At 36.6% G+C, this 143,375-nt stretch overlaps 12 protein-coding genes and 1 long non-coding RNA gene across 30 annotated transcripts; 5 read left to right on the forward strand and 8 right to left on the reverse strand.

Moving 5' to 3' along the window:
• The first annotated feature begins 1,117 nt into the window (after window positions 1-1,117).
• LOC105207512 (eukaryotic translation initiation factor 4E-binding protein Mextli) lies at window positions 1,118-14,791 on the forward strand. 9 transcript variants are annotated; one of them, XM_039456396.1, is made up of 12 exons: window positions 1,141-1,269; window positions 1,637-1,709; window positions 5,802-5,917; window positions 6,088-6,228; window positions 6,789-6,958; window positions 7,251-7,449; window positions 7,750-7,821; window positions 9,366-9,426; window positions 9,582-9,876; window positions 10,056-10,332; window positions 10,948-11,069; window positions 12,941-14,791. In XM_039456396.1, the coding sequence occupies exons 3-12, from the start codon at window positions 5,809-5,811 to the stop codon at window positions 13,043-13,045; spliced, it is 1,551 nt and encodes a 516-aa protein (XP_039312330.1). In that variant the 5' UTR covers window positions 1,141-1,269; window positions 1,637-1,709; window positions 5,802-5,808; the 3' UTR covers window positions 13,046-14,791. The 9 variants fall into 9 exon arrangements, with proteins under 9 accessions (XP_011175334.1, XP_039312331.1, XP_039312330.1 ...); XM_026137014.2 differs by lacking the exon at window positions 1,141-1,269 and adding an exon at window positions 1,491-1,546 and having other exon boundaries at window positions 1,623-1,709; XM_026137015.2 differs by lacking the exon at window positions 1,141-1,269 and adding an exon at window positions 1,491-1,546 and having other exon boundaries at window positions 1,623-1,709; window positions 7,254-7,449.
• Window positions 14,792-19,164: 4,373 nt separating this feature from the next.
• LOC105207513 (DNA topoisomerase 1) lies at window positions 19,165-29,034 on the reverse strand. Of its 2 annotated transcripts, XM_011177034.3 has the most exons (12): window positions 28,331-29,034; window positions 27,935-28,004; window positions 26,371-26,743; window positions 25,838-26,160; window positions 25,613-25,764; window positions 25,241-25,438; window positions 24,979-25,146; window positions 24,801-24,898; window positions 21,884-22,857; window positions 21,258-21,708; window positions 20,836-20,985; window positions 19,165-20,573 (listed from the first exon to the last, which is right to left on the reverse strand). In XM_011177034.3, exons 1-12 carry the CDS (start codon window positions 28,376-28,378, stop codon window positions 20,471-20,473), a joined length of 3,108 nt encoding a protein of 1,035 aa, XP_011175336.2. In that variant the 5' UTR covers window positions 28,379-29,034; the 3' UTR covers window positions 19,165-20,470. The 2 variants fall into 2 exon arrangements, with proteins under 2 accessions (XP_011175336.2, XP_011175337.3); XM_011177035.3 differs by lacking the exons at window positions 24,801-24,898; window positions 24,979-25,146; window positions 25,241-25,438; ... (3 more) ...; window positions 27,935-28,004; window positions 28,331-29,034 and adding an exon at window positions 23,951-24,376.
• A 1,202-nt stretch (window positions 29,035-30,236) lies between these two features.
• LOC105197283 (mRNA cap guanine-N7 methyltransferase) lies at window positions 30,237-35,186 on the reverse strand. The gene is made up of 8 exons (XM_026137008.2): window positions 35,041-35,186; window positions 34,110-34,332; window positions 33,825-34,032; window positions 32,927-33,186; window positions 32,646-32,827; window positions 32,354-32,566; window positions 31,851-32,059; window positions 30,237-31,559 (listed from the first exon to the last, which is right to left on the reverse strand). Exons 1-8 carry the CDS (start codon window positions 35,097-35,099, stop codon window positions 31,486-31,488), a joined length of 1,428 nt encoding a protein of 475 aa, XP_025992793.1. The 5' UTR covers window positions 35,100-35,186; the 3' UTR covers window positions 30,237-31,485.
• A 1,078-nt stretch (window positions 35,187-36,264) lies between these two features.
• Window positions 36,265-38,847, reverse strand: LOC120359314. The gene is made up of 3 exons (XR_005576121.1): window positions 38,593-38,847; window positions 36,933-38,442; window positions 36,265-36,822 (listed from the first exon to the last, which is right to left on the reverse strand). It is a non-coding gene; the product is annotated as an uncharacterized LOC120359314 (long non-coding RNA).
• Window positions 36,688-41,236, forward strand: LOC105207515. Its single transcript, XM_039456398.1, has 3 exons — window positions 36,688-37,121; window positions 38,237-38,395; window positions 38,847-41,236. The coding sequence occupies exons 1-3, from the start codon at window positions 36,723-36,725 to the stop codon at window positions 39,135-39,137; spliced, it is 849 nt and encodes a 282-aa protein (XP_039312332.1). The 5' UTR covers window positions 36,688-36,722; the 3' UTR covers window positions 39,138-41,236.
• On the reverse strand, window positions 39,068-44,600 carry LOC105207517. 2 transcript variants are annotated; one of them, XM_026137004.2, is made up of 5 exons: window positions 44,116-44,600; window positions 43,187-43,648; window positions 42,793-42,995; window positions 42,518-42,657; window positions 39,068-42,372 (listed from the first exon to the last, which is right to left on the reverse strand). In XM_026137004.2, exons 2-5 carry the CDS (start codon window positions 43,570-43,572, stop codon window positions 41,494-41,496), a joined length of 1,608 nt encoding a protein of 535 aa, XP_025992789.1. In that variant the 5' UTR covers window positions 43,573-43,648; window positions 44,116-44,600; the 3' UTR covers window positions 39,068-41,493. The 2 variants fall into 2 exon arrangements, with proteins under 2 accessions (XP_025992789.1, XP_011175340.1); XM_011177038.3 differs by having other exon boundaries at window positions 39,068-42,390; window positions 44,116-44,591.
• A 606-nt stretch (window positions 44,601-45,206) lies between these two features.
• On the reverse strand, window positions 45,207-50,082 carry LOC105207518 (inactive selenide, water dikinase-like protein). The gene is made up of 6 exons (XM_011177039.3): window positions 49,461-50,082; window positions 48,483-48,587; window positions 47,849-48,110; window positions 47,578-47,768; window positions 46,840-47,084; window positions 45,207-46,384 (listed from the first exon to the last, which is right to left on the reverse strand). The coding sequence occupies exons 1-6, from the start codon at window positions 49,744-49,746 to the stop codon at window positions 46,232-46,234; spliced, it is 1,242 nt and encodes a 413-aa protein (XP_011175341.2). The 5' UTR covers window positions 49,747-50,082; the 3' UTR covers window positions 45,207-46,231.
• Window positions 50,083-53,561: 3,479 nt separating this feature from the next.
• On the forward strand, window positions 53,562-78,214 carry LOC105207520 (ceramide kinase). Its single transcript, XM_011177042.3, has 8 exons — window positions 53,562-53,961; window positions 68,192-68,443; window positions 71,875-72,068; window positions 73,168-73,543; window positions 73,790-73,942; window positions 74,031-74,227; window positions 75,714-75,874; window positions 76,459-78,214. Exons 1-8 carry the CDS (start codon window positions 53,820-53,822, stop codon window positions 76,541-76,543), a joined length of 1,560 nt encoding a protein of 519 aa, XP_011175344.1. The 5' UTR covers window positions 53,562-53,819; the 3' UTR covers window positions 76,544-78,214.
• Window positions 56,518-83,224, reverse strand: LOC105207519 (evolutionarily conserved signaling intermediate in Toll pathway, mitochondrial). 5 transcript variants are annotated; one of them, XR_851448.3, is made up of 5 exons: window positions 82,086-83,223; window positions 81,495-81,776; window positions 77,242-77,381; window positions 57,291-57,410; window positions 56,518-57,183 (listed from the first exon to the last, which is right to left on the reverse strand). XR_851448.3 is itself a non-coding variant. In XM_011177041.3 (3 exons), the coding sequence occupies exons 1-2, from the start codon at window positions 82,981-82,983 to the stop codon at window positions 81,502-81,504; spliced, it is 1,173 nt and encodes a 390-aa protein (XP_011175343.1). In that variant the 5' UTR covers window positions 82,984-83,224; the 3' UTR covers window positions 56,518-57,410; window positions 81,495-81,501. The 5 variants fall into 5 exon arrangements, 2 of the variants coding, with proteins under 2 accessions (XP_011175343.1, XP_039312333.1); XR_851447.3 differs by having other exon boundaries at window positions 56,518-57,410; XR_005576122.1 differs by lacking the exons at window positions 56,518-57,183; window positions 57,291-57,410 and adding an exon at window positions 64,414-65,060.
• A 1,289-nt stretch (window positions 83,225-84,513) lies between these two features.
• On the forward strand, window positions 84,514-87,235 carry LOC105207521 (MIP18 family protein galla-2). Of its 3 annotated transcripts, none has more exons than XR_005576123.1 (4): window positions 84,514-84,874; window positions 85,147-85,226; window positions 85,358-85,740; window positions 87,102-87,235. XR_005576123.1 is itself a non-coding variant. In XM_026136992.2 (3 exons), exons 1-3 carry the CDS (start codon window positions 84,754-84,756, stop codon window positions 85,625-85,627), a joined length of 471 nt encoding a protein of 156 aa, XP_025992777.1. In that variant the 5' UTR covers window positions 84,515-84,753; the 3' UTR covers window positions 85,628-86,461. The 3 variants fall into 3 exon arrangements, 1 of the variants encoding a protein (XP_025992777.1); XR_851449.3 differs by lacking the exon at window positions 87,102-87,235 and adding an exon at window positions 86,079-86,458 and having other exon boundaries at window positions 84,515-84,874; XM_026136992.2 differs by lacking the exon at window positions 87,102-87,235 and having other exon boundaries at window positions 84,515-84,874; window positions 85,358-86,461.
• LOC105207524 (ubiquitin carboxyl-terminal hydrolase calypso) lies at window positions 86,726-95,771 on the forward strand. Its single transcript, XM_011177045.3, has 8 exons — window positions 86,726-86,962; window positions 87,102-87,316; window positions 88,537-89,312; window positions 90,619-90,752; window positions 92,595-92,699; window positions 92,791-93,107; window positions 93,285-93,433; window positions 93,570-95,771. The coding sequence occupies exons 1-8, from the start codon at window positions 86,905-86,907 to the stop codon at window positions 93,646-93,648; spliced, it is 1,833 nt and encodes a 610-aa protein (XP_011175347.1). The 5' UTR covers window positions 86,726-86,904; the 3' UTR covers window positions 93,649-95,771.
• On the reverse strand, window positions 90,752-92,595 carry LOC105207522. The gene is made up of 2 exons (XM_011177044.3): window positions 92,127-92,595; window positions 90,752-92,037 (listed from the first exon to the last, which is right to left on the reverse strand). The coding sequence occupies exons 1-2, from the start codon at window positions 92,295-92,297 to the stop codon at window positions 90,787-90,789; spliced, it is 1,422 nt and encodes a 473-aa protein (XP_011175346.2). The 5' UTR covers window positions 92,298-92,595; the 3' UTR covers window positions 90,752-90,786.
• Window positions 95,772-96,705: 934 nt separating the features above from the next.
• LOC105207525 lies at window positions 96,706-125,768 on the reverse strand. Of its 2 annotated transcripts, none has more exons than XM_011177046.3 (2): window positions 124,874-125,768; window positions 96,706-100,509 (listed from the first exon to the last, which is right to left on the reverse strand). In XM_011177046.3, exon 2 carries the CDS (start codon window positions 100,487-100,489, stop codon window positions 99,092-99,094), a length of 1,398 nt encoding a protein of 465 aa, XP_011175348.1. In that variant the 5' UTR covers window positions 100,490-100,509; window positions 124,874-125,768; the 3' UTR covers window positions 96,706-99,091. The 2 variants fall into 2 exon arrangements, with proteins under 2 accessions (XP_011175348.1, XP_011175349.1); XM_011177047.3 differs by lacking the exon at window positions 124,874-125,768 and adding an exon at window positions 113,829-114,040.
• Between the last annotated feature and the right edge of the window lie 17,607 nt (window positions 125,769-143,375).

A 143,375-nucleotide genomic window follows, 5' to 3' on the forward strand; every position in this document is an offset into this window, starting at 1 on the left:
GATCCTTTACATACTCCAGATGGCTATCGCCTATTCGTTGAACAATAAGCGATTTACATTTTTGATCGCTTTTAAAGAGAGCCTTCAGCTGCGCTTCTTTCTGTGCCTTCTGTTCCGGTGTGTCCGTATCCTTCAATTCGATCGTCCGCGTTACCGGCCTTTCAACATAATCAGTTAAATCGTGTTCCGCGAGTAACGTTTCCATGCGAAATTTCCAATTGCTAAAATTGGTTCCATCGAAAAGAGGAACTTTATATCTGTCTTCTTCCGCCTGCATGTTACACTAAACCACACACATGATATAAACTATTTCCGGAACACACGCACAAATTAATACTATTATTATTATTTTCACTCGCGTTAACTATTATTACACTGCGCGTTTTAGTCTGGGCCCATAACCTGAGAAATATTTGGTGTTCAAAATATAAATGGGCAGAAAGATCTTTTATTCAAAGAGCAGAAATTACAATCAGCAGTGCGTCAAACTCTTAAGAACGACAGAGACGAAGTGACAAATTTAATAAAAAGATGACAGCTGTTTCCATACAACTAATTGCTTTTGTTTAATAAAAGAACTCTTTAATACATTCAAGACTTTTAAAGTATCAACTTAACTTTTCTTTACATGTCTAAATTATTCATTTAACATAAATAAAAAATTACGCGAAAGTAGACATAATTAATCATTTGTGCACATTCTCGACCCCTGTTCTGGATGCAACATACGCGATACGTGTCAAATTTTATTTGCAGCAAAATTGATGTTAGCACGGACAACAACCTACATCCATTTCTTGAGAGATGGATGTGGGTTGTTGTCCGTGCTAACATCCACACTGTTTTTAACGGCGGATTGCAAAATGGATGTGACACGTAGTTCCCATTCTGACCAGAATAGATGTGCGTCACTAGTGTACGGGAGTTTCGAAGCGTTATAGGAAAAAGGCCGCCGTGGCCACTCTCAGGTTCCTCTCTGGTAATGGAGAATTCACATCAATTCACACTGCGTCCGACGATCCGATATCCAATAGGAAATAAGATTTCTTCATGCTCTTTTTGGACAAAACAATGAAGTGACATCTAGAAACTTTCTCCCTCGTCCCCATTGTCAGGCGACGTTGGCGGCACTGGCCGCCAGTTCTCGGGCACGCTCGCTATATCTACGCGGCGCACGTCGACGATACGTCTTCGCGATCCCAACCGGACGCTCTACGTCGTCGTTGATCCGTTTGCGTACGGCCGACGGGACGGTGAATCTCGCGAAAGGTACGTCCAAACGTGCGACTCAGTGGCACGCGTCACGGTGCCGCGTGGCTTCCCCGCCGGGCGAGCCGCGAGCAACTCGCCGCCTTCACGATGTTCCCCGTCACCGCAACAGCGGTGACGGCTTTCTCGTCCGGACACCTCCATATCCGGACTTCCGCGGAAGAGTTTCCTCGCTGCGTCAAGTGCGCGCGGTTACACGCGCGCTCGCGCAACCAATTGCGTGCAAGCGTGTGCATATGTGTGCGTGCGTGTGTATACATACGAGTGGCTTTTTCAAGTGCGTTCACGCGCGCATACATATATACACGCACAAAACGCCAGAAATAATTTCTCCGTTTCTGTTATACTAATAGATCTGTTTGCCTAGTTTGCACCATCTACACTTGTTCTATCCTCCTCTGCCATCGAGAGATTGCGTATACACGTCTGTCACTTCGTCGGTAGGTGCAGAAGGTGCTAGAAGGTGTAGCGTAGAAATCGTCGGCTTCTTTCATGTGTCTTCTGTCTCTTGTTGTGCCTCCTCCGTCTCCCCTGCTCCACCCTTCCAGCGATGTCATCCCTTTTTCTTAGCATCTTCATTATCGCTTATTTCTCTTTCCTTTCTTCTTCCCTCTTTTCTTCTTCCTCTCTCCTTGTCTTAATATTTTTTTTTGTTTGTCTTGCGTGGGAAAATATTTACATGGAATGCCCGCCCCCGCGCAAATCAATCTGCATATGTTTTGCATTTCAACTGAGGTGACTGTAGAGTGATTTCTGAGTAAGCATCAAAAATTTAAGGAACATTCTTCTTGATTTATTTTATAAAGAAAGTGTCTTTTAAACAGACCCTAAAGTGCTTTTTATTTTTCAAAATACAAGGTCAAAGTTGAGAAAAGAAATATGAAAATTTTGCACACAATTCTTGAAAACGCTTGGAGATATTTTAATCAAATTTAGTATTACGCTTAGCTCATGTATTAATCCTCTAGGCACACATATTTTTATTATTTACTTTGTAGGCATACTTGTAGGCATTGTAGGTTTTCCAGCTTTTCTTACTGTTATAAGATACTCGGTTTTCCAGCTTTTCTTACTGTTATAAGATACTCGATCATAATTCAGAATCATAAGGATCTAGATAAAATTCTTGATATACAAGAACCAAACACCAAGATGCCAGTGGAGCCTTGGTCTAGCAGTGAGAGCGCTAGTTGTCAGAACAAGGGATTCCAACTATTCCAGGTTTAAATCCACCCAAGCTCCTTTATTTTTCAATTAAGTTTATATTAATATTAAAATGTCAAAAATGTTGTTAACAAACTTATGATGTAATTCTCATTTGGATTTTTAAGATCTTCAAAGATCCTTAAGAATCCAAAGGAGGATTATATCATGAATTTGTTAACAACATTTATGACACATTTTAATATTAATATAAACTTAATTGAGGAAAATCTATAAGATACTGCCTGAAAATCTGTAAATACTGCTGTTACTGCTTCATATTCTTTTGCTGCTGATGTAGATTTTTTGTAAGATAATGGAGCTAAATAAAAGAGCTAGAGGGAGGGGGAAATTTGAACTCAAGATCCCTGGTTCCAACAACTAGTATTCTCACTGCTGGCACCTTAGTGTTTGGTTCTTGTATTTCAACAGTTTTATTTAGGTCCTTATGCTTCTGAGTTATGCTCGAGTATCTTATAGTGTTCTAGGTATTAAAAAATTTGTTTCAAGGTTTCTTTTCAATATCTATTCTTTGTCACCAAATAATTGTTTAACTCAAATATTAAAACCATTATTTTTTAAAATTTGATGTGTAATTTGGCTTCTTTTTTTCACATTTCTGAATGATTATTAATGTGTTAATTTAATAATTGTTTAACTCATTAATTAATATAAATTAAATAATTGCATAATTGCTAAATTATACAATTATTATAAATTTCTTAACTTTGTTTTTTTTAGATTACTAATCACGACTATTATGAATATGTATTTCAATATTAAAAACAGCTGATTCATATGGTGGACCTGAATGTAAATAATAATTGAAAATTAAAAGTTAAAATAATCGTTTGTATAGCTTCTTATATATAATTTCTTTAGACTGTTGTTGATGAATCTGTAATTTCAAAGTTTCAAAATTAAAAATGGTTGATTCAATGTACATATTTTCTGAAGTTTGAGTAGATTTTGAAGAATTTATTTAAAAGTTTCCAATGTCAAGTATTGCCTTTTATTGGTACTGGAAAATTATTTTTAATGTCACTTGTAAGCACACTAAATTTGATTGAAACATCTCTTTCTATGCAACCAGCTTTTAAAAATGTTCTTATTTCTCTTCACTTTGACATCTTGTATTTTGCAAACAAAACACTTTAGAACATGTGTTTATATGATCTTTTCTTTATATCACTTTTTCTTAAAATAAACCAAGAAATGCCTTTAAACTTTTTACACTTAGAAATCACTCTATATAGTCTTTTTTCTATCACGTTTTTTTTCCATTTTGTGTTCACTCTCACGATCATTTCTGACCGCATCTCCTCTCCGGGGATTACGAAACGTACCCTGACATTGATGAATATTGTATTGCACGTACGATAAACCGAAACTGATATAATTGAAGTCGAGTTTAAATTTCCGGTGTATTTAATGGCGATAATAGAAATTTAAGATCGGCACCAAGGGCCGATCTCTGTTGCAATACAGAATTCATTACTCTTACATAAATTATATAAATTATGCAAATAAAAGTGTGAATTACACAGCGATCTTCTTAATCGCATATATTTGCTATTATTTTTATTATTCATATATTATATGTATATCTTATTGAGTTTGTGAATAATTATATATTGATTATTACATGCTATTATTGCCACATTGTATAAGTTTGCCCCGGATTACCTTTCCGGACATCCTGTACATATAAGGATTTTATTATTTCCTAATAAATACGCGAGAGATTTGCCTGGATTTTTGTAGACCTAATGAAAACGCGATAAGCGTGGCCGCTGCACGGTACACGTGTGACGCGCGCGGATGAAGTGTATTTTTGGAGGACGAGGGTGGCAAGGGCGAAGAGGGTCCGCCGGCGTTCACCACCGCTCTTTCTCATGCCGGCTGTCTGTTTTGCTACGCGATTTCGTCCTCTCTTTGCATGACGACGAGGGAACACCGCAAACGCTGCAAATTAAATTATTTCCGTCGCCGCGTGTAAGATAGTAACTCTAATAAGCGCTACAGTATTCCTAGAATATTATACGAATGTTATTAAAAATTAAAATAATATTGAAATAATATTCCAAGAATATTATTCATTATTTTTGTTCAAGAATTAATGTGAATTATGCATATTCATAAACTTTATAATTATTACATTTAAAACTTATAATATTTTTGATAATTTAAAATATTGAAGTAAATAATATTATTTCCTTCTCATAATATTCATATATTATTAGAAGTGAACATATAACCACTTTTTATTAATATGAAATAATATTTCAGGAATATTATTTAATATTAAATAATATTGTAGCGCTTGTAAGGAACAACTTATCGTCTTTTGCGTTTCGAAAGATCTTTATCTTGCGAAAGAGTCCGATTTGGAGCGTTGTTACGCTGCGCATTGCCTAATGATTCACGTCATATGGGAGAAATGAGGCTGTTTGTTCGAAGAAAGTGGCACACAAAAATACAGTAAATGGCCCAATTACTGACAATGTTTCAAATACTCGAAATTCGATCTTAAATGCTTTTTTGAATATAACAATTATATTATTACATATTTGAATTTTTGAGGAGTCTACTTATTATTATTATATTGTAACATTTCGGTAAAAATAAAACTTTAATTTTCTGATTAAAAAAAATCGAATTTTAAGTATTTGGGACACTATCTTTAATTAAGCCATTATCATATTTACTGCAAATTACTTAAAGAATTGTTTCGTACAAATATTTAACAAGTTCATCAGAAGCAACAGGTTTATTCAAAATTTATTCTGAATCCTAGTAATTTAATATTTGATACAAAATATTCAGAATATTCAGTTAAGATAAAAATTTGTTCGATTATTTTCTTTAATAAAATTTTGAAGTATTCTTTAAAGGAGTATACATTTTTTTCACTACATAATGAATTTTTCTCTCTGAAATTTGTTTTCTTCAGGTTTTTTCTATGAATATATTTTATTTATTTATCAAAAAAATAACTGTTTTTAAAAGAAGAAAAGTAAATATAGTAATCTCTGTTAACAAAAAATTGATATTTGTCTATGTTCACAGCGCGAAATCTCGGTCTCCTCGAAACGAACTTTCATTCAGACTCTACAATACTTTCTCTTTGTAGAAGCGAGTTTGTATATCGAATTGATTAACGCTAGCATCAAGTACAATATTTTAGTAGTATATCAAATAATACATTAGTTAATATATACATATTAATTTTTTGTCGGCAATTTAAATTGCGAAAATTATGTGAAATTGTAATGTATTGGACGTTCGAGTTTCTTTTAATATAATATTTGTATATATTTATGTTGCAGGATCACAATGGCTACCGCACAATTGAACAGAGCCAGAACTGTAAAGAAGCTCGAAAAACCACGGCCGCTTAAGCTTAACCAGCGCAACTCGACCGTCGATGGGCGGATCACGACTGGTAAATCTTTATGCATTTATTCCCACTTGAGCTTGCAGTTTCTTGTAACGACAGTTTTCTTTGAAAGTATCATAATTATTTCCTTGTAAAGCATTGCGTAAACTGCGTTAATTTCGAATTAGATCAACGATAAACACTCTGAACTCTCTTTGTTTCTTCTGATTTTTCAGTAGAGGATATAGTGTCCTTAATCGACAATGTTGCAATGCAACTTACCAATGGCTTCCATGACCGAACGCTGCAAATGAATGTTATCTCTATGTGTAGTCATCTGAAACTGTATGCCAACCAATTAGAAGCTATTTACAAAGGTAAATGATCCTTCATTGTACATAAAACATAGTTTGAAAACAGGGCTGATAGCAAATAGTGGAAAAGTTAAATGATAAGATTAACTTTTTTAATTTATAAGTTAATTTTTGACTTTAACTAGTTATTTTAAAACACATAAATTTTAACATGTTGACTTGTATTCCAAGTTAAAATTTATTTATGTAAAAGAAAAAAATTGTAAAAGGAAAAATACATTTTCAATATTGAATTTATTTGATGAATCATGTTGCAATGATTTTGTTATTTAGAGTAATCTAATTTTTACTACATTCTAATTTAATATAAATAATACATTTTTAAAATTAATTTTTAATTTAACTTAATAGAACTTTCAACTAAATTAATTTTTAAGTCATCTTAGTTAAAAAATATATGAAGTTATTAATCTTGCTTGGAAGCTAATGCATTAAAGTTTTTCAAATAGTACTTCGCCTTTGCTTTTTAATGAGGAATCTTTTTTACGATAAATTGTGATTTGATAATAGATTTCATTCCATATGTCTGCAGAATTTTGTCAATAATTATTTTTGTACTTTAGATCAGCTGGACCGGGCTTTTGTGGCGATCAGGAATGGGAGCCAGGACGACAGATTAGATTTGACGACCAGGGTTCATCTGCTGGAACTTATCGAGCTACGAGCGAAACAATGGCGTCACACAGATTCAATGGATGTGTACTATATGCAGAAGTTGTCGCACCTAGACAATGTAGGTAAAACTACATTTTATTCGTAACTTCTTTACATTCGTATAAGTTTTTAAAGTTATGATCAAGACATTCAAGAACAAAAATCAAATATAAAAATAATAATCACCTTTTATGAAGTTGAGAACTTTTAATTAAAATTTTCGAATATTATTCAAATAACCTTTATTTTCAGCGTTTGAATATTTAATTTCAAAATATATTTGTTACAAGAAAAAATTTTATTAAATATTTTTTTTATTTCATTCAGTTAATTTTGATGTAATTTATTAGATCAAATAAATTTTTTTTTAGCAGACCGAAATGGTACCCGATGTACCTACGAACTCCCTGTCGTCCCCGTTATTGACAATGACTTCACCCACCTCGGCACCGATCCTGGGTCCCGGAGAAGTCATCAAAAATAGCGGAAAGTTCGCGAAGCCTACGCGCATACCGGGGAAAAATTATTGCAAAGACGAGGTCGTCATTCGCAACAGCGACTCGGGAAAAGGTAATTTAACTGCTTTTATTCTCGTTGACATAAAATTTTCGTTGAATTAAACAGGTATATTCGATTATTACACGGATCAATATGCAGCCCGTACAATTTTACAATTTTCGTTATATTACTTGTAAATTGTTTACAGTGTCTTTAGTTATGTGTCGCAATGTGATCAATAGGGATTGTGCGATGTAAACGTTGATCCGATTTTTATGTAAAGTGAAACCAGAGTCGATTGTACTAGACTTTTTAATTATTTTCCAATTATGTTAGCCGTTCTGTTGTTAAATAATTTGCACGAAAATACAGTGATGGGAATAAAAGGGCGGCGGGTTCACATGATAGAAGAGCTCAGCCAGACGATCATCTCCTTCCAGCGAGGTAAAAAAGCAATGAATGATCCGCCAGTGGCTTGTCATAGCATTTTGTGCTCATGCATCGCAAAAAACAGTATATTAATTGGCCGAACGAGGTTCTCTTATCCCACACAAAAACACTCTAATAATTCTCTCTTACATCATCGAGCATTGAATTTGACGTGACAAATTTGCATTGACTGTTGTTATTAAGATATCATCGTAAAATATCATCGTGAAAAGAAGACGCTCATATCTGTAATAAAAAGCTGCAGTTAGTAATTTTTTTTATCAGGTCGCTCTCAGTTTGCATGACAAAGCTGTTATCTAACCAGCGTGATCAGGCCACTATTGAGTTAGTGTTTTAATTTTTGCAACGTGATCTACTAATCGAGAAGTGCAAGGCACGTCAGCTTTCTTTCACGTGACGACGCAGAAACTGTTTATACTTTGCAATAAGGATTTAATTTATTTCCTTTGCTTCCTTTTCTCCCGTTTCTATCTCCGTTAAAATTACATAGAGAATGCATATTCTATTTTTTTTCTTTTTTTATTTTTTGAAAAAGAAGAACACTACTTTTCAGTCGGGATGAATCTCGATGCCTAATGACATTTATGCGAATTTTTACAATTTGCAGTTCATGCAAACTATACAGCGATCTTGAAAAACCGGAAATTCTCATAAAACTTGAGTACATCTTGAAACTAAAGCTCTGGAATACGTAATATGCCACAAATTAAATTGGCAAGCAATTTAATAATACTTTGATGTCAACAAGTACCTTAAAAATCTAAAGAATTTGCATGAACTGGAAATTGAAAAAAAAATTCAAAGAAATATTAGACACCAAGATCTTTCTCAGTTGAAGAAAAAATCGCATTTTTTTTTTTTTTGCTTAATTGTGTTGTTTACATTATCGATCCTAATCTCACTTATTATTCTATTACATAATATGTGCAATTTATATCAACCGTTGTGAAATGTATCTTTCTAACAGCCCGAGTGAAGCATATGAATGTTGAGCATTGCGTTCACAGCTTTAAGAGCCGAACAGAGATATTATATATTATATTATCAATTTATTAACTGGTCAGGTCAACGGATCGATCGTATATCGTGAGTCCCACGTGGATAGGAAGGTTGGCATTTGATTAATACCTCGACGTTTTCGTTAATATCGCATAACATGCGAGGTAGTCGTATATAAATGTATTTAAATGTCACTTATACCTTCAGAGAGATTTAATACTGACAGTATTTATTTGATTGGTGATTATTCTTTGAGCATTTTAAAAGCATTAACAGCAACATTTTTAATATTTAAATAAATACTGCTAGTACTAAATTTCTCTAAGGATATATCAAATTATTTTTTTAAATACATTGTATATCGTACTTACCTTACTTTGTCGATATTTTAACATCTCGTTTAACATATTAACTTTGTCATTGGACTTGTGTAAAAGATGCTAACGACAACTAGCACATGATTTTATTTTATTTTATTTTTTTATGGATATCTATATTGACGAGACTGCACCACTGATACCATGTATCTTGGTTTGTAGTAAACCCTGGAGCTAAAGAACGACTTGTCCAAATCACGGGAACGTCCGAGGACAAGATTCAGTATGTCTAAATAATATATTTATAATAGAAGTAGAAGTTTACTAATAGAAGTCTAACACAATAAATGTATTCTATATCTAGATCTACTTAATAACGGCACACATTCAACGTTTATTAGCAACTTTTTACGTCTCTTTCTTTTCTGTTTCCCTCAGTTACGCGAAGGACTTAATCAAAGATACGATACAACGAAATGCATCGCCAGTGAGACTGGAGCAGAACTCCAGTGGCGAGAAGGGAGCCATGGGCGGTTCGAGCTCCTCGCTCAATAGCAGTGCGTCGGACGAGAGCAACCGGCTGTCACAGAATCAGCAGCACGGTTCCCGCCTGCGCTCGTCCCTTTTGCACAGTTTTTCCACCAACGACGCCAGCATAGGCGAATACAAGTACACCGTCACCGTCGGCAATCAGTCCCTCAAAATTACGGGCTGCAATCTCGACCTCGTCAGGGTAATAATAAAATCGCACTGTATTATTTAGCCTACGTTAGATTGTTTATCTTACGTTTGTTAAACTAAACAGAAGATTAAGCTTAGACATTGATATTCTATTTCTTTCTACGTTCGATTTTTGTCCCCTCTGTCTGCTTTTTATTTATGTACAATTTCTGTGAACTGGGTAATTTGCAGACAGCAAAACTAGTGCTGGACGAACACTTCTTGGGCGACTCTGAGAACTTTACCAGCGGGATAGAGTACTTCAATTACGAGGATGAGCCTAGCTTCACCGTAAATACCGTCTCAACTCCCAAACTTTCTCTTACGCCATTGTCGCCTTTGGACAATGTAAACACTCCTGCTTCTCTAGGCCGAGAATTAAGTGTGGAAAGCGCCGCGACCTCCTCGGAGAGCGAAGAAACCTACAAACCTCGTCCGATCTCTGAAGAGCGAGGCTCGACTCAACAAGGTATATTCAAATATAAAAATAAAATATCATATTATTATACAAGTTGGGTAAGTTTAATTTTTTTTCAACTAAATTAAGTTAAAGCTTAATTACTGAATCAATAGCTTATAATGATAATTTAGTTACAACATTAATTTAGTTACAACATTAAAGTGCAACATAAATTGCATGAAAGAAAAATTACGTTAAAATTAAATTAAGTTAAATTAAATGTTAATTTTGAAAAGCATTATAGAGTTACATTAAAGTAGAACGTCTTAATTTTTAAAAATTAGATTAAATTATAATTAGATTACTCTAATTTAATATGGATCATGAAATAAATTTAACAAGTTACAATTTGTGTTTTAATAGTGACCAGTTGAAGTTAAAAATTAACTGATTTGAAATTAAAATAAATTAAAAGTTAATAACTAGTTACTAGCCAATCCTATCTTTAACAGTAAAGCTTAATGACTAGTTCAATGAAAAAAATCTATATTGCTCTTAATTTTATCGAAATAAAATTTTAGTCAAATTAATTTTTAAAAAATGTGAAACTGGCTAGTCAACCGAATATATGATAAAATTAATAAATTTAATTAACACCTAATTGTGTTCGTTCTGTTTATTCAGTTCCAGAAGCGAGAGAACTTACGTACGAGTTTTTGTTGCTGTGCTCGTCGGGCCCGTATGCAAAGCGGCCCCCTGCCGACTGGGCGCGCATACAGAAGGAATGTCCGAATATAGTTCGTAAGGTACCGCTATGCGACAGGAACGCCAATCACATACCGTGCCGAACCTTCCGTGTTGCTCTTCCTGCCACGGTTTAATATTCTTGTATACAATACGCATCATAATATTCACTGCATATACATTAACGCCCCGTCGGGAGAAAAATCTGCATTTCCGAGGATGCTACGGGTGTTGTACGAGTATGACTGTTGAATGCGGTATCCCCCTTAACCGCATGCATTCAGATGAGAGAAAAGCAGAGACATAAGATCTGTTCCTTTTAACAATTGATATAGTCAGGCCTCTGATTCTCTGACATTCTCTCTTCTCAAAGACTTTCTAGGAAGGAAATAGGGAAAGACCGAATTATATTTAATAATTAATTGAAGAGAGGATTTAATGGAGATTAAATGAATCTCAATATTATTTCGCGTACTAAAAGACTGTAGACGCTCTCGCCTCACAGTATATGCGTGATGTTTTAGAGATTGTCTTTTGCAATAATATGGAAGGGAGATGAACAATTTTTAAAAATGATTCCAAAATGAAGACCAAAGAGATGGTAAGAGAGTTTCGTGATATATACAAGGTGTCTAGGAAGTTTATCTCAGTCTCCTATATTTCGAAAACTGTCCAAAAATATAAAAAACCATGAAATATATATTCGATCATTTCAAGGAACTCCTCTACTCTCTCAATCTCGTTTAAAAAGAGTAGTCCTCTCGAAATGATGAACATGTATTTCGCGGGAACTATTCTTTTTTCATAATTTTGAACAGTTTTCAAAATATATAAGGTGGGAGTAGATTTTGTAAACACCGTGTATTTTTTTATATTGTTTAAGCGTTTACGATTGGTTTCAAGGAGACTTGGCGTGTTGAACCTGCGCGATGAACTGACTGAAAGAATTCGTATAAATCAATACGAAGCGTGATTCAAAAGCATTTAGTTCGATAGGATTAATCAAAATTCAATTAGCTTATAGATGTGAAACAGTCATGGTATATTCAGTACAAAGTATTTTTCGTACTCCGAAATTTGAGTATCTATGTTCCTATAAAGTCCTATAAAATTTAGAGATATACGATGTCTGTTTTTTAAACTATTTTTTTTTATATTACTATAGTTGTTCATATTTGTGAAAAACTTTATTTTTTTATAGTTTTGTTTCTTTCTCTCTTTTGTGAGAACTGTTAAGAGATTATTTGAACATTTAACGAGATTGTTTTATTTGATCTTGTATACAAAGAGGCTAATGAGATTGTAGACTAATAAAAATAGTGTTGTGCGTTAAAACCCACATACACGCTGTATTAATAAATGAGTATTGCAAAATCCGCTCTGAGTCTTGCTCTTTATGCGTTCTTCGTAAAAGACAAGCGCAGTTTCACACGATGCTTCTCAACAATTGGCACGTTTTCTTAATCCTAGAATGGTACTCATATTTTTCTTAATACTGCTTTAGGTAAAAATTCATTTACACAATTAAGGACATATTTTTGTACTAATGAAAAAAAAAACATTGTTCTATATTACATTTAAAAGTAATGCAAAAAATTTGGAAGTAATTTGCAAGCCATTTTAAAATACATAATATTTTTACTACATAGGATAAATGACTCAATTACTGGCAATGAGCCAAATACTGAAAATTTGAGACATTGCCAGTAATTTATTCTGTACATCAATCGCTAGAGTAGGAAGGCATCGTGTAAATTACGCTTGTATGTAGATTTACGATTGCTGCCTGCATGTATCCTTACATAAACAATTAATAACACTCGGCTTTTTCAACCGTATCGAAGCATGCTGCTTATAACAAGGTAAGGTAAAGGGATTATTGCTTTCTTACGTTGTGAGGCTCATCCGATCACTAATCTCTTTTTCTCGACAGGCACCGATTCGCTGGTTCGAACCGGAGGCGTACAAAGCCAAGCTAGCAGCCGCGGGTCCCGTTGCGATATTGCCGATTAGCGAAGCAGAAACCGATCCCGAGTGAGGCCGGAGGTCCGATCTATCGCCTTTCTCCCGTTATCCTCTCCCTCATTTTGGTGACGATAAATTTTCAGAGAACGACGTGTGTGTGCTGTAACATCTCTTGTCGATCGTAACAAGATTAAGAACGAGGATCAAGAAAAAGAATTCCTCGAAGGAAAGAGCGCGTAGGGACAAAGCGTATTTCGAAGAATTTAATTGGCGAGGAAAATATCAAAAGATTTTTTCGCCAAACATTCGCGAAATGCATCTAAATGCGAATTATCAGATGCGCGCTTTATGCAATTGACACGCTAGTCATTAGAGTGAAAAATGTTTTATTTATTGAACGAAAAAAAAATTTATACACGCAATTACTTCGCTCGTCTTTTCGATCGATTACGTTGTTATACACTGAGAGAAAAATATTTGATGATTGTGACTATAATTGAGTGTTAGAATAATTATAGCTAAGAATTTTCTGGTTATTTCTGCTATAATGTTAATGATAACATATAATGTATCACACTGATACAAAAATGGTTGCAACTACTATATATAATTTAAATAATTTAAATATAGTTGACATCGAAAACAATTATTGCAATGTCATTTTTTATGCGTATAATGTATATTATTAGTAACATTATAGCAGTAATATTACTATTAACTATAAAAAGGTTTTAATTTTTTTTTAGATTAATTATTTTAACATTCAATTATAACCACAAATACTAAATACTTTTTTCCTAATGCATCCGTACCGCGCCGATACTGTATGGCACGCACGCGACTTGCGCAACATTCTGTCGCGGCCAATTTTGACCAAGAATGTTACGTTTAGCTATTAATAACAAAAGAAAGAGACAAGATCGATTTGTTGAAACCACATTTTGAAAGACAGCTGTTAACTTTTCGTACGCGTAGTTGCGATAGGATTAGTAGCGTTAGACTGAGGAATTAGAATTGAAAGAGAAGAGAGGAGTATCTTTTGTAAGCGAGATTACTATTATTTATAACTTTTTGCTATTTTCGCCTAATTGGATCGAGGAGATTCGTTTTCTCGGCGGAGAAGATTAATCGTGAAAGACTAATACGTACTTTAGGAGAAGACACGGTACAAGAGAACAGATTCTGCGCTTTTGTAAGTAGCAATTCGGAAGGCGGTCCTAAATTCAATGATTCCAATTCCGCCGTGTAACGTGAACTGCGACTTTACGCGGCGGGGGATGAAATCGTGATTTAACATAGTCTAGTCTACCTATCAACGTAGGAATTACCACTTTTTTTTGGTATTTACTCTGCTGTGACACAATAACCAAAAAATTTGAAGAAGAAAAAAGAATTAGATTTTTTTGAGAGTTTATATTTTATATACGCTAAACGGAAGTGTTCGGATATTATGTGCAGTATATATCGTAGAGGATTCAAAGTTAGGAAATAACAAGTTACTAGTAACGGCATTGCCGTTACTTTATCATAATATAATGTTTTGATAATGTTACAATTTTTCATTAAGTGTTTTATCTGCAACAAACTTAACTATTGATTTAACTTATTAAAAGTAAAGAATTCGAAAAATGATTAAATACTAATTTAGAATGTTGTAGAGTGTTTTCTAGTGTAACTTTTTTATAAAATTTCACAAGTCACGGAAGAATGTACATGGATGTGCATGCCATATTTATTATTAATTTGCATTATCAAGAAAAAATAATCAGGAACAATTTTATTAAAGAAAAAAAAAAGAACGTAAATTTTAAAATAAAGTCTCAAAAATTCCTTGAGTATCAATAAAATCCCATGAAAATTCATTGTTTTCAAGATAAAAAAATTAATTCCCTGAAAATTTCAAGACTTCCTAGTTTTTCCCAACAGCAAACATCCATTATAAGAAAAAGTAACGGCAATGCATTATTTACTATCCCTGAGAAAATCATTTTATAGTTTTGGTTTTCTTTGCTATTTTACTATGTAATTAACAGTGAGATCACAACGAAACGTAAGGAAATTGTGTATGCGAGATTGTTATTCGAAAAATACGATTTCTTGCGCTCGGAATTTTATTTTATACTTCTAACAGATTTACGGCTTTCGCTTTAATATAACGAAAATCATCGTAAATTTTTTCTCGGAAAAACAGAAGCTTTGAATATTTTGCGATTTCAGAAATTTAAGAAATTTGCGTAGGTACTGATACACTTGCTTGATATTGATCACACGAAACTTTGGTATTATTAAAAAACTATAAAATATAGACTTGTATTCTCTTTGCAGTATTGTTAATGTTTAATTAACTTGGCTATTAACGCGTGTTCACGAACAAGAGACGTAAGTTCCTTCGCGCATCATGGAAACTTTACTGCACAATGTCTAGGACACTTGCGTTCGTTTTTAAGTTTTTACACAATTTAATATTTATTATGGATTTACACTCTACTTCGAGATTAAATTATATATACATATATATATATATATATATATAAATATAATTTATATGTATCTAAATATAGTTCTGTATAAATAATTATATATGAATAAAATTTACAGTTTATATATAAATTTTATTTACATATAATTATGAATATATTTATTTACATATAATTATACGTGTAATTTATTTTTATTGTCTCTAATTAACTGCGCAGTAATGTAATAGTACATAATGTATTATTGTACCTTGTCGTTTATAATAATAAATCAGCAAAATCAGAGACACACGCATGTAATAGTCTTCCTCCTTCCTTCATCCTCTCGCAAGTGTAACCAGGGTGTTACCGGAAAAAACTGGGGAAACCTGGAAGTTTTACAGATTTCTCTTTTTTTACTATTTTTCTTTTATCTTTGTAAATAGATATTCAGCATATTTGTACAAAATCGCCATATAACTCATGTTTTTTATGTTTTTCTCAAATTTAATATTCTTATAATAATAATCTCATAATAATAAAACTTAAGTTGCTTTTCTTTGTGATTATATGATTAAGAAACATTCAAAGATGATAATGAAACAAATTTATTTTAAAGCTGCGTTAAAATAATTCTTTCATTTCATCTAGAATTTAAAATAAAATTCCTAAAAAAGAACCTGGAAATTTTTAGGAAATTCTTGTACAAAATTTGAGCAAACATCCTAATAATAGAGGGAAAACTCTTGTATACGAATACTGGATAATAAAGTCGACTGCGTCGATCCGTCACTAATCTTTTATTATTCCAATAATAATATATATATATCGAAAAGTGAGATAATCACTGAACATACACATTATGTACCTCCCGCCGGCCACGCGGGTTCAGAAAATTGTACTAGATATCAATTGCACTCTTATCGAGTCTCCTTGTAAAAGTTAAAAATCTCAGCAGTGCTCGACGAAGGCCCACGCGCTCGCCGATTGCATTTTCTTCTCTCCTTTCCAATTAATTTTTTTCTCTTCTCCCCTTTTTCCTCTCGTCATACGATTCATTTACATTGCTATTATTCGTATTGCGAGTGATTGCGAGCGGCCTATCGTGTTTCTTTTTTTTTCTTTACTCGTGGAAACACATAATACACATTATCAATACTTCGTAGTCCAGTCTAAAGTCAATGTCGGCTATGATCTAGCTAGAGCATTATAACTGTTTCTTTTCCCTTCGCAATTATCAATATAATATCATCCTGCTATCGCCGGTGATTTTGGTGTGTTGCATGTGTGTATGTGTATATGAACAATGATACGTCTATTACATAATAAATAACAGTTCATCTAATGTGATAACTGATAACACTACTCCTACAGAAACGGCGCGACATCCGGCGAAAACGTAACAGAAAAGTAAAAACGAAAACTTCCCTTCGTTATCTTCTCCATTTTAGCACAATGTCTCGGTAAAAAGTCTGTAAATAATCAAATATAAATATAAATATGTACATAATTATATATAAAATATATTTATTTTATTTCTCTTGTATAATCTCTATTCGTGTATATAGGAAAAGTGCTAAGAATAGAAAAATAATAAGAGGACTTTTGCATTTTCTTTTACAATAAAGTTTGAGGAAATAAAAAGTATAAAAAATTGTGTATGTAGTTATATGTACAGAGAACATCATGTAATATAATCGCAATTTTACTTTTTATTAAAAAAATCAATGTAAAAATTATCTTTATAATTATTTTCTAATTAATTTTGGCATTATTTTTTCTATATATCTTATATATAATTATATGTATTTAAATATTTGATTACAAACTTTTTTTCACCGAATTATCACGAAATAAAATGATGTCAATATAAGCCTGAAATCTAATAAAAAATAATCATAATTCAATAAGTAATCCTTAGACGTCGCAGAATTTTTTTCTTAAATCACAAAAATTTCTCTTTAAAAAAATATACATGATTAACACATAATCGCGGATGCAAAATACAACACTGATTTCTTTATGTCTTGGAGATCCGCTAAAGATTAATAAAAAAAATATGTGTTTTATTAAAACAAGAGCACGACGTGTCAAACTAACAAGATCAATTCCAATCTGACTAACGTCGATTTAACACATAAATTTCTTTTTCTGCGGACGCGAGAAAAAAAATAAACAGCCGCCGATGTCGGAGACGTTTTCCCTTTCGATGATACGCGCAAATCCCGCATTTCCAAAAAATTTTATGCGGAGTGTCTTGTGCGAATCCTCTTACGTATGTATATTTGTATATATATCTACGTGTGTGTATCTTATAATTAATTAGTAATAATTATGCATATGATGCGCGCACGTAACATAGATTTGCCGGAACGCGTTGCGTTTCGACCGATATATAATCAGCGGAGCATGATTCGCGTTTCTTTCCTTTACAGAAATTTAATACTGGCAGTATTAAATTGGCTAGTAATAATTACTCGATTATTTATTTTTGAGTATTAAAAACACTATTAACAATGCTTCCCCAGACGTAAGTTCTTGAGTGGGGCGAGCGGATAACACCAAAAATTGATAGTTGTAGAATGTTTACAATAATAATAATTATAAATTAAAATATAATAAATAAATATGAAGGCATAAATATAATACAATGTCATTTATTTTTATTCAATATTAATATAGAATCTTTAAAACTATAATTATAATAATGATAAAATTAGTTCTTGTACTATTCATTTTTATGAGACGCTTGGGAATCGAAGAATTATATACTTAAAATAAGCAATTAATCAGCGGCCAATTTAATTCTGTCAGTATTAAATTTCTGTGAGGGTTCTCTTAGTGTCGGATGCTGAAATATATATCTTCGGCCTCAATTGAGAACGGGCGGCGTCTCGTTGTATGTACAACACTCAACGGAACAATAACAATTTTTTTTGTAAAACAATCGCGACGACCGAATTCATCCACCTTGCGAGGCAAGAATCCGAATTAAAAAGGGGCGGAGATTAAAAATTAGTTATAAGGCGCGAATGACAAACGACACTTTTTACTCTCCTTCTGAGACTTCCATACGTCATCGCAGATCGCCGTAAGATACAATTATGTAGATGACGTAGATGACATAGATATGCATCTAATATTTTTTTTTTCCTATTCAAATGGAATTCCAGATCTCGCAAATCTTTTAAGTCCGGCGTCGATTTCATAATTTCTATAAACAGGTCGAGTTTCCACTTCGGATTCGCAATGTAAAAGAAAAAAGAAAAGAACTTCGCGAAGAGAACGAAAGCAAGGGAAGGTCTGTTGTCACGATGAACAAAATTTCTCTCCTAGATAAATAGTGCATATCTTATGTATTTTAAGCACATGCGCCACAACGTCTCGCGATTCGACCGTGAAAATGGAAAGCTTAATGCTACATTTTAATGCTTATACTATTATCGTCAAGTGAGCATAAAATATATATGTGCACGTATATCTATGATATACATACATATATTATTTAATACAATAATAATTATATAAAATAATATATAAATGTTTTATATATTGCGTTTTATATATTAATTATTTAATATAATCATATATATATATATATATTAATTGCACGTAATATATAAAACATGTGTGTATACATATATATACATACACATGCGTGTATATGTGTGCCTAGTAACCCTTCCGCTCGGTACCAAGCAAGGTCCGCGCGAGATGTGCAAATAACGTTAAGAAATTAGGGGATACATTTTCTCGTTTATTTTTATAGCCTAGAGACATCATCTTATAAAACATAAATCGCTAAAAGCGATATAATTCACTTAAATATATATATATATGTATATATATATTTATCGGCATTTCTTTATACTATCGAGTTGAGGATAGGGGCGGGGGAAAGGATAAAGGGTGGGATAGGAGCGAACCGCGATCCGGCGAAAATTTGCTAATCGCTTTGCGTTTTCCTTTTCTTTCATTCATATATCAAAAAGAGGAGTGCACAATATCGTTATACGTTTCTACGAATACATATGTTTTCGACAGGATGCTGCAAAATGTAAACGTGATACTCGATGAATGACATTATCATACATTTATGAGAGAAACAATGTGCACGTTACGTGTGTTATGCTCGCTAAAAGAAAATACAAAATTCATCAGCTGCCTGCTCCAAGAAATGGTACTCTTTCCTTTTTCCCTTTCCTCCACTTTTTTTCCTTTCTTGTCCTTTTTCTTTTAATATCAACATAGTGTAAACTGAATTCGCGTCTCACTCGCAACATGTCCTACATATATACAACAATAGCGCAGTTACAGCTTCTCGTATGCTTCGTAGTCGGCGCGAAAACGCCGTACAACAATCATGCAGGATTTAACTGTTGCATCATGCCCCCGCGCATATCCACTACTAAATTTAAACGGTTCTTTCTCCTTTTTGTCCGCACAAAATTTGTTTTTGCTAGTTTCCTAATCCACACACACGGTCAGAATAAATTCCTACCTAAACGAAATAAAATTTATGCTCCTGTCTCTCGCTTTCACTTGAAGATCAGCTCGTAATTCCCGAGGAGACCTTTCTTCCCTTGATCGACATTCCTTTGTAGATTATCACGTCCGGGTGCTTTGAATGAACCAGCACGTAGAGACGAACAAGCTAGAGCGATGTAGATAGAAAGCATCTTACACCACACGGCGAAACGCGCGCGTGCGATTCCGGAATGAATCCGCGTATCGCAATTCAAGTTAAACGCCACTTTAGGTATACCAATCACATCGTGATTTAATGCGCGCGCGACGCATATGTCATCTATAGAAAATATGTTCCCACACTCTCACATTTATACCGCGTAAGTGTAAAAAAATTTTCCGTACCGTTAGCGTACTTTTTTTTCCTTTTTGTCTCTTTCCTCTTGTTTTACTTTAAGTCTCCTGACTTCTCGTTAGAACGTAAAATTCACTAGATACATCGTCAGCGGGAGTTCTCCACTCATACACGTTGGCGACGACGATGATGACGACAATTATGATGGTGACCCGCGGGGTTAAAATACGTAATCAGGACCCGCCATATCTATTGCCCATCGGAATTTATCTCTCTGAGTCTTGTTGTAGATCTTCTCGATCGGAACATTGTGTTTTTTACACCTTGCAAGACACACAAAAATTTGTATGAACATGTAGAAGATGAAAATAGTGCACAAGATAATATACTTTTAAGATAATATAGTATCGACATTAGAGAAAATATAAGATGTAATAAATAAAATAAAACTAAATTATAAATATATAAATCAAAAAGCAAAGCTAGAGAATGTAAAATAATAAAATTAATTATAAAATTAATAAATTAATAAAATTGAAATTTTAAAAAATAAAGAGATTAAATAAAAATATGAAATGTGCTTACCATGCAACAGAAATTCTGGGATCGAGATAATTCAACTTGGAGGTACTCAGCGCGATCTCTTTGTTTTCCTCTCGATCAGTCGCCTGGACTTCCAGCTTCGTCAATTGATCCTTCAATCTTTCTAGTTGCTTCTTCTTCTTATCATATGCTCTATAAAGGCATTAAGAAAATTTTTATGGTATAACTTCTAAAATCGTAAATAAGTTTGTCACGAAATATATCCTTTATATCTAATCAGTGAATATTATTTAGATTTAAAGACTTTGTGTATGTAGATTCATAATAAATAAATAATTAAATTTAAATTAAGAAATAATATTATAAATAAGTTATTGCTTATTAATTTAAATTTAATTATTTATTATGTATTTATTTAAAGTTACTTATTATATACATGTAAAAAAATATAAAAAATAACATACACTTTTTCCTTCACCGAGCCGTGTTTTGCGTCCCGTTTAGCATCTTTTACTTGCAGCTCGCACTCGGTTATCGCCTCCTTCTTCGCTTCAATCTTTGCCTTTAAGTTCTCCATGGATTTTGCATGCGTTTTTGGTACAGAACGCTGATGGTTACACAGAATGGCAACAGCACGATTGGCACGATTGTAGGAGAGGATTTTTTCAGCCTCCGTATCATTCGGATCCGTCAGTTTGTCGAGCTGTTGCTGCAACGTCCATGATGCGTTGTAAGTTCTGAATACTTTGGCGGTGAGACCCTCCATCAACTCGTTTAGATGTTTGTTCATCACGGTGGTGTTAAGACGATCGAATAAATCATCTCCGGGCGATTTATTTTCCATGAAGAGCTGCAGATTCTTAAAGACGCGTTTTTCCACCGGCACCTCGTTATAATATCGAATAGAATCTTTACCTGCGGAATTAATTAATTAATTAATTAACTGCATAAAATCGTATCTTATAATATTAAGAGAAAATATTTTTATTTTAATTATATATTTTTAAATGATTAAAGTAATTACATTTTAGTATTTTAATTGTACAAATATATTAATTATATATAATAATTATAATAATCTAATTATTACCTAAGAAGTCAAATACGACGACATATTCTTTGCCGTCCTTTTGCTCACACAGCTTGATATGCTCCACTCGCAACGAGCAACAGCCTACAGTATCCGCTTGATCCTCATCCTTCTCGTTACCAGCTCTGAGCGCCAGCTTATCGATAAAATACAGGGCGACAGCACGCTGTCTGATGCGCATCTCCTTGCTCTTCCAATCCTCTCGATACTCCGCGCGGATCTTGTCGATCGACTGCGCCAGCTTCCGCGCAGTTTCATACTTCTGCCAATCCTTCTCACCCTTGAGCTTGCTGGATGGATTCAGCATTATGTACTTCACTTGACCTTGAATGTTCTCCGTCCAGGACGCGAGCCATGTGACAGTGGAATCGTGTCGAACCTCCTTCCACTTGTGACCGGGTGGCGGTTTCGGTATATTCGAATCCCTCGAGCAGTTGATGAGCACGTCCTCTGGCAACACTCGCTTCTTCAGCTTGCCCATCTTGGGATGCTCGCCGCGGCCCCTGAACAAGCCGGGCGGCTCAATTTTGAAATTGCCGATTTTCTCTTTATGACCATCAATGATGCAGAAGCCATACTCCTTCTGTATCTCTTCGTTTTTCTCCTTGATTTTCTTCTTCTCCTCCTTTGTCATGGCCTTGCGCTCCTCGCTCTTTTGCACGAAGTACGCCTGCATTTCCTTGAAGTTGCACTTGAACAGATCGGTGATTTTGGCGCGCTCGGACTCAGTCATCACCTCTCGCCAGTCGTGGAAGAAGTTGTTGTTGAACGCAGTCTTGGTCGTGTAGTCATGGTCGAGCATGCGAGCGTAGAAAGTTGCGACCTCCTCTGTTTCTTCGCTCAGCTTCATCTCCTTGCCGTTATAGTAGAACTTCACGGAAGAAGGTAAAGGTTCGTAGGGTGGCGCAAATACTGGTCCCTTGTGTTCCAAGAAATTCCATTTCAAACCATCGCTCTTCTTCTCTTCTTCCCACCTGAATTTTTAAATTATGTTAAATGCGTGAAGGAATAACATGTCAGAGGCATCATTAAAGTATTAAAAGGAAGGATGATGGGTAAAATAGATCAAAAATTTTGGCCCTCAGAATGATGTTAAAAGTAAAATGGTATTTTTTTAAGCTATTGAATTTAATATTGATCTTCAAAAAATTTTAATTTGTTTTTAATACTGGAGAAATATTAAAATTAACATTTGCTATTAAACACCTAGTATCATAAATTATTATTGGAGCTTTATGAACATATTCACATTTTCCTGTTTGTAGAACGTGATAATCCTCTTATCTCCTAAGTTCACATTTTGCTTGATAAAACAAATAAAAAATTATCAATATCTAAAAACAAAAGCATTTTATCGATGGAAACTATTTTAAATCTTGACTAACGGCACTTGAGAGCATCGATGTTCATTATGTATTTTAAGGACTTTCCGCAGAGTATGTTGTATTATCTTGAAGTATCTTATTACTAAAAATTGTAAGAATCAAACAAAAAATATTTTTAGGTACTAAGATCTGCTTTAATCAAATAAAAAATCTTTACTTATTAATTTGTGTTGTTCACATATCAGTTGTTTTGCATTTAATATTGTTTATCTTACTATATAGTTTTATGCTTTCATTAATGTACGGTTCTCATAAGAATTTGTTATATATTTTATAGATGCATATATTGATTTTAAAATTGTACTGTAAATTTCAAGATTATCTAATTTCAGTATTAACAAAAATAAAAATATATTAAAAATTCATTAAATATGTACATGTAATGTAGATTATTTACATTTATAAGTAAACGCTTAACTTTAATACTTTCTCAACAAACTAAAATGTTTAAAGGTCAGAATCAGAATGCAGCAGCTGTAAAACTACAAAAACAAAACACATCATTTTTACTTGTTACTCCAAAAATCAAAATCAGCCTATTTGATTTTTTAACAATAAATTATGTTCAATAATAAATAAAAAATATACGTCAAGTCTCAAAGCAGAGCATGTATTATATAACAGAAGTAAAAAATAAGAATTCAAACTCCAATAATAGATTTAAACTAACTGCAGATATAACCTCAAAATCGACGGCTCCACCTTTGTTTTATGAACTACATAATTGCAGATGCTTCCAAAATCAACTAAAGATCTCTTTGAGAAACGGATTATTACACTTCTTACAAGGCTCCACATTACATCCACCTGTCATCTTCATTCAAAAATAAACGAGGATTTGAGAGCCAAGATAAGTCGTGGGAAAATGTACTACGTTGCCATGTGATACCAAATTTCTTTTAGAACTAACCTCTAGGAAATGAACATGAACATTCGTATTGGCTATTAAAAGCACGCGCACAAGATGTGGCCTTATGAGAAATACACATTCTGCATGATGTTTGAAATTCAAATGGAAGAACGCGTTTTCTAGGGACTTTTAGATCACAATATTTTCATCCCTGAATTAAATCCATCTTCGGAATTTTGATTGGGTAGTGATCATGTAACTTTCTCTTTAAAACGAAAACGTGTGAAAAGTGAGAAATTTCTTCCTTATTTATTTAATTAATAAAAGCTTTCATTTTTCAAATTTCCATTTTAGAAAAAAAAGTTTCATGATCACTACCCAGAATAAATCCCGCATTAAGATGCGATTTCACGCGTTACTAAAACAAGTGACAGATTAATCGTTCTTATTCCAGCGACAAAAATTTTGTTTGAATAATTGCTTTTGACTTTCATGCACGACAGTTATCACTGGAACAATCCTGCGACAAGTATTCATGTGATTTATTTTTATCGATTAAACGATTGACAACGGTTTGAGCAGTGTAAAGTCATATACTTTTAGGTTTCAAAGATAAACAAAGTAGAAATTAGAAAAGACTGCGTTTATATGACCGTTTTCGCGGGAACTCAAGTGTCCATACCATTTCCACACTTCTTGCTGCTCCTCCTCCTGTTTCTTCTTCCTTGGACTGGGGCTTTCGCCTTCTGCTTTTACCTTCGTGTTCTTCTTCTTTGGTTTCTATGAGAAGAACGCGGTATAAAACATACTATTCTACATTTAAGTTAATTTACAGAAAAAATGTCGAAGAGACTTGTTACCTGCGTTTCTTCAATTTCGGAATCGCCATCATCCGCGCGTTTTCGTTTCTTCTTCTTGGTCTTCTGGGCAATTGCCTTGGATTTCTTGCGCGCTGACAACGGAACATCTTCATCCTCGTCCGAATCGATTTTTCTCTTTACGTTCAACGATATCTTTGATCTCGAATGCTATATTAATATTCAATTAGTTTTTAAATTAAACAATTTAAAAAAAAACTCCCCCTTTTTTTATTACGTTCAGCTTTTGTAATTTAACATTTACCAGTGGTTCATCTTCATCTGAATCTTCTGTCTTTATAGTTGTATTATGGAGATCCGACAACCTGGTATCGTTTCCATCAGTCGAATCCATGCTAGCGTCCTCCTTGGTCGGTTCATCGTCATCATCTTCCTTGATATAGAGCGGTCGCTCACCACCACTATCATCGTCATCATCTAATTCTGGTTGCGTTATAGGTTCCTGGAAAAAAAAAAATTAATTTTTCAGTATTTCGCACTTATTTATTAAATATAATCATTGAAGGATGTATCACAGACTTTTTTTTTAAAAATGTGTTAAAATTTGTTTTAGTAAACTATATATTTATTGAATTAATTTTAGTAAACGTAATAAACGTCGTAAACGAGATTTTACCTCCTTTATCTCAAGCTTCACTTGCGTATTAAAATGATAGTCTTCATTAACTGAGTGATTCAGTTTCACATGTGTTTCCTCTTTCACTTTCGGTTCTTCCTTCACTTTAACCTCGTCCTTATCTTTCTTTTCCTTTTCCTCTCGATGTTTCGCTGCAATTCGGTTGCCGAACAATTAAAAAAAGCATAAACTAAATTATTCACATAACTAAACATTTCTACTTACATTTATCCTTATCATGACGATGGCGATCTTTTTCGTGACGGTGCTTGTCTTTACCACTAGAACTTTCTCTGTGCTTGTCCTTATCTTTCTCTGACGAACGATGCTTATCGCCAGAGGAGTGAGAAGTGGAATGTCTATCCTTATCCTTTTCAGACGAGTGCTTTTTGCCATCCTTATCCTTCGTGACACTTCGATCCTTGTCTTTGTCGCGCGAGCTAGAATTCAAGGAACTGCTGTGTCTATGCCTATCCTTGTCCTTGCTTTTGGACTCCTTGTCTTTGTCTTTGCTTGAGCTGTCCTTATCTTTAGAACTACTGTGATGCCTGGCAAAAATACATCGTTATTAGCATAAAAGCTCATGAAACATTAATATTTCAATTATCATTAAATGGTATAAGCCCGAGTGGTTTTTTGAATCCCGAGCCTTCAAATTCAGTTGCAACGTAACTTATTTTTACAAATGTATTTAATTTGTTAAAAAAAACTTTATGTACACATCTAATATTTTATAGAACACTTCTTTCTTATTTTACCTGTCTTTGTCTTTGGAGCTCGAGCTTGATTTGTGATGATGTTCCTTATCTCTGCTCTTGTCCTTATCCTTTTCCTTGCTAGATGAACTGCTACTCTTGTGTTCCTTATCCTTGCTAGATGAAGAGCTCTTTTTATCCTTGTCTTTATCCTTGTTATTGCTGCCATCGTGCTTTTCCTTGTCCTTAATGGAACTAGAGCTATGTCTGTGCTTATCTTTATCCCTGTGTTCACTTTTATGATTTTTTTCCTTATCTCTGCTTCGATCTTTGTCTTTGTGTTCCGATTTGTGAGATCGCTCTCTGTCTTTGTCTCTGTGCTCCGATTTGTGTTCCCTCTTTTTATCAAAACCATTGGACATGCCATTGATATGATCTACAAAAATTAAGTATGGAGTTAAAGTTCGCAGTATGTATAAAAAAATATTATTTTTTATTCATGTAAAATAATCATTTTGTGTAATAAAAAGGATGAGATATACTTAAATAAAAAAAAAATAAAGACATTGCTTAATATTGCATTAATTTATTGCAAAAATATGATAAAAAATAAACTAAGAAGTAGAAATAGAATACAAAATATTGCTTAATATTGTTTTATATGAACTTATCACAAAGATATGTCAAAAAGAATAACAAAATAAGAAATAAAAATATAAAATAAAATAAAATATTGCTTAATGTTACTTCACATTAATTTATCGCAAAATTAAATTAAAAAAAAAATGAAGAATACATAAATATAAATAGACAAAATAAATAATTCATAAATAAATGAAATATAATTAAATATAAATAGAAAGAATAAAATAAAGAGTAAATTTTGAATGAAATTCAAAATTGAGTGAAAACATCTCAAGTTCCGAGATCCACTTTCTATTGAATCCGATTTAATGAGATTCTTAAGAGAGAGAAACGTGCACTTGGAGATTTCTTCAGAAAAAAAAAAAAAATCAATCGAAAACTCGAACAGTCTTTCAAAAATCTCTATCGCATGTAACTCGGTTGTTTTGACGATCTCCGTGAGCATCCAGAGGTACGTTCCAAAATTCCATTCGTCGGGTGGAGTAACCAATCGAGTGACCAATCAGGATTAAGAAATTTTTAGATTTCTTCATTCTGATTGGTCACTCTCAAAGTTACTCTACCAGACGGGTAGAATTTTGGAACGTACTCCAGACGGCATGGTTACTCCAGCAAACGTGGACAAAGTTTCTCGAAAGATTTCGCGCTTTCGTCGCCGGGAAAATAACGAGTCTTAAGATTTCGGGAGGACGCAGAGAATTCATTGATCGGAGGAATTGAGAGAAGGAAGAGGCGATTTTTCCTGCGTGTAGAAAAACTCGTTTTCCGGCGCGCTTCAACCCCTTTACTACGAGAGACGAGACACGTGTTCGAGTTCCCTGCTCCCCCCCAAACTCCGCCGACAGACTTGCCCGTGGGACCGCCGTGATCGTCGATTCGAGCCCCATACGGATTTTAATTCCAGCACGTTCCCACGGCACGTTCGCCTTCGAACGGTCAATATTCGCGCGCGCGTCCGCTTCTCGCGGTAAAAAGAACTCACCACCGTGATTCCCGGAGACGCCGCCACCACCGCCGCCGCCGCTGCCGCCGCTCTCCTTGGTCTTCCTCTCCTGAAACAGACAGAGCATTCGCGTTGAGTGCGCGAGGATGGGTGGCGCGATGACGAGGGTTGCCACACGCGCGGCGAGCGCGCGTCCCGTCGACGGAGCGAGGAAGCCGCGGCGGAGGCGCTCTCGCGCGCCTCAGGCTCTCACCGTTCGGTAGGACTTAGCCGCAGACGCCATTTTGGGACTTAGAAAAATTTCGCATCGGCACGACCGAGAGGCGGCCGCGACCAAGAGGCGAGAGCGCCCGTGCGGTGAAACGCAGCGGAAACGCGCACCTACGTGGCCGCGGCGTCGCACGCGGACGCGGAATATGACGATGAGGGGCTTACCAAGTCTGAGTTCACCTGCTGCTGCGGCGCCGCCTGCTCGAGCTCCATTTCCCGAACCTGTACAGCGCGGCGAGCGATGGACTGCTATTACTACAGCGCGAGACCGCCGTGATTCAGCTGCGCCGCCGACGGAGTGAGGCGAAGACCGAGCGGATGGCTAGCTGGCTGGCTGGCCGGGGAACGCGAACGTAGACGACGATAGAGGCAGACTATGAACGGGTGCGCGCCTGTGCGCGCCTCCGTTTGTCTCTACACGCCGTCCGAGGGACCGAAGAAGAGAGAGACAGAAAAAGAGAAGGAGCGAGCGAACGAGCGAGCGAGAGAAGGAAAGAAAGACGAGGACGGCACTTTGCTACACGGCCGTCCGCAACATGCCCGTCCCGTCCCACGTCCGACGAACGACTGGTTCGTGTTGCGCGTCGCGACGCCGCGCAACCAGTCTAAGTGCCAGAAACGCGCGACCGCGCATGCGCGCGCACGTCCCGCCCTCTCGTGCTAAGCGCGGCCAGCGCCAGAGACGCGATTGTCCGATTGTGCCCGATCGCGCGCCGATTTGATACGAAGGTGTCATTCACCGCGACGAGGTCGATTGAGAGAAACCGGTAGGGTCTCACAGACGGGTTCAATACTCTATGCGCGAAGACGATTTTTTTCAAGCTACCTTGGTGAACATTTTTCACATAATTTTTACGAATTTTGGAACATTTTTTTCAAAAATACTCAGAAATACTCTCAGAGAAAATCTACATCTTCTTTTAAAATTTTTCATACATGTGAATTCTGAAATATTCTCATCTCATAATTTCTAAAAAAATACTTTTAACTTTTTTAGATTTTATCAAAAATTACAAAAAAAACGGTGAAATCTTGGGATAATTCATAATTAACATATATGATAAATTTTGAGAAAAAATATAAACTTTATGAGTATTTCAGAAAAGTGTTCCTATTCGTACAAAAAAATCTGAGAAAGTTCTAAAATTATACAAAAATTCTGAGAAAGATTTTCACCAGGAAAGACCCAGCGTCCCAGGAAATGTTGACGAAATTCTAACAAATTGTATCAATCTCCATCGATTTACTCCTCATTCGACAGTCTCTTCCCCCTTTTTTCTTTTTTTTCTTGCAGCGGAGAAAATTTTCTCTTGTTAGGGAAAAATAACTCTTCCAGAAACGGAATTTTATACTCGCGAAGGGGATTAATCACCGGGAGATTATCCGGAGTAAATTTCAATATCGTTACAGACCCTGGTGACATTTTTTCTCACAATTTTTATATGAATTGGAACATTTTTCAGAAATACTAAAAAAATCTGTATTCTAAAATTTTTCATACATGTACATTCTGAAATATTCTGAAATTTTTCATCCCATAATTTCTAAAAAAATATTTAACTTTTTTAGATTTTATCAGAAATTATAGTACAAAAATCTTAGAAATCTTAATATATTTCATAATTAACATATATAAAAACTTCTGAAGAGATGTAGACTGAGTATTTCTAAAAAATGTTCCAATCCATATAAAAAATCTGACAAGTTATAAAATTATATTATACAAAAATTCTGAAAAATTCTATGAAAAATTCTGAGAAAAATCTTCACCAGAAAATGAATAGAAATATCGTTTTTGATCGCGTCCTACGCGATTGTGCACTTTCAGTGTGCCAAAGACTCGATAATTTTGAAATTCCGTACCTTCGCGGTTTCACCAATTTTGAGAGTAAAACTTATATATGAGATATTCTCTGTGTCATCGCTGTTAACCAACTATTTCGTTGGGTTCTACTTCACGTTGACCCGATCTTACGAAGTTGCATACGATTGCACGTTCGATTATTATAAATTGTATATTTAGCAATTTTCGAAGCATACGTACGAAAAAAATTATGCGCTAACAACTTCATAGAGGGTGAGTTTTTTAATTCATTGATTAGTCGCATTATGAAAAACGCGGTTATTACAGAGAAATTTGAATTAAAAATACTTGTGCGTATTTAAATATCATCACTCTCTTGTGTAATGTAAATAACTTAAAATTATACATAATTTTACTAAATCTATACGTGAATATAAGCAATAATTTTATACATGATTTTATTTTTACATCTTGTCTATAAATATATACAATTATAATATTATAATTACATTAATTATAATAATTGTATTATATAATAATTATATAATAAATTATATAATAAATATAATAATTATGATATTATAATTATATTAATTATAATATTATAGTATTTAAATTCCTAATTTACACACAATTATATATAATTAAAAATCTCAATTACATTCATATTGGATGAGTGCGAAAATTCGTATCCCAATTTATTATTAAAACTTAAAACTCAAGCAGTAGATATTTTGTAATAATCGAAACAAGTAATAATCTAATGGTGCGATATAGTACGGTGTGATATTCCAATTGTAAGGTCTATTTTGCAATGTGTGATGAAAAATGATTCCTTACAATTGATAGTTCCACTGTTAACATGCTCTTCCGAAACTCATAAAGCATAACATGTCGTAAATGCAACTTTACCTCGCTCATTTTCAAAATTGTTTTTACACCGTACATTCTATCAAAACACAAGGTTATCGCTCAAATGAATTGAATATATATATCTTCCACAGATGTGCATACATACATATAATAATATGGCTCTATCATATAACTGTTCTATTAATAACTATTGATATTAGGCACAAACTTTTGTACTCATCCAATAATTTTTAATTAAGTATATGATACACATTTCCCTATTACGAGCTTATTTAAAAACTACTCGCTTAGAAAATTAACATTACATACATTCAGGATTTTATATATTTCCTGAGATCTACATCATTCGTGCAATACTGTGTAATATATAAAAAATTCGATACGACTCGAAAGAAGTTCGAGATGAAAAAATTATTTTTCAACGATTAAGCTTTTAGTGCTTTCGATAATATTTTTGTCAATTATGATTGTCAGTCTCTCAAAAAAATAACTATGATTCTGCTAGAGTATCACACGGATGATATCATTCCACAATAAACTAGATATAGTAACAAATAAAATTATTTGTACAATATGAAATCAGCAGCATCAATTAAAGTCGCTCTTTTTTTCACCTTTCATAATTTTATCTTACGGAATTTTATTATTTATATTCCGGCTTACCTTCGCTGTTCCAAATCGTCTTCATTTTTCGAAATGCAAATACTGCGTACAATGCTATAAAAAGATCCATTAGGACTAATTAGAAAATCAGATTCATTCAGCATTTTTATTTTTTTCATTTTTTTCAATTTTTTTTTATCTTTAGTTAAGCTTGTATCAAACTATATTTTAGAGAAAGAGAGAGAAAGAGAGAGAGAGATGGAGATTAAAAATTGCAAATTAAAGATTTTAGAATTTGACCAAGATAATCCGTTTCGTTTTGCCTGGTTAAATTCTAAATTTCGAATTTATAATCCTCAATCTCCAATGCATAGTCTAATACAGACTTTAGAATCTTATACTCACAAGTGACTTCCCATTCCGATTGCGAGAGAGTACCGATTTTACGATGATTTGCAGGTAAATTTTGCATATATTCAATAGCATGTTGATAGTCTCGCTCAGGGTCGCCAAGTAGAGGTGATTCATGATATGGCGGATAAGTTTCCAATGCCTGCATATTTCCTAAAAGAGATCTACCCTCGTCTTTGAAACGCTCATAGAAGTCTTCGAATCTGAATAAAAAAAATTTGGAGGTAACAACTTGTATTAGAAAAATAATTCATCGAGTCGTTATATTAAGTAATTTTGTGTTGAAAATAATTTTTAAATCTTAATATCAACTTACATTTAAATAAACACACAATTTAATATTATTAATTAATATATTATATTAATATATAATAACACACATACACACACACTCCCTCTCTCTTTTTCCCTCCCTCCCTCTCCCTCTCTCTCTCTCTCTCTCTCTCTCTAATAATTATACTTGTTAATCATGATAAATTTACATTGATTTCTTTTACCTTTCAAACGACACTAGTTCAAGACCGTACTTCAAAGCCAACTTGCACAGAGTGGGCAGATGCACCAGAAATTCCGGGCAGTTGACCACACCGTCCAGATAGAAGTTGTATTTTGCGCCGAAGAGCAGCGGATTCGTTTTATCCTCGCATAAAAATTCGACATTATACACATCGTTACCGAATTTGTTACCCTCGCAATTTTGCCATCTAGAACTGTATTGCAACGAGAAGGTATGTATGCGCATTGTCTATTAGGAACAAATATGAAGGCAGAAGAGGAAAAGAAACATACACTAAATCGTATGCGTCGGGTATGGTTCCGATAAAGTAGCCACCGGCCTTGAGACTCTCGCTGGCATTCCGAAGCATGCATTCTGCTTGCGGTAAAGACTCAAAGCTGTAATGGAAAGAGAACTGGCAGCTAACAAAATCCAACTGCATACTGGGATCCGCGAACTTCTCCCTCAGACGAACCTGCAACATTTCTGATTAACAAAATTCCATTGACAAGTGCGTTTCTTGCTGGATGGAATTTCCGTGTAATGCTTAGAGATAAAGACAAGTATCCTCTACCTTTGTACAATCAGCCACAATAAACTCTGCTTTAAAAATGGGAGCAAAGCCTCTATCCTTGGAACCTTTCCTATTCACCATGTCATTATACCGTTGCTGACATTGTTCCACCGAAACTTGCGCTATATCTGCGCAGATCAGGTGCGAAATATTGGCCTTTTTCCACTTAAGAAGGTCCCCACCCTTACCGCAGCACATATCCAAAACTCTAAGCGAGGCGCCAAAACTCTTACCTTGTCTTACTTTGGCTATGTATTCATCTGAGAAATAATATGAGGAAATAATATAAATTTATTTATTACAAGAATAACTATTTAAAATATTAAAAAATATTAACATAAGAGCACAATAATAAATGCCAATTTTAGTAACAAAATTTAATTTTTCCAAAGATAGAAGAGAGGCCAAAATGAAATAAAATGTTTATTTATATTTTAAATTTTAGTATATATAATTGTGATTAATTCTGTGAGGTACTGGATAGCTTAGTAGTAAAACAATCACTCATAAAGAGAAAGATTTGGATTAAATTCCCGATTCTATCTCACAAGAAATTTTAAGTAAAAAATTATTTTAATTCCACTGTAATAAACACAAGAAAACTTAATCTTTTAAAGCTTATAATAGTGGATTTATTGGATTTATCGTCAATTATAGATTTTGAATTATATATTATTATTAAAATAAACTTAGAGAACAAAAATGGAATAATGGAATAAAGAATAATAATAATAAGGTCAAAGGTTTAAATCATGGTATTATTAATCAATACCAGTTACAAATTAATGCTCAAGAAGAATTAGACTTTATGTATCTGAAAAAAATGCAATTACATTTGTCTCTTACTAATTCTTGTTTCATTTCTGATATTATTTATTAATTAAAAGACAATAATTACTTATGAGCATGCTTTTCATCCAGTTGTTGAAATTCCTCATATATACAATACGACTTTGGTTTCTCTGCGAGAGACCCTTTTCCTCTAACGTGTTGTAGTGATTAGCTACCAGAGCAGTATTATCAACATTTGTCCTGTTCTGATCAGCTGCATCCTTATTTTTTTCATTACCTCCGGACGTTGTTAGATCTGAAGGAACACTTGTACTCTGCAAAAGAAAATACATCAGTAACACTCCTGGTGCTCTCAAGACAGCTTCAACGAACAATCTCAAAGAAAACTCACAGAGGACGAGGTATCATCCTCAATGTCGTGCTTCACTACTTTGGACGGCCGTTCGCGATCTGGCGACAAACTGCGCTTCCTACTTTGAGAACTCTCCGCAACTGTGTTTTCACTCATCTCTGATTTCTCTGCAACTGTGTTTTCACTCATCTCTGACTTCTCTGCAACTGTACTTTCACTTATCTCTGACTTCTCTGCTGTGATGCAGGATGCATCAGTCTCACTAGAAATAAAAATTTGTTCTTTTAGCTTCATATTGTCTTCAAAAAGGAGAATACGTTGTACGATAGCAATGACTAATTGATATTTTTACAAAATTTTGAAATAAAAGTTATATTGTAGATATACACCAAGATCTTAGGCTTGTTTGCAAAAGTTGCACCAAACGTTTAACTTAAGATTTGCTCCAGAAGCACTTAAATCACTTTCATCATCAATCATAACATTGATTTGAACGAATTAGAGCACTTTGGAATAGGAATATGTTGGAGCTCACAACGCAAACAAACTTTTATCGTCCATTTAGTTCTAAGAATTCTTTGGCTCTAATTTTTAGAACTATTGAAAGATTGGTACCTAAGATCCATTGAACAGTCTATCTACAATCTCAAGCTTTTATTTTGTGCTTTTATGATAAAACCCCAATTCTTGGTACCAATTCTTGGTAGAAAAAATGGAATAAAGCTGTTCTGTGGAGTAAAGTAAGTTAAATCAAACTTAAAATTAAGCTACATTGATGCAAAAGAATCTTATAAAATTAGAATAATCTACATTATTGCTTTATCTTTGCGAAAAACAAAAATGCTAACGAGCCACTTGAATTTAACATTACAAGTGTTCGGAAATTCAGTTGAAGTGAAAAAAAAATTTATTGTCGCTACATTAATGTCAACGTTATGGGCAGGGGGAAAGAGGAGACGACGAGAAATACCTTTCATGCTGCTTCTTCTCCTCAGACTCCGTTTTATCCTCCGCGCGAAGTGCCGACATGTCGATGGCGCGGCGATATAAATCGCGAATAGAAAGACACTTCTTCCCTTTTCCTTTTCTTTTAATTAAAGCGGAGAGAGAAAGAGAGTGTCACAGGTGCGAGAAGTCGTTCAGGTTGTCCGTAACACTAGGGCCACCACTTGCTTGTTACTGTGCACGCTACATTCAGGTACGCAAACCGATCGCATGCCGCCGACGACGACGCGACCGAAGAGTCGTCAATCGCCAGTGGGGCCAACGGAGGAATTTTTCACGCGTGCGCGGCACCGAGTATCGCAAGCAAGGTGCCCCAACAACAGCGTACGTATACGCGAGAACAATAATGCGTATCCATCTGAAGTTAGCTGCGTTCCGAGTTTTCTAATAGCGTTTTTCATTGGGAAAACTAGTGCGCACTGAGTGTGCACTCGCCGCTGGCAATTGGACGTTTCGGTTCGCGCAATGATGATGCCAACGGAAACGCCCAATTACCTGCAGCAAGTGCACATTCAGTGCGCACTAGTTTTCCCAATGAAAAACGCTATAAAATACACGTGGCATACTCTCTATCAGAGCCAGCAACCTATGAGTTGTCTACGCGCGAGGATTTTATTGTTGTTGCGTTTATGGCAGCGCGTGGAAGTTCGAATGAATGGTACGCTATTTTGAGAAGAACATTAGTCGAACAGATATACGTTTGCATTTCTGGTTACTTTCTGAATAGCTGCTACTGCGCATCCACAGGACTGGTACACCTTTTTCTACACTTAGGGCCAGTTTAAACCTTACATAATCCATACCCAACTCGGGTTTAACTTCGAACTGCTTCAAACTTCAATTCCACCTAATCCACCAGAATCCACCTCAGTAGTCAGTGTTGCCAATTAAGCAAATCAAGTACATACGTTGGTTTATTGGTAGTGGCGAATTTAGGTTTAGGTTATAAGCGATACGACGATTTTCTGATTCTCCGCTGTCTCCGTTTGCGATCTATTTAATCGCGTATTTTAGGTAAGTTAAGGGCGAGCTCTCGATACAATTGATACAAGCGCGATTCTCGCGTTTTAGGACATCGAGCGTTAATCACCCATAATCATGCACACTTCATGGGTTATGCGCATCGACCTGGAACGCTGAACAACATCCACAAGTTTATTACTGAAGCGTTGAAAAAAATATGGTATGATTATTCATAATTATATGTATTAAGTTACGAGAAATATTAATGCGTAATAACGAGACCGAGCTCTAAAGATGTCTTGTTTACTTCAGTGCCGCCACCACACTCGGACAATAGAAGAATTGTCGGAGGCAACTATTGTTATTCGTTTACGTGTTTACGGAGGGGAACAGCGCGTATGGAACGTCCAGCGTTTCTCACCCGGCCGCCCTGGCCCTAGCGACGCGCGGACGTAACCCCGGGCGCCGCAACCTTGATCGGATGTAAGTTGGTACGCACGATACATTTAATCTCTAACTCACACATGCTTCTCATCTATTATCTGATCTAGATTTGCCCCGGGCGACAGCTCTTATCTGGCTCAGCTTATCTAAAATTCAATAAGATTCCGACGATAGGTAGTGTCACCGCGACGTTCGATTGCTGTCATATCCACCAGCGAGGCCTGCATACACTCCGCTGTTATGGATACCTTCACACAGGATTACGAGAGCAAGATGGAAACGTTCGAGACGTACGATGAATCTATAGTCGCGGCGAATCATCAGTGCGACATCGTTCAGTCTGTGAACAGTCAAGCACACACGCAGGAGATGCGAGTGCAAGGTCGAGAGAGTCACGAACAGTTAATGCTGCAACAGCAGCAGGAGCAGCAGCAGGTGGAGCAGACTCACCAGGTGACGCATATAGAGTCGAATGCCGAACAGAAGATGATTCCGGTTAGATTGCCTGCTTTATTGGATGGAGAATACTTTGCTGTAACTAGGGTGGAAGACACCAATGTCACAGTGCGTTGTCAGCAGTGTAAGAAACAGTTGAATGGCAATCTGAAATCTACAGGAAATTTTCTTAGTCATGTAAAGGTAAATTGTTAAAAGCTGATGGAATTGATTAGTGTAGATCAGTAGAATGAAAAGAAGGCTTCTTGATATGAAACCACAAAGTTGAAAGAAGGGTCAGTCAGACAGCCTGAGCGCCAGTTATCATCTGTTTTTGCATTTAATATTGTTTTATTACTCTTTTTGATAACTCGTTTTATTATTCTTTTTATATTTACAATTGTATAATTTATTATACAGGGTGATTCCAAATATATGCGAAAAATTTGGGGTATTGTTTTTGTAAAAAAATTAACGAGGATGTTTCACATATATAAATTCATTCCTCCAAAAGAAAATTAGATTTTTATTTTTTTTCTCAAATTTTGGACTTCCTCAAATCAAGTTAAAGATATGAAATTTAGTGGATTTCAGACATTTCTAATAAAGATATTCATTAATATTTTTTTTAATCCTGTACCAGGGAAAAAAGTGGCGATCCTCATTCAGTGTTTTATCAGAATATGAGCCAGAATATGATTGTTTGAAAAGATGTGTTAGAAAGCTTGATTAGAAATAAAAAGTTTCTAAAGAACAAAGGACTCTAACAACTAATAATAATGTAGTATATAAAATTAATTGTAAAAATTGTGACACCTTTTATATAAACCTAATAAAAAAGATAACTTAAAACAAGATTAAAATAGTATATAGATAACAAAATGAATTGAGATATTTAATCATCACAGAATTAATCTAAACTGACTTTGAACTAAATTATAACTAACTTTGAACTAAATATGAACTGTTATATGTCTTAGGCTTTGATTTCCTTTATTAATTTTTTGTTTCTTTTATTTTTGTCATTAAATAAATATTTTAAGTAAAAAAAGTAAAAATCTAATTTTCTCAACTTCCTTTAAGGATATTTTAAAGGAAAAATGTAAGGATTTATTTTGATATGAAAGGCACCTTTTCACCTTGATTTTTAACAATAAATCATCTAAAATTCACTCTAAATTTAGAATTGCTTTATGTAATTATTATATAATTAATTATACGCCAGTGACTGTGTCCAACTTTCAATAGATCTTCTTTTATTATTGTAGATTATGATCTCTAAAGGAATTTCGATTACTCTCTTTTTGTTACTTTTGTAGCGATTACATCCCACCTTGATGAGCAAAATAAGGTGCAAGTCTAGTCAGAGGAAACCTGCGATATACTTCAACTCACTGTCAGGGTCTCCTGATAAATCCCTCGAAATTGTGCGGGAAAAACGCGTAGTATCAAATAATGCTAAGAAGCGCTGTAAAATGGTAAGCACAATTCTTAATTTCCATTTGTAATTCAATTTTTTGCTGCCCTAGAAGAAAAAATTAAAATATGAAAAGAGAAGATTAGTTAACAATTAAAATAGTTTTAGATAGAATTATATTTGTCAAGTTATTTAAATATATTTATTAGATAAAAATTGTTTAAAATTTATTCTAAATATGTATAATAAAATATTTACATTTCTTATATCCATTTGTACCAATGTAGATTAACTTTAATTTCGATTTAACCTATCTTTTTTTAATTCTTAGAACTAGAAAAAGATAAAGAATAAGTTGAGATTAAAGTGAATCTATATTGAGAAAACTGGGCATTAATCGTTTAAATTAATTGCGTTTAGGTTTTTTTTTTCATTAGCCTTTTTGTTATCCACGAATTTATATGAAAAGTTTCCTTTCTAACATAATTAAATTGATATATATTTGCATGTAGGAGGAATGTGCCGTCACAAACGAAGAGTCTTACGAACAGCCCGCGGATTGGAATGACACGCCGCTAATTCGAGGAACCGAGGAGTCGGAATCCTCCGATCCATCCCTGAGAATATCGCACAGCAATTCGTTCATGATGGAAGATGAGTTCGACGCAATCGGCCGCAACGTTGCCGCCAAGCTCAGGAATATGAGACTGGACCAAAGAATAATAGCTGAGAAATTATTGAACGACATTTTATTTGAGGCTCAGCTTGGTAATCTTCACAGAGATTCAAGTATCCACGTGTGAGAGGGATGTACAAACGGCCTGTGAGACAATGCTGTATATCTTTCAGTGAATCGCGAAAGAACGATCTTTCGTCCGATTTGGCGAAAAGCGACGTGATATGATTAATAAAGTTATCTAATTCGTTATATAACATCAGCGTTATTACGCGCTAGTATGCATGAACGGGTAACGATTTTCGTGAATAATACTAGCATTCTAGCCTTATTGAAAGACAAACGTTCATATTTTTGTGATATATCTTGTTATCTTCTACATGATCGTCTCGAGATCATTTTATTTAGATTTTTGGACAAAGATGAGGAGATATCTAGTGATCTCAAAGAGATACATATAAGCGTATATTGAAACTTGTGGTTTCTTATACATAAATGTACGATATTGTAAATATTTACGCATAATATGGAATCGTGGTTGGGAAAGTTGCTTTTTAAAAGTAATTATCGTCATTAGTAATGGTAACTAATTCTAAAAAGTAGCTTATTGGCATTGTTACTTAAAAAATAACGATATGTTACTTTTTCCATTACTCTTTGTAGAATGTTAGAACAAGATCATACAAGATTACACATTTTACTTTTTTAATGTTTTTGCTCATTTTTGCAAATAATTTTTTTTTCTTTTTTTTTTTTAAGGAAAACAAAGAAATCTAATCAAACTAAAAAATATAGTTATTAATCTTTAGACTGTACACTGAGTTCACAGCGTCCGCAACAGAGTAACATCTATCATAAAAACAGGCAAATCAGCTTGTCTGGCTCCTCTTAAAAAAAAGGAGGAATTTGATGTCCTGGAATCATGATTATCTTACTGAATGTCAAGCATGTAAAAGACGGACGTGTCAACAATGTTAATATTTGTATTTTCAGATTTTTTTTAAATATTTTCAGATAGGAAAAAGCTAGTCGTGATAGTATCGCGTATTCGGAGATACCGAATCACGTTCAAAATTTTCGATCGAGAATATTATAAAAATAAAAAATTACAGCAAATAAAGGAAATAAACTATAAAACTATGTAAATATAAATATCGACATTATTGAATAGTTTCATATGTATATAACGATTTTATACGAAAAAAAGTATAAATATTGACACATTTTCAATTCCACTTTTTGCAGAGATTGTATAGATTATACATTCTTAAGATAAAATTTATTTTTTATTGCTTTACTGAACTGCACTAGAATTTTCTCTTTCATCCTTCTCTCTTTCACTAATTTTCATTTTTAAGTACAGAGTAATAAAAGTTCAGCTATAAAAAACAAAGCTATAATCTTAAGTATAACAACAGACTGTGAATATTAGTCAAGACTGAAGATTGAATACACACGCACACAACGAAAATTATGTTACAAAATAAGTTAAAAATATAAAAAAGTAACTGTTAAATTTGTTACCGTTACCGAAAAAATGTAATTATGTTATCGTTACAGTTTCGAAAAGACGAAAGTAACGCCATTCCAAATTTGTTATTCAAAATAGTAACTGTAATGGTAACAGTATATATTTGACAATGTATTTTATACAAGGTTGAGAAGTAACGCATTATGAGTGTAATGCGTTACTTTTCAACCTTGTATAAAATACATTGTCAAATAGTGAAGACGAAAGTAACGCCATTCCAAATTTGTTATTAAAAACAGTAACTGTAACGGTAACGACATATATTTGACAATGTATTTTATACAGGTTGAGAAGCAACGCATTATAAGTGATTGTGTAATGCGTTACTTTTCAATCTTATATAAAATATATTCTCAAATAGTAAAATGCTGCCTAAAGTATTAGATTGGTACAAGAATTTTTTTTTTTTTTTTAGATATCTTTTAAATAAAATCAAAAATTTTTTAGAAAAAGCATCAAAGAATTTTGACATGAAAAAGTGTATTATAATTATTTTAATTGATAAATTAATTGTGCAATGTTATATCCAAGATTTATTTGGCATGGAAAGTTTTTTTGCACCAATCTAACAATTATCATAAAAATCTAAAAAGTCTTTTTCTGTACCAATCATTCTATATATTTTATGATTAGTGTAAGACAGTCAAATGTAACAATACAGCAATAGCTTATAAATATAAGTTTAATAAACGATATACTTTTGTGTAAAACATTCTCGAAACGTTTGAACACCTAGAAGTCTAAAGCTTTATCAAAAATTGCAAAACGTCTATAAAGTGTAAATAAAGTATAGAAAGCCGCCAATGCTCAGACATCTTGTTTTTTTCGTAAAGTTCGATCAATCTCTCGAATATATCTACAATTTATTTACACGCTATACGAAAAAGTTAAAGCGGAAGTACGATTTTCAGAAGAAGACTTATCTGAAAGGCAGTGCCTCCTCCAACGATCGTCAACTGCTGTATACTCTGCGTTTCTTTGGCCGGAACATTGCGTGGTACACCCCGGACGAGAGGATGCAAAGCGCCAAGCTGCCGAGGATCCCGCCAAATATGTAGGTGTACCAGAACCCAGTCCAGTCGGCGTGCACGTACCACGTGAGGGTCAACGCCACGTTCTGCGCAATCACGAATATATAGTACGGCAATGTCCACCAGTCGGCATACTTAAACTTGATCCGATACTCGATCAGGCTGAATATGTAGACCAGACCGAGCCAGAGGTTGACAATGATTGTAATCACGTCGTAATACTTGGAGTAGTAAAACAGATAGGCCAACATAACGGCGTAGTGCACGCCCATCATGGTCAGCACGGTGGTAGGATAGAACTCGTAGGCTACGGCGATGGTGAACACGCGGGCCAGGATGAAGAAGAACCACCAGATGAAGGACAAGAGCCTTCCTATCGGATCGTCCTCTTCGAGGCCCTTCTCGGAATACTTTCGTTTAGGAACTTTCAGACTCTGTGTGCTGCCGCCTATCAGTCTTTGATTCGACTCGGGGGTCGTCGCCGTTCTTGCCGCCTCTTCCTCCGTGTAAACGGAGTCTGGACGCGGTGGTGCCGGCGCATCCGGCACCGGAAGCGATGGAACCGTCGTTATACCGCGAAGTGGCATCGGTGGCGGCGTTACTTGTGCGTTTTTCGGTGGTAACGGTGGAGTCACGGAAACCTGACGGTTCAACAAAGCCGTGTGCGATTGAATCTGCTGCTCCTGCTCGTTTTCGGCAACCGCCGGGTTTTCCTCTAACGGCGTTGACTCAGATGGCGCGTTCATTGCGTCTTCTTGCTCTTTTGCAGGTAAAGATGAATCTTGTAACGGCGCTTTTTCCTTGATATTATTAAATTCCTGGTTGAATTGAGTCAACATTGGTTATATTTGTTAAATATATCTGAATAATATAATGCATGCAATTATAATTTTGAAATTGATGTGAAATATTTTTATTTTTATTGCTAAGCTGGATCATAAATACCTCAACACAGTATTTTTTCAGCCACATTGCCCAGGGTAGTTTCCTGCCGTTTACACGCTGGCTCTCAAATCTTTGAAAAGAAGCTGTCTTGATGGCTATTACTATAATGGACATGATGATGCAGAGCACCTGTACAGTCACTGCAAACAAAATACATTTATGATATTGTATATACGAATTATAAAGATATATCATACGTAAATCTTCTAAAATTAGAAAGAATATACGTGACATTTATATATATTTACATTTATAAAAAAAAAAGATTATATTACTTGATTGATAACTACGGGGGACAGAGGTCTGTCTGAAGAGCAGATGAGTTTGAAAAACCGCCTGTGGAGCGGCTTGAAACCATGCCTGCAGGAAAAAGTACAATTCGATGGCCGCAGGTGCCGCAGCGACATTCAATGTCTTAACTCTCTCATCTCCAGATAAATTTATAGCATCCACAGACAGCACGATGAGTCCCGCGTATCTATAAAGATGTATCCATTTATACACATAGTTGTTTATCATTCTGTTCAAACTTTATATAAAATTGATATAAATCATAACTTTATATAACTTTCTTATCTTAATTTTATATAAAGTTATGATAAGAATACAATCAGTAAAGTAGATAGTCTTTTAATTGAAGCAGGGCAGTAATGGAGAACAAAATAGTACCTATATAATACGAAAAATACGAATCCTATGAACTGACACACTTGTAGGGCAAACCAGCCGAGAACGCCTTTTGTCACCTTATCATCTTCCGTCATCCACCAGTCAGGCCTCGAGACTGTCAGTATAAAGTACATAAGTGCTGGTGCATAAATAATTGCGAGGGTGGACATTCCCCATAATGGATTTTCCTCCTTGAAGTGTTGAATAGCTACCACTAAGTCAGCAGCAAAGTGAATAATATATATGGAACAGCTGATCAGTGTTGGTATGAAGAATATTAGATATATTTGCTCGGTCGACTTCAATGGGATCTTCATACAGCGTGTGGATTTCCTGTGGCAAAGTGTGTTTGCCACAGGGTTTACAGAATATTCCTGTCTTGGCATTTTCCCAGCTAGCAGGTTCACTTCACATTTCTATGATATATGTTGCTTAAATAAATATTGACACAGAACTCGCCGTCTAGAAGAGAAAAAGTGCGATTAGTGAAAGAGAATCGTAAGTAATTATAAGGATATCATCATTATTTACTCTGGCATCAAAGTTAATTTAACATTGCCCTGATTTGTAACACTTTTGTTAATTTTAATAATTGAATAAATATTTCTACAAAAAACAAATATTTCTATGACAAAGAAAATAATTTCTTCAAATTTTTATTAAAACTTTGTATTTATTCATAGAAAATTTTTTCTTCAGGGTACACTGCTTAGAATGTTGTAATTCGTTGTAATTTGGCGTAGTTTCACCGAGAAATTCGTAGAAATCACAGAAACGACGCACTACAAAAATACAAAAATTTAGAAATATTCCAATTCTGGTATTTTCATGCAATTTTTATAGCATTTCTTAAATTTGTGTAAAATTTTTTTTCCACCGGGGTAATGGGAGCGAACATTGAAAAAAATCAATAACAATTCATAGTTTACCTAAAACAAACACGAATGACGATCCCAAATCTTTCTCGAGGCCGAACGAGTCATATCAATGATAAGATTGCGCTACTCTAACAGGTAGCGCGATCCATTTTGCTCCAAAAATCGCTTCACGGTATCGTGGACGATTCCGGTTTTGCTGCAAACTCGAAACGAGAGAACCACTTGGCGCGAGAAGGATTACACAATCCCGACGCGACGGAGGGATTTACGGAAGACAAGCGGCAAATTCCGTACGCCCGGGCCCGTCGTGCGTATCGGCACGATTGGATTAGTCAGCCGTACGAATGGGAAAGATAACTCGATAAGCTCTCATTTTGCAAGGTGGCGATAAAGCGTCCCCAGGTATCGATACCATGTCGCCAATGAACAGGTTATGATTACTTTTTTTTATTCTCCTTAAAGCGTACGACGCACGCGCGTTCGCGCCAAGTGTTCGGAACGTTGTATATACCAGACCCTGATAATTTTTCTCAGAATTCTACATTGAACTTTTATATAAATTTTATAAATCGTTAAAGATATATTAATGCAACTCTTTTTTTTCTTTCATATAATTTATCAAAACATTAAATATACGTAAACTAAATTTAAATGTTTTAAAAATTTATTTATAAATAGAACTCTCCAATAATAACACGCATTGGTAACAAAATATTTAAAAATACATTGACATTCCTTTTCTGCTCGTTCTAAAGATAATTATGAGCCACATGTATTCCTTATCTGGTTCATTAACATAATAAATTAACTCTGGAGTGTTACAGTGTATGAGTGAAATTTCATCCAAGTGCCAAGTCAAGTTTATTACAGTTTCTGTATTAAAATTTTAATAGCTTAAAAACAATATTTAATTTTGTTTACGTTAAAAAGTATTTGGTTGCCAATTATTTTGATACTTTGGAAACTATAAAAATTCTTAATTTTGCAGAATTTTTATCCAGAGTAGCATTGATGTTAAAAAATGAGCAGCACTCAAGAGTTAATTTAGCAATATTTAATCTTCCTATAATTACATCATGTCTGTAGAATTTTTATAAACTCTTTAAAAAGTTATTCACTGGAATGTAATAAAAGACATTGGATTAATTTTATTGACAAAGTAGCACTTTATTCATATGAAAAAGTAATACAACGTTAGGGCCCTGTGCTTGATTTCTTTCTTTGAATTTTATTCAAAGTGTATGAATAGAAGATAATTAAAAGGCCATTATTTTTTTTTGGACTTCATGTCTCTGTATGCGTATGGTGCTCTACTTAAGACTTTTAGATCATGTCCCATCGAAATGCGAGGATTGTAAGTTGCTATTACATTCAGTGTATACACTACTTATTTAACAATATCTTTCTCTGCAAAAGTAATTTTGTTTTATATAGTTACTTGTTTACTACATAAAATAATGTATACTACCCAGTCAATTTGTATTTTGCATCTTGTAAAATATATCTCCTAAATCTCTGCAATCGTCGATCAGTATCTCTAAAAACACCATTAACATCGAGCACCCAAATTCGCCACCCGATATATATATCTATGTATATAATATATTCATTGCTATTTGAATGTTTATCTGGGTTGCAGTTGGGCTTTGAAGCTATTTTAGTCTGAAAACTTAGTGCTACCTTAATCTTAAAAATATGAAATTTATCATTTTTTTACCTTCACTTGGTACAAGAAAAGTATAAATTTCTTTAAATCTGCACAATTAGCTTTATATACTATCAATAAGAAAAGAAAACAAAAAAAATGGAATAGATTCTCTCTATAAGATACAGATAAAAATACGTCGAATAAACATTATGTGGTATTATTAACAAGTTTGATTATTACTAAATCACAAAAACCGTCTTTTATTATAGTAGATAGATCCACACAGCAACTTTGCTTTTAAATTTTGTGATTTAATAATCGATATCTTAATACCATTTAAATTGTGATCTTTTTCCACGAGGGAGGATGCAGATATAGGTACTAAATAACTCTTTTCTCATCAGCGGTGCACGTAAAAGCGCTGTCAAATGTGTAGGTGTGCTATTTTTGAAATATATGAAGAACGTATATTGTATAATTAAGGAGGAAAATGTGGGATATTCCTGGGTCCTTTTCTCTTTACCAAAGCTCACCGTCCTTTTCCTTAGCTGGAACTTCAATTACTCGCGGCTTATCGATTATTCTAGCCGTACGAAGGCCTTTTTCAACAATGCCAATAATCCACGCTTGATAACCTTCTTGTTTTTCGATGTCTTTACAATACGCTGCAGCCTGCAAGACACAATTTACAATGTAAGAATCAACTTTATAGCTTAAAATTACACCTAACCACGGCCTAATCATTAGATCCATAAACAACACTTTTTTAAATTTCAACATAACTCAAGTTAATATAACTACATTTGTAGGAAGGTTATACAAACTAAATATATTAACAATAAATAGTAGAAAAATATCCTTCCTTTATTTATCTACCTGCCATTCTTTAGAACATCTCACAAATACAAGATATTCTACTGTATTGACAGGAAAACCAATCTATCAGTCTGTAAGCATATGAGTGGGAAAAATATAGAGCTGAAATAGAATCTTTTGCTTGCCAGATGAATACTCTCAGTATTAAACTTCACAGATCTTATGTGATAATATTTTTCTCTTAACAGTATTGATGATTGATGATTTTTACAAATTTAGCATTGTAATAAGATTTGATACAACTTATTAACCTGTTCTCGAGGAAGGCAAATGAGTAACCCGCCACTAGTCTCGGCTGAATGGCCTTGCAATAACTGGAACATGTTCCCGCATGCCTTGGCTACCGCAGCCATTTTGGAGATAACAGGGAGATTATGGATAACAAAGGAAACTTCATTCTTTTGATGTTTCGCGAGATTTTGAGCGTGTCCCAAAAGGCCGAAACCGGTGACGTCCGTAGCTCCGTGTGCGTTATATTTATGCATCAATCTAGCAGCTAAAAAATTGAACAATTGCATAATTAATTTTAATGAAACAAAAGATTGCATTAACGTCAATAAAACATTCTCTACACAAATTTTTAATTCTATTATTTTTTTAACAAAAATATATTATAGAAAAAGGCACTTTTAGATAAAATATTTTAGATGCATGTTTAATCAATTTTTTACATACTACGTAAATTCCATTCCTACTCTCGTATTGCATACTAGGCTTTATAAAAAAATTAATTAAAAATAAAGAAATGAGGATGAGATAAATTGTAACCCAGAACCAATAAATTTTTTAAACAAATTACTTTTACAAAAGTATATTTTGACAAAATTTCAACCAAAGGTTTTGTAAAATTGAAAAGTTGAGATAAACAATCCCTATTTTCAGGATTGTTGAACGAGGAACACTTAACTCCAAATTGATCAGAGAATTGTTATTAAAAATGTGAAATTTCCTGTCTGTGGCATGCTTCATATCATTGTATAATATAATACCTGTTCTGTTCAGCCTAGCCATACTGTCCATTGCACGTTGATAACCTTTTCGTACATCTTCTTCACTTACTACAAGTTTGATTCTGTTCCAACGGTCAGGTTGATCAAGCCACTGATGTGCATTGACGGCAACTTGTGTACCAAGGGGTTTTGTCAGAACTAATACATCTCCAACTACAGCATTATCTGGCCTGAAAACAACAACAGTCATAAAGAAGCTTAGTGTTAAATCTAACAATGCTGATACCATAGCTCACAATTAATTACATACACAATATACTCATTTGGTTGACAAACGGTAGTAGCAACTCCACCGATGGTGCACCAGGGATTGACGACTGTCTGGCCACCCGTTACCGTAGTACCCGCGTCTAGAGCAGAATCCTTAAACCCTCTCATAATCAGTGGTACAACAACATCGCGCTCTTTCTCAGTCATCTTAGTGCTGACACTCAGCAGCATCAACATGTTGTCACAGTCCGTAACACCCATTGCATACAAATCACTAAGGACATTGGTGCACGCGATTTTACCTGAAAGACACCTCACATAGCAATGAAGACAAAATAACAATAAACACAACATATAAATCTAAATTTACACTTCTATATTATAGTAATTTGTAAGATGTGTATTCAAGACTTATTTATAAATGTAACACTCTTCTACTTATTGACTATAGTATTTATTATAAATTTTTTATACAGCATTTTTTTTGTAATTATTTTCTAAAATTCTTTCAATTAGTTTAAAATAGATTTGCAACGTCATTGAAAATACTTTATTACATGTAATTTAGTATGTAATATAAATCCAGGAAAAATTTGATTCTTATCTGAATCAAACAGATTTGATTTGACCTTGCAAATGCTTGACTCTCACACCTCCTTCAGCTTTTTTCTTACCCATCATGTAGGGATCATCGACTAATGGATAAAAGAAATCTGTAGTCTGCACCAGGCTAAGCCCACCATGTCTTAGCGGAGTCACGGAGGAATCCATTCCAATGCCTAAAATAATGTTACAAATCTTTATTAGATTATTGCAAAATAAAATAGCACATTTTTTTATAAATCACAAATCAAATATTTTGTAACTTTATCAATTGTTTAATTGCAGTTACATTTTTGTTTAAATTTAAACAAAAATGTAACTGCATGTATTTTTTATTAAGTTCTGTGAATAATATATCTATAAAAAGAAATGAAATATTAAAATATAAAAAGTATACAAAAAATAAAATAAAATAAATTTTTATAATAAAAAATAACTTTATTTTTTTGTTAAATATTTTAAGAACTTTTCTGAATAATATTGCATAAATGTAGTTTTTAAAATATATAAAAACATAACTTAAAAAATAAAAAAAATATGGAGTAAAAGCTGTAATTTTCTTCATGTGTAAAAATTTCAAAAGAATAGATTTTGTTGCAAGTGTATGCATATCTGCTCGCCAAATTAAGCACGTTGCGGTTGAGAACATCTGCGCATTTAATGCCGGCAAAAAATTGGGCGGGAGACAACACGGTCGCCATGTTGCAGCAGGACTGCCTTGTGGCGCTCGCAGGCCCCGTGATAAATCAACGAGCTTCAAGAATTTTAACGTCGACGCTATCTCGCGATCTCGAAATTTTCGGAGACAGAAGCGCTGTCAAGTTAAAATTACAGCCTTTGCTCTTGGAACACAGAGAAAGAGAGAGAGAAGGAAGAATAATTCTTCTCATGACCATTTTTCCACGTAAATATTCGGTCTGAGAAAGATGGCGAAGGAGACAGAGAGCGAACGAGTGAGAGAGAAAATATACACGGTGATCAAAGATTATGAAAGACGTTGGCTCGCGAGCGCGATTCGTCGTTCGTTTGTAAGCACGTTTCACACTTACCGATGCGCGGAATGGCCATATGCATAAAGTGGGCATGCTCGTGGTCCTGTGCGGACGCGTCGTCGGTCTGAAGTCCCTCGAGGAGCTTACAGAGAACCTCCTGAGGGACTTTACACCCTCATCCTTTCAGATCGGCGAATCGCGTCAGACGGAAGGACGCATCGAGATCATGCGCCACCGGGTCGAACGGCCTGCGCAGCGCCAAAGCATTCGGATTCCCCTCAAGCTCGAGCTGTGCCACGGCCAGGGCGTCCTGTGCCACCGGGGTGCCCTGCAGCTCCGCCATCTTGCCGTGCAACTCCCGTTTACGGGCGTTCGGATGAAGCAGAGTCGGTTTTTACGCCTTTGTCGACAACGTGTGCGGCGAAAACCTACGCTGAGACCGTCGCGAGTAAATACGCCGGAAAGGATTGCCGAGGATCCTCTTTGTACTTTCCTTGCACACACGCGCGCGCGCGCAACTAGCCGGCACCGGTGTGCTCTAGCTTTCGTTAAAGTGACGAGCACCGAACGCCGCCGAAGGACAGCCACTGGACCTCCCGCGCGCGAACTCGCAGCAAATGAGAATTATACTGTTCCGCACCGGCGTCGACTAACCGGGACCGTACGCGTCGACAAAATGGAGGCGGTAACGCCGGCACGGCGATACCGAGGGCGCGAGCGAGAGCCCCCACGATGCCACCGCCACGGTGTCGACCGTGCGCGCCGATTGGCCAATTTCGAACTCGCGCATGCGCGGCGCCCGCACCGTTTCGCAGGAGCGTAGCGCGCCGCGCGTCGTGCCTCCGGCCCTCGAGGCACGCCGCTTCTTCGCGCCCTCGTTATCGGACTATACACTTGACTCCGGCCGAGTTCGCTCTTCGAAAGGATTTCGGGTGACGCGAATCTCTCTAAACGTCGCGATATATTCGAAAATTGAAAATCCTACGATTACGCGCGTGACAAATCAGCAGAACAGCGGTTATTGGACCGCTTATATAAAGCATATATTTCAGCTATACTGAAATATAACCTAATTCCTTTTTTTATTTTGTCACATTGAAGAAAAGGAGATTTATTTTTCCCAACAGCACGTGATATCGAACGAATATTGTACAAATATATACAAACATTCGTACGATACCTAAAATATTCTAGCATATTTGTACAATATTTAGAACATTCATACGATATCTTGTGCTGTTTGGGTTTAATTTGTCTGTTTAGTACACGGCGCATTCTTTACAAAATCCTTTTTTTTAGTATAACCTTTTCATTACTGAAACGATCGCGAGAATATACGTTCGTCTGTATGGCTCGCGGATTTCTCATTGTTGCAGTACGTCGATTCCTGCGAATGACGTACTACTGGGAACCAACGCATTCGCGCGAGCGGCGTTATCGTCTGTCTCGTCGCTAATGCATCGCTTGACGTCGGGCGCGAAGGATATTCATATTTAATCCACATTGATCCTCAAGCTCGGACGGAGCTGTTCTTGTGCTTTCGCATATCGGCGGTAGTCCGGGGCGGCCACGCGGCCACCGATGACCGACGTGCCACCTCAGTTCGCGCCGATGTATGCGTGCCGTAAATACTACTTGAAGACATCGACCGAAATGCCGAAGTGCACTGAAGTCCGTCGTCGCGCGACAACTCGACGCCGCTCATTGGCTGTTTCCGCGAGCTCAGCTCTGTCATTCGACTCGGACGTGTCGCGTTATCGCGGCGAGCCAATCAGCGCGCCGATGCACCGCCAGCGGTTCTCAAACGTCTAGATTTCACGTTAATTTATACACTGTGGAAAATATAAAACGGAGACTTTTTTCGAAAAAAATTGTCCAAATAATTTTACGTTTCACATGCAATTTATCAATTATAATATCACAAAGTTAAGCTTTATAAAATTTATTTACGGAGTTATACGATTAGGATTATAATTGCTACATATTGTTATAAATATTTGTAAGGATTTGTTTAAAACACGGCGATTCGTAAAGCAAAATTTGGCAAAAATCTCGCCGTTTATATGCAAACTGAGACGTCTTGCAAAAAATAATGCTATCGCGAAAATTTGTTGGATGCTGCGGTAGACGTTGAAGAAACTGTCGACGAAATGTCTCCGGGCGCGCGAGATACGTGACGTACGATCGTCTTGGAATGTTGCCCGGCTGATCGCGCCGGTACTCGCCTCCCTTCACAACGTTTCCCGCGCAAATCATAATTATAGTTCACTCACTACGAGTTCCACCGTGATTCTATTCCTATATTTTCGTATAAAGAAACATTCGAGAAGTCACTTGCGATTTCTTAATCGTGTAACTATTGATCAGAGTTCGAACGATTTTTAATTTTAAATTTAAGGTCCGATTTGTCATGAATGACTTGTATCAGATAGCCTTGCTTAAACAGACTGTATTGTGTTTGTAGATCAAATATTTGCATCGTATTCAAACACGTCAACAGAACTGTGGGATCATTATCACAGATGGTATTCTGAAACTTGGAAAAGTTTATACGAGATGAATCCTTTCTTTGCTGTACATATCTAAGAGACATTAATTATTTTAAAAAATAAATCCTGCAAATCCTGATTTAAAAAAGACAATTTTATGATCATTTTTACTTCATTACATCATTTTTACTTCACACATTTGATTGTGATACTGTGTGCAAAATGAAGTAACTGAAATGAATACATTTACGTTTAATAATTAATTTTATAATATTATTGTAAAGTTCGATTTTGATTTCTACGTAAACAATAATATAATATTTTAAATCATTTTCGATTCGCGCTTATCGATAATTAATAATGATGGCATCTAAGATGAATGTTCTTTATTGATCAGCAATAAATACAGAAGAAAATGAATGTACCTGCAAGCGCTGCAAAACTGCAAAAATACTCTTTTTTTTACATATTTAAATTCTTAGGGATAACATTTTTATTAAAATTATATTTTATCAAGAAATTATGTAGAGGAAGATCGTCAATACCAACCACTTTTTATTTGGATCATATTTCTTAAATAGATATTAGAAATAAAATTTTGGAAATATAAATACAAACTAGAAAGTATCTTCTATTAGTTTACTGAAAAAAAGTTGTTAAATTTCTGATTAAATTTCTTCAATACAAGTATTTAACTTAAATACATAAATACTTCACTTAATGTAAAAGGTTTTTTAAATCAATTTATATAAATATCTTATGCTATTAAAAACATGTAGCGCGATAACATGTAAAGATTAGATTAAGTTAATAACTTAATCTAAACTTTAGAGAGTTAGATCTAATGTTATGTGAACATTTATTTTATATGAATTTCGTTATATTTTATATGAATTTTATATTTAAAATCGCATTGTGAGGAAAATAAGAATAAAAATATAAATAAAAGTTTTAGGAAACTACAATTTTTGTATCATTAATTCTCTTAATATTAATGAAATGAATATTATATTTATCGTCCAAAAATTCCTGAACAATTATATAAAAAGAATAATGAAATTACAATAATACTAATAAAAAACACAAAAAAATCCTATCTGAAAAATAAATTAGAAATAATTAATAATTATATTCTCGGCAATAAACAAGATCGTCACAACCAAGGTATCACAATATTTATTGTTTTATCCTTATCATTCCTTATCATTGCTTTAATGTCATTTTATTAAACAAAATTATTACTATTAATATTATGGTTGTTATTCTCTAGCTTTCCCTTTCTTCGTTGACTCCATTTTATATCGAATTAATTTATCAGTCGATCAAAAAATTAATTCAACATATTTTCATTAGCAAAACGTAAAGATTAGCAAACGTAAGGATTAGCACAAGTTATGCGTATGCGCAACAGCACCACCTTCGAGAAATCGAACGGAGTACTCGATTGCAGCACGCGCCCGCGAGTTTGATACGGTTTTGACAGATATATGACTATATTCACTGCGGACGGCGAGTGCACGTGTACCGAAGTGCGTGTCGCGTTCTCTCCGCGTTCGCCTGTACCCTCCCGTCGTCGTCCTCCTCCTAGCTTCGCGTTTCGCGTCGGTCGGGTCGCGAGGCTCCGCTCCGCTCCGCTCCTTGCAATCATCATCAGTTCAGTCTCGCTCGCGCGTCCGACCGGGCAGGACCTAGTTGCGGCGCGCGGTGCGTACATGATACGTGTATGATCGATTGCGGAGCAGTCGTCGTCGCGAGCGCGCTCCTTCCCGTACGATTTCCGCGACGATCCTCCCGTCGTCGTCGTCGTCGTCGTCGTCGTCGTCATTGCAGTGCGTCAATCAACAGTACTTGTCCCCGGGATGACGTCGTCGTCACGGTCGCGCTAAAGCCCTATTCCGAGATTCCCCATCGATGAAGCGACTCCAGGATGATGCAGGACATCTCCGTCGACGATCAGCGTGCCTCCAAGTCAGCGGTGCTGCTCAACACCTTCATCGTGAAGAAGAAGCGGTGCCGCGTGTACTTTCATCGCGGCACGCTCATCTGGGAGACCGAGCGACCGCCTTACAGTAAGCGTCGATCGCGGATCTTCTCCTTCGACGTCGTCGAGAGAGGAATTTTCACTTGAGAGCTACGCGGAATCGTCGTCGCATCGCGAGTCGATTATATTTGATACCCGCAATGGTTGCAACCTTGATTGATACAGAAATAATTCAAATTCATCTCTTTGACAAAATCCCCTTCGAATGAATTTTCTTCGGATGTAGGGATATGGATATTATTTCCGTCGAACACGCGAAAAATTTCCTCGAATCGTAGTTACATCGAATGTCCTAGATAGAAGTCTGATACCTACACTAACAATAAGAGAAAAAATTAATAAATTTTATTAAATATTTGTTTGAATATATTGAGTAAATATTTAATAAGTAAATATTTCATTGCAATTATTCAAACAAATATTAGGTATTAAAATTTAGCAATTTTTTTCTCTCATTGTCAGTGTAAAATCAAATACGATTATACATTTATAAAATATGCAGAAAAAGTAATAAGAATAATTAGAAAATAATTTCACAAATAACTTTTACATTGTTTTTGTGTTACAAAAAGTAAAATTGCGACATTATACAATTTTCTATATATAATTATAAATACAATTTTATACATTATTACATACGAGCAATTTTTTCTTATTGTCTTGTATTAAAAAAAAGAACACAATGCGGAAATTACTGTTCTAATTACTTTTCAATTTTTCAAATTATTTTTTCTGTATATACAAACAAATTAAATATCATATATAAGAAAAAGGAAACATACATATATATAATTATACGTTTGATTATATATAGATTTTTTTCTATCGAAATGCTTGACACTTATAATTTAATTAACACATAGATGGTTCTAATAATCAGTGATAAAATTTTTCCGACAGAACTTTTAGATAGGTGCTGCAATAATTATTATCTCATCAATCGCGCGAAAAATTTTCACTCGACACGTTCCTCGGATCGTCATAACATTGTATCAAAATATTATATTTAAAAAATGTCGAATAATCACGGGACTGCGTTGATTAACGTGGAAGTTTTAATCATCAGTGATTAAATCTCCGAATAAATTTCCTTTGGATGTAGATGGATGCTACATTATTATTTCATCGATCGCATGAGACATTTTTAGGAGTGACACGTTCCTCGGATCGTCATTACAAACACTGAAGAAAAGAGTTTAGTAATAATAATCAAATTTTGATGAAATAAGTTTAATCAAATATTTGATCAGTATAACCAAGTATTTAGTAATTATATTAATAGTAAGCCCTATAATAATCGGTTACTAAACGGTTTCCAAACGGGTAAATATTATTAAATATTATTAAATGTTTGGTTATATTAACAGAACGTTTAATTAAAATTATTTCACTAAGGTTATTATTATTATTTAATTTACACTGAGAAAAAGATACTTAAAAATTTATTTATGAGATATAAATTTATTTCACTGAAATAAATCTTTACTTAAATATGACGAAATATTATAAAATGTTATTCCTAACGAATAAAACAATTAATAAGAAAAATAAGTTATATGTTTACTGAAATGAGAAATATTTCTCAGAAATATATATTTCGTTATCATAATCAAATTTTTTTATAAAATATCGGAGAAAGCGTCACAAGTAACATTTGCTTGCTAATATTTCAATTCTTTTCTCAGTGTAAACTCGATTATTAACATCAAACTCTTCAGTGAACAAACGTCGAATAATCACAGCTGAATCTTGACTAACGCGAGGAACAGTTTTATTATCCGGTGATGAAATCCCCTATGAATAAATTTTCTTTGACAATGGACAAGTGCTATATGAGTTGAATTATTATCTCGTCGATGACTCGTGTTTCGCGTTTAACGAAAAGAGTGAACGCCTAAAGATCAAGACTGTATTTTAAATGAAGGGGAACTCTATTTCTCTCGATCTTCGGCAATGTTCTTTAATTCAAGGACAGGAGTGCCATTTATTCAAGGATGAGTCGTCGACAGCATTAACAGGATTACTATTACACAACTCTTGATGGAGCGACGTTTTTCCTCGGTCTTCATCGAAATATACCGATAATTAATTTCGTAGCTAGTTAGCTCGCGTTAATGAAGAATAAAATTAACATCGGTCGAGTCGTTCCATCAACAACGTGTACGTTTGCTCTTAACAGGGATATTGAATACTCAATTTACGAGTCAGTTCAGTTTGCCTTCGGAAGTAAGATTAACAGGGTAAATTGTTCGCTTGACAGACGCTGCGTCAATCCAGCGAAATCCATTCTTAGCAAACGTAAATACGCAAGTGACAAAATAGATTATTAATTTGTCGAGTGGACGACATGTTTTCCCAGGTCGATCTCCTCTTTGAAAACGTTTATTTAAAAAAAAAATATATATATATATATCAATTATGATCGACGCTAACTCGATTATTGGATATCTCTTCTTTCGGCTAGAACGCTAAATATTTTATTTCGAAGTTAATCAGCTCTCTTCTCGAACTATTGCTATTGTAGTGTACACGAGTTGATAAATTTATTATACGTAATCAAACGCAAAATCTGATAAAATCTATTTCTTTCTGATATACGATGAAGCGGACAGTTGCGTTCATCATTCTGCTTTATTATTAAATTGGTAGTGTCAAATTATATCCAAATAATTCATTCTTTAACTACTTTTGTGTTAAAATAATAAGTTTCGACATAAATACATGAAAGTTAAACATAAAAAAATATTATTTAACTCAAGGAATTTGTATTAAATTTGATTATTTAATCAGTTAGAAAACGCGAAACGAATTTTAAATGGTGCAGGATAAGGATCTTAAATAAATTAAATTCCCCACATATTTGATAAAATTTTTGCTTGATTGGATCCAAATAGGCATATGACAATCCTTGCAGAAATTTTATATAGAAAGTATGAATTTAGTAATGTCAAAAGATAGGCTTATGTACGTTCATAGCAGGATCTTGGATGAAATTATATTCTTTGTGATTTTACATACAATTCCTGATTCTTTCGAACTGTGTGCCGTTATTTTCATTGTATGTAAAATCACAAAGAATATAGTCCATCTCGTCTTTAATTGTATTATGTATAAAACACAGTCCAGATTCAATTGTTACTTACTATAGTAAAGTTAGTAATTGATTATTTTGTGTATTAGGAGCACTAACAACGGTTCTGTTAATCCTTAAAATAAATAATTGATCAGAAATGTAATACTTCCATTAAATCTGTAAGGAAAATTGACAATTTATTAAGTCAAGGCTCGTTCGCGCAATTAAGCACATCGTCCTGCTCGCCATTCGTTCTTAATTTGACTTGTTTACTTCTATCTCACCTTTCAGCGACTCACCCTCGCTGCCACTTATTCTGTATATTTCTCAAATAAGAAAGTCATAATCATTGAGCCAACGGCCGCCTCTTTTATCGCTGTTTAATTTCATGCTCAACTTCAAGTCTGGAAAATAAAAAAACACGAGTGCATTCAAATTTATCTCAGAATATATCACTTGTATAGTTTTTGCAGAAGGTACTTCTTACATAAAAATAATAATGAATGATAAATAATGAAATAAAAGTACTAAAACTATATACATATAAAATAACCGTTGTGTAATGTCACATTTTTATTTAACAACACGTTTTTATAGTTTATTTTTTGCATTTGCTATAATTTTTAATTTTATTACGATATTTTAACTTAAAAAGTAATAATAAAAATCTCTATTAAAAAAAATTTTGTTAAATATTTAAAATGATTAATGCAAGTTTTATTACGATGCAATTGAATACAATGCAGACATTACTTGATCTGTAAATAAATAAAGTTTATTTATTTATTTCACTTATATATGATAAATAAAAATATTAACACATTTTCTTTTGCAGGAATTACACAGACACAACAAAAAACGTAAAAAAACTTTGTATAAATTATCTTGAATACTTAAAGTACTTACATAAAAAAATTGAGATTTTTCTTGATGTTGTAAAAAAATAATTTAAAATTTTAATAACAAATAGAGTAAATAATCTATAAAAATATGTTATTAAATAAAAATATAAATTTATTCACACAACTTTTATTTTTATATACACACACACACACACACACACACACACACACACATATATATAGATATTTATTTTATTGACATATATATTGACAACAGTCTCTGCAAAACAAATAAAAAATTTGTAAATTTATATTAACACTTCAAATAAATTATATATATTATATTAAATAAACCAAATTTTATTTACATCTCTTTGCAGAGACTGTCAATATACATTCTTAAGTCTTCGGTACTAATTTGCAGTCTATCGATCCGCCAACAGATCATATGTTAATGCATGATAAAAATCACGGGGGCAAGAAATCGTTACATAAAGAACTTCTTCAGGGTCGCCACGCAATGAACTCTGCTTCGCACGTGTGTTTCCGTACTCAAGAAGTTACATAATAATTGCGTGAAATGTAGCTCGCATTTTTTCTCTTTCTCTCTCTGTTTTTCTCTCTTTGGTCAATTGCTCTTAAGGCCAACGAGGGCTTATTAATACAACTCAAGCAATTCAGTCATACGCTGTGGATCGGTGTGTGTGTGTGTGTGTGTGTGTGTGTGTGTGTGTGTGTATCGCGTGTGTGTATCGCGAGTCAAGTGTGGTTCTGGTTAAGAAGAATCAAGAGGGGCCGATTGTCCCTGTAGCCTTGACCTTCCATTGGTACAGCATCTTCCGCGGCTGTAGGCGTCATGCCAAAGCTATTTAAAAAGAATGGAAGAAGTAGATCACGTGATCGGTAGGACTGTCGTCCTAGTTGCAATGCAAAACAAGGGATAAAGTATAATTCTTTATCGGACGCTTTCTTGATAGAATTCTGCAATTCTAGATCCAATTTTCTGCGATTAAATCGGATTATACGCGTTAACAACATCGCATCATACATAATGGAAATATGTAGAACTTATATAAAACAAAGTTCGATAAATTCGTTCATTTAAATATTAATAAATCAAAAACTTATTTAAAGGTTTTAATTATTCTCTAAATCTCCGAGTCATTCGTAAAAATATTTGCCTAGTGTCTCTAATCGCATGTCAAAACAGATTTGTTCCATCCAAAAGTTGTTCCGACCCATGTTTACACATGCAATTCTTCTTTGCACGCGAAGCGAAAAAAAGAATAAAATTAAACGAAACTTCCTCGTGTGTCCAGAATGATTTTCACTTGCAGATTTGCTTTACAGCTTCGAGAGACAAGGATACCACGAGGAATAATAATAAGTTTTCGGCGATCCGCTCACGTAGACGGGAACACATGTCGATACTCGCCTCGTCCTTGAGCGCGATTTGCATATCGTTCTATTTCCTCATACGACCGTACGCGTTCGCGCCATGAATATTAAATAAAATAGCGATAATCACACCACGGGTGGCAACAGCACGCGTATCTTGATAACCGCGTTCTTCAGCCACCGTGAACGCACCACATTCAACAATGACGTCCTTGTAAAGTGCGCTCGTACTATCGTCCCGTACTGAACATCCCGTCCAATTGTACGTAATAGTTCATCTTTTCAGCTTGTGAAGAAAACAGTAAAAATTTTTTATTTTAAAGTAACCGAATAAAAGGCTCGAGACAAGTGATATAGTTTAAAATTATACTAAAATAATAATCGATAAAAATATAACAGACTTTTCAGTTTTTGAACGAAGCGATATTAATCAAACTTTAATTAAAATAATTGAGTGAAAAAGTAGAATAACCTTTTATGGAAGAAACGATGTAAATCAAATTTTTATTAAAATAATTGAGAAAAAATTAAACCGGGAGAAAAAGTATTGTAAAACAAAAAGAAATTATTTAACACAAACAAATTATTTACTCGATAGATAAATAGTAGCTTATTTACTTGAAGTCAAGTTAAAAATTCCTTAATTAAAACATTTATGTAAATAAAATGAAATAATTTTTAATCAAGTCATTTTTTCTTGTAGTTTAGAAAATATTTAGTATTAGACTGTTTTCATATTCAAAATAATCAAATTCTTTCATCTACAAAAAAAAATTTAATATTAGCTTATTTATAAAATCATTATTTAAATGTAAAAATACAAAATTATATACTGAAGGCAGAAAATATGTCTATTTACTTAAATGCTTGCATCAAAATATATGGTTTTAAGAAAATGTATTTTTTTCATTTGAAAAAAATGTTTTCTCTCAGTGTATAACAATCTTTTTTAATTTTTGGAAAAAACGTATCAATTAAATTTTAATAAAAAAATAAACGAGTAAATATTTTAGTTGTTCAATAAAAATATTTGTTTAATTCACCATAATTACTTAGAAACAGCATGTAGGCTATATGGCTATATAATCTTAATATTTTCCTCGTGACAAAAGTTGATATCAATTAAACTTTAATTTTAAAAATAAACGCGCAAAAGATATCAACTATTTTTTTACTAATTTTGAAGCTGTCCAATTAATATCTTAAAAAAATGTTTTAATAATTAATGCAATACACAACACAATTTGTTGCTTCTTTCTACGCGTACTTCGGGTACTTTATCGAACGTCACTTCCAAGTCAACTCCAGACGATTACGTTAATACTTCCATCATCGTTTTAATCGTAAAATTTGCCCTTGTAGGGCAAATCTTTTTGTAACGTCGGTACCACTCGTGCCGGAAATATTCCGAGAATAACGTCGATCGAAAATAGCGGTTGCTAAATTCGTACCGGCGATGCGATTCGCCAACTTTAACAGCGGCTGTTTTGAAACAGTCTCGCGCGTTGCAGGCAAGTTAGCAAGTGCACAACGGCCTGCAGTCTTTCACTTTCCATCCGCTCAGCGTATCGTTGCTATTTCTTTCGGCGGTACTTATCCGCGGTCAGAGAGGAGAAACCTGTCTGCGAGTGAGAAATTGGCATTGCGGTATGCTAACGACCTATGCACGCATGATCTATCTTTTTTAAGATGTATGTGTTACATTTTAAAATCTTGCCAAAAACATAAAAATTTTATAGATTCTTTTTATTACAATTTATGACGTTTGAGTAAAAGTCTATGTAAAATTTGATAATTGCACAATTCTCTTACCGGTTTAAGAATTACTTAATTTTTTGTTTACTCTTCATTCTTATGTAAAATCACGTTTTGCAATGCAAATTAAATCACATTTTTACATATACGAATAAAACTCTAATAAATATTCTGGCACAAGTTTAATTGGATTCACTAATTTTTTTTTAAACTACAGCAAAGCATGGTCATTTTTACGAAGTAATAAATGCTAAATTATTCACTGTTTTATTCTTTCCAATTGGTTTCAAAGCCAAAATTTAAATATTGATAAATTCTTTGTTGAAGATTAGGAAAAAAATAAATAAATAAATGCAAGAAGCCTGCAGTTTTTAAACTTCGACAATTTTTACCTGGTATTGTAGTTGACATTTCAGGTGATATTGATTTCTAAATCCTTGGATTTGGCCTTAAAATATCAACTAAAAGTAGTCGAATATTGGTCATAAATATTCGAACTTTGGTCTTAAAATCAACTCCAAAGAAAAAAAAATTTACGACAAAAAATTTAGTTTATACAGAGAAAAGGATTCTATTTTACTGCAGTTTTAAATAAATAACTTTTAAATGAATAAGTAGATCAAAATAAACTTATGTAAATATTTATTAAAATTTTATTGGTACATACAAAAAATTTGATTTATTTTGTAATGCTACTTTCTCATCAAATTAAATAACTTTCAAACCAATAAGATAATTGTGCTTCAATTTTACACAAATATTCAAACGTAAAAATATAACAGTATAAAATTATCTATTAATGTATATTATAATATACATCCTTAATCATAACCTTCGGAAAATCCTAGATTCATAAATCGTTAAACAATAACTCTGGGAAAATCGACAAACATTCATTATTACTTACTGCTGTTTTCTAACATTTTATTTATTATTATCTGTTAATCTTATTATACTTTTGCTCATATTATATTTTTTTTAATTTGTTCTATTACTTTTTACTTATTTTATTACCGAACGCATTCCTAAAAAAAAAAAATAGTATAAAATATTTCTACTTATATAAACGACTGACACTAAAAGTATCTAGTGTCGCTTGCACTGCCTTAATTATGCACAGGCAATGATGCAGACAGTCACGTAACGTAATTTGAGACTGTGTCGTGAAATTCGCGTATTCATTTCCATGCATGTATTTCATCTTGGCGCTATTGTCGGCGAGCTGCTTACAAAATTCATGACATACGTTCTGCATAACACGCGAGAGACGGAACACGCCATTAAACGCTATTACACGTAAATATCGGAATGACCCGATTCAAACGCAAAATATATAGTTACGTAAACTTTGTGTGCATTTCCCACGCAAATAGCGCAAAGATTCCATCTGAATTCGATTTCCTTTCTTTTTCAGCTTGATATGATCCTTATTAAATCAGTTTATTAATGAAGTGAATTAAAATCAAATACAAATCATCTAATTGTCTCTAGAATGAGTTTTTCTGAAGAATGATATGTATCTTAATTGGATAGAATCATAATTAAATAGAATCTAGAATCTAGACGTTCGAATATTTTATTGAATAAAAAAATTGTTTTGTTTATGACAGATGTATCTGTTTTTGCGCATTACGAACCGCGCGTGACTCTCATTAACCTTTGTACTCATTTATCATTTTGTTAAATCTCGAGTCTTCTATTTAAACATAATTGTTTGAAAAGAATCTATTTACAACAATAATCACTATTATGGAAATTTTTGTAAATGTCGAGGTGACCATGACAGAATCTATTGCAAATCGAGAATCGATAGTTACCAAAATTGACTGATGATTACTAATTCATAATCGAGACAGATAGCTGTCATGAATCCAAGTTTCCTCTGATTATACCCACTTTGGACGATTTATAATTCATGCCGAAATGTAGGACAGTACTTCATTATAATTTTATGCGCCATGTAAATACGAAAATAATTCGAAGAATCGACAGCGTTGCGCTTAGATAATTTAAAATTATAGATAAAAGTAATATAAATTATATGTAAACCTAGCTAAGATAAAGATGATTTACTTTTAAATTTATGTAGATAAAAAGTAAAATTATATACAAGATAATTTTAATATAACATCGTTGTCGATTAAAAAACAATTTAGAATATATTTTTATTTATAAAAAATAAAAAAAGTTCTTTGAATAATTTAATCCGCTAAAGAATGTTCCTCTTTTGATTTAAATCGGTATACTAATAAACATCAATTGAAAACTATAGAGGAAATACATAATTCACATTATAAAATAATTGACAAAGTTCTTTGTAAAAGTTTTCAAACCATTTATAATTTTGAAACAATTTTTACAATGCGTTACTTTATGATCTATGAAATATGATCATTTCAAAAAATTCTCTCGCTAGGATAAATTGTAGCTTGGTTGAAGCTGAGGACAATACTTTACATTCGTTGTTGTTCACTAATTTAAATAATTAAAAAAAGAATAACACTTCTTTCACCTAAAATAAAGATGGATAGACATAATTCTAATAATCTAGGAAAAAGATAAAATCATTTCTAAATAATTTTATATAGATCATGGCAAGTACTGCCCAGAAAAAATTTTTTTATTTATAATTATATATATATATATATATATATATATATATATATATATATATATATATATAAATCATATACTGTATAAAAATTTTTTTCTCGGGTGTCTCGAAGACACACATGTATATGTATATTTAAAATATATATTAAAATACATGCTTGCCAAAATAAAATTGCTCTATAAAATTGAAAACAAAATTTTCTCCTTAAATCTGAAGCGAATTACAAATCGTCTCTGACACGGGCTTGAAAAATTGATCGGTGTCTTCCGCGACGCACGAGGAAGTCGTAAATACGGAACAATAACTGTCGTTTTATTAAGGTCGATCACGACGCGTGACACATAGCAAATGGATCGGTTCTCGATAACAACCGTTTGTTAGGTGCGATCGCCGGCATGACAATGCGCTCGAACGAATCGCCGAGACGTACGACGGATCGTGTTCGCGATCGCGAGAATCAAATCACCGTTGACTAAAGATATATTTCGCTAAGTGACACACGTGCATCTCCTCGTCATGTATCGTTTCAAAATGCACATCTTTGCATTCGTATTATTGCCTGAAAGTCGATTGATTAATTAGATTATTACATATTTGATTACTTTGATTTTTTGAAAGCCTTTACGGCGTGTAAAAATTAATCGTTCAAGATTCGGACGTTTAAGAAAACTTTGAATAATATTCATTATAATTTAGATTAACATTTTTATTCTTTTTTTTTCTTCAACTGCATTTGCTTTTGTTCTTTTTCTACGTTAATTTCTTTTTTCTTTCTTTCATTTATCTCTCTTCTTCCTGTTTCTACGCTGCAGCTACTGAAATGTAACATGAGAAGCAAAAAATTTTATATTGAAATTATTGAATCCACAACTGCATATTAATGCAAGAAAAAAAATCGTATGATTTCCCACCTCCTCTGTTATAATTCAATATAATTGCGTTGATACAAATCCCTTGCTCAGAAAAAATAAAAATCTTGATTTTAACATCTATATCTTTAAACATGAATAATTCTAATACAATAATTTACAATTAATTGCCATTGATTTTCGTGTCGACGAGTCAGACAGATTTGAGACATTTGATTGATTTGATTTACATCGCTCTCGTGTGAATGTGACTGGAGTATGGATGTCTCTTCAGTTCCACCATTCGGTGAACACGCACGCGGCAATTCATGACGCAAATCACGATCATTTGAGAACTGATTACCGATATTTCCGAGCCGCAAACATACGACGCGACGCGGTTGACGTAACGCCGTTATTAATCCGCTTCCTCGTCCGTGCGGCAAAAAATTATCCTTAAATTGCCGTCCGACTCCAATCACGACGAACGCAACGTTCGTCGGGTGTATAGATATTCAATGAAACACCAGCATTGCCTTGACGGACGATAAGCGCGAGATAATAGCCAATACTCTAGCTGCACAATTGCGCACCGACCTATCGGCAACAAAAAGAAGAGATAAGAAAGCATTCCGTGAATTAGCATTCCGTGAATTAGTCCCACATTCACCAGAAGTGCGTGTATGAAGTGTCAAATAAAATATAAAGGAGAGAATCCTCTCTTCCGCGTGTGTCGGAGGAAAGAGGAGTTCGAACGAACTAAAAATAATAAAATATAATAAGACTAATAGTGAATGATTTTTAGAAATTTTCTACCGCAAGAAAAAATTGTTTGATTAAAAATTATTTCTTCGTTTTGTTTATATTAATATTTCAGTTAAGAAATTTTTAACTCGACTGTAGGTGAATAAGCTTTTTCCTTAAGAAAAAAGTATTTCAATAAACTGATTACTATATCAGTAATCTGATATTTCATTAGATCGTGCAGTATCACCAGTTACTGATACAGCTAATCAGTTTATCAAAATCACTTTTCCTTAAGAGTTAGGACCTCGAGTAAACAACTTTTGTTAAATAAAATGTTTTTTGCTTTAAGATATTTTTCTTTCATTGTAAAAAAAAATAAATAAAACGTATAACGAGAATAAAGAGAAATTTACACTCTGAGAGAATTTTCTCTTAGAATTTACCTTCAAACTCAGAGTGGTTGTGGGACAATATGGATTTTATCAAATAATTTTAGTGCACACTGAGAAAAAAAATTATAACATTTTAATAAATATTTGTTTAAATAGTTGAAATATTTACTAAATGTAAATAAATATTTATTTAGTAGGAAAACCTTAATTTAATTTAACTATCATTTTTTATTCAGCAAATATTTCTGCATCATAAGTAAATATTTCATTGTAACTATTCAAATAAATGTCTATTAAAATTGAATATTAATTAAATTTAATATTTATTAAAATTTTTTCTCTCAGTATGGATTTAAAAAAAAATTCTCTTCGCGCAAACAATGTCTTATAGCCAGGCACTCTTAGAACGTGATAAAGCAAGATGAAGCTGTGCTCTTTCTCTCTTTCCCTCTTTATGCGTGGAATAATAATCTGACCTGCTACTTTTTTGCATCCAATGCAACTGCTCTCCTAACACGGTACCTGGAAATATTGCGCAACATCTTACGCGCGCATTGAATGTCGTTCTTCGTGCAGTTTACATCCGCCGGATAACACAACCGTTTTTTTTCTCCTTGTGCATAATAAAATAACAATGTGCATACATAACGAGCGTAGCTATAACATATTGCGGCGTCTGATGAAGTTACAACTCAATGGAAAAAATGAGTAACGCTTATGCAACGCTGATAAACACGATGGATAAAACGATCGATAGATCAGCATTCGTTGGCAGATAGGTGCTGCTATCTTGGAAGGATGCAGGCCAAATTTATCGAGTTTATTTATGCCGCCTTATCGAGTCCAATAATTATCTGTATAAAAGTCGATTGTATACTTATAATATAAGTGCACGTGCCTACATGCGTTCGATCCATAAACACCCGCCCGACGCACCGTTCGTTGACATTTATCACGTCAAAGCTGCGTCTTTGTTCGCGCTAAAATGTCGTATCCGCTGTTTTGGCGGTCACGGTTGAGGGAAAAAAGGAAGGAGGGGGAGACGCGGATCGCGTTTCTAATTAAATATTGGCTTCGAATGGAAGCTTCGATAGACCGCCTCTTCTCGTGAAATCACTCTCGTAATCCTCGTCCTCGTTGCTCTTCCATTCACGAAAAAACATTAATTTTACTGTTAAGAAAAGCGATTGCTGAATTTACTTTCTTTTAGTCGCTTTAGTCTATTAGTCGCTTTTAATAAAGGATATTTTTTTTATAACAGTCTTAAAATATGTTCACCGCAAATTTTAGAAAAAAACTCATTGTCGTGTCTGAGACAAAAAAGAATTTAGGTTCTTTCAAAGAATGTTACTAAACTTCATCAAGGAAAAGTCAGAATAAGCAAATCGAATTTTTGTTTTAACTTAATATTCTTGAAGTATTTTACTGAGGTATCTAAAAATTCAGCTGGGTACAAATCTGAAAATTATATTTTATTAGACTCTCAAAATTATGCAGAAAACTTGAACTACTTGCTAGAATACTTAATAAAACTTTTTGCAGCAAACTTTTTATTATTACGCTCGAGAGTCCTGCATAATTGAAGGAGTTTCTTACAAAAACCAAACAAGTTTAAAAAATTAACTTTAGAGGAAACAAACAAAAAGACTTTTCATCTTCAAACTGTATAAATATGGTAATTTTTCTATGGACATATAATAGATATAAAAACAAAGTTGTAGGCTTTAATTAATATCTTGAAGATTAATTCGTTTAATAGAAAAAAAAGAAAAAAAAACCTGGAATTGTTTGGTTTTCGTGAGAATTTTAGATTTATCATCTATTTATCCTAACATAATATTTTAATTGTTTTTTTGTAACATTAATAAGATAAAAAAAATCTTATTTAATATATACATTTTTCACCTTCTGCTTACAAAATTTTACAAATTGCTCTTAACATCTTTTGCATTTCTCTTTATAAGATTTTAATGTGGTAATTTTTCTTTATAATACGTAAAAGGTTTAAGCTTTAGGATTAATGTGTCAAAAAAATTTATTTAGAAAAAAGGAAAAATTTCTGGATTAGAATGTTAAAATTCAATAAATCCAATACAAATTTTTTAATAATTCAATATAATCATTTTCAGATTTGTATTTCAGGAAAATTGTCCTTTCTGTGTATGCACAGAAAAAAAAATTAATATCAAATCAACAATTCACTTCATATATAAGCAAGAATGTAAATCTTCTTGAAAAAATTTATAATCTTAACAGACGTAATTTGCATACATTAAACAGACATAATTTGCTTACATCGAGAAAAATTTTCTCGATGTAAGCAAATTATGTCTGTTTAATATTAAAAATTCTTCCAAGATTTTATATTCTTGCTTATATATGAAACAATGAATGTTGATTTGATACTAAATTTTTTTCTCTGTGTGTAAGTTTCGGAATATACCTAACATACTTTGAACCTGAAATTTGACGCTTACGATAAACTTACGATAAATTTGCAGACATGTGAATTAACATGTAAAATATTTGAAGCAAGTAATAATTACTTAATTCAAATAATTTACGGTACGCATTTTTTTCTGATTGCAGCCAGATGGACCCTGCCCCTGACGGACGTTTTGGCGGTGCGCTACGGCGACGACTGGATACCTGGTGTAAGCGTTAAGGAAAAAGAACCGACGCAGCCGACCTCGCCAACCACGGTGTGCCCGACGAATTTCATTCTACACTACGCCGTACGCAGACCCAAGAACAAATGGAGGCATCACAGCGTGACGATGAGCCACACGGACCCCAGGCAGGTTGCCTCGTGGGTGAAAACCATTCGCAACTACCTCCTAGGTGAGTCGCCGATCGGCGATCGGATTCTCACCGTCGGTGAATTCTAAATCCATCGGAGCGTTCATTCGAGACCTCGCGAGAGCCGTCTCGCGACGACGGTCAATCTCTCGGCCGCGCAATAATTTTAGAATTGCGACGTATATATGTGCGCGCGAGGAGGCGTATAGAAGATCATTGTCTATAAATTACGAAACGAGGTGAGCGCAAAGATCAAATGAAAAATTACAAAGGTGAGTTACGCAGTAAAAAAAAAGCTCGTTGTTTTAACATCGAAAACTTACGGCCGTATGTAATACGAAAGAACCAACTCCGTATCGAAGGCTGTCCGAGGGGCAATTAGTATGAAGAAATAATAATTAATGATATGTGCCTGTAATTTTCTACATCCCGCGTGCGGCGATTAAGAAAGTGCACACGTATTATTTTAGCGATAAACGAAGCTGAACGTCGTGCCTGCGAGCGGAAAACATGTTAAGAATTTTTCGGCTATTATACAATATCAGTTAAAAATTGTGAACTTCTTTTTCCTAATCAACAAGAATTTTGATTGTGAATATCCGAATTTTGGCCCTGAAATCAACTTCCAAGAGCGAAGCAACGAATAATTCGGTTTATAATGACTTATGCAGTAAATGATCACATTCACTGCAATTTTAGTCAAATAATTTTTAAACAAATTAATGAATCCAATTAAACTTCAACGTGAATATTTATTAAAGTTTTATTAGTATATTTATATATAAAAAATTTTATTTTGTAATGCTCTTTTTCTCGTTAAATTCGCAAATAAACACTAAAACGCAATTTTACGTAAAAATAAAGAGTACACTGAGAGAAAAATTTTTTTTAGATAAAAAAAATAAATTTTGTCTTGTTTACGTAAAAATATTTATTTTTAAGTAAGTAGATATTCCTTGAAATGTATAATTTCGTATTTCTACTTTTTTTACATTTAAATAATGATTCTACAATTAAACTAATATTATTAAATTAAATTAAATTGTTTTATTAGATTAAATCTTGAATATAAAAATAGACTAACAGTAAATTTTTTCTAGAACCGCAAGAAAAAATTATTAAAAAAATTATTTCTTTATTTTATTTACATAAATATTTCAACTGAGAAATTTTTTACTTGGCTGCAAGTAAATAAGCTATTTAGACCCATCGTATAAATAATTTTTTTGTGTTAAGTAAAATTTTGTTGTGAGATATTTTTCCTCTCAGTGTAAACAAAAAATTAAATAACTTTTAAATCAATGTTGAGAATTGAGCTCAAATTTTATATAGATATTTAAACGTAACAGTAGAACAATCCATGAAATTATTGCATTTTTGATAATGCTTTTAAAATATAATAATTTATACTAATTTGATGTACGTCCTTAAACTGCATAAAGTCCGCAAAAATCTATTTCATTGTGCAGATAAAGAGTAATGAATATCTTCACTTTGACCTGCTTGCTGAGTGAAAAATAAGCCTATAATGAGACACGAGGAAAATAGTCTATCAAACTAGTCATCACGGAATTAATGTGACGCATAAATTAAGGGGAACTTGCTATGTATGTACAATAGCTCCTACAACACCGTTGATATCATTGCGGTGCAATCTAAACATAATATTAATATAACATGTTATTAGTAGATAAAATAACACTGCGAGTAAAAAATTTTCTCTTTGAATTTATCCTTGAAATCGTGGAAGTCGTGGGAAGAAACGACCTTCAAAAAAATTTTACTATAGCTTTAATTTTAAAGTTTATTACAATTTTAATAGTATTTAATAAATAAAATTTTATGACACACACAACGTGGCACAGCAAACACGGGTTTAGGAAAATATTAGAAAAGATTGAAAAATATGAAAATAGGAAACTAGAAACTCTATTCTTAATAATTAGAAAGTTAAGAAAAGAGAAGGATTTCCAGTCAAATGCAAAATTACACTGAATCAGAACAATTATTTCTAAATTAGATTAAGTTCATAATTTAAAAAAGGAAAAAAGAAAATTGTGCTTTATAAAGACAAAAAAAACTGAAAGCTTTACATAATTATATATAAAAAATGGAGATATATAACGGAAATTACACGTATTGATTAGTAGACATATTATAATAGATTTAAAGATAAATTAAAGATAAGCTTTTACGATAAGCCTTCAACTTATTGATTGCTGCATCAGAGAGCAAAACATTTCTACGATAAACAGCTGTTCTACCACTAAGTCTTTTTCCCTTGCGATTAAAGCCAGAAACTTAGTAATGCAAAGTCTAGGCAGCCAGTTAACCCAGTTGGAATCGACGTAAATCGCGATGAAAGGTTTCGCGCCGCGAGAACATACGCGGTGACCCTAAAATTTTGATAGCACTGTGTAGCCGGCAAATTAGTTGCAATTTGCACGAAAAGTTTTTATCGCAGACCTAATTCCGCGAATTTCAATAGTTCCCAAATTAAATTCGCCGCGCGGCGCTCCGCCTATCGGTTTCCGAACCGGAAATTGCTGCTACGTTCGAATTTCGAACACTTTTTTTAAATCGCCCCCTTTACTCTCTATAATTTCGTCGTTCAACAATTTCAGTTGCTGTAATAGTTTCTTCCATTTCGCTGTTTCTAGATTTCTCGAGCTAAATTGAATCGCTGCTCCGCTTAAGGAGCATTGCAAAACGAATTAAGCGAGATGCGATCTCTCGGCTTGCTCGAGACGTAGCGACGCTGCACGTTGGCCCTGACAGACAGAGAAAGAGAGGAAGAGAGAGCAAATTTTAATGAATGACGAGAAAACAGGGTGGGTGTGCTCTAAACTACCCCTATCGATCGTTCTCGAGAGCCAACAACTCGTATTGATCTCTGAGGGTTTGCCATGCCCGTGTAGTCGTTGATTTCGCAAAAAAAAACCTTGTTCGATTATCGACGTTGCATCGCGTGCTGTAAGGGAGAATCGATCGGAACACTTACATGATTAAAATCCTGCCTGCCATCCTCCACCGAGTCTCCGTTTGACCCATTTCCGTTTTTAAACGGCCGAAGTTGATTACATCACGATGACGATAAGAGAATCGATTTAAAAAAAGAGAAAAAATCTTCGTCCGATTCGTACTAATCTAATAATAAGATTTTTCCCTGCGATTAAAAACAGATCTTTTTTTATCAACTAGCACGATAAGATACGTGACTTTGTAGAAACAGATTGCTTCTAATACTTGGAAATTTTCTCTTTCAATCTTATTCTAACTTAATCCCCTTCATGCGATACAAAAAGAAGAAATATTTAATTAAAATCTAAAAAATTATTTGCGTCATATAAAAAGAAAAAAAATTAAAAACTAAAAGAATTTCCAAAGTCGGGGGACTAAAAGGCCGAGGCGCAAGAAATTCTAAGAGAGAGAGATCGAAAATCGAACTCAAATTACAGAGCCGATCGTTTCAGGTCTGACGTGTCGGCCGCGGAAGGTGATGCTGTTCATCAATCCCATAGGCGGTAAAAAAAAAGGTGTCAAGATCTGGGAGAAGGCTGTCCAGCCTCTCATGACCATTGCCGGTATCGAGACAAAGATGATGGTCACGGAGCGCGCCGGTCACATTCGTGACGCTCTGCTCACGGCCGACTTGAATGACCTACATGTGAGTGTCCTGTTCTTGCAAGGCTAGCTTCTATTACTTTCATATGAGGCCCGTATAAACGTACGTCCGTGGAAGTTCCGATACAAACGCTCTAACTCGGCAAATAAGTATATTTGCACCTATTACATAAATCTAGAAAATCTAGACCAGTTTAAAAGTCGTTTAGAAATTTTCACAGATCGCCAGATTTATTTTTGTATTATTATTTTATATACTAGAGTATATTGATAAAATTTTTTCTATATAAAACGCTTCGGGACATTTCAATAATTATCTGAAATATTATAAAGATGTATAATTTGCTATACATACATTCTAAATATATTTAATTTTATTTCATATAATATAAATATTTAATTCTTTCAACTACATGAATTAGTCACATCCAAATTTTTGGATTTACAATTTTATACATCAGATTTTATCCATCACAGAAAATTGTGAAACTAAAAGTCTGAATATGACTAATTTATGTAGTTCAATATATTAAATAGTTATTTCTTAAGAAAGAATATATTTAGAATGTATAAAAAAATTATACATCCCTAGAATACCTGTGGAAAAATTCTAAAAAATTCTACCAAAATGCTACAATTGGAACACATTTGTTAATTATATATATAATTTAGAAAAATATATTTTTACGGAAAAATAAATATTTCTACAATTAAAAACAAATATTTCTAAGAAAAAGTAAAATTTTTATTTTTAGTAGAACTTTATAATTATTCATAGAAATTTTTTTTCGCCAGAGTAAGCTACTAGAAATGTGTAAAATGTTGTATTTCATTTGTAGTTTGACGTAGTTTTATCGAGAAATTTGTAAAAATTGTACAACAAAAATACAAAAATTTACAAAAGCGTTCCAATTCTAACATTTTCATGTAAAGTTTCGTAACACTTCTTTTTGTGTGGAATTTTGTAAAATTTTTTTTTCGCCAAATTATTGACACTTTATATAGTAAAAACATAAACGCTTATTTTTAACATAAGCAAAAATGTAAATTTCTAATATTGTGCAAGAGGGCTTCGTCTTTAGCTATATATAACAACAGTTAAAAATTCAATTTGTCTTTAAATTGGATTTTCGCGTTTGCAGGCGGTGGTGTGCATCGGTGGTGACGGTAGCTTCGCCGAGGTGTTCAACGGGCTGATTCTGAGAACCGCGAAGGATCAGCAGATCGATCCCAACGACCCTGATGCCAGGCTACCCAGTCCCGCCTTGTCGGTCGGCGTCATACCCAGCGGTAGCACAGATACAGTCGCCTACAGCTTGCACGGCACCACCGACGTAGAAACCGCCGCCATACACATCATCTTCGGCGACTCGATCGGTCTGGACATCTCGTCGGTACACAATAATCACAACTTACTCAGGCTCTACGCCAGCATGCTCAGTTACGGTTATCTGGGCGACGTGATCCGCGACAGTGAAAAGTTTCGCTGGATGGGACCCCGTAGATACGATTGGTCAGGTAAGCAGAACTTGGAATTATTTAACTTAACTCGGTACTAGAAGTACCGAGCGGTCATTGTTGACTATTTCAATTTTTCAGATTAACATTTTGATTTCTCAAAAATAATTTCCTTGATCTTAATAAAATATTTGAATTTTCATAATTTTATTTTTATATAATTTATTCGTTTGATCCTTTTAGTAAATAAAAAATGTTAGTGGACAAAATATAATTCTAATTCTCGATTTAAAAATTTGTTTCTAGGATTTAAAAAGATATTAGCAAACAAGGGTTACGAGGGTGAAATCGAGCTGCTGTCTGACCCGTGTCACCCGGCGGGCAGCACCAGGTGTATGAAGAACTGCTTACGCTGCCTACAACACATGCACAACAGCATTCCCGACGAGGAAATCTCCAGTAAGTGTTAAAAAAGAATAGAAATCTAGTATACATGTTGTGATTACAAAACTGCTAGAATTTTTTATATGTCCGTATTTCCACACAGGGTGGTTGACAGTCAGAGGCAAGTTCTTTATGGTAAATGGAGCGAACGTGTCGTGCGCGTGCTCGAGGAGTCCCATGGGTTTCAGTCCACACTGTCACGTGGGCGACGGCTGCGTGGACGTGATTCTAATTCGACACACATCTCTGATAAACAACATCAGATTGTTGCTCAGGCTGTCTAGCAAACGAAAGACTGTGGTACGCGCAAGTTCCAGCTAGCCATTTATTCGGATAATTATAGCCAGTTATTAATTTTCTTTGCCTGACATTTTAATGACTATGTTTGCTGTATCAATCACTGCCTACAGACATTTAGCATCTTTGCTGCTGATGATGCTATGCATCAGCTATGAATTTTTATTTGGGTGTCACGTACATCAGCCGTGATCAGAAACTAGTGTTTTACAACTAGTGTTTTACCTGTTATGCTACATGATGTGAGGAAGCATTATAATATTCTTTTAGCGACAGCGAAGATTTAATAATAATGCATTTTTGATAACTAACATTGTAAGTGATTGGTTAAAATATCCAATCACTTACAATGTTAGTTATCAAAAATGCAATCGTAGTTAAAACGTAAAACAATTCTTTATCCCGACAAAAATATACAGTAATTTATGTTTGATCAATTACTTGACAATTCAAAATAAAAAATAATTTTACGGAAAATTAAAATCTACTATGCTTTATACTGTAATGTGTAATTCTGATATATTTATAGATCAAGATTATTACGCGTGTTAAAACTGTTTCTTCATGTGCTGTAATTATTTATAATATAATTATATATCTATATAAATGTATATTATAATTATCAGGGTTAGAGATCAGTTAATATTTTTTAAAAACTGAAATAAGTTAAAGTTAATTGTTTATAAAATTAATTTATAAATATAAAGCTCTGAGAATAATTAAATTGATAAAAATTGCCTATCTAAGATAACACCGTTATTTTTGCACAAGTTATTAAATGTATATTACACTAATTATGAATGCGCTGATTATAGTGTAATATACTCAATAACTCACGCATAAATAATAGCGCGTTGGCTCAAACAAGCAATTTTTGTTAATTTGATTATTATAAGCGACAGAAAAATTAAGATTCCTCGTTTTTCACACCTAGCATTAAAGCTGCTCACTCCAAGATATTCTACTTCTCTTACAATTATTTCACTCGTCTATTACTATCTGACGGTACCAAAAATTTTATACAACTTTTGTTAAAATTAATTTAGTTACATGAGTAAAAGTTGCATGAACAAAAAGGTAATTCAGTTAAAAATTGCGTTAAGATTAACTTAAATTAAGTTAATTTTAAAAAGCATTATTTATATTAAATTAGAATGTCGTGTTTTTAAAATTAGATTGCTCTTTTAAAAATAGATTAAGTTTATATGAAATAACAAAAAAATATTATTTTTTTATATGAAAATATATTTTTTTCTTTTACATAGGTAAATTTTTAATTTGAGAGAAGGTTAATAAGTTAAAGTTCACGTGTTTTAAAAATAACTTTAAGTTTAAGTAAGCCATTAACTCATTTAAAATTAACTAAATCAAAAGTCATTAACCTTTCAACTTTACTTTTGAACTAGTTACTGCCCAATCCTGACAATCATACGATTATTGATTTTAAAAACCGAGGTGAAAATCACAAGAGTTTGCATCTCTGTTGCAGTACGAGCTACCCTTCGTCGAGGTCTACCGGGCTAGACAGTTCATGTTCCGCGCCCTGCCGACGCAATTCGAGACAGAGCTAAACGCGGCCCATACGAGCCCACGGCTCAGTGTATGGAACTGCGACGGCGAGGTGATCGACAGCACCAATGTGAAAATCAGGCAAGTAAACAGCAAGCGATAGCGATCGCGTTATCGTTATACGAGTGCGCCCTATCAGTCTTGCGTGTGTGTTGGTCGATCTTTTACTTCAATCCTCAGATTGTACAAATTTTTATCTTATCTAAAACTCGCATATGTGCAATTTTTTTTTAGATGCAATAGCTGATGTGCGACGTATAATCGCGTAATTATAGAGCGAAATTAATATTAACCCTGGCAAAAATAGTATGTTTGCTTAAGTATTGAGTTAACTAAAGTTTCAAAACATTTATTAAAGTATTTATGAGATGGAAATTTAAACATGGAATTACTTATGAGATGTTCACTATTTGATAAACATTCGAAAAGCAAAATACTTTTTGAACATTTGCAACAGCCTGAAAACATACAACCCTTTTCGAACGTCTATCAATCATGAACATCTCATAAACAATTCCATGTTTAAATTTCCATCTCATAAACACTTCAAGATAGATGTTTAATAAATAACATACTATTTTCGTCAAGGAATATTCCGCGCTTCGTCGTCTCTAAATTTTCATGGAAAACCTTTCACCTTAATGTTTTGCTGAATGTTTGCGCAGGGTACACTGCCAATTACTGAAGGTCTACACGAGACGGACTCAGGAATCGGTTCGGGAACCGACGTGCCTCAGCTGTTCCGCGTGAACGAGTCGAACGAGGTCGTCGAACGGCGACCTGTCGCTGGTCTTTCAAGGCCGCGATCCCGCTCCTCAGTACTTTCGCGAAGGAGCAAAGTTCCCTTGTCTTGCCCTATCACACGATCACGATGTTCTTACGATGTTCTCACATCGTAACGTGATCAAAGAAAGTCATTCGTTCCTTTTCCGCGTGAATCTTACACCGATTAATACAAAAAAAAGAAACAAGCGATTTTTGTCATGAACCTAACATTTCCAAGCATATCCAACGCGGGAATAATTGTGCGCGTTGAATACGCTCTTCCACACATTATTTCTTAACCCTGAATAAGTTACTTTTAATTTATAACTGGTGGCGACGAAGTGAAACTTGCGTTCTCTACAAATTTGGAACCCTGGCTAGCCGGGATGATGTTCTTTACAGCAACAAATTCTTTACAGTTTCATTTAAAAGACGCGCCAGTGTTATTAGTGTTATTAAAGTAATTATGAATTTAATATTGTGATATTCTAGTTCAATTTAGAATTGTGTTTGGTGATTGAAAGTAATCGGCACGCATTTTAAGAAACTACAAAACAAAGATATGTGAACTATTTAAATACAAATCGAATCGAATCAGGTAAAAGATCGATTCGATTTGATTCAATTCGGCGCCAAAAATCTTTGATTGCCATATCTCTACTAGAAAATGTATATAAACTCACCCAGAAAATGTTATTTTAAGCACTGAGATTCTGCTAAGATCGTCCTCATTTAATTGTGTTATATCATGGTCTCTAATTTCATTTCTAATTGCTATTAAAGTTTTACTTCGAATGAGCAAGCTTGACTCGTGGCCACTGACCTGGAATTAAATTAATAATTACTAACGTAATATATAATAATTATTAATATTGTAAAATTCTTTCAAAATTCTCTCAAAACTCTAGATGGGTGGCGTAAAAAAATCTGTAACGCGAGACATCAATATTTAATTGGCATTATACTCTTTCTTCGGTATACTGAGTGTGTGTCTCTTGATTCGTTTACTATTTCATCTAGAGTTACGAAAGAAGAATTTTGTGCAAGTGTTGATCGTAATATCGACCGGAATTGGGCTGAACACAGGTGATTGATTAAAAAAAAAACAAAAATCAGCGCGCGAGCTTACGTAATCTCGGCTAATTCACGCCTGCGTATAATTCGTCTCGCGTGCACCGAAATTATTTCCAACTTTTTTATCGTTGCATTTGACGACTGTTTGGCAATTGATGCGCTTTTCAAGAATATATTGAACATTCCACTGTCGGCGCGACGCAAACCGCAATGACGCTCAAATTAATTTTATATGTGCGCGTATCGACATTTCCTACGCAAAACGTTAATGCGAGGAAAAGAAAAAAAAAGGCAGACACACTCGGTCTTGATTGCGCAATGCTCAACCCTGGAGTGTTATATTCATTTTTTTTACTCTTGATAAAAATTCCACATAATTAAGAATGTTTTTTTTTACACTTTCAAATTTTCTGAACACTATTTTATATACTATTGCAAGATATTAAAATAATTGAACTAACACTATTTTTATATAAACGAATTAAAGATGTTTAACTGATTAAGGATGTTTTGGCTATACAATAAGAGCTAAAGGAATAAAAAAAATTTTAGTTGCAAATGCCCGAACTTTGACCCTGAAACTGCAAAGAGAAAAACAATAAAAAATGTTATTTATAATGGTTTTTGCAGCAAAAATTACTATATTTTGCTGCACTTTTAAATAAATAACTTTCAAACATGTAAGTGGATCTAAACAAATTTTTGCACAAATATTTATTAGTTTTATTAATATGTAAAACTTTTTTTTAATTGGTAATGCTACTTTCTCAAATTTGCAAATAAATACTGCACAATACAATTTTACATAAGAATTAAGAGCAAATAAAGAATTAAATAACTTTTAAACTAATAAGTTGAATTGTGCTCAAATACACAGATACTCAAATGTAATATTAGAATATTCTATGAAATTCGTATATTTTTTATAATGTTTTCAGATATGATGCATACATTCTTAAATGGTATTTTAAGCTATCAAAGCGTTAATAATAAAAACTGAACTAAACATAAATTTTTTAACACTTGGGTAAAAATTTACTCACATAGCAGCACTTCTGGGTTAAACATTCGGGCGCATTTCAGTTGAAATTACCGTCCCGCGCACTTCTCGTTTCATATTTTTTATCGCGCGTGTATTTGTTAAATATTCGCTAAGAACCGATCCAGAGACTGCATTTGTCATGGTCTCCTCGCGACGCAGAAACCAACGACGATACTACCAAGCCGATTATACGTCTACGTTTTGTACTTAAAATGTTTTATCAACGCCTACAAACCGACCCGAAGCGACAAGTGATAAAGGCGCCTGGCAATTATTGTTACTTAAATTTATTATATATATTATTGATAAAAATATTATATTGATTGTAAATTTATTGCAACAATAAATTCACAATCAATAACATTCGAATGCAATTTCGTCGACGTAAGAAATTTAAGTGATAACTAATATTATTAAAGTAAAATATTTAAAGTTTGTGATTCATAAAATCAAATGCAACTTGATGCCTTAAATTATAAGCTTCTTTTTACGTTTTCGCTTTTTATGTAAAGATACACAAGGTACGAAAATGGTGCTTGAATTTTACGAACTCTAAGGTTTACAACTCAATTTAAGTTAACGCGATTTGATAGAGATTAACGAGCTTTCTTCCTGATTATTTCCATCTTTATTCGCAAAAGCATTTAGTAGAGATATGCGAACTATTCGGATTTAAATCTCTATGATTCGAATCTGAATTATTCAAAAATTTTGAATACGAATCACATACTTTATATCATGTAATCAATATTATTTTTCTTACATAGAAATCTTTCTTATTACCTATGTATTAAAATTCTAATCTAACAATAATTATGTTATCAATTAAAAGTTGTATTTTTGATCCAAGTAAAATTTTGTCAGTTCAATTCGGGTTCAAACAAAGAAAAGAAATTCGATTGGATTAAATTCAGCGTCAAAAAACCTTGATTCGCACATCTCTAATATTTAGGTTAATAAATTTGTATATTAACTGTATAGCGAGAGAGAGAGAGAGAGAGAGAGAGAGAGAGAGAGAGAGAGAGAGAGAGAGCGCATAATGTGATTGTAATGAGAAGCAATTAATTGCAGTTAAAACGCAGATGTTTATGCAAACCTGTAATGTATAAATCTAATGTATAAACAAATGTATAAACCTAATTACATTATTAATGCCTCAGTATTTTAAAAATTTATTTATCTTAAAAAGAATAAATTTTTTATAATTTATAACTTGTGAAATATAGGGCATACATTCACATACCATTTTTATCTTGCCTTTTTGACTCTAAATTCAATGAAAATATGGACATAATTAAGAATATCTTTGTATATTTTAATAAGAATGAATTAAGGGATAGTATAATGGAAAAAAAATGTTTCCGCGTATTTCAATTTCGCAACTTTCCTGTTTGCTTCACATATTTGCATAAATATCTACGGTCTGCGTTTATGAGACACTTAAATCCCTGACCAATTCTCTTAATCATCGCGCGAAGATATTCGCATTTGTGAACGTGATTTCTACCGCAAATATCCTATTTTTGTGCTCTAAGCAGATGCTATTTTGTGACGTGGAAAAACGGATTTAGACATAGATGAGTTTCAATATACACATGTCAAAGCGTAATCAACGGATTACAGCATAAGCGGCATTACATAAGAAGTTGTGTCCTATCAATGTGGCCAGACCGTAAAAAAATTCATCAGGGAAGGAGTTATAACGTTCGTGATCGTCGCTGCTCGTAGAATTTGACGTAGCTATAGGGAATGATGCAATACACGATATATATTTTAGGAAAGATTACCTTAAAGTATATTTTTTGACGAGACAGATTAGATTCTCGATTAGCGTGAGATTTAGGTATACACGCAGATTTGATTCGTTTTTTCGAATAACAACATATCATAGATTTGTATAGATCTATAGAGGATTCGAGAAGAATGCATATTTTTTCATTTGCGAGCTCGCGTTGTTCGCGCGATTGAAACGGTGTCTTCTTAAAAAAAAGAAAGAAAAAAAAGGCGAGTTAGACTTAACGCATTAACGGAGTAGTGTCACCGAAGCAGCACGTAATGTATACGATACCAGAAATTGTACAGATATATATATATACATATATACATACATATATATATATATATTTATATATATATATATATATATATATATATATATATATTTATCGCGATGTAATTATATATATAGAAAAAATGGACGAGTACAGCGAATTAATGTAATGATCTGTTGACCAGCGGTAGTAAATATTATTTTGATTCCAATCACTGGGAACGTGCACCAAGCAACATACGCGTGGCTGCACAGAATAAATTATATTAATTTTTTATATACTGTGTTTCTTATTTTTACATATCCCTTTTCTCCTTAAATGTCCCTTATCGCGTTGTAACAATTTCGTGAGCAGAGAGATAAAAATAATTTTTAGTTACAAATCCACTAGCACATTAATAAATAATCGTTATTTATAAATTTATTATATTAAATAAATTTATAAATAACTTGTCTGTATAGTATTTTCACATATTCCTTCCTGCTATTCTTTTAAAGCTGTATTCATGATATAATAATAACATTTTTCTAATTACACAGATAAAAATGATCTTGATTGCATAAGCTTTAAATTATTCTTAAATAAATTTATGAATCTACCAAATCGATTAAAATAAATCAAAATGATGAATCAACCATATGAAAACATTATATTTTTATATACAAACAAGATCTATCTACAGAGACAAAAAAGTATCGATTTATTACATTAATTAGTAATATCGCGTATATCACTGTCTGACGTTTAATAATTTAACAATTTGTAATACCTTTCTATTAATCCTTTATTTGCACCATTTTGTTTTCACTTTCACTTTTAGAGTCGATATATAATTGTTCCCTCGTGGACGACATTAATTTGAACATCACTGGAATTACAGTCAAGATGGGATTCTTCTTTTGCAGACATCGTATCCAAGATAGTAGTGAGTCTTTCGTGGACGTCCCGGTAGCACACATTGCGAAGTATGTGCCATCATCTTGCTCATGAACTGTAGGTGCAGGAATTATTTCTTTCTTATCCCAGAAAGGTATTCTAATATTAGAAACATCTGTAAAGAAAAATAACATATCAGTATTTCTTTAAAAAACCTTGCTTGGATATTTAATTAAATTAAAGTTAGTATAGAATTATTTATATAATTATTATTAAATATTAATAAAAATTATAAATTTTATTTTCGACATTAAAATTTTATTAATAATATTAATTGATATTAATACTATTATATTTATTTTTATTAATATAAGTTTATATTATTAGTATAATTTTAATTTATTATATATTTTTATATTATATATTTTATATATATTTATATAATGATATACAAGTAATAAGACCTAAAGTAATTAACAATTACCATCAATATTTTCATAAACATTACTACTTTCTTTGGGCGCTCCCTTTAAGATAAAGTAATCTATACATTGATCTGCTACCCAAACAGTATACGGTCCTTCGACAAAGATTGGAGTATTGGGACACTGTGTTCTCAACAGCTCCTCCTGCAAACTGCTCATTGCCGATACAATCCATGTATTCTCAATGGCATCCTCCACATCTTTAGTATCAAAGTCTGTGATACTGGTTTGTACATCAACGCTGGAGATCTTGCTCATCGCCAGCCTGGCGAGTTCTCGTGGATCGCGGGGCGCTGGTCTGGGACATGGCCAGGGGTTCAGGTTGGCAAACTTGGGCATCCAGTACATCATTCTCCAGAACTTCTTCAATGGCAGGCCATGCTTCCCAAAGATGTTGAGCAGTATCTCCTGCATCTCCAAGTCTGGTAACACACAGTTATGCTCCATCTTGCAGAGTAGGTCGACTGTCACATACTGTTGCTTAGGGTAGTGCATGAACATTGTCTGGTAGAAATTGCGAGGGATGAACTTGCCCTTGGGCAGCACGTCCACAAGCGACTTGTACACCGCCAGATCGCGATTCACGCCAAATTCGTCCATGTACTTGAGGGCGACCTGTATGAACTCCACGTGGCCGTGTCGCTTTTCGTTTTTGCTCTTGTACTCGCGTATGATGTCCAAATAGGCTTGCTTCTCCTTTTTTCCGACGTTCTCAAACGCGTGGAGCACGAGGGACGTCTTGCTATCCTTGTCATCCTCCTTGTTCTTCGTGCGTTGCTGACTGCTGATGTGAATAATGCGACTTAACGGCCGGCTCTCGACCTCGCGTAGCGGCAGTCTCAACAACACGGTGACGTTCGACGCGAGGACGTGATTCCGAACGATACGTGAGAGCATGTTGACGGACGTGACCGCTAGCGCGTCATCTCCAGATGACCACTCAGAGTTTCACTCGCGAAAATCTCGCGCTCGCAGGATTATGATCCGCCGTGCAAACGTGGGCGATCTAACCTCTCTTTTCGATCTACCCCTTTCATACTACGCGCCACTCTGATTTCACAATAAGCAATTCAAATTATACGTATTTCAGATTTGATCGAAACTTCCAACGCCATCTCTCTCTGCGACGTGAACATACACTACGGTTGTGTTCCGATATTAACTGCCAGTACTGAAAATGTATAGTATATGTGACGTGAACTATAAATTTTCAGTACTGCCAGTAAAAACGGAACACAGCCTACGATAGCACGGCACTCACGACTGTGTTGGCACACCTGGCAAAAGCAGCGCGTACACGAACTTCAAATTTTTTGTATCCTAACGGCTTCCACACGACTGACTGATTCGTCGCAATATACCAATGATAATTAAGACGAATGCAATGAGAACGAGACACGAATACCGAATTCTAGGGATGAATGAACAGTAGATTTGAGTACAAATTGACTCACCGTTCGCTGCTGGTCGCTCCTTCCACCGTCCAGCTCCGCTGTAGCTGTCGAACATTCGAGATCCAAGATCCTCCTCGCGACGATCCTCCTCCTCCTCCTCCTCCTCTTGATTCATACTTAGCACGAACGCACGATACTTCGCTTTCGACGACTTTCCCGGTACTCACGCGCGTCGAAAATTCGAGAAACGAGGCCACGGAGAAGATGCGAAACACGATTGAACGCGACACGACTTTGCATCATTCATCGTATCGACTGACGACGAACGTTGGCACGAACGCCCGACATTTCACTTCACGGCATTCTCGAAACACTCGTTCGTATCAAAAACTTGTTACGGGACGACGAGGATGCGAGTTGAAATGCGCCAGGACACGTCGCCGACGTCGCCGTCCCACCTCACCTTTCGACTGGCCGACTGTTACGGAGTACTGCGTACTAGCGGCGTAGGCGACGCAGGCGCGCAGGCGCGGCCCATGCCGCTACGCAGTGCTACGCAGTATGTACACGGTTGGGCAGTCGGTCAAGCAGGACGGCGCGAGGTCACTACGCATTCAACTCGCATCCTCACCGTCTCGTACGAGTTTTTGATGCGAGCGAGTGTTTCGAGAGTGCCGTGGAGTGTCGAAAGTGAAGTGAAATGTCGGGCGTTCGTATCAACGTCCGTCGTCTGTCGGATGCGAAGTCGTGTCGCGTTTAATCGTGTTTTGCATCTTCTCCGTTGTCTCGTATCCCGAGTTTCACACGCGTATGAGTATCAGAAATGTTTCGAGAGTGCCAAAAACGATGGGCCAAGTTTGAATCAAGACGAATCGTTGTGAGGAGGGTCTTGGATCTCGAACGTTCGACAGCTGTGGCCGAGACGGAGCTGGACGGTGCGACCAGCGGCGATCAGTGAGTCAATTTGCACTTGTATTCGGTATTCGTACCTCGTCCCCATTACGTTCACGCAAATGATCGGTACAGTGCGATGAGACGAACAAATCCGTCGTATAAAAGCGATTAAGAACGATTTGAAGTTGACATTCGTGTACGCGCGCTCGGTTTCGATCATTCGATGCTCTCTTCGTCAGGTATGCCAACAGTCGTGAGTGACGTACTCTTTCCGAAATACTCTGCACGCTTCGCACTCTTTCGTATGTTTATAACCTCTAAGCTGATCGAAGTTGAACAAGTGGATTATGAAAATTTAACGTTTATTCGATGATTCATAATGAGTGAAAATTTGGAAAACATTAATCCGAAGCTCTACAAAAAATTAGATGACCGAGAAGTTACAGCCGAAGAGCAAGATGACGATGTTGCGGACGAATTTGATTCACGTGAAATTTTTGGTACATAACTTGAATTGCATATCAAATATATTATCTAATTGTGCATGAATTTATTTTTTGTTTGCGTTAATAAAACATTTAACTGTTGCTTTCAATTATTACACATTTATGTTTTTTTTACTATCGAAAATAGAAAACATAACTTGCAAGTACAAACAATAAAATATGTGCTTTATTTAATATTTTGCATATTAGCTAAATAATTATTGCATTTGTTAATGTATATTTGATATTTAATAAAGTTTAAAAATACAATCGTTGATAATTTACAGATATAATTAGAAATATTAATGATCCCGAGCATCCGTTAACTTTAGAGGAGTTAAATGTAGTGGAGCAGAATCTCATTGAGGTAAACTGTTTTTTTAAACAACAGATTAAGTTTTCGTAACTGACTGCATTAAAACTTTCTATCTTACTTTCGCTAAACATCAAATATATCTTTTATTTTGTATCTTTTATTTTAAAACTTACATATTATAGGTTGACAACAAAAAGAACAAAGTGGATGTGAAATTTACACCTACAATTCCGCACTGCAGTATGGCCACTCTGATAGGATTGTCCATTCGTGTGCAACTGTTGCGTGCTTTACCTGCTAGGTTCAAGGTTAGCGTGGAAATTTCTCCTGGCACTCATGTCTCCGAAGCGGCAGTGAACAAGCAGCTTGCAGACAAGGAACGAGTTGCTGCGGCTTTAGAGAATTCTATGCTACTTGGTGTGATCAATCAGTGTTTGGCACCAAAAAACTAACAAGTCATATAAATTATGAGAATTTCAACTATTTAAACCGTCCTCATAATTTTATTATTATGTACATATGTTACCAAGTAGTTTCCATATTTCTGTTTGAACAATGAATAAAGGTTGGTATTCATTAGTTGATTTTAATATTTAAAATTGTTTTAAGTGCAGCATACTTACCATATTAAAAGAAAGAAAAGTATGTCGCTATGTTGGAAGTTTTGAATAAATTAAAAAGGAATAGAAAAAAGATTGAAGTGTAAAGAAGAAAAAAAGACAAAAGAATTATAAAATTAGACAAGAGTGTGAAACAGTTGAGACTTAGAATAAAATTGCAAAGAAAAAAAAACATTGAAAAGTTTGAGAATCTTTTTGTGCAAAAATGCATAAGATTAGACAAAATATCAACATTATGTAAAATTTAATTTATATTTTGTCATTTTAACAATTTTTATTCCAGGATACAAGTTATTTTATAAATTTTATTGTTTGGAATATTTTCAAAGAAGTTACCAATATATTTGTTCCCATATTGATTTGTTTGAAAAGATAAGAGGACACATATTCTACAATCCCACGATCTTAAAATAAAAACGGATTACAAATATCTGACAAACAATTTGCTAAAATTCTTTAAGAATTGATATCGTACAACTGCTGTGAATAGTGTGAATAATGAGTCTTAATTTTTGAAAGAAATAGCGTGTATAATATTACTTAATATAGAAATTTATCAGTAATATTGACATAATAAAATTTCTTTGTTGTAAATTTACTTTGTATTTACTTTATAAGATTACAATGTACAGTTCACTTCATAAATAAATTTGAATAAAGATTTTATAATTCTTTTCCTTCTTTATAAAATATCTATAAAGTATTTATGAAGAATATTAAAATAAAAATTATTTACCAATATTTATCATTAATATTGTATCCTGTTTGGGTCAGTTTTCTCTCTGCTAGTTACTATCCGACCTCGATTACTATCAATATAAATCTCGGTTTAATTTACTTTTTAATTCTATCTTTTTCTAGTTCTAATTCTTTCTGTTCCTTTCTATCCTTCGGTTATTTTTTCGACTTTTCAAAATTAAAGTATTTCCAATCTTCGAAAGAGAAATCGTTCAAAAAACGCGGTTTGTCCATCGCGCTCTAACCACGTGACTCACATCATGTGACATATGTTTTGGCGCAATATGGCGCCACTGGCTGTTGGAGTTAGAGTGCGATGAGGTCGTGGAGACGATTTTTGGCATGTTTTGCATCTGACAGCTAACGAAAAGATGCCTGTTGATATTAATCGATTAACGGAGGGTTGGTTGGAGCTAGAGAGCGACCCGGGTACGTTGTTAACCTCAAAATATGTCTGTTAATCATTTGTCAATGATGATCTAATGTTCGTGTCCAGTTGCTTAAAAAAAGTACTTAGTGCTATAAATTCGTATTTAGCAACGCTATAACACTTTCCTCACCTTTTCAGGCTTGTTCACGTTGCTATTGGAAGACTTCGGTGTGAAGGGGGTCCAAGTGGAGGAGATCTACGATCTGCAGAAGTCTCTGGAAGGTCCGGTCTATGGTTTCATTTTCCTGTTTCGATGGATCGAGGAACGGCGATCCAGGCGAAAGGTCGTGGAGCAGGATGAGAGTTTTGTCAAGGACGAGGAGATAGTTAACAATATCTTCTTCGCACAGCAGGTATATAGTTCTAATATATAACTCTTATCATATCCCAGATCTGCTGCTATGTATAAGATACCAAAATTCACAGATGGAAATATCAAGAAAAATATCCTTGAAGAATTAAGGAAAGTAGTTATTTGTTAATTTTTGTTTCAAGCAGTTTTTTTTTTAGGTATGAAAGATTAAATCTAATCAGTCACAAGCTACCTCGCTTTAATTTTATTGGTACTTGTCATCTTGTATACCTCTCTGAATTATATATTTGTATCTTTCGAATGTCATATAAAGTTGATTTGGAAATACTATAGTTTTAAAAGCTTGGAAAAAATTATTTCTTTCCAATTTTTTCACAGATTTTCTCAACTGTCAGTTTTAATGTCTTTCACTTAATTTTTTGAAGAAGTTAATTTTTTTATGCCTTTTTTCTATAAATAGCATCTAATTCACATGTTGATAAAAGTTTTTAGGGTTGCTGGTTATAAATGTGTAAAATTTAAAATTCCAAAATGTTAATACATATTTAAAATGGTCTAGAGATCTAATATGGTAGACCAATTAAAAATTTTCTTGAATTTGAATATAACATAATTAGGAGCTTTTAGGATCGTTGATTTGAAATATTAGTTTTTTTTATAGGTATTTCTTTTCGTGTTGAAAATTTTGACTTTAGATTTGTGATGAGCAATTTGAAATTGAGATTCAAATCCAATAAAATTTAGTATTTTGGTTTGCTCTATTGCATCTACCATTCTTAATTTTGACATTTTCACTACAATTTTATCATCAGCAATCTCAAAAACTTATGTATACCAACTTATATATGAATACGATAAAATTTAACATTTAGTACATCATATTAAATCTGCCATTAAGTAGCAATTTTCTTTTCATGTTAGCCTTTATGTTAACTTTTAAAATAAGCCTAGAAAGAACTCTTTGTTTTAATCTTTGTGGAAGATATATGTATTTTTTTTCACTTTTACTCCATTTCAAAAGTATTTAAGGTATCAAGATTTTAAACTTATAAGGATATGATTTCTTGCAAAATCTTGCTCTTCATCTTTAAAAGGAATTCAGAAAGAAGTCACTACTTTTATCTTTGTGAAACGTATGAATTTTTGAACAACCAGGACATATACTATATGTCCCATTAGGCACAAAAGAATTAAATTAATATATGAAATATGTATCATTTTTATTACTCAATGTTACGTAACATTATACAATTACCACAGGTGGTCCCGAACAGTTGCGCTACGCATGCGCTACTCTCGGTATTGCTGAATTGTCCGAACATTCACCTGGGCACGACCCTGTCGCGACTGAAGCTACACACATCCGGCATGTGCCCAGAGAACAAGGGGTGGGCGATCGGCAATACGCCGGAGCTGGCCTGCGCGCACAACTCGCACGCCATGCCTCAGGCAAAAAGGCGGCAGGACAAGAACACCGGCGTCTCCACGGGCAGATTTACTGGAGAAGCTTTTCATTTTGTGAGCTACGTACCGATAAACGGCAGACTCTTCGAACTGGACGGCTTGAAACCTTATCCTATGGATCATGGACCGTGGAAGGAGCACGAGGAGTGGACAGAGCAATTTAGACGCGTCATTACCGATCGTTTAGGCATGGCGACTGGCGAGCAGCTGCAGGACATTAGATTCAATTTGATGGCCGTTGTGCCCGACAGACGTCTCGCAATCTCGCACAAATTAACGATGCTGAAGACCAATAGACAGATAGTCCTGGAAGCTTTGCAGCAATTGATGAAATTGAGTCATCATGATGGCAGTAACACGGAGAAGAATTCGCATAAAGAAATCGATCCCGATAAGGAAAAACGGGAGTATGAGAAAAGAAGCAAGACCGAGGATGAAAACGGATTGCCTGTTAAGACGGAGATCGAAGAGCCGCCTGCAATTCCCACTATCAACGTCGAGAGAAATAACGATTCAACGGTGGTTATGGATGAATCGGTCTCCGGCATCACATCTGGGAAAACCGAATCCACGTAAATAGCAATCGAATGCTTTACTCATGTAACACACACTGCTATTTCTAATTTCATCACAATATAGTTTGTTTAATCGAGTTGATTGAGCGATGTTTAGTTAACTCTTATAAAATATAGCAGTAGAGAATATAACAGCTTGTAAGCATAAACATTGTTTAAACAGTAATAACGTCCTGCTTGTTATTAAAAAAAAAAAAGGAATGTTGTGTGATGCTCCATGTAAGAGCGATGAACTCGTAAGTAACAGATTGCGAGTTTGGATCTACACATCCCATATACATATAGATTTCTAAATTCATAATTTTTAGTGGAAGTTACAAAGGATTTCTTTAGACTTGGGATAGAAAAAAACTAAAGTGATAATTTAGTAGAAAGGGCTACAGACAAGTAAAAATAATGGATGTTCAATTAATCATGATACTTAATTTACTTAGTTAATATTAATTTAACAAACATAATGGAACAAGTTTTAATTTAATTTTATTTATTTTATCAATCAGCTAAGTTTGTTAATTTTTTTTGGTTAAAGATTAAAATTTTTTCAGTTTTTAGCTTTTTTTCCTTATATATATATATAGAGTTTGGCAAGTAGGAGAAAATTTAACGAGTGATTCCAAATGCTAAAATCACACAAAAATAAAAAATAATAAAATTAAGCGATTAAGCTTTTATTTTTTAACTATAAATATTTGAATATATAAAAAGTGAGTGAAAAACGTGAATCAGAATTGACCGGAAAAGTTCAATGGATGAAAAAAATTCTGTAATAATTCTGATTTTCTGTTTTGGACTTTATCCAATGGTATAAACTGGCAAAGATTATAAAAATGACTAACATATAATACTTGAATACATTTATATAATTTACGCAAAAGATATTTTTATTTTAATTAGTAAATGATTAGTAAAGCATACTAATTACTACAATTTAAAGAAAAATGAAACCAACTAATAGCAATAAAATCTTATAATAATAAAGTATTTTTTAATTCAAATTAATATGTAAAATACATTTTTTAAACAAATCTTTAAAGATCTAAATGTTACTAAATTTTATATTTTTAATTTAATGAGAAAAACTTCACAGAATTACAATTTTTTAGTAAAAGTCTAATTTACTCTATGTCGATGCCTTTATCTTATTTTATCATCTAGAATTACTCTTTGAATTCTCTCTTTTTTTTTATCTCTGTTGCTAAAACAGTCTGTATAATATATGTATTTCATATTTACTTATAACTTTTAACATTCCATACAATTTTATCGGTACTGCTCGATATTAACGATTCATATTTAATTTCAGTGGAATAGAGAAGGTGGTGATGTGCGCTCTGGATTATGCAACGCCTTTGCGAATTCAAACATCCCCAGCTCACAGCTCTTCGAGTACGGACACGTCATCAGAAATCGGATCCGCCTTTAACTCACCCACTCAAGGTAAAGAAAAAAAAGAGGAAATTCTTGTTTTATTTCACGGCAGGACGTCGCACAGTCGTCTGGTGGTGCACACTTTCTTGCTCTGGCAAAATATCAGGGTATTCGGGCAGGTCATTCGGATCGATTTGATTTCTTCGGAATCCGGCATGTTGTAACAGATGTAATAATGAGAATCGGAAGTGGGATCCTTGATTTTACCGAGCTCTCGGCACAAACTCTCCTCAGCTTCTTCGTGTGCCGTCGTAGCTTTGTCTTCGGCACGTTCGATAAATATTTCATTTGTAAGAGGCCTATGGTTCCGGCTGCACGTTTTCACGCTCTCGACGTCGCAGATTCGCGAGTACACGTTAAAAGCCGTGTGCAGCGGGCACGAGTACTCCACTACAGTGGCCGTTTTTGGCTCGCATGTGTAATACCGGTTACAGTCGGTCCTGTTCGGCAGACGGACGTTTCTCGTGCACGCCACGACGGTAACGGTCCGCGGCGTTAATCGATGCGCCACGGCCCTGTACCGCTCGATTGTGAGATACTGTTTGTTTCCGAGATTATCACTGATTCTTATTATGCTGTTATCGGAGTCCAGACTGTTGATTAGCAGCTCTAGGGTGCTCTCTGTCGAAACGGTGCTGTCCGTTGTCGCGACGATCTGTTGAGGCCCACCGGTCTCCACTAATTCGGTCGGTTCACCGTTATGTAACTCGTTTCCCTCGGTGTGGCCTTGCGCAAGGTAGTTCAACGATACGTTCTGCTGTTGATTATGAGACGCGAGTATGGTAATAGTTTGCGTCGGCTTTACGATTGTGGCGTCTTTGATGGGTATCGTCAAGGAGTCCGTTACTGTAGCTGATAGCCCGTTGTAAGCCTGTAACTGGCTCATCAATTCGTTCAGCCATTTGTAATGACTGTCCAGGATGTTCTTGTATTCTTGTATCAGGGAGAACGGTGATTGCTCTTGGCTGTTTGTGTAGATGTACAAATAATTCTCCTCCCTGTGATAGGACGCGTTTCTCACGCTCTTGTCTTCTTGCTTCGTTTTGTCCTCTTCGAATTCGATTAAGGGATACGCGGTTGCCTCAGTTGTCAAGTCGGAGAAGTCGTCGATCACGTAGGACGAATCGATTGTTTCGGAGAATCCCGAGGGATCCTGCGTATATCCCAGATAGCTAGTATCCATCGACTCGAGTATCCCGTGCTTCTTCGTTACGGGAGCGCGCTCGGTTGAGAGTGTGTCACACGTCCAGATATCACCGGGAACCACGCACATCCGCAAATATGGTTGGAACACCTGAAATCATATTTCAGTCATCGTTAGCGATTATTACGCCGTTAGAATCGGGAGACCGGCTTTGTTTATCCCGCCTGTTAACGTCTCACCAAGCCCTCGGTACATTTCGATGGGATCCACACGTAACCACCGCCGGGTAGATTCATGCAATTGTAGAAAATCGTGCAACTCGTTAGATGCGGCTTCCTCGGTTCCGGGCATCTCGAGGAGCTCGCTAGGCAGATTAGGCTGCACGCGAGGAAGACTGATACGAACAGCATCCCGTGTCGCAACTGTTACAGACTGCAGTTTCGTCTGTTCTGCTTCGAGACATTATGTACTTTTCACACGTGAGTACAAACTCGTGCAGAAGCTCTGCGACAAGTATTTTGTTTCACACCTTTCACGTACAGTTACTTGACCTCTGTCCACTACATTATCTATTTGCCGGTGTCTAATCGAGTAGAATTTTAGAAATGGTGTATAAAAGCGGATATATTGAAATCATTAACGCGAAAATGTTGAAAATCTTGGACAGCCAGAGGAAAAGAGAGAAATTAAAAAATCTTGTCTTCTAGCTTGGGGATGGAATTCTGGTCAGAGCAGTCCCACGTCGACGAAGGATTTCAAGAAGTTTGTAGTAATCAGAGTTGCCGGTGACGAGAAAAACGAGGCAGGACTGAGTAAGTATCAAGATTTATGCACCTCGAAATTTCACGAACACGAAATAAATTTTTATTTGTTACTTAACATCGAAATATCGCGTTTACACAGGTCGTTCTCTGGGAAATATCAATATAAACGGGAAGAGATTGGTTTCTGACAGCGGTCACTTGCACAAGAAGGTTTGTTTATCGGGCGAGGTCAGAATTCCTCACGCAAGGGTAAAAACCAGCAACGGCGACACGGTCACGGAGGAGAAGAAGGTCGAAAAAATCGATCCCAAGCTGTGCTCCAAATATCCGGAATTGTTCGAGCCGCACACGTTCGCGCCCAAGGATCTCCTGGCGTTGCTGAAGAATTTGGAGCACGAGATCAGCGTGTGCGAGACCAGCCTGAAGGACGAGAACGACAAGAGAAATAAGTACAAGGTTGGTCTTACGCGAGGTCACGAAGCGCTTGCTATTTTTAATGGCAAAGGTTGCAGTTAACAGCCACGACATCCCGTCCCATTCTTCTTGCGATTATAAGTTATAATTTATGCTTGTAATTAACTCTGATATTATTGCCGAGTAGTTATATGTATAGAAATCGTGTGAATCTTCCAGATTGACGATTGCCGGAGAACGCATAATTATGACGAATTCATTTGTACCTTCCTCTCGATGCTGGCCCAACAGGGGAAACTGGCGGAATTGGTTCAGCAACATCTAACATTAAAGAAGCATTCTTCCGTTTCGGTGAATAGGGTTCACAGGTGCGTAATTCGCGTTTTGATCGATCATTATTCAATTGGAATTTTTACAAAGTTGATTGATAAAGTAATCTTTAAGTTGATCTATTGCTTGTTGAGTTAATTTTTTTTCTGAAATTGAATTTTGATTCATTTCCAGATCATCGAAGAAGTCCGACACCCGTCAGAACTCTTCGCGCAGACGTCGTGGTAGAACAAAATGTAAAAAACGAAAGTAATCTCTAGCTAATGTGAATTTTAGGCGTAGGGCATCATTCCGTCTGTTTGGAATTATTTGGATTGTTTATAATGAGCACACACGAAAATTTGGTTTTATAAAAATCATATGAAGAGGCCATACACAGGTGATTATCAGGATCAAAATTATACGTAAATACTTCAGAGGATGAATTTAGAGTCCGAAACAAGAAGAAAAAAATCGACACGAATGCCGTTTATTTATTCTTCGGGTCATAATAAATATTTAAAATGCCATTGTGAAAATTTTTTTTATAATTTTTTATATAATTTTTTAAATTTTATGTATAATTTTAAAACTATTTAAAAAATTTTTGGGAGTTTTTGTAACGTTTTTAAAGTACTGAGAAAATTAATATTTTTTTTTAATTCTAAAATATTTTAGGATTCTCATCTTTAATTTCTAATAAAAATTTATAAAATTTGATATAGATTCAAGGTCGTGAATTAGCTAATTAAATAGAAGATAGACCAACGTCTTACGATTTTTTTAAATTTTTAGAAAATGAGACATGACAATTTTTTATACCGGGACATTTTTATTTTCATATGACAATTTTTCTTCTTTTTCGGCAAATTTACTCTGCAATATCGTCCTGTATATTTAATCTGTAATCTTTATCGGCAGTCACAGAAGAACTTTTTAAAACTAGGCGGCGTATAAGGACTGATAGTCTCACCTGCTCCTGTTATTACTATTATTCTTTCAGATTTATTGACTTATTATTATAATTAGCTCGATATTTCTGATTTTTAAACGTAATGCAAGTATTTTCTAGACAATCATAGAACTGATCTTAACTCGGATGCTACATCATTGAGTAGACATTATTTCTTACACTGTACAGGTTACAATGTATACACATATATTTTTTATATTCTTTGTATAATATTTGCACGCGTGGTATTATTTGTCCAAAGTAGATATTTATGCTTATTGTAGTCCCGCTTACTCGTTTCGAAAGTATCCCTATTTTCTGAATTGTATGTATATTTCAGGTAAAATATATAACTTATTGAAAGAACGATGTTAGCGTTCCTTCTTATCAAACTACCGAAGAGGAGAAAGAGGAGGAGGAGAGAAAGAGAGGCGACAAGAATTAAGGAAAGGGCCTTGTGTCAAAAACATTGAAAATATTTATTTATCGGTATTCATATACAAGTACACTACACGCGCTGTGGATATGTCCCTTAGAGTCTAAATACTTACATCTCCGAGCAGCCGGAGAAAGGAGAACCAAGCATATTCGATTGGCTGGAATTACGGTTTGTTTTTTTCTGTTTTTTAATCGTAAATCGGACGACGGGTCATCGATCATCGCCTCTAAGTCGCTTTACCGTTAGTATAGTGCACATAGGAACTGTAGTCAAAACGCGCGCGAACGATCTCGTGGGGCACAATCGGGAGGATGATGGAAGTGAAGAGAGGGAAAAAGGGGAAAAAGGGATGAGAGTGTCGTTCCTTCTCCGGCCGACGCTTCGGCGGTCCTCGTAACTGCTTTTTGGCAAAAAAAGGGGTGCGATTGTATATGTATATACAAATTTGTAACGTGTTCAGCTCTCGCGACGATCGCGTCGCATTATCGGTGATGATTGTTTTCGAGGCGAGCGAGACAAAAGTGCGCGAGTAATCGGGATGTATGTGTGTGTGTTTATTGTTTATTTGTTTGTTGTGTATCTGGGATCTATGTAGAGTGTTAAAAATCCGGAATCGCGCGTCGAGACCACGTCGTCGACGTTGATCGCGGAAATCGCGGGCTCATTAGTTATAACAATAGAAGACAACGTATGTACACGTGATGCGGTATCCTCGTTTTTTTTCTCTCGCAAGAAGCGCACATGACTTTGTCGTTACAACAGGCACTCTCGGTATTTTACAAGCGACGCGACTGCGAAACGCGCGGCGGTGTTGCTAGCGAACGTCGTCCTCTGTAGCGTGTCGAAGCTCGGCGACGATGGTGACGACTCGGAACGTTTTATTGCTTTATTTACGTTGTATTTAAGTGTATAAATCGACATCGTGGATTTCATTGTTAGCATTCTGTCCACTCAATTGAGCTCAAACTGAAAGTCTTTTGTTATCAAGTAAATATATTTATTTTATTTATTTTAATTATTATTTCCTTGATTGTTTAAAAATATTTTGTAAGAGTTAACAAAAAAATTATTTTATACTTGCTAATATTTATTTAAATATAGGAAATGATACTGAAAAACAAATATATTTACTTAATGTAAAATAACGACTTTTTCAGTGCAGGAGGGTTGAAGATTCGGCGGCGGTCGAGGTCCCTTTCGTGCGCGATCCACCGACACTGTGACCGCGGAATTTACAAGCGTACCGTACGAAACATAGTACATTCACGCCGGAAAGAGTAACGTAAAAAAAGTACGAGGGCAAGAGGAATAAAGACGAGATCCTGTCCGCGAAAGGCGCGACAGATCGTCTCGCGAAAGGGAACTCCACCGCCGTTTGCGATCTCTCGTATGAAGAGATTTTTCTTTTAGAATTTACTCTTTCAAAATTATGTAGTGGTATTAGGACAACAACACGGACTTTGAAGTATTTTACTATACTTTTAGTAAAACTTGGCAAAAGTGTTTATTTCTATTTTAGTTTGACTAGCTTATTTACTTGCAGTCAAGTTAAAGGTTTCTTAATTGAAATATTTATGTAAATGAAATGAAGAAATAATTTCTAATCAAGTATTTTTTTCTTGCAGTTCTAGAAAATATTTACTGTTAGACTTTTTATGTTCAGAATTTTTTTTTAAATCTAAAAACCAATTTAATATTAGCTTATTTATAAAATCATTATTTACATGTTAAAAATGTAAGAATACAAAATTATATATTTATAAGTAAATATTTTTACTTAAATAGAACCAACAAATACTTGCATCAAAATATGATTTTAAGAAAATGTTTTTTCACCAAATGTATGAAAAAAATTTTTTTCTCCATGTATTATTGCTCATACCTCGCCTATTGACTGTGCAATTTTTATTTTCGCGTTTCGTGACTTTTCTCTGATTTTCTTTTATTATTTTGCACAGCAACAAGGATACGAATGTTATTAAAATTTTTCAAAGACCGTGATGTTCCACGACTGACAATTTTGAGAATAAATTGTAAGTAAAAATTCTTTCCGTAGAGCGCGATCGAGCTCCAGTTTCGTCCTCGTCGTCGCACGCTCTCCGCCGTATATAACATAGGCGATTAGTATACAATAAATAGAGATGCCTCTTCGCTATTACGGTTGCTCTCGGGTTAACGTCGATCCGCGCCTCTTTGTCGCTCTATAGCTTATCACATGTGGTAGAAACGAATGATTGATCGCGATCGGGGACAATGATCAGCAAAAGTATCGCCGGTTTTCTTTCTCCACGTCGCCGACTTCGCTCCACCACCACTTATCGTCGGATAAATTATCCTTCTGCACCCTTTCTCTCCTCGCGCTCCGCGAGAAAAATCGCACACTTTGGTTCCGGTCGACGGCCTCGGCGATTTCAATTTCGATATCGCGCCGACCGGTCTTGCCTCAATTACATAATCTCTCTCGCACCTTCGAATCGGCGACGGCACACACAATCGAGCACATGCGTCGTGCCATGCGTTTTACAGCTCGTTTCAACGGATATCGAAAAATACATTAATTTGAAAAAAATATATATATGCATATAATATATATATTTCTTGCAAGTATATGCTATGTAAATATATATTACATATACCTATAGGCTCGCTTAATACTTGAATACGCACTAAATTCCGCCTTCCGAGAGGACTTTCCGCGGCGATTGTATTGTACATACATCAGAGTTAGCGTTTTTCTTTTCTCGTCCGGCGTTTGTAACACAGATGCACTTTCGTTTTCTTTCATTACATATACATATATACAGACATAACTCGTCGCTACGCCGCTGTAGCGTGGATTCGATAGCAAAAGTATAAAAAAAAAGAAGAAGACGGACAGTCGCGCAAAAGTCGCGAGAAAAAATTTGGCGTGATTTGGACCTGGGATTTTCGAGAGCACGAAGAAAAACAAAAGAGAACAGAGGAAACGACCCCGAGGACTCGTGGAGCTTCCACGACGCCGCGAAAGAAGCAATAAATAAAAAAAAAACAAAGTAAGGGAATTCGGAATGAACGTACATGAACGGAATTTTCGAAGTTTCTCGAGCAAAGTAGACGTCGCTTCCGAAGGTTCCCGACGTTCAACAACAATCGCGTGGATGTACAAGGATGACCGAAGGCTCGGTCGATTTCGGCGAATAAATAAGTGTGACTCGAGGACGCGAATTGAAGCTGCGCCTCTCGAAGCTCTCTACTACGCGAGATCGTCATGCGATCGCGGAATAAGAAAGAGAGGACGATGATAATGACGGTGACGCGAAGGAAGAAGAAAAAGAAGAAGAAGAGGAAGAAGAAGTGATCCCTGCTTCGCTACGCGGGAACGAATCGTATTATGGATATCCGATGGTAGTGAGATAGCCGGTTGCGCGACCAATCATCAATCGGGGAGTAACTCTCGCGTGTAATAATGCTCTGTTTAATACAGATCGCGGTGCTTCGGTTCACCCGATCGCGCTGATCACCGACTCGCCGCGATATACGTCTGCCCGAATCGACAAAGCTCTCTCTCTCTGTCTCTCTTTCTCTCTAACGATAATGGTAATAATAAGAAGAACGATTAGCCTACGGGAGTCTTACAACATAACTTACAGTACTACAAGGTATCGCATCGGCTCCTTAATTCTCTAACTCCACTTTGCTTCGGGATTCAAGAGTGGAGAACGCCTTTAACCCTTCGACCGGTAGTCGAATCCAGGAGGAGGGCGGATTCGTTTCCAAACCGACGTCTCTCGATCGCGTATCACAATAAGTTACAAGTTTCATCGAAGAGAAACCCTCGCGCGTTCCGGGGGAGGTATAATCGTAATCTACGGGTTGAAGGATTAAAGTCTTTCGCAGTCGCAACGGGACGCGAGTTGCGTCTCATTGCGCATCTTACGGTTATAATCGATGACCCTCGTGCAACGAGCAGATCGACAGTGATCGGTAATTGCAAGTTACTCGCGAGAGAGATTCGCGATTGTCCTTCTTACTGAGGTATCGGCTAATCGCGGATGAAAACAGGCGATCGCTGCAGGTCTGCTCCCGTTGCACGCGAAAACTCTCTGCACACTTTTCATCCTTTAAATAATCGTAAATCGTTTAACGAAATCCTTTACAATCAATCGCGAATGTGATGCTCAGCTCGGCGCGATCAAATGTTTATTCGAGGATCCGTCGTCCTTCCCACGATGTCCTCCATGTCCAATTTTCCAAGGATTCCGGCATCCGGCCAAGAGGTCAAGAGGAGAGAGAGAAGGAGGACTCGCAATGACCCGCAGTGAAGAAGGGGGAGTACAGCCGCGTCCTTCACGGTCCGCTGACCGTGGCGACAGAGTGACCCGTCACCAGGCTGTCGGCCGCCGCAGCCACCGCCGCCGTTGCGACGGGCTTCCCAAGGCGGAATATCGATTGCAGATTTGCGACCTCGGACGCGAGACGGTCCAGCTTCATCTTCACCTCTCGGTCGCTCTCCGAGACCGTGGGTACGGTCGGCCCGGTCCACTCGGCACCCAATGAGATCCCGGAGTCACGCTCGTCGCTGGAACCCTCGTCCCAGGGCGGCGACGCTCGCGGCCCAGGTTCCTGCTTGATGCCCTGTAGCTGGAGGAGCGCGCTCGCGGCGTCCTTGTCGCCGATGCGCGACTTGTGCCTGAGCTTGTGGGGCAGGCTGTTGTTGGCGGCCGGGTTGTTCTGGGAGCCCACGACTATCTGAGGACCACTGGCCTCGTCGCCGCTACCCGACGACAGCTCGAACGGCGACTGCGCCCGGCGACCGCGCGACGACAGGTTCAGCGCGCTCGTGGTGTCCAGGTGGTGCATCGCCGGATGCGAGTACGGGTACTGGAAGCTCTCGGTCTCCGGGTAAGCGGTCGTCTCGGGCACGTAGAGCTGGGCCGGCGATCTGGGCGAGCGGGCGCCGTTCACCGGCTGATGGATTACCGACGTGTGCACCGGGCTGGGTGTGCGCGCGTAAAGAAGCGCCGCCGACGTCGGCAGTTTGGCGCGCTTCACGCTGAGCGTTGGCTCCGAGGGCAACGCGGCCAGCACGTGCTCCGTACTGATGACAGACTCACCGCAGATGCCGAACTTGTCGCGTATCGCTTCGAGCTGCGCCTTGAGAATGTGATTCTCCTTGCTCAGCTCCATCACCCGCTGTTCCAGAACCATGTCGTTGAAACGGCGCTTCTCGCGCGATCGCTTGGCCGCCTCGTTGTTGCGCCTGCGACGGTCCCAGTAGCTGTCATCCTTCTTGTTATCGGGGATGAACTCGCGCTGCTTGCGCTGCGAAAACAGCTCCTTCCGTAAATCGAAATTAGAACCGAAGTTCTCACTCACTGGCTGCCCGTCGTGATGATGGTGTTGTTGCTCCTGATGCTGCTGCTGTTGCTGCTGCTGCGGCTGCGGTTGTTGGGCCTGGTGATGGTGATGATGATGCGGCGGTTGGGGCTGCTGCTGCTGCGGCGGCGGCAGCGGTTGCTGCTGCGGTTGATGCTGATGCTGGATCGCAGCTGGTGGTCCACCGTGATGGCCGGGATGCGTAAGGGACACTGTGAGGGGTCCATGGGAGTCGTGGGGTCCGCCGTGGGGTGCACCGTGACCGCCGCTGTGGGCCATTGTGTGCGTGGCCGGCATGTTGCTATTCAGGCACGCAGTCTCACCATTGATGGGCGATCCACTCTGGCGGGCGACAAACTCTGCCACCATAATTTGTCTTCTTAGTACATCTGGAACAAAAAACGGGAGGGACGACTGGTCAGAGCTAATCGAGCGAGATGGAGATAACATGTGATTTTTAATTTGCAGGTCAACTCCGCGCGTCCGTCGCGTTTATTAGCGGCGATGACGAAACCCGCATAGCGTGCCAGACGACAACGGCGATAATACATACGTCGGAGAGAGAGGACTGGCTAAAGATTGGACCACGTATCAAATGGAGGACGGAGGGAAGGGGCAGTGCCTACAATCGAAAGACTTATTACCGAAGAGTCTTGAAGCCAGGCTTTGAAAACTGGAAATTACGAACCGCAGAGTTCTAGAGGTTTTAAGTTTATATTTATATCCTTTGCAAATTTGGTTTAAAAATGATAATTAAGATCTTTCATCAACTGCAAACGTAGAAGGAGAATTGCCAATTGTTATTTGTCGAATTTGTTTTATTTTTTTCAAGGTATCGTTTTAATACGACGAAGAGACAATCGATTTATGCAGCCAAAAGTAAAGAATCCCGAGAAATCGGGACGCTCGTGCTTGCGCTGCCAACGGGCGACCCTTCTCTCTTCCAAAGTTGTAAAACAGCCTTGAGTAAGGTCGCGTTCGCCAAGGTTGAGGGTGCCAGTGAACCCGGCCCGAAGAGCCGTTTGCTTTACCGTTGTAACTGTCGATTGAAAAGAAAATAAAAAAAAAGATACTTCGTATTACTCCGTAAATTCTTACGCAACAGCCAAGGTTCCGCAAAACCGGACCTTCTTTGAATCTTTCGACTCGCGACGATTTTCACGGCAGATCGAAGAGAATCCCGCGGTGAACTCTCGAGTTCCGACAGATTGGCTCTCGGAGCCAATTAGCAACGGCTTCTTCGAGAGACTCCTCAATTTCGGCAACGCGCTGAGATAATGTCGGAGGCAACGGATGCAAGCACGTATAGCTTATGTGGACACGTATGTCCCCACATTGTCGATTATCAGTTTGCGATTAAACGTCACGAGCGTGTCTTGCATTTTTAATTCGCGGATGAATATACTTCACCGACACTCGCCTTAATCCGAACGGCTTACATTAGCAAGTCATATCCTCTTTGTATACAAAAGACGCTCGTATTTGCGGATTTCTCACACGTCCATTTCATTTAACTTTTATTCTTTTGACACAGCTGTCAAAATTATCTTTTTATCAATTATTATTTTATCTATTATTTTCTTATTATAATTATTTATTTATTATTATTATTTAATTAATAATCTTATTAATAATCTTACTGTTTTGCTATAATTAATTTTTTTTTTTTTTGTATAACGTCTACATATTAAAGTTTCATCCTTTAGTTTTAATTGAAGTCTCACATATTTGTTAAGTAAATAATAAAATATGTAGCATTTGCACATTTAAATTATATAAAAGAAAACAATAGATACAAATTATTACGATATAAATATCACGAAGTGTTTTTTATATAAAGTATTATTATATAATTATAGTAATACTTTATTATAGCATTTACAAATTGTGTTGACATGCGTCTCTTGTGTACGTCGCTTTTGTACACGATGCAACGATTTTGTAATTCGCGCTCCGCGTGTCGCAGGTACTATCTCGTAGCAGGACGCCAAGCGCGAGTTTTCTCCAAATAATTAACGCGCATTAATTAAAACGCCTCTCAAACGCGTCGGAACAACGGCTCTGTCATTCTCGAAGCTGATATACCGCGCAACACGCTTGCCGAGGATCAAAGCGGTAAGGTATTAATCGAATTTTTTCATGCCACGGTCGAATGCTCATTCTGCATGTCGCGCTTTTCAAATTCCGTTTGCGCGCCATTCGCAAGCGCGCGAGTAATACGCGAATCGTTGGACCATCCGGTTAGCATCCAGAAAATGCATCGATGGCTCGTTAATAATTCCTCGCTCTTTTGCAGAATTCGTCATGCCTGCGACGTCGAATCTCAATCATGATTTTCGAGCGGACAGCGAATCATTAGCCGCTAAGATGATTCGCGCAGTGCAGGGGGGAAGTGTAGTGAAGTGGACGTGACGTCACGACAGCCGTAGTGAAACAACGTACGTCACGAACACGGAGCAGATCGACTCCGCGGCTGCCCTCCGCTCGGAAGTGTAGTATCGTCGCGATCGGCCCCCCTTTTCGACTCTCGTCAACAGTGTGACGCGAATCCGCGAATCGGCGACCTCGGGGAACGCATAGGACGCGAAAATCCCTCGAACGAGAGCCGAATTCCTGTGCCGCGAGCGGCGACAAGACCGGCGGCGGTGCCCCTCCATTGCTGCTCCCCCGCCGCGCCTCGCGAATTTTTGTCTCTAGCATTTTGTCTCTTACATTTTCGCGTACGATCTCTAGCTCGAGCTCACGCATTTGCCTGTACTGATCTCGTCTCGATCGCGCGTTTCGCGAACGACAATAATTCGGAGTAAGGAAACATGGTACGGGCGGGAGCAACAGGTGCGGCATCGCCGTGAAGTTGGCCGCATCGCGAAGTTGGCTGCGCGTCCCGCGAGCTTCCATCTTCGTCATTTCGAAATTATCCGTTACGGTGCTACTGGTCGCGGGTGCGGGCGAGCCTTCCGTCGCGGGTCCTCCGTCTTCGCGATTCAACGAGATGCTCGTAGCGGTCGTGCACGAGCAACGTCGCGGAGGTGCAGCGCCGGGTGAAACGTCGCGAGTGATGGTGGATGCGTGTCGATCGCTACCGTAGCGGTTGTGCGCGCGATCCACACGGTGCAGTGTCGCGAGTGTTATTGTTTTGGTCAGTGATAACGGCTATTATAATCCTGCCGTTGTGAAGTGTGTGTGTGTGTGTGTGTGTGTGTGTGTGTATATGTGAGTGTCAGTGCATACTATTATGGAATACCCCGCCGCCCTGGAGCGATAGATGACTGAGAGGAGGTGGAGGCCCGGGGATTGGCATCGGGCAACGGCGGAGCAACCATGGGTGAGTGTCTATCTCTTTCTCTCTTTGATCAAGAGTTAGACTTCGAGCTCAGACTCGCGGACGCCGTACTCAAGCGGAGGTTATTTTGATGTCATTGTTGGGACTCGGTGTTCCGCTTGGGTATTGGCGCTTGGTTATCCGTACAGGATGCACGTCAACATTTTCGGCGGTAGGGCGATTGGAGCAGCGACCTTCGCAAGGGGGAGGAGGCACGGCTCAGTGGGTAATAACGACATAACTTATCGATCGTGTTGTCATAACTTATCGATCGGTCGAGTTAATTGCGCGCATTTTTACCGATTAGAATAATTCGTGAAATAGTGACCTCATTACCTACTGAACCCGCTGTCCCTGCAGGATCTACCGCGCAACTCGCACTGCTTGGTATCACGGCTATGTTGTATATTTGAAGATCATGTCTATGCGCGTTTTTAAAAATAAATAAAGTATTTGCAGTATTTTTTTTTATATTTTTTTGAAATGTGCTTCTAATGTTTGGATATATTTCTATTTTACAGATTAATATTGCAACTCCTGCTACGCATCAGAGCTGGTGAGTCCTCATAGAAATCATATTATAGATAAAATTATAGCTACCACACACAGATTTCTGCTGCTGTAATTAACTGCAAATTTAAATGAGTAAAACACGTAATTACTTTTTATGCATATGCTCTCTGCGTGTAATTTTTGTTCTTTTTATACTTTTAGACGTGTTATTAAATTACACGTCTGAGCGTGTAAGAAGAACAAAAATTACGCATATATAAGTGCGTAAAAGGCGATTACATGATTTTACGCAGAGAAATACACGCTTTGCAGTGTAATCTTTTTTTCCCCGCGTTTTCACTCAATATTTATAAAGGACAATGTCACAGAATAGCATTCTATATAATTCCCCTTTAATGTCGCACTTATTTCAAGTGGAAAAAGCCACTTTTTTCCCCACTCATAAGTTTCGCGGAATTTAAAATGGATATACTTTGCGGTGTACGGTTACGCAATCGCGCACGTGCGTCCACCGAGTCGCTCCACGTGTTCTCGGGGATGTCGGGGCAACCGCCGTTGTCGCAAAATAGCGGAAAACATGCGCGCGTTTGCTTGCCCGACCTTCGATATTTTATTGCACGAATCCCGGTACGCGGCCAGAGGCCATTATCGCTAACGTACTAATTACGACTGCGAATTTACACGTTAACGACATCTTTTCTTTCCTCCGCGTTCCTGTCTCCCACCCCTCTCTCGGATCAATCGTCATCGATAAAAAAGAATCACTTTTTCAACAAGAAATTTAGTATCTTCGGTAAAAACTGTTTTAAGCATTTTTTTAACAGCAACCAAATATTTCGTTTTTTATAACAAAAATTAAGCTGCTTCTGCGAAATATGTGTAAATAAAAAAATATTTGTTTATGCAAGCTAAATAAGTTTCGTTACGTTTTAACTTATTTGTTTAAATTGTTTGTTGTTACGGCGAAACGATACAAAATGTCAATTTAAAATTATTTATTTTATTAAAAATATTCTGCAATTTCTTAAATAATACTTTTATTTTGATTTTTTTATAACTATTTTAACAATACTTATAATTTTATTTATTATTTGATATTTTTCTTTTATATTATTAATAAATTTAATAACAATACTCCCTTTAATAATTATTGAATTTGAAAGTGATAGCAAATATTTTTTTCTATTTTCGATCCATGCACCTCTAAAACTTTATCATTAAATTGTTCTAGATTTTTATTCCTTCCATATAAATTTTTACTCCTTTTCGATTAACTTTTATATGATTTCTTTTTATTAATTATATAATTTACTGAATTGAAAATTTAAATTAATTATACATATGTTGAAACGCGTTATTTTTATTATTAATATTAATATTTTTTTTCTAATGCGCACAGTTATTGCCGCTCGTGACCTATATTAGAAACCCACTTTTAGATAAGTAACGTTACGTAAATCGGCACGTTCCTTATGCCGCAATATTTTAATCGTAGTAATAGACATTGCCTTGTGTGTCAACCGCATCGCTTATCGCCACCGCGATAATCGCGCGTGAAGCTGCGAAATACGTAAAAATGTACGATCCGAGGTAACGGAATCGTCTAAAAAAAGTTTATACTGTACAATAATTCCACAACCCTTTACCAAGTGGAAAAAAAGTAATAGACGATAGAGCCTCGTTTAATCAGCTTTAAGAAAAGAATTCCGCACAATACCCAGAATTACTTGCTTTCCATTGTTTTACATCCCCGCGGAAAATTGTTCTCAGAATTTTTCAGAATTTCTGTGGAATTTTATAAACTTTCTCAAATTTTTTTATACAAGTTAGAACATATTTCAGAAATACTCGGAAAGTCTACATCTTTTCTCAGAATTTTTCACTTATGTTTGTTTTACGTTGTTTTAATTTCTGACTAAGTCTTATAAAATCTAGAAAAATAAAAAATACTTTGAGAAATTATGGGATGAGAAATAGATTGTTTCGGAGAATTCACGTGCATGAAAAATTCCAAGAAAAGATGCGGACTTTCTGAGTATTTTTGCAGCGAGGAATAAAAAATTGTTAACTTGACTCAATTTTATAGCTCTATTGAATTACTTCAGTTCAAACATTACGTATTAAAATTAAATATATTAAATGTATAAATGTGCTTAAACTGATGTGCTCTAGTTTTTTTATGTAGAATATTCAAGTCAAATGCATAAACAGTTAAGCTGAACAAATTTAATCGAGATGAAAAATGTAGTGAAGTTAATGGACTGTTTTCTTCAGTTTTTATTTTTGAAAAACGTTCCAAGTGGTTCTTTACGTTTCATATTTGAGTCGAATAAACTCTCTATTCGCTTCTCGAGTCCCTTTACGTTGCGGACGTAATCTCTGTCCGGACATGCGCGCCATCGAATCATAGTCGACGCGGGAAATAAGATCCCGGCGGTAAAACGATACTCGCGCGCGCGTCGTTACGCAACTATTGATGAACTTTAGCTTCTGCAGCAACCACAAATGATAAAGCGTTTCGCGCAACGGATGTAACGACGCTGGCGCGTTATGTAAGCCGACGCGCGCTTATTTCCGCGGAAGCGGCTAAGACGCGCGTTAATGAAAGCCGAGTCTCTCGTTGCCTCAAGGTGGATTTGGTCTCGCTAGCTCGCTCGCGTCCAAGCAAATCGCTCAATCGCGCTCGTTCGCGCTGATTTGCCCCGTCCGGCTCCAGACGAAAACGCGCATCGCACATGGACCTTTCATCCGATGCTTTACTCCTTTCTAGAGACCTTGCAATCAGAGTCTGGCGAGTAGAGAGAGAGAGAGAGAGAGAGAGGGATATACGGTCGCCTTTCTCATTCTCTTTCTAATCTATTTTTTTTCTTATCTCTTCCTCTCTCAAGATAGTGAGGAAAACTGACCAATCACACAAAAGTGGCTGTCTTATGGCCGAACTCCGATCGCAGGGTCATTAGCCCTTTCACGCGGTTTCTTCCAATCTGGTAAAGTTCAAGCTTGCGCTGGGAAAAAAATTTGTTAACCTGACGAAATTCTTCAACTCGATTGAATTTCTTTAGTTCACGTATTTATGCGTTTAAGTTAAATGTATATAAAAAAATAACGTAACAAAGTCAAGACTCGCGTGAGTGGCCAACAGTAAGAATGTAAATACCAAAGGTCATGAAATGAACAAGTTAATTGATAAAATAAATCAATACGTGATATCTGAAATGCCACTCTAAGACTAGATATCGCTCACATAGTTTTCATATCTCGTTTCTAATTTCGATTATCATTGATTATAATGATTGCCGACGAAGGCTCAGCACGAAACGCGTACAGAATTGTGTTTTATATCAATGTTTATCGAGGCATATTTCACATCATTTCTCACAGAATTTGTTCCTACATTAACTTTCTTTCCACCGTTTTTACGCTCAGTTTTTCGCAATAAATATATGTATCGATTTGTTTTACCGTTTAATTTGCCTTCTTGTCGTTAAATATATATATGCAGTTAAGTTATTATATATAATTGTTTAAACTGAAATTGAAGTATTTTTTACGTATTTAAGTCAAATATTATACATAAATAAATTTCTGAATTGAACTTTAATCGAGTTGACGAAGTTCGTAAACGATTTTTTTTTCAGCGTGTATCAAATTACGCATTGAAGATTGAAGATTGCGTAAGTTGGAGATTAGAATTCATGAGAACTAATTAAAATAAATTATCTGATTAATGGAATTCCAATCTCTATTTTGCAAGGCTCAATCCCCGCGTATGTTGTTAAATATTAATGAATCAAATTTAAACCGATTAAATCAAATAACATTTTGGTATTTTTAACTTGTGTGTCAAAATTTATTATTTCAACACAAAATATGTAATTAAAGAACAACTCATTTTTGTAGTTAAATTGCTTAGTTGCAAAGTGACTAATATTAACGTATGCACCTGGTAAACAATAAATTAAATTTGAGTTAAATTTAATATTTTTATAATTAACTCGTTTAACTTCGTTTTATTTTATCTTGACGACATATTAAATAGGAGCAATGGCGACCTATAAAAATAATTAAAAATAACTCAAATTGGGTAGATTTCGTCACTACGAAATTAACACAGCGCAGTCTGATACTTTGGATCAAGCAAACGGCAGTTTTATTCGTGCTTTGCGTTGACGAAAGCATTCCCTCCTCTCTCGCGAGGAACGAGTGAGGGAAGCGAGCGCAAACCGGACTCGACACGAGGACAAACAAGGAGTAAACAATTCCCCCGCGCGACATAAAAAAACAATTCCGTGGCGTCGCGGACGGGTTTATTGACACGGAAAAGCCGCGCCCCTCCCGATGCGCGAACTGCGCGCAAAAGAACGAAGACAATCCCTCGGGGAATTCGAAATGACTGCGTAACGAAGATTTCTAGGATCCCGATATGGAAATCGGACGACTCGCACCGGCGGCGCGGCGCGATGTGAGATGACGCGTGCTCGTTATTTAATACGCCGTTACGCAACTCGCCTGTTTTTCGAAGAGAAGTTCGGGAGTGACTCATTAATTCTGCGACTCTCGCTCAACTGGGTCGCATAATTCGCGCTCGACGAAACAGGCTCGAGGAAGAGGTGTGTACCGTCGCGCGTTGTGCGTCACGTCGCGCGGCAAAATAGAACAATTAGGGAATCGTGAGTCGGACGGAATCTCGCCATCGAGAGGTGACGAACCGACGACGATGCGTCGCTCGCGTTCTCCGAAACAAGCGAAACTCGAGTAGCTCCGATTATCGCGCACTTTACCGACGGAATCATAAGTTTCTTTTGTTGCCCCGGGCGGGAGTCTCGTTGCTGCTGAAGGATGCGGACTGGAGCGCGAGTTCTCCCGCGCTTATTGCACATAGCGCATATTACGACACGCGTGCCGATCAGCTTTGAAAGTCGAGGAGGCCGGTTTCCTCGATATATCAGCGCGCGACACGCATGGGCAATCAATTATCGGGACACGAAACGCCGACGAAAATTGAGTAATCTCCTGGAATTCCAGCCGTCCGATTATTACGTACGACGAGTAGTGCAGTAGCAGCAACGATTCGCGTGACTCACGTTATCCTCCGATCCGCCAATCTGCCGATTTTCCCGCGTTTTCGCGCGGAAGCCGCCCACGCGAAGAAGGTAACGAGGCTCGCTCGCGCGCGGCCGCGAATGAAACCGGTCATCCAGCGTATTGAGAGACGATATAATTTTCAATATCGATTGCGCGCCGTACACGCCGGAGTCAAATGCTTCGACCTATTACCCAGTGACATTCGTTCCCCCTTCAACCGCCGCCTCCTCTTTTAAAACAGCTGCCTCTCTCTACATTGCTTCTCATTTTTAACTCGTTACTCTTTCTTCGTATTTTACTTCTCTCTTTGTGCACTCGATCATATTAAGTTTTTGCACACGCTACAGTCCTGAACTCTTCTTGCATCTCCACGTTAAAGTACTGCCACTATTATTATTCAATATTTTCTTGTGGCAATGTAACGCGTTATTAGCGTTTTTAAAAAATGCCTTTTACGATCGTTTATGATTATAAAAAAGCTATCAAGTGCTCAAAAATATCCCGCGCCGGCTCTTATTGAAAATACCTCTTCAATTTTGTATATGAAGGCTGTAATTTCATTAATTTTTTCATTTTTATATTTTTTACTTATTGCGTTATCTCCTTTTCTTTTATAGATTATATCATTTATATTATATCATATTATTATATTTTTGTATTATATTATTATTTTCTACTTATTTTATTGCGTCACCTTTTTTTTATATTATACTCAGAAAAAAGGTCGTTGACTAAATTTTTCTTGATTAAATTCCTTCAGTTCAAATATTTATTTATTTAAATTAAATATATAAATGCTCATTTTTGTATTTAAATTAAATGTATAATTAATTACTTGAACGGAAGAAGTTTAATCAGGTTGAAAAATTTGGTGTGTCAACTTTTTTTTCCTCAGTGTAAGTTAAGTTAGTACTGTAGCGAAGTCTAGATTAGGCACGTTGTTTTTCTCTTTGTATGTTATACCGTATCATATTATGTCAACATTTTATTTGTGTCGAAACTTATAAACAGAACTACTGTTGATGTCTCATTTTTCAAGAGTCATCCGATGTTTGTCACACTTGCCTTTGTACACATTGTTAAAAACGAGCACGCAGAACTTATAATACAATGCAACAAAAGCAAATTTCAAGCATATACCTATTAAAAATATTTAATGCACATTTAACATAAATTTGTCAAAAATGCACTAAATTTCATACGCATGGCTTTACAGATATATTAAATTTAACGTGTAACTTAAAAATACATAGAATTTCACGACATTTTTACGTAACCTCGCACCTCAACGCTGCTATTATTTTTATTATTATTATTTAAAAACAAACTCGATAAAGAGAGAAATTCGGAGCAGCTCTTCCTACAATTAGTACCGTTCCTCATCGACAAAAAGAACGTTTCTACGTACCAATCAGGAAATCAAACTCAAAGATCCGCGAGAACGCATATAGCACGCTCCGCGCACGTTGATATCGCAACTTTGCGAAATCCCGATGGACGTGCTCCAAGTGCTCGCGACTTCCGCCCACGGGCGGCGGACGACCTCCCGCGGCACGCGCTGCAACGGACGGCGTCTTCTGCGCTTTGAAATTAGCTCGAAATTATTTCGGTGACTCGTAAATTGCTCTTACGATCTCGCGCGCGGTCTATTTCGAAGCGCGCGATTCACGCGCGGATTTCACGCGCGCACGCCGGCGGGATCGTGCCATTTCGTGCGTTCCTCGCGAAACTGGAGTTTGCCTCTCGGCGGTCCTCTCGCGAGAAGGGGAGAGAGAAAGAAACGCGAGTCGCGGAAGAAGCGACGGCGGCGCGTGCGCGCGCGCGCGCACACACTTATTTGCATCGACGTCTCTAATTAAGCGCGTAAACAATGTTGTTGATCGGCCGCGTACGTACGTGCTCAACGTCGTTCGGTGGCTAATTTAATTCCGACGCAGTTCGCGCGCGCAAACAACCGCGCGCGAGCGCGACCGGCGAGCGCGCCCGTGACGCACGCGGAAACGCCGCGTGACGCGAGCCGGGGAATCACGTTCCGTTCTTCCGCTCGCGACAGACGGACGCGGAATAATCCGCGAGGCTTGTCGGCGAGGCTTGTCCGGAGTCCACGAAGACCGCATCGCGTTTCTCTTGGAACGGAAGTGCAACTTCGGAAGATAAATAGACTGCGCGTCGTCGTTTCGCGCAAATACGATGTTTATCTTATCTGCGAATAACAAAATAATTTCTCGTCAGAAGAGACGAAGCGTTGACATCACTTTTATCGAAATTAAAAAAACAATAATAAAAGGAATGGACGCGATAAACGTCTCTAACGTCATTCCGCCCCCTCCGTTTTTCTCTTTCTCGTATTCTTTTTTTTTTCCTAACGTAATTTGTGATCTTGCGATTATGAAACAATTGCGTCACGGAGTGGGATCAACGGAAGACCGTGTATGTACGTAAAGGCGCCACCGCCGCTGTTCTAGTATTCAAATCGAGGAACGGCCTTTAGACGGATTGTCGTGACGTCAACGTGCAAGGCGAGCACGTTGTTCTGTTTTATTTTTATCGGCTAATGCAGGTGCCTTCCGCGGAAATGAATGCTTACGAGATTCTAAACGCGAGGGAATTAAATGGAAACGTTACGTAATCTCATCGATCGCCGACGTCGTCGTCGCCGCTTTCGCATATTATTATTCCGAGTAGCGCATCGCCGCTTAATTAATCGGCCGATTCTGGATTCCGTAATGAGGTTTGCGTGTACCATGCTCTCCTCTTTCTCTCTCTCTCTCTCTCTCTCTCTCTCTCTCTTTCTTCCACCCGTCCTTTCATTGGTATAAACGCGAAGGGAGATACGTGACGCGCGCGTTAAGGAGGTATGAACGAAAAATCAAAGTGTTCTTCAGTTTATTAAAAAAAAAAGAAATCATATAGCGCACTATTTAAAGCGAAACTAATATATTAAAATTTTAAACCGATCGTGTGATCGTGTATGGTTTCCAAGAAAATTAAAGTTAAAGTTGGAATTTTATGTTTCAATGTACATATGTATAAAAATTGTTTGAATAGGGCAACTCTTTTTTTATGTCTTTGTAAAAATTCAACTCTATTCGCTAGTATAACTTTTTCGTGCACGAGTAGGAAGTACACTGAGAAAAAAAAATTGTTAACTTGATTGAATTTTTCAATGAATTTTCTTCAATTTGAGTATTTAAATTAAATTGAATTTCTTCAGTTCAAGCATTTGTATACTCGTATTTAATCGAAATGCAAGGTACTTGAATTGAAGAAATTCAATCAAATTGAAAAATTTAACAATTTTTTTCAGTATAACGGCAAAACTAAAAATATGCATGGAAAGTCTTACTAACAGTTATCAGACACATTTTATTAATTTATAATCTTCATAAGATCCGAATATGTGTTGTAACTTCAAAAATTATCATGAGTCACGTTTGGCTGAAATATTGTCTCGATCGTACGTTCTCAACACGTGGCGGACGATTTTGAATTCTCAAACGAGGTTGAATCACGTAAACGGCATCGTTTTCCTCAGCAGTCATTTGTTTTCCCCGAATCATCGCTACCGGCCACGTACGTTATACGCGTTAAGGATCGTGGGCGGGTGTACGTACCCGGATTTTCCATCGAAACGTCACGAGCCGCCGTACTTGCGCAATCTCGTAATTCCGTAACGCGCGACACGTACCGTTTATTATACCCGCTACTCGATCTTCATTTCGAAAAATCATTCCGTGACGCTACCCGCGGCGAGTCGCTCCCGAGATGACTTGGCTCGATATAATTTCACGATGAGCTCACTCAAACACGCGCACCGTTGAACATTATTGCATTAACGTACACACGTAACAAGCCGAAGTATCGACAGTTTCATTAGTGGCTATTTTAATTTTGTATTAGATTAATATCCTGTTACGTAAATGAGATACGATTCTGACTTTTTATCAGTTATTATTTCCCTTATTCCGATAAAATGTTTGGATTTCTTCATTTCATTGCACTCTCTTTATTTTTGTAGTAACCCATTCGCTTACTCCTTTTAGAGAGGAAAAAAAATTATTTCTACTCTCAAAGGATCAAATTTAAACAAATTTTTAAGTTACATTTTGCTACTTTGAACTTTCACATATGTTGAAATTTATTATTTTAACACGAAACGTATGATTAAAAAATCAACCCGCTTCTGCACTTGAATTGGGTAAGCAGCGTTCAGATTAACACACGTGCACGTAGTAAATAATAAACTAAAATTTGAGTCCAATTTAATACATTTTCTTCAATTAAATTGTTTATTTTAGTTAAGTTAATGACACATTGAGTGGAAGCAATGTGGCGACGCATGGAAATAATTAAAAATAGCTCAAATTGGATATAATTGGGACACCACCCTATACACAAATTTGTCAATGTACCGGCCCGCATCAAAGAATCATCTTTTCGTAACATTAGACAACACCGAAAAAAAAGAGTTTGGCGTAACTAAAAACAAAACGCGTTGAGTGAAATAATTAAATAGTTAAATATTCGAGTAATATAATAAAAAAAATAATTTCATTTTTCTAAATATTCGGTAAATTCGATTGCACACTTGCTAAATATTTAGAAAAACAACATTACTTTTAGTTATATTAATCGGCATATTTAATTGGCATTTTTAACATTACTTCATTCAATATCTGGCAGCTGTTACAAAACTCTTTCTTTCAGTACGCGCGATAATTCTCTCGAGATACCGCACTATCTTCAGTTTCGACGATTAACGTTATCTGCGTATTTTTTCTTCTCTACCTTGATCTCCTTAATCGTAGTTTCGCAAGCCAGGAGGCCGCCGCGTCGTTCGAAGATTCGCGAATTTGATCAGTTCGCTCGGTCGACGATTCACGCGCTATTAATGTACGTCCCGATATTGCAGTCGCGCACTGTTGACGTTGTTATTACTCGCACGAGAAGAAACGTCGCGGCCAACTGCGCGACGCGACGTTCCTCTGGTAATTCCTACGAGCACGCGTCTCCCCCGCGATATCTCCCCCCCCCGTCGTCATTTATCAATCGGCATTTCCGAGGGAATCTTATCTCTTCCTCTCCTCCCGACGCCGGAGTATCACCTAATTTTCCGGGAACAGCGGAGAAAGAGAAAGAGAGAGGGAGAGAGAGAGAAGTATGCGGTGGTGGAGGAAAGGATTAGAACGTGTTGTTCATATACGCCGGCACGTGTTCCGCCCGCGCGTTGCGCAAGCGGCGGGCCGCACGTGGCCCACCGCCGTTCGTTGCATGCGTGCACGAGGAGCGCGTGAATCGCATTTACGTCTCGATGCAACTCCGTCCGGGAACGTGCTGCGCCACGTCGCGCCGCGCGGGGATGTTCGCCCACCCCCCCGGAGAATTAATGCGTAGCGCAAAATTGCGCGTCCCGCGGTTTTCCGCGGAGAGCCGCTCGCGCTGGCGTCTCGACGCCCGCTTCTTCGGAATGCGACGCACTTCCCGCATTGCAGCGATTGCTTGGAAAGACGCAATCACGTATCATGTATAGTACAGCAAAGATATAATAATAAATCTTTTACAATCAGGGTGGATAAAACACATCATTAAAGCAAATTTATATTATTTTTTGCTGCATTATAAATATTATTATTATTATTATTACACAAAAACTAAAGAGTGCTATTTTTTAAAGTAGATTTTAATGATTGTTTAATAATATTATACATACATATTTTCATATCAATTATTAAATACATTTTCTATAAACTAAAGTATTTGAAATACAAAATATAAGTTGTATTTTATAATTCGAATACTTTAATTTTTAAAAAATGTATTTAACAATTGATGTGAAAATATGTATTATTAAGCAAAACATTTAAATACAAAATATAGTTTGCACCTTGTATTTCACGTACTTTAACGAAGCATTTTACCCAGTTCTGTTTAAGTCTTTTAAGATGCTTGCAACATTTATTATTTAAATTTTACTTGACGATGAAATTTTATTCGGCTCACTTACTATTTTAATATTATTTGACGATCAAATTTGAGATATTATTTTCAGATTAAGTTTACGATTGCGTTCCAATCGGAAAATGTATTTAATAATTGACAAGGAATCGTATTATTACGCAACCAAGATCCACTTCGAAATAAATGATACTTTTCAGTTCTTGCGTAATAATATTTATAAAAAGCAAAAGAATTATATATATTTAATATGCGTGATATTATCACATGATGAACACGATGACGTGGCAACTTCTGGAAACGACGTTCGTAAACAACGCTTACGAAATCGGTATCATAGTTTAGAGTACAAAATAATTAGCGACGTACTATGTTGACCGATGAGTAATAATTAGCGTGATATCATGCCGTATCGCGATTAAGTCATCCGTTGACCCGACGCCAGCGTTTGTTTTTTTTCTCATGAAGCGCTCGTTCGAGGAAGCGGCTTTACAATGTGCATACGCGATGTGGTCCTCCCTCCTCCCTCCTCCCTCCTCCCTCCTCCCTCCTCCCTCCTCCCTTCCCCCCCCCGTGTATATATCTTCCGGGAAATTTATTTACATTATTTCCCGACCGCCGGCGCGCGGCAGCCGGAAAATCTCGCGACGGGAAGTCTAAAATTATTACATCTAGAAGAGAGAACAACACCTCCAAGGCGCAACGATCACAGGAGCCGCTCTCCGCGGAATGATACCGAACCCGTAGAGTTCGCGGGAAGCGGGGCGCAAGAACTTTCAACCGAATCGATAGCCGAGGAAAGGACCGAAGAGAAAAAAAGACAAAAAAATTTAAATGCGTCAAACAAACGCGCGCTTACGCTTACGCGCGCACGTTGCGTCCGTGCGTGACGATCTTGGGGAACCCAAGACCGCCCGCCGGATATTATTACTCGCGGAACGCGCGCGTTTCAGAAAAACCGCTGAATAGAGGATGCGCGCGAACGAACGAACGGCCCGAAAATAGTCCGGGTACGACGAACTTAAGCGGGCGCGCGAGCGCTGGTACACATAAAGGCGTGTGCACAATGCGTTCGCGTTGCGTCGGACCGGGCCACCCGACACCGCCGCGCGCTTGGCCGTGGGGGCCAACACGTATGTGTACGCATTACGATTGCGGTCAGCGCTCACGTAACAGCGCGAGGCACTGATACCGTTATCGGCCTTTACCGAGGCATTTCGAACCGGTCGGTCTCCGATTTCGTTTCCCGCTCATTATGCAACGGGCTCGCGGCGGCGATGATAACGACGCGCGGCGGCACCTCGCCGGGGGCCGTCAACAAGAGAGGAAAGTTTTACGACGCGTGCCCCGATTGCATCTGCGAGATCGCGGATTAGATTCGCGGATCGGAAGCGGAGGGAGAGAGCGTAACATTATATTGCGAAGATTACAATCTTTCGGAGCGAGATCATAATCGCGCGCGCGTGTCCAAAGTTCCCAGAAGCTCGCGCGCCGGTGCTCGACGCGAATTCTGTTCCGGACGCACGGTGCGCGGTCTCGCACGCGGGAACAACGGCGTATAGATCGGGGACACCCGGTATAGTCGTATTATAGTCGCGTAACAGAGGCACGCTTTGTCGTTACATAATCGTGCGTCACGCGGCCGGCTTGATACGATTCGGCGCGGCGCGGCGCGGCGCGGCGGCGCGAGCGGGGGAGAAGGGAAAGGCCAGGCACAGAGGCGAGGAGACCGAATTACACGGGACGAGCACGCGCGCACGTGTATGTATATGCGTGCACGTACGCGTGGAGGCTCTTACATTTCAGAATCCGCTCCCCGGGCCCGCTCGGGGCTAATTATCGCAGCTGCTGCTGCTGCTGCTGCTGCTGCTCGACGCGGCGGACTGACGCTCGTCTGAATTTCAATTCGATTTGAATTTCGCGCGCTCGCTCGTTTTTCCGCGGCCGAGAGGGTCGGAATCTATCCCTCGATCGCACGTTCCGGCGGGCGCGCAATCCACGTGAGATCAGCGGCAGTTTCTTACGACGACGCGCCACGACCATCCGACTATACACGTGACACCCTCTATACGGATAACGAGCGGAGGCCTTTGCGCAAAAGCGTTTTATTCTCTTACGTAATAGACGCGCGTGACGACACATCGTGATACGATCGACGCGCTCCCCCTTCCTCTTCACGCGCGCGCGCGCGCGCGCGCTCCGGAAAGGCGACCGCGATTGGTTCGTCCCGTTGCTCCGAAAATTTTACGATCTTCGAGACGTGTTTATAACCGTGCAGCATACACCGAGGAGGACAAGTTATTGGCCTGACTACATTTTTCAACTGTATTACATTCTTTTAGTTTAACTATGTATATATTTGATCTTAACGAATAAAATATATTTGAACTTCGGGCATTTATGTATTTAGCTACACATATGTTTAATTTAAATACGTGAATTGAAGAAATTTAATCGAGTTGAAAATTTTGATCAAGTTAACAACCTTTTTGTCTCCGGTGCGGGAAACATTTTATCGCAAGCTCGTTGCTACATTGCGCAAACGTTGCGGCAATATCCTAGCAACACGATATTTCCTATTACAACACGATACACTGAGAAAAAATGTTTCTTGAAAAGCTAAAATATTTAGCATGATACGTTCAACTAAATGTTGAGTTGGTTTAATTAATTCTCGATTAAGAGATTTGACTGGTTGATACGAATGAACTCTCCCTCTTTTTTGCGCAATTAAATAATTATTGAAGCAACCCAATGCTTGGTTGATCGTATTGGACCAAACATTTTGAAGAAATTTTTTTTTCTGTGTGTGTGCTTCCTGATAATATTTCAGGTGTGCGTGCTCCATTATACTAACAAATTTTGGCACATTTAACTTCCAGGAATATCGTATGACCCTGAATTAATTTTTGTACAAAAGGACAAGAGATTTGATCGTCAAGATATTTCTCGTTTATTTTCGTATTGAAATTCAAATTTTGGGGACTCGTTCCTTCAGGGAATCATTTTGTTAACCCTTTCAACCTCAAATTAATTCCATTAAAAATTTTTTTCTCTACTTATTGTTATTATTCCTAATAGTTTAGAGGTAGTATCTAAATTTTTTCATAACTTTCCTATTAACGGTTTTGGGAAAATCAATTGTTGTTATTGTCGCTCAAATATCGATTAGTTTGACATCTGACTAAACCTGGAGATTGTTGTTTAAGGGCAGCGAAAGCAAATAAATGCAAAAGGGTTAAAACGTAAATAATTTAAACGTAAAAAAATTTTATAATGTTGTGTCTTTTATCTTATATGATTTTTTAATTACGAGAAATAGAACGCCGCGTTCATCTGGTGGCGCGTACTGTTCGAGACTAAAGCATCGGACATTATCTTTCAAAATGTTACTTAAACGTTGCTGAAGCAACGATGCAAAGAAAATCTTTGCAACGTGTCTTCGCAATATTGCTGCGAGTTTCTGTGCTGTGCGTGGTGTAACATACGTAACGTTCAATAATGATTACAAAATTTCTACGCGTTCTCCTTTACCGCGCTCAGAACCGACTTTACCTTCGCGAATCGAAAAAGTCTGAGATACGTGGTATTTGAAATTTTTTTATTTTTTATTTTTTTGAAATCTACGAGCAGCAATAAAAATGTACCGCAATTTCATTTAGGTAGCTATAATGTAACGTAAGTTACGTGGCCTTCTGGCCGTGCAGCTCGCGCCGCGACTCTTTCAGAGGGGTCCTGCGCTGGCGGTGTGAAAGTCGCTTAAGAAATAACGCGGTGCGTGATGCAACTGTTAGCACATAGCCGCGCGCAAACGCTCGCGCAATTCGCGCGAGTCGGTTCGCCTTGTGTTACTGCGGCTGTCCCGTCCCGTCCCGTACCGTACCATACCGTCCGCCACGTGACTGCAACACGTGCAGGCTGTTATGTTAGACCATTCACCTTCGTTGCATAATGCGAGCGGGAAAAGGTCATCGCGGCGAACAACGGAGCCTGATATTTGCTAATATGATCGATAAACCGGCCGCGCCGTCGCCGCTTCTGAATCGCGGAATTCGGTCGCTGGATCTCGAAACGACGAGACGTGAGAGGCGAAGCCTCGAATTAGCGCTCTCGTGACGCAATCCTCGCCGCAGTAATACGGTCGTTGAAATGCCGATATCCAGAATGTATTTTTCCGAATGTCGAAGGCGCCGGCTATTTCTTCAGAGCTTAAGAGCGTGAATTGGAAACTAGAGATGTGCCAACTATTCGAAATGCGAAGCCAGCCGAATTGAATCTTGATCTACCTTGATTCGATCGATTTTACCTTCGATTCGGATGTGAATCTCCGAGCCATTCCAAGATTACGAATACAAAAATTTCGAACACTGATCGTATATATTGACGATTTTATAAAACCATATTTTTTAAGTGATTTTCCATATAATCAATATTATCTCTTTACTTATTAGAAATCGTTTTTATCATGTATAATTAAAATTCAAATGCAACCGTAATTATATAAATTAACAATTGCATTTCCATGATTCAATTCAAATATAATTTTATTAATACGATTCGATTCGATTCAGATTTGAATCCGAACTGTTCCAAGAGATGATTTTTTATTCATAAAGTAAATATTGTTTTTTTTTGCATAAAAATGATTTTTGTCGCCTATTAAAATTCAACGTAATGGTAATAATGTTGTAATTAAGAGTGTTATGTTTTCACGATTCGATTTGAGTAATTTACAATTCTATTGATTCGATTGAAATTCGAATAAAGACATATCAAATAAATCGATTTGATTCGATTCTGCGTCCGAGCAACTTGACTCGTACATCGCCGCGGCGACGGTTGGAAACGAGTTTTGGAAGCGAGAATTCGAGAAACGATTTACCGATCGCGCAATTTCGTGAGCGATCGATCGCTAGGACATTCTTAAAATTCCGCGGTAGTCGTATGACTGTCGTCGATATCGTTTAAATAAGAAATAGAGCGGGGCAAACAGATACAAGGCGCGTCGCTCGCCCACCGTCTCTCCCTCCCCCTCTCTCTCTCTCTCTCTCTCTCTCTCTCTCTCTCTCTCTGTCTTCCTACAGTGCGGTGATCGATGAACGGCCGATGACGCAACGTATAATCCACAATGTCCGAGACGCGACGACACGTATGTATCTAGATATCGCCGATATATCCGGCGGCACGCACACACGTCCGCGCGATATACGCACGCACGCACGCACGCACGCACGCACTGGAGAACCGTAACTAGCAGTAGCTGGTGCACTTGCGACCGCGCTCGCATTGCAGTTGTAACACCTGCATCTGGACTACGCGCGCATTTCCGCGCAACGCGAATACCGCTAATCCGTTCTCGCGACTACGGCGACGATGACCGCGACCACCCTGCTTAGACAATGATCCGTGTCGATCGGCGAATGACTCGATCTTTCTCTCGCGGATACTCTCGACGACGCGATCGAAATCGTGCCGCGAGCGACTGATTTTCTCTCGCTATTGTTGCGCACATAAATGCACCGTCATCCGAAGACTCGATATAATTTTTCCGTTACACCAGCGTCCGATACGATATCGGCGCACGGGACAAAGGAACATTCTTGTTTTGTGAACGTCTTTATTTTCGAAGTGTATAAACGTTGAAACGGAATTATGTACCGTTAAACAGACGTAACTTGCTTGCGCGAAGAAATTTTATATAATTTCGTCGAAGAAAGCACATTTTTTTATTATTTAATAATTATTTTCATAATTACATCGGATAGAAAATACAAAATGTCTGCAAACTAAACACTATTATTATTATAACGAGATTGTACTTTTTAGATAATTATTACATTATTGAAATAAAAGCATAATATTGTTGAAATTAAGATAATCAAATTCTCTAAAGAAAATTCTTTGTGTACATAGTTGTTTATAAAACGACGATTGTGTTAAATATATTAGTTTTAATTTGACCAGTTTTTTTCTGAGCACGTGTATAATTTATTTATTCACTTACTATCAAAACAATCATTTGCTCTTTAGATAATTATTATAATATTGATAAAATTCAGATTATCAAATTTCCTAAAAAGGATTCTTTTTTATATCGTTGCTTACGTGTGAAACAACGATCGCGTTAAATATATTAGATTTCATTTCACCGGTTTTTTTCCTGCAAGTGCATAATTTATTTATTCACTTATCAACTTATCGGGGTATTGACAATTATTGTATGATTATGAATGACGTGATTCGCGACCGTCTTTCGTCCTCCCCACTTTTCGCCAGAGAGCGCTCAATTTCTTTTGACCCTGGTTCTTTCAGCAATTTGACCGATTCAAAAATTTTCCGGCGACGGGATCGATCGCGTCTAATTCCAGACGATGCCGGCGAGTGCACGTGCGTGCCCTTCGGCACCGGAGTCCGTGAAGTTTATTGCACGGACGGTTTACGCGCCGCGAGGTTAAGAGAGCTCTGTAAATTGGGCCGTGGCCCACTTTGATAGAGAAAGACAGACAGACAGACAGAGAGAGAGAGAGAGAGCGCCATAGCGGCACACGCGGCGCAAGGTGGGAGGGGAGATCGATGGGGGAGGGGAGCCCGGTGTACCGAGAGGTGGGAGAGAGAGAGAGAGAGAGAGCGAGGAGGGGAGGGTTCCCGTTTCGCGAGAGGATCTCGCGATCGATGGATCACTTCTCGTTAGCTGTCGCGACCGCACGGAAGGATTACGAGAGATCGATCGTTTCGCGCGAGGAGACGTGTTGTTATCACCGTATCTCGATTCCACAATGTGTCTCAATTAATCAAATTCGTCGGGATCGCCTAATTTTAAATTATAATCGGTCGTTAATAGGAGAGAACGAGAGAGAGAGAGAGAGAGATAGAGATAGAGGGAGCTTATGTACGACGAGAATATCGATTCTTCTCACGTAACAGCCGAGCGAACGAGCGAGCGAGCGAGCAGCGATGGCGGCGGAGTCGAAAGGATAAAAATAAAATCCGACCTTGATCCTTGATCGCGATGCATTTCGCAAACGCATTCGCACCGCGAAAGCGAAACGTCGATCGCGCGCGCGCGCCTCCGGGTGCGCGAAACCGAAAACAGAAAGCAAAAAATTTCGAGTCTCGCTCGGCAAATCTCGTAATGCGATCTCTCGTAGGCAGCCGCGGAGGGATGACGCAACAAACCGTACGAATGAACGTACACGAGCGAACGAACAACGGCGCGCGTGTTGCACGCACTTTCGTATGTCTCGACGAAGACGACGAAGACGACGACGACGACGACGACGACGACGACGACGCGCTTTATCCTCGCGTGACGTCACCGCTCCGCCGGCCGCGTATTAATTGCGTTTCTCGCAATTGTCCGGTGCTGCTGCGCTTATCTGCCACCTGTGTTATTCGAGAGTCCGCGTGATTCAGCCGCAGAATATCGCGGGCGATAAGATATGCACCGGACACAATGGATGCACCCCCAGGACGATCACGTTCGCGGAATCGCATAAGCGCGCAATATTGCGTCATTCGCGTCGCCCGCGAGCTCTTCTCGGATCTCGCTCGCCGATCGCTCGGCGATTTCGCGAAATCACGCGCGACGTACACACGCGTCTCGCATTTGCATCTTGGAAATCTTGCGACGGAGTTGTCGCCGCGGAATGACGTACAATGAATACTGTAAACACCAAAAATCCTTCGGGGACGGTACGAAATTTTTGCGACATTCCGACAAATTTCAAAGTCAAAGCGATCTCCTCGCCTCATTTTGTCAGAAGAAATATTTTAAAAACACTTTGAAGAGAATTGCCTTCGGAATAATATTAGTAACTATTTATTCCAACACAAAAAAATATTACTTTTGAACTATTACGTCAAAGGAGGAAATCCAAAGCAAATTGAGAAACGAATATTTTATCTATGCAGTTTAAAAATTAAGAATACAGGTCTGAAGGTAGTTTTGAAGAAAAAAAGTGTTTTTACGTTCGAATAAATTATATTTATTTTAACATATTTTCCTCAAGGAAATCAATTTGAATAAATATTATCTAGTTACTTTTATAAACTTGGGAAATTTTTTTACATCAAAAGGAAATAAATATTAATAGTTTTCTTTCACTGTAAGACATTGAAATTGTTTGCCAGAATGTCAAAAGTTTTTGCAGCCTTGCTCGAGCGCGTTCTACACAATTATTTTAACGGATAAATCTGTATCTTGCTATAAGACCATTCTTTTCGCGTGCGACCTATATTTTATACAAGACACACCGTGAAACAAAAGTTGTTAACTTGGTTAAATATTTTTTCAACTCGATTACATTTTTTCAGTTAAATTATTTATGTATTTGCACATAAAATATTTGAATTTCTGTTTAAGAATTTATATATTTTATGTAAGACAAAGACAGCTAGAAAAATCTTCAAGAATTTTTTGAGTAACACCTTGGCCGAAAAAGATTTTATAAAATTCTAAAAGATTTTAAAAAATGCTACAAAAATTTACGTGAAAAAAATTGAAACGCTTTTCTAATTTTTTGTAAATTTTAGTATTTTTGTTGTGCAATTTCTACAAATTCCTCGGTAAAACTACGTCAAACTATAACGAACTACGACATTTTACACATTTTAAGGTAGCTTACTCCGACGAAAAAAATTTTTATGAATATTACAAAGTTCTACTAAAAATAGAAATTTGTAGAAATTATTAGACTTTTCGTAGAAATTTATTTTTCCTAAATATATATATTTAACTAAAATTAACAAAAATGTTCCAATTCTAGTTCTAGTAGTTTAGCACGGAATTTTACAGAATTTTTTTCCACCAGGGCATCTTTAAGGCATTTCATAAAGAATTCTGAAAGATATCTTAAAGTTGTCTTACTTCAGATATTCCGCTCACTGGGTTAAATACATAAATACTTGAACCGAAAAAATTCAATCAAGTTGAACAATTTAGTCAAATTAACAACTTTTCTTTCCTCAAAGCACAAATCGTTTTGAATCTGCACTCTTTGTCACGCGGAGCATATAAATCGCGCGAAACGAGGCGGAGGAGATCGATTTGACGCGCTTCGCGGAATCTCGCGGGGAACTTTGGTTTTGCCAGCGGTACCTCGCAGACGAGGAGTCGAGCTAATAGAGATCTCTCTCTCTCTCTTTCTCGAGGGAACTGCCGCAGCTAATAGTCCGATCTGTCAAAACGCGGCGCGCGGACCGTGACTCGGAGTTTCGCACGCGCCGTCGTTTCTCACCTGCGCCGGAGGAGAGCACGTGCTCTAGGACGCGTCTAGCGCTTCGCGATGGGGATGCGTCGAACGATTTTCACGATCTCGGGAAAAGAATGGGCGGTTCTCTCTTTCTCGTTTACTTTTCAGTCCTTTCCCCAACAGCACAAGATATCGTACAAATATTCCAGAGTATTAGTAATATTCGTACAATATCGTATCATGATATTCGTGCGATATCATGTGTTGTTAGGGTCGGGACTTTGGGAGCGTGTCGATCTTTCTCAAGAGTCGGGGGATTTCACTCCAAAACTAGATTTTGTTATTATCACGGGAAACTTTTTGGGAGGCCGAAGGCACTTTTCCATCCTCCCAGAAAATCCCTCGCGGGATAATAACAGAACTTAAATTTCGAAGGAAAATTCCCCGAGGTGAAAACTAAGAAATCGAGCCTGAAGTCCCGAAAGAAGTTTGAGAAACAATCACCGTTACCTCTCCGACACAGGAATAAATTTTTCCATTTTCCTCCTTTAAAAAAGTGCACACACGACACTCCGCCGGGAGGACAAATAACGTTCACATCTCGACGAGGTCGAACGCGCGTCGTCGTCGGTCATCGCGAAGGATCAAACACGCGAGGAGAAGGTGATGGAGGAGGCTCGTACTCACCAATCTTGAAAGATTCCTTCGATTCGGAGCGCACGATGAAACAGCGATCCACTTTTCGTCTCCTCGGTCGATCCGGTGTGCGCGAGATTCCACAGGCGTAATAATAATAATAATGCAACTATCGCGGTGCGATTGTCGTCGAAACGGGAACAGCGGCACGCGGCGGCAACGCTCCGTTCATCGAACCTCCGGGCGGGTGGGAGCGCGCGGGGCTGTCACAGCGACATAACAGTCGTCCCCGTAACACGGATCTCTCGGCGCACCACCGACACTCTCGACGACGAAGACGAAGACGAAGACGACGACGACGACGACGACGACGACGAGGAAGAGGAGGAGACCGCTCGCAGCACGGTCGTATATCAGTAAACGACGAAAAAAAGTAAGACAGACAGAGACGAGAAGCACTCCCGAAAAGAGGAAACGTTCGACTGCGCTGCTCTGCCGCTACTGGGCCACTGCTAACTGCTACCTCTTCGTCTTTCCTCCCTCTTGAGGCGCGAGTGAACTTGAACTCCGGCGCGCTCGCGACGGTCGGAGCGGCGATCCGATACGTCGCGCGTCGTTGCACTGCGTGAGCCCGACGATGTCGAGAACGCCGTATATATGTAGCGCGCGCGCGTGTACGATACAGTTGCGCGAGATACGATGTGTAATATCTTCGTGTAGAGATACGTGTAGCAATGCGGGCTTGCACCAAGCGCTCGCACGAGAGACAGACGGACAAGAGCGAAGGCGAGAGAGCGGGAGTAGACGCGCACGTCCGCTCGCTGCGAAGCCGGGCTGACGACTGACTGACTTGACTCGACGACTGTCGGGCGCGCACCGCGTGAGACTTCGGCGGCGACTGCCGTACCGCCGTCTTGGCCCCAATGTCGTCTGGCTGCGATGCCGAGAAGGCTGACTGGACTGGGGATTGCCGCGCTCGCGCGCGCGCGCTCGTGTTGGTGAACGTAGGTCGCGGGAGACGGGGGAGGGGGCAAGTTTACGCCTGGTTTATACTTGGTTTATGTGTGGCGGTCTCTCCCTCTCCCCGTGCGCTTGCCTTCCTCCCCCTCTCACCCTTCCCCACTACCGCCGACCGGCTCCCAACGCGCTTCTGCGTCAGACCGTCCGGTCTCCCCACTCGTGCTGTGTGCTACGCGACGACCACCCCTCGATCTTCCGATTCTGCCACCCCCTCCCCTTCCCTCCTTCCCCACGTTCTGGCCGTGGTGGTACCCTCGCACCGCGGAATGCACCCGCGTCGTCGCTCCGAGCGGACGAGCGGCGCGATTAGATTGCGTCGTGCGCGCGACCGCGACGCAAGTGTCGACGCCGAGTGACTTCTCGTCGTCGACGATTTGTGCGGAGGAATTGCTCGCTCCGTTCCGGGAACTCTGCGAAAATGTCCGGTTATCGATGACGGCCGAAATGCAGGGGGCCGGGTCATCGACTAAGGTCGACAGAATGCTCGGACGAGACGGACGAATCGAGGGAATTTTCGGAGAAAAAACTGATTTGATTCCGGGAAAGTCGCCCGGTTCTGCGACTGACTTGCCTTCGTTTCTACCAATATAGATTAAATTGGTCTTATTATGCACGCGAAAAATATAGATAATCTACACTATTAAAACTTGACAGCAAAATCTCATGTAATCATATGTAAATCATATGTAACAGTAGCAAATTTCAAGTAGGTACGTTAAAAGACATTTACTGTTGTCAAAAGTGCATTAAATTTTATGCACACACATTTGCTCTTCAGTTATAGATACATTAAATTTAATGTGTAACTTGAAAATATATTAAATTTTACGACTTTTTAACATTACGTGTATATCATGTAAATTACACTGTTAAAAATGTCATCAAAATAATCAATATATCTTTAAGTTAAATATTAAATTTAAAATATCTATAAGTGAAAAGTATGTGCATGAAAAGTGCATTTTTGCATAAATTTTTTAACTTGATTAATTTTTCCTATATCGTATTATCCAATTTATATAATAATTGGCACTGCCTGTATTGTCTACGTAAAAAAGATTCGTGTAAACAATACCTAAAAGTAATCCGTGTAGAAATCTTGAAATTTACGGCACAGTTTACGGCCTGGTTACCATCACGCGGGTCTGGAAGAACTCTCAGTGTAAACTATATAAAAATTCTCCTTTGCTTTAAGCCCTTGACAACTTTTTTCCTATTTATGGCTCTAAAACAAAACTTATGTAGTTTACTTAAGCAAGTGATTAATATATATATATATATATATAAAAAAAATGAGATAAAAAAATTAACATGTGGCCGAGATGTTATTTTTTCCAGCAAATGCTTTACAGTATTTGAGGGGAGTGGGGAGGGGTTTTTCATTGGCGTCGTTACCATAATAGATGCCTGTTAGCATCATTATTATGAAATTAATTATCAATTTAAAATTGTGATGTTGCTATTCTCGATCAACTTGGAATTGTATTCAAAATAAGTTTATTCGATGCATAGTTAGATAAACTTGAAAATTTATATAAAATTACGCAAAAGAAATATTGTAATGTTTCTTTGACATTTAGCTACTGATATGTACAATTTATACTTCTGACAACTTAAATTACCCTTTTTTATTATAATTTTAATTTATGAAGTGATACACTTTCAGTTGTAAATAAATGAAGAAAAAACATTTTATAAAAAATATTTTTCTATAATAATAATAATTCTTCAATAATTCTTTAATAATAATTTTTATAAACAGAAAAGGATAATAAAAATGTAACAAATTTTTAATTTCTGAACTATTTAATTAAATGTTACATTAATTACAATATATTATTTTTTATTTCGTAAGTTTGGTCTCAGATTTATAGTATACAACGAAGAAAACTTTCAAAAATATAAATTTATTGAAAATAATTTTTCATATTAAAAATTTCTCATTTTCAACATTGATTTTGGATTGAAGTGAGCTTGTTGGAAGAAAAAAAGCATGAACATGTGAAGTAAATTCGAATGCATTATCATCAAGCATCAATTTCGTTCTATCTTCAAGTACTGTATCTGTGTAACGCAATCACTGTCAGTGACTAATATCGATCCCTCCATCCAGTCTGCATTCCACGAATTTTAATCACTACCTTCGAGGCGCGCCTCCGTCGCGATGGAAGGGAGATATCGAGATCGATCTGGCCAAAAGTACAAGGGCCAACCTCGTAATGCGACGCAGAACGTTCAAGAAATTAAATCGTAGTCCGTGCGAAAGGTCCGCGTTGCAGAAACGCGACATCCGTCCCTCGTCATTCGATACGGCATCGCGGCTCGGAATCGAAGTAACTACTCTGTAATTCTGTAAAACAAAGAGACAAAGAAAAAGAGAAGAGAGAGAGAGAGAGAGAGAGAGAGAGAGAGAGAAAGAGTGAGATTAGAAAGATACCTTCCAATGTACAACATTCGAGGTGCAACGATCTCTCTCGCCCTCTCGACCCTACGAGAAAGTTCCACCACGCGGCCGTGAGAGAGCTCGCTGCTCTCGGTCACGCGTGTGGGCGAATCGACGCGCGATTTCGCGGTCGCGCTGGGGATAAAAAAAAAATGATTTACGCGTCGATCGCGCCCGGGGTCGGGCCCGTAACGAGATACGCATCGGAGCGAGATACTACTCGGAATCGCGTCGGCTGCGCGCGCGATCCAGCCAAAACAAAGAGCCGCTCCTCGGTGGAGCTCTTGGTTCGGCCGGCCGGTCGGTCGGCCGGTTGGCAAGGACCCTCCTCCTCCTCCTCCTTTTCCTCCTCGTCGTCGTCCTCCTGCTTCTCCTCCTCCTCCTCCGCCGCCGCCGCCGCCGCCACCGCCACCGCTGCTGCTGCTGCTGCTGTTGCTGCTGCTGCTCTTCTCTCCTCCTCCTCCTCCTCCTCCGCCACCGTCCTCCATAAACCGAATGCCAGACAACGAGGGCATCAGCCCCCGTGAATCACCGCCGGTCACCTTCACTTTTTATGCAACTTTGTGAACCCGACCTCGCCGCGCCGCACCGCGTCCGTCGTGAGCCTCCTCCTCTTCCTCCTTTTCCTCCTCTTCCTCCTCCTGCGCCGTCGTCGCGCTTTATGAATATCCACGTGCAATCGGTATCGGTTATCTTTTTTATCGGTGCATTATCGGCACGTATATGCGCAACGGGGGATAAGAATGTTGTCGCGTTATCACGAAAACGTCAAACGCAGACGATTAGTGCGCATTATTAAGGACATCGTCGCGAAACAATGCCACGGGTGTTTTTCTTACATTGCACAATCAGTTTTTTGTAAGAAGAAAATAGGACGTTTATGAAACAACAGTTGCAATGAGATTGTAATACGTAAAGCGTCGAGAGAAGACCTACGAACGAGAACTACGTTTCAAGATCGCGTCGCGGCGCGCGGGTTGGAGAACTTTAAAAAATGTAAATACTCGGAAAAAGATTTTATGAAAAATCGAAATATTTAGTTCGATATGTTTAACTAAACATTGGATTGATTTAACAATTATTGAGTACGAAAAAGAAAGAAATGTTTCAATCATATTGATCATTAAATTTTTTTAATCAAGAATTAATTTTCTTGATAAAAAAAAATCAATGATCGACATGATTGAACCATTTCTTTTTTATTAAACTGAAGCAACTTAATATTTAGTTATTGGACTAAATATTTTATTACAGTTTTTCGACAAATTTTTTTTCAAGATCCTGCCTTAATCGTTCGTTGGCTTCTCCCGACTTTAATATTTTACGACTTCAGCTTCTAAATTTAAGAAGAAACTTGGCTTACAAAATTGCTCGACCACACACATCTATCCATATTTTAATTTCACTGGGAAAAAAATTGATTACAATTATCATAATTTAATTATTTATTAATTTTGTTTTCTATGTAAATGAACGTTTTTGCTTTGTAGGATAAAATGCTTTTCATTTATATAGAGGAAGAACGACATGACTTTTTTATCAACCCAATATAATTTACATTAATTTTTGATACCAACGATACATTTAGAATTGTTTTAATCATTTATTTAATAAATTTTTATAGTTTATTTACTCTATTTATTAAAAATTAAATTGTTTTTTACATTAAGAAAATTCTTGATTTTTTACTGCAAGTACGTTAAGTATTCAAGATGATTTATGCATAGTTTTATTGTGATTGTCTGTTTAGTTATTTTATAAATAAATAAATAAATTTGGTTTATTATTTTACAGAACTGATCTCTGCATCGCAATGAAACTTTACATAATCATCTTGAATATTTATAATACTTGAATAAAAATTTTTTCATTATTTCATTATTAATTATATTTTCATTAGAGCACGCGTCCACTTCCTATTGAAATAATTTTTTATCCAGATAGAAAATTGCCGCCAAATTTTTCCAAACCGTTTTCACGCGCAATAAAATAATTTGTAATTTCTTCATAATTTTCTTAAATGTTTTGAGAAATGTCTTGTGTTCTGTTCTTTAATCATGCAATTATAGTTAGAAACACCAAACACTTTTCTCTCCAGTGAGCAGCACCAGGGCGTTGCTCATCGGGAGAAAAGCTTAGCGGGGAAACGCGGATGGGAAATTCGCGTTACGTGGACGTGAACGCAATTAAAGTTCGGCGATGTGTTTTGCATAGATCCGCATATGCATAATGACATGACGTGTCCGGTGGCGGGGAATTCGGCATTTCAAGGACGCACGCGTGCAACGACGACGATGACGACGTGCGCTGCGTCGCTATAAGTATCTCTCGTACACAGTTTCGCGCGCGTGCACGTGCGTCCATGCGCGGCGACGGACGGCGCGGGCCACGTGCACCGTTTGCGCCAACGATCCGAAGAATCGCATAGTATTATAAGCTATCGAAAGCGAGCGGGGAAAACAAAACCTCTCCGGCAAGAGAGAGAGAGAGAGAGAGAGAGAGAGAGAGAGGGAGAGGGAGAAGGAAACTTCCTCGATGAAAAGCGAAAGGAGTCGGTGTGGAAAAACGAGTCTGAGGAAAAAGGAAGTCCGCATCGATAATACGTATAATATATATAAGTTGCCTCCACTCATTTGACTTATTTGAATTATTTTGTTAGTCTCGTTTTCTTCGGCGAACCCCTAACGTTCGAGCGGAAGTCAAGTCGATCGAGCGCCGTTAAACGGAACGTAATCGCGGTTGCGTCAATTTTCACCCGCGACCTGCGTTTACAATGATTACGATTATTTCTCTCGTTACTCGCGATATTCTTATTTCGTCATTACTTCATTTCCAACCTCGCGTTCCGTTGTGCAACGCGTTATACGCTGCCGTACGTTGTACGCAACGACCGTGCGCAATAATTATGTCTAACATAAGCGCAAACAGGGGAATCGCCTTCGCGTTTATAACTTATTGCGATGCGTCGCGTTCGCGGCGGGTCGCAATAAACTCGCGGCGGACACGTGTACCCGCGCGCGGTATGCGTCATTGAAAAGTACGGAAAGAGCTTGCGGTTCAAGTATATGTACTTAGCCGCGTTCCTCGCACACATCTGTGAATCGGCGTCGGCCACGATTGTTCCCTCGCGCGGCAGAGGGGAGCTCGATGAGTCGATGCATCGAAATATAATGTAAGAGGCGACATTGAAACGATTGCGGTTTATTCAGCACAAACGTAACGGCAGCAGCAGAAGCAGAATATATTAAATTAAATGTTTCTTTAATTTATTTATGTACATGCATATTTAAACTTTTTTTTTTTAAACACCAAGATCCGTTTCAAGAATGTATGAATCATATCTCAGATAAACATATTAAAAATATAAAAATTTTATAGAATATTCTAATATTACGTTTAAGTGTCTGTGTCGAATAAAATTTGAGCACAAGTCGTTTATTGGTTTAAAAGTTATTTAATTTTTTGTTTAAAGTAGCATTATTAGTTAAATCTAAATTTTTATAGATACTAATAAAATTTTAATAAATATTTGTACAAAAATTTATTTAGGTTCACTTACTCATTTAAAAGTTATTTATTTAAAATTGCAGCAGGATAAAGTAATTTTCACTGCAAAAATTGTTAAAAATCGCATTTTTCATAGTTTTTCTCTTTGCAGCTAGTTTCGGGCATTCGCGACAAATTTTCTTGTAGTTTAGGAAAAAAAGAGACCTAGAGAAGCCTTCTTGTCTCGAAGTTTTTAAATTTCAATAACTTTAATTTCTATAACTTCAATAACGTTTGTACAGCTAAAACACTCTTAATCGACCAAGATTTTGTGTTGAATACATTAATATTTGTTAATTATATTTATTTTATTTATTATACAGGGTGATATACATGCGAATTTCAAATGGCTGAAGAAATGAGTCCTTTAAGAAAAATGTTTCAATTAAAGCTGGGGTGTTTATTTGGTTTTGATGACGTCGTTACTTATCTTTGAATCTTCTGATTTTTGCGATAGTTAAACATTAGGCTCTTCAAACAGGAGACTTGCGACAAACTGCTTTTTCGTGTCGTTTGTTTAACAGATTAATCGCTGTAAACAGCTTTTATATACGACACATTTTATCGTTAAATTACTCGTTTAAAAAGGCTTATAGATAAGTGACGTTATTACAATTAACTCAAAACCAGCGTTTCGAAAACGCCGTGGACTCAGCTTTAGAAATTTGCTAAAAAAAGATAGTAGTTGTCATTTAAAAAATAAAAGGGATATTGATCTTGACCATGATTCTCAAACTAAGGTCAAACATTTTCCTGCCATTTTACTTTTCCCCTACAAAGTAGCACACAACTTTTATTGGAAACATTTCTTTACGTAAAAGGCTCATTTCTCGAGTTATTTGCGATTCTCACGTTACGCGAATCTTACCTTGTATATTCACTAATTACATATAATTAAAAAAAAAGATTTGAAAAAAGCGTTTTCCCTCGTGAAATACGAGAATTTAACGCAACAGCGCGCGCTAACCCGCTTTCTCAAAAATTTACGAAATTAATTAATTAATCTTAAAACTGAGGAATTAAATTTTTTCAGATCGTTAATCTGAACATCGACGCGTATACAGATACACGCGATACTACACTGAAGAAAAAAAAATAGTTGCAATTACCATAATTTAGCTATAATTGATAACCATTTTCGGTACCAGCTGTAGTTGTTTTAACCATGTAAATTATATCTATTAGTCATTTTTACTACGTAAATCGCAAGTTAAAACAATAGCTGTGTTCACCATAGTCGTATTTACCGTACAAAATGTTTATTTCATTTTTTATCAATTTTTCATATTTCAATATTTGAAATTATAATTTATAGTAAAATTTGGTCATAGTTGATAAAACTACAAATACAAGATATTTATTTCTAACATTGTAGCAATGATGACTACACAAATAAAGCTGTAATTATTTTATTATGCAATTGTAGTCAAAGAAATATTTTTCTATCAGCAAAATCTCTCGTATCGCTTTTATATAAACTCTCGCAAGTCGTACCTGGAAACGTTGACGAAGATGTAGATTTATTAGCACCATTGTGCCATTCAAGGAATCGTCAACCGCAGTAGTCGGAACTGTCCTTCGGGAGCATTTCACTTCCTTCCTAATCGCTTCTCGGTAGTCGAGTGCATCGTAACGTCGAATCTGCCAGCTGATCGCGATATTCGAAAGCTGGATAAATAGTTTTGAGAGCAGCTCCTACAAGAGCGAGATTCCGATTTCTCTCTCTTTCTCTTTCCCTCCTCTCTCTTTTTCTCTACACTTCTTTGCATCGTATAGAAACGTATTTAATCCGCGAAAGTGCCAAGTCATTAGCGGGTATAGCGTGTCATTTCGACGTAAGTCTCGTGTGAGATTCGGGCGGCGTGATTTACGAGAGCGAGTATACGCGGCGCGCCGTACCGCTTAGCGATATAATTAAATCCGTTCTCCCCGCGGGAAACAATGACGACCTCCGTCTCCTCCGCTTCGCGAGAAAACATCCGATGCGTATTATGCGGCGAAATCGCCGTGGCGTTAATTAAACGCGGCGATGTCGATGCGTCGACGATCTTGCACGATAGTATTAACTCCCTCTCCATCTATCTCTCTTCCTCTTCAACAAGTGCGTGAGCAAACATTCAGCGCTTTTTTTTGAAGATAATTGGAAATAGTAAATGGATTTATATAAAATAAATCCATTTATTCTTGTCTCGAGATTATGTTTAGTATCGAAAAGTAAATACCGAAATGAGATTATTTGTCTTTCTAAGCAGTTAAACAAACATAAATTGCTTACGTAAAGAAATATCTATCGAGAAAATTATATTCTCGTTATTCAATAATAATGTTCATGGATTGGGAGGAAAAAGTATCGGATATAGAAAATAACATCTTCAAATAAAGAATTATAATTTTTCATTACTATTATTATCAAAACAATCATATTGTGCTCTTTGGATGACTGTTATAATATTAAAATGAAAATATAACATTTTGCTGAAATTTAAGGCTATCAAATTCCTTACAGAAGATTTTATATTCTCATTTGTGATATTATTTCTCGGTCACCCATCACCTCCTCTCCCTGAAGTGCGTGAGCAAATGCCAACGCCTTTATTGACTATAATTTTAAATAAAAAATGAATTTATATATATAAATCCATTTATTCTTGACTTGAGATTATCTTTAGTATCACAAAGTAAATACTGAAATGAGATTATTTATCTCTCTAAACGATTAAACAGACGTAAGACTTGCTTACGTAAAGAAGTATGATAGATTTATCTATTGAGAGAAAAATGTTCTCATTATTATTCAATAATAATTTCCCCGAGTCGAGAAGAAAACATATCGGATAAACAAGAACAGTACTTTGAACCGAGAATTACAATTTTTTAAATACTATTATTATCAAAACAATTGTATTGTGCGCTTTATAATATTGAAATAAAAATATAACATTTTGCTAAAACTATGAAATTCCTTATAAAAGATTTTATATTCTCTTTTATGTATATAAAACATGGAAAGAACAATTTTATCGTAGTATCTTAAAATTTAGATAGGCACAGATCAGAAAATAATTTTACGTTGAACTATCAAAATAATTATGTAATGCAAGATGTTCGAGCATGATGATGCTGCTACAAAATTTTTTGACGTTCTGGCAATCAGCTTAAACGTTCAATATAATTTTTTTTTATGGTTCAACATAATTACGTGTATTTCAGCAAAATCGTCCTTTCCATGCAACGATTGTTAAGTAGAATGTATTATTTATTAATTAGAATTAATTACTTTTTAGCTACAGAATATATTAGTTTTAATTTGATACTAATTTTTTCTGAGAATAAATTGCGGAGGACAATGGAGTCATTGAGTTTCTAATACTAGTTGAAAAATAAATTAGAATAAATAATTATAATATACATATAATGAAGTTTCTTAGTCATGTATGGAGTTGTTTTAACCATCTACATATAGAAAAGTATTAAGAGTTCTGCTGTTTAAAGAAGCAATTCAATTAATGTTTTTATCTTTTTAAGTAATGGTCATCTTTAAGCAATGTATGTTTTTTTTTTAATAATATTAAAATATACTTATCGCATAAAAAGTTTTAAAAACACTTATATGCTAAAAAAGAATTTATATTCTTTCAAAGAACATTATAAAATCGTATCGAAAAAACGTTAGAATAATATGAGTCAATCGAATTTTTGTTGCAACTTAACATTCTCGATTAAAATATTAAATTACTATAGGATTTAGAATATATTTTGAATAAATTTGACGCTTATAAAATTACGATAAATTTGCGGATATGAACCTATGAAATATTTGAAATAAATAATATTTAATTCAAGTAATTCACAGTACGCCTTTTTCTACGTGTACGTAGCAATTTTATTTGTAAGAGTAAATATTACTCAAGTAAACGACGAGTGCATTCCAAGACTTTTATTATCAAGAAGATAATTTTTTTAAAGATAAGTTTCTTAAAAGGAAAAAAAAATGAATTAGCACTAGAAAGATATTTCCTCTGTGTGTATAACGTCACTTGGTAATTAGCGGCACTCACACAATCAAATTCTTCGAGTCTTTAATGATTTAATCAATGTTTACCCATTTTACCGGATTGCGTAATGTTTGTTTTCGCAAGCGAAAAAAATCCGGTTACAAGAGGCCAAAGGTGAAGAGACGAGACGAGCCGCTCGTTCATTCGCGGGCGTGTATCGCGCGTTATTTTCTTCCGCCGGGAAACAATTAGACTCCCGGCCATTTGGCGTCCTTAAGCGCTGCGAAAGAAAGTCGCAGGCGGACGCGGCCACGGCCAGTCACCTCTCTTATCGCGGTCTTTAACGCGCAAGGCCGCGCCGGGACCTCCCGTATCTCGATCTCGACGAGCTTTCCTCCGACGAGGTGGTTTCGAAATCCCGGTGTGTGCGGCGCGATACCGGTTTACGCTTTATTTATTCGCACGTCGTCGTCGCGCCGGGGCCGCGCCGAGGAATAGAGTCGTTCCGACGGACGACCCCCCAATTAGCGGGCGAAATCGCCAGCGGCGCGTTCGCGGGATGCGTCTCGAATAAATCGCCAATAAAAGATGTTGAAATATAAGCGACGTTAAAATATTTCGGCCGATCTTCCTTCGCCTCTCTGTTCCCCTTAAGGATGTTTTGGCCATAAAATACAGGCTAAAAATTATCGACTTTTAATATAATCGAAGGCTTCTCTAGATTTATTTTTTGTTTTTTTTTTCTTTTCTTAATTATCAATTAACAACAAAAAATTGTAGTTTGCGAATTCCTGGATTTTGACTCTGAAACTAGCTGCGAAGGAGAAAAATTTAATTTATAATGCAGCAAAAATGACTATCTTTTGCTGCGATTTTAAATAAATAATTTTTAAGCAAACAAATGGATCTGAATGAATTTTTGCACAAATATTTATCACAGTTCTATTAGTACTTATACGTAAAAATTCTGATTTAACTGGCAAAGCTACTTTTCCATCAAATTAGCAAATAATTATTGTAAAACGCGATTTGATATAGGTGAGAATCACAAGAGTAAACAAAAAGTTAAATAACTTTTAAACCAATAAGTGAATTGTGCTCAAATATCACTCAGACGTAATATTAGAATATTCTACGAAATTTTTATATTTTTGGTAATATTTTGAGATATGACACATGCATCCTTAAGCGGCTAATTAAAACATGACGAAGAGACTATATCGGGGTTCGTTCCCAGGGACGGAGCGAGGGGGAAACGAAGCGGCTCGGGTTATGCCACGGACGGAATATTAATATTATCTAAGAGCGTTTCTATTCTGCCGTGCGCTAGTTAGATCATTAATATAACGGGAGAGAGTGCATATTTTAAATAACCACCTCGTTCAACAACAATCATTTCCCCGGCACGCTCGCGGTCTGCTCTCTCCTTAACTACGTCGGCGGTGAGACGTCGAGGAGAAAGTGTAACTGTTAAAGTAATAGTGACGACGTCGGTGTAATCGCGTCGGTATTGCGCGTGCGAATGCGTTTTCAAATAGCCCCGAGCTCTCCCGCGATTTCCCCCTTTTTAACCCTTCCGCCGTTGAATCCGATCCGAGTATCGGAAACGAGACTCCTTTGGTTTTCCGACAACGCGTGATTATTTGAAAACTCAAGGCGTTTTGCTACACATTCAGAGAACCTCGCGACAATCGGATTAGGATATATCAAAATAAATTGAAATTAAAGATGTGTTGATATTTGTACTTTAAATTGTATACATATACTGAGAAAAAATGTTATTAAGTATTGGATTACATTTTTCAACTCGATTGAATTTATTTCAAGTATTTATGTAGTTAGGTTAAATACTTAAACTGAAATTCAAATATTTTATGTATTTAAATCAAATATAAATACTTGAACTGAAAAAATTTAATTAAGTTTTCAAGTTAACAACTTTCTTTTTAGTGTATGAAAGTTGTGGGAATAACATGATAATTTTATTTAATAATACATTCTCATAGCCTATTTACCTTATTTGTTATTAAAAGTCAAGTAATTTAAATAATGATAAAGATATAATGAATTTTTTATGCAAGTGCTTTAAATATTCAAGGTGATTTATGCAAAGCGATTCTAAGCTTAACTGTCTGACCTGTAAATAAAGAAACAAAATCATAAATTTTAATTAACCTCAGCATCGTCGTGAAATTTTACATAAGTCATCCTGAAACTCAAGGTATTTACATAAAAAGGTTCATATTTTTATTAATTTCTATTTCTAATAAACACTAAGAAAAAAATAAAAAGATTGCAATTTTAATGCATGAAATTATCATAATTCGTAATAAAATTTTTTCAAAGCTGACGAAACTATAAATATCAAGTTATTATTACTAACATTATAGCAGTAATGACTATAAAACTGGTCCTTTTAACTATAATTATTTTACTATGTTATTGTCACAAATGCTAAACGCTTTCCCCTTCGTGCTATTTTCACTTCTTATCGAAAGAATTTTTGATCCAGAAAATCGCCACCGAATTTTTCGTTTCACTTTTATGCAATGTAAAACAATTTGTAATTTTTTTCGCGATTTTGCCATTATTTTGAAAACATACGCCGAAAGAAAAAGTTGTTAACTAAATTTTTTTTAAACTGAATTTCTTTAGTTTAAACATTCACGTATTTAAATTAAATATATAATTAAGTTAAGTATATAAATGTTTCAACTAAAGTTCAAGTATTTTATTTAAGTCGAACAACACAAATGGTCAAACTGAAAAAAAATTTAATCGATTTGGAAAATTTAGCGAACTTAATAACTTTTTTTTCTCAGTGTACGTAATGCAAAAAAAACATGTGTAACATTCTTAACATAACGCTGATGTAAGATTATGGTATTCGTTAAATAAGATGCGGATTAAACTTGAAACGCCGACCGTCTCTTCCGGAAGAGACAAAACACGATTTCTCAAATCGGAAATTTGACGAAACGGCGGAGGATTTGCTTCACCTGCGTTCGCAGGAGAAATTTGATCCCTCCGTACGTTGCGCGATGCAGCTGCAACATCGAGATTAATTCGGTCCTCTCTCGGTCGTCGCGCAATTATCGCGCGAGCCACGGTGCAATAACGGTGATAACTGAGGCGAGGCATCAATCGCGATTGTATAAAGCCCAAGGTTCTCGACCAGATCCGGCCGGGTTCACTGGCCTGCCGTATTCCAAATCTCAAATACGAAAACGTACGTGCGAGAGCGCGTTGGCGTTTCGCGCGCACGGGTGCTCCGAAAATAACGACTCCGATCACAAAAGCCGATCGTTCTCCGCGCGGATTTCGGAAAGTCGATGACGATACCTCTCTCGAGTTCCACGCGTGCTGCTATTAGAGAATCCCGAAATCGCGATGGAAAGCCAAGAAGATTGGCAATTCGATAAGCTGATGACTCTCATCGCGTTATCCCCTGCATTTCATTCGACCGCAAGTCGTTCGTCGATGACGATTAATTAGCAGGAAAATACGAGAGAGAAAGAGAGAGAGAAGAGAGAGAATAATATATTAAATTTAATTTCGTTTATCCCTCTTCTTGTTAGTCCTTCTCACACGTCGTTCTCGACGTTTCTAGACGCGGGATCCCACTTTGCCCACCCTGTATAAAAGACGGGAGCCTACTTGGCTCGCGGACGGTACTTTCATCCGCCAAGTGAAAGCAATATGAAAGTGCTTGATTGCAAAGTAGAAAGGTGAAATGTACGATAAAAAGACGGAGCCGTTACGTGCGTGTGTACCGGTCGACCCATTTGAGAGTGCCGAGCGTCTCGAGGAGGGGGAAGGGGGGGGGGAGGGAGGAGGAAGGATGAGGCCGATTACGATGGAGAACGGGTTGCGGGGCGGCCCTTGATTTCGGTGCCTAAGGTCAACGGTCGGCATCCGCCTCTAGCGAAAAATAAATAAATCTCGGCGGGCTTAATCGCGCGAAATAAACACGCGCGCACGCAACATTGTGCATCGCGGCGAAATTGTTTTATCGGAGGAGGAAAACGCGGGCGCGCGCGCGCGCGCGCGAGAGAGAGAGAGTGATGTTTCTTCGCTCTTCAAGTGCGTCCCGATAAGTATAAAAATATTTTGTTTTGAGGACCGGCCGCGCACGCGGGACAGGCGCCGCGCGTAACCGCTCTCTGGATGGTTGTAACACCGCGCGATACCGCTGCTTATCGGGTCGGGGTTATTTCGTTCTCGGCCACGGGTCAGCACACGGTGCAGATAAAGTTTGCGGTCTCTTCGCGAGAAAGAAGAAGAAGAAGAAGAAAGGACGGTGGCGCGAGAATTTAACGTGGAAGAGAAGGAAGAGGAGACGGATCGATCGGCGAGAATTTAAACTGAAAATTCCGCGGCCGCGAAACGGGGCGATATCTCGCGATATCTCGGGAGGTGCCGAGCACCACCGCGTCTTGCCTTCCACACGCGCGGGCGTGCGTAATTTAAAAGGCGTTTCGACGAACAACGCCGTTGCGAAACGGCCGCGTATAACGCCGATACGCGACCGCGCGGCAGGTTCGAAGGAGTCGAGATACGAGTGCCGGGCACCACTCGGAGCTGCAACCGAGTTGCGAGAGGTCAAAGCAATGATTTGGTCGTTGACGCGTCCACGCCCCTGCTGTTTTTCATACCTACGATTGAATAATGCCGGGCGCATGTGTCTTTATGCAAGTGCGGTTATTTTTGCATCGACGCGCGCGCTGTAACACCGCTATCAGTCGTTCTCTTTAAGATTTAAAACTTTCTGAGTTGAAAGACTCTGACTTTGCGTTAACAGAATCTTTTTTTCTCAATTATTAAAGAATGAAGATATTTAAAATTGAATATTAAGATTGTATAATTGTAATAGTTAATAGTAATAATTATAATTATATTCAATAACGATAAAGTATTATTATTGTCAAAATATTGCCGGAAGAAGACAAAGGAATTTTCGCTTTAAATATAAATTGTGAAAAATTTTATTTTCAATCGATCTTGCATTAGCGAAGTTTATTTTCAATTGTTAATGTATTAATTTATCATTAAAATTATATAATTATATTATGATGATAAAATATTATTAAAATATCGGAGAAAAACAAAGAAGAAACTCTTGCTTTAAATATACATTTTGAAAGGCTTTATTTCAAATCGATCTTGCATTGATAAAATTTGTTTTCAACTATTAATGTGTTTAAAATTTTCCATTAAAATTACATGTAATGGAATATTATTATTAAAATATTGCCGGAGAAAAACAAAGAAGAAACTCTTCCTTCAAATATAAATTTTGAAAGATTTTATTTCAAGTCAACTATTAGAGATATTTAGAATTAACTATTAACATATTGTTGAAGTGAGGCAAATAGCATGAAACTCTCACAAATATATTTTGAGAAAATTATATACCTGACACTTCCTGTTTATAAATTAAAAACTAAAAAAGTTAAAATTTTTCCGATAACATTTAAGATAATTTTCTATAGATCATTGAAGAAGGGAAACTCGATCTAATCTACTTTCTATAATTCCATTTTCGCGGAGGAGAAGTCGACTCGTGGAGGATTCGCGGACCAGCATGCGTGTGTACATACGCGGCACCATGCGTTGTTGAGCAATCGCGTCTAGTATTACTACAATAGAATACGAGAATTATAAGGAGGTTTTCCTCTGTTCGCCCGACGAGTAGCTTAATCGGCGTCCACGTAACTGCAGCGTAACTCGTGTCGAGGCGCGTAGCGCCAAGATCACGTGTGCCCAGAGACAGGAAATCCTAGGTGCTCGTGCCTAGATCGGAGAAAGCAGAACCTTCGCCGCTCGCCGATGTATATGTATCGCTGCACGGCCCGTTAAAGCGATGCAAATTCATGTGCGTGCAGCGCGGCGAGGCGGCATCCTTTTCTTTTTCCTTTTTTTTTTCCTTTTGTTTTTTTCGTTCCCGGCTGGCGATCGGAGATCAAGATGCTTTTCTTTCTTCGTGATCCACGAGCGACGCGCAATTTTACTTTCTCGCCGCTTCGACGGGATTCTTACGATCCACCTAAACGAGCTGCAACTTTCTTGTTTGTTTCGATCAGAACGCGATCAGAGATTTCATCATGCTCATCCTTCCGACTGAAATTCCTCAAACATCGAACGAGTTATTACGATAATATCGCATAACTATGATAATGATAACTTGCACTGTTGAATTCGTAACGTTGAATTATACTTCATTATATTTACTTTGTTTTTAATCGTTCCTAGATGCTTTTACTCAATATGCTCCGTTAACAAAAATAATGGAGTTAAACAATTTAATTCGAAAAATGTTAAATTCAAAGTTAGTTTATTATTTACTAGATGCACACGTCAATTTTGCTTTGAAACTAATTTAACTGCAGAAATGAGTCGATTAGACAAAGTTCTTTCGTGTGTTAAAATAATCGATTTTAACATACATAAAAATTACAAATAACAAAATACAGAGCTGGACTAACACAGTTAAAAGTTGCGTTAAGATTAAGTTAACCTTAGTTAAATTAAAATGTTATTTTTTTATGTGAGAAAATTTTTTTATTACTTCATAAGGACTTAATTTAAAAATACAATATTAAATTTTTTTAATACAAATTGAACAAGAATGCTTTCTACGGTCGCCCATCGCAGCTAGGTCTTCGTGCTTGTATTGTTTGTGTGATTTTAGACTTTTCTCAAGTTCAATACAAGCACGAAGACCTAGCTGCGACCGTAGAAGGCATTCTTGTTCAATTTGTATTGATACAGCAACGGTTAAAATATCTCTACTACTTAAAATTTTTTTGTTGATTTATATTGTAATTATTTTGTTATTTTGAATAATTTAATTTTGAAGAAAGATTATTTACATTTTAAATTAGTACGTCGCAATTAAAGAAAGTACATATTCTGTTCAATATTTTGTTTTTTATATGGGAAAATATATATTTTTTTTTATGTCGACGAGTAACTTTTTTGTAACTCAGAAATGAAGTTCATACCTCAAAGTTCATGTATTTTAAAAAGAATTAGTTGAAGTTAAAAATCAATTTATTTAAAATTGACTGAGATAAGTAAAAATTTATTAGCTTCTTAACTTTATGATTTAATAATGATTTGGTTATTATTAATAAATTAATTATTTAACATTAACTTCTTAACTATTTACCACTCAACCTGATGAAATGTTACTTAACCCAAAGAGAATTGGTTTAAATTTAAATCTTCAGTATTTAACAGCGTATCATCCTAAACCTACCATAGGAAATAACAGAACGACTCACGTGTCGCAACAGATGCGCTTTTATCTTCCGTTCTGATCGCGCAGGAATCATCATCGCTATCATCATCGTTCTGCATTCCCGGATGACGTATCCACTCGTCGCATTTCTCGCGGATCGGCGAGTCGATCGTGACGAGTCAATACCGACGGTTTTCTTTTTCCCCTCCACAGCGTGAGAACCAAACGTTCTCAATTCCGACTCCTCTCGGTAATCGCTTTTGAATCATCGTTTCCCCCCGCGTCGACGATGATACCCGCGGAGGC

Source organism: Solenopsis invicta, chromosome 13, assembly GCF_016802725.1.
Source record: "Solenopsis invicta isolate M01_SB chromosome 13, UNIL_Sinv_3.0, whole genome shotgun sequence".
NCBI lineage: Eukaryota > Metazoa > Arthropoda > Insecta > Hymenoptera > Formicidae > Solenopsis > Solenopsis invicta.

Coding starts and splice junctions, on each gene's coding strand:
- LOC105207512 (XM_026137014.2), top strand. CDS start 1,506: ATGTGTGCGTGCGTGTGTATACATACGAGTGGCTTTTTCAA. Junction 5,918..6,087: donor CGATGGGCGGATCACGACTG/GTAAATCTTTAT, acceptor CTGATTTTTCAG/TAGAGGATATAGTGTCCTTA. Junction 7,450..7,749: donor CAACAGCGACTCGGGAAAAG/GTAATTTAACTG, acceptor ACGAAAATACAG/TGATGGGAATAAAAGGGCGG.
- LOC105207513 (XM_011177034.3), bottom strand. CDS start 28,378: ATGGAGCTCGAGCAGGCGGCGCCGCAGCAGCAGGTGAACTCAGACTTG. Junction 25,147..25,240: donor CAGATGAAGATGAACCACTG/GTAAATGTTAAA, acceptor ATATTAATATAG/CATTCGAGATCAAAGATATC. Junction 20,986..21,257: donor GGCTCGGTGAAGGAAAAAGT/GTATGTTATTTT, acceptor ATGCCTTTATAG/AGCATATGATAAGAAGAAGA.
- LOC105197283 (XM_026137008.2), bottom strand. CDS start 35,099: ATGTCGGCACTTCGCGCGGAGGATAAAACGGAGTCTGAGGAGAAGAAG. Junction 32,828..32,926: donor TTGTGGCTGATTGTACAAAG/GTAGAGGATACT, acceptor GAAATGTTGCAG/GTTCGTCTGAGGGAGAAGTT. Junction 32,567..32,645: donor CCCGACGCATACGATTTAGT/GTATGTTTCTTT, acceptor GTTGCAATACAG/TTCTAGATGGCAAAATTGCG.
- LOC105207515 (XM_039456398.1), top strand. CDS start 36,723: ATGGATACCTTCACACAGGATTACGAGAGCAAGATGGAAACGTTCGAG. Junction 37,122..38,236: donor ATTTTCTTAGTCATGTAAAG/GTAAATTGTTAA, acceptor TTACTTTTGTAG/CGATTACATCCCACCTTGAT. Junction 38,396..38,846: donor CTAAGAAGCGCTGTAAAATG/GTAAGCACAATT, acceptor ATTTGCATGTAG/GAGGAATGTGCCGTCACAAA.
- LOC105207517 (XM_011177038.3), bottom strand. CDS start 43,572: ATGCCAAGACAGGAATATTCTGTAAACCCTGTGGCAAACACACTTTGC. Junction 42,996..43,186: donor GTATTTTTCGTATTATATAG/GTACTATTTTGT, acceptor ACATCTTTATAG/ATACGCGGGACTCATCGTGC. Junction 42,391..42,517: donor TGAAAAAATACTGTGTTGAG/GTATTTATGATC, acceptor CAATTCAACCAG/GAATTTAATAATATCAAGGA.
- LOC105207520 (XM_011177042.3), top strand. CDS start 53,820: ATGATGCAGGACATCTCCGTCGACGATCAGCGTGCCTCCAAGTCAGCG. Junction 72,069..73,167: donor CCGACTTGAATGACCTACAT/GTGAGTGTCCTG, acceptor TCGCGTTTGCAG/GCGGTGGTGTGCATCGGTGG. Junction 74,228..75,713: donor CTAGCAAACGAAAGACTGTG/GTACGCGCAAGT, acceptor TCTCTGTTGCAG/TACGAGCTACCCTTCGTCGA.
- LOC105207519 (XM_011177041.3), bottom strand. CDS start 82,983: ATGCTCTCACGTATCGTTCGGAATCACGTCCTCGCGTCGAACGTCACC. Junction 81,777..82,085: donor TGTTTATGAAAATATTGATG/GTAATTGTTAAT, acceptor TTTTCTTTACAG/ATGTTTCTAATATTAGAATA.
- LOC105207521 (XM_026136992.2), top strand. CDS start 84,754: ATGAGTGAAAATTTGGAAAACATTAATCCGAAGCTCTACAAAAAATTA. Junction 84,875..85,146: donor TGATTCACGTGAAATTTTTG/GTACATAACTTG, acceptor GATAATTTACAG/ATATAATTAGAAATATTAAT. Junction 85,227..85,357: donor TGGAGCAGAATCTCATTGAG/GTAAACTGTTTT, acceptor TACATATTATAG/GTTGACAACAAAAAGAACAA.
- LOC105207524 (XM_011177045.3), top strand. CDS start 86,905: ATGCCTGTTGATATTAATCGATTAACGGAGGGTTGGTTGGAGCTAGAG. Junction 92,700..92,790: donor GAAAAACGAGGCAGGACTGA/GTAAGTATCAAG, acceptor GCGTTTACACAG/GTCGTTCTCTGGGAAATATC. Junction 93,434..93,569: donor TCGGTGAATAGGGTTCACAG/GTGCGTAATTCG, acceptor ATTCATTTCCAG/ATCATCGAAGAAGTCCGACA.
- LOC105207522 (XM_011177044.3), bottom strand. CDS start 92,297: ATGCTGTTCGTATCAGTCTTCCTCGCGTGCAGCCTAATCTGCCTAGCG. Junction 92,038..92,126: donor CGAAATGTACCGAGGGCTTG/GTGAGACGTTAA, acceptor ATATGATTTCAG/GTGTTCCAACCATATTTGCG.
- LOC105207525 (XM_011177046.3), bottom strand. CDS start 100,489: ATGGTGGCAGAGTTTGTCGCCCGCCAGAGTGGATCGCCCATCAATGGT.